Raw genomic sequence first — 140392 nt, 5'->3', positions numbered from 1 at the left:
TTTCACGTGCCTTCGATACGGTCTGGCACCCCGCTCTGCTCACCAAACTCTCCTCCTTTGGTATCCATGGAAATCTCCATGCATGGCTGGCGGACGTACTCTCTGGTCATAGTCAACGTGTGGCCCTGAATGGGTTTCTCTCATCTCCTCTTCCTGTTCAGGCTGGAGTTCCCCAAGGCAGTGTTCTGGGCCCTGTGCCTTTTCTGGTCTTCATCAATGATCTCTCCGACTCTTGAAAATCCTCTCTATCTCTTTGCTGACGACTCTACTCTCTGTCTCTCCATTCCTCATCCCTCAGATTGGCAGTCTGCAGCCTCCTCACTATCTGCAGACCTGGACAAAATCACAGACTGGGCAAACAAATGGAACATGTCTTTCAACCCTGACAAATCTCACACTCTTACGATGTCTCTCCGAAAAGACCGACTGGACAACCCTCCCATCCACTTTCTGAATATTCCTCTCCAAGATGTTCTGTCACTCAATCTTTTGGGTCTCACTATCTGCCATGATCTTTCCTGGGAAAACCACATTTCAAATCTGGCCTCCAAAGCCAGTCGCCGACTGGGCATCCTCCGTCGTGCGAAGTCCTTCCTTGGTACACCTGAGCTCCTCACCACTTACAAGGCTTTCATCCGCAGCTCTATGGAATACTGCTCTCCCCTCTGGTCTGGTGCTCCTGCCTCACACCTAGCTCGTCTTCACGCTGTTGAAACCAAAGCGTTCAGAATCATTGGAATCTCCCGCGATGAAGCTAACGCCAAGGGCCTTTCACTCACTCACCGCAGGCAGGTTGGTGGTCTTTCCATCTTCTACCGACTCCTCTCTGGCCTTGCCCCCCCAGCTCTCTCTGGGTTCTGTCCCCCAAATATTCCTACAGGTCGCACAAGATCTGCCTGCAACCCTCTTATGGTTAAACTGCCAAAATCAAGACTTTCTGCTCACCTTCACTCCTTCATTCCTCTTTTCTCCCACCCCTGGAACAAACTCCCTCACTCTCTTCAATCCCACTCCACCCACCAGGTCTTTAAAACAGCTGTTCACCACCATCTCTTATCTTCCCCCATCCAAAACCTTGATCTTTTCTACCCCCGCTAATTTCGGTCCCCTTGTGTTTTATACCTCTCCCCCCCCCCCCCCCCCCTTCCCACGCCTCCTCCCCCCAAGCCCTCTCCCTCCCACACTTCTCCCTGCTCTCAAATGTTGTGTTTGTGTGCTTCCCCTTCTCTCCCCATCTTGTCTTCCGCTCCCTCTTTTTATATATTTTGTTTGTCTGGTTGATTTGTTTGTGAATTAAATGTTAGCTCTTTCACGAGCCTCGATTCAGTATACAAAAAGAAAAGAAAAAAAAAGATCACGCTCAATATATTGCAAATTGATCAGACGTAGCGTTGTTCCTGTCGAATTATGACGTCATAATTATGGCATCAATGACATCGTTAACACCTGTTGTAAATCAGAGATACAACATTGTCCCAAGAGTAGGTTTAATCATAATCGTTCTCAACAGCATCTAGAGAGAAAACCAATAAATCATTGTATTACTATTACTTCAGGTGAATACAGGTGCATACAGGTGCATCTCGATAAGCGACCAGATAGTGTACATTGCAGAATCGTTGTCATTCTACGGAAGCCCAGAGGTGCTATAGAGTTACATAGCGATGATGAATGAAGAACTTTCTGCGCTGAAAGGCAGTCTCTTTTATAGGAGCCGCGGAGGTGTCGCGTAGCGGCAATGAGGAGAATAACATCAGTGTCGTAACTTGGATGACGATTTCATCACGTTCTCCCCACGTTTAAAACTTGACTAGCTGGTAATGAACAGTAGGCACATATTGATCAACAGCAGAGGGATACATTGGAATGCAAAGAATCAAAATACATCGGAAAGGATGTTACTGCCAGTCGAAACGCCCAGGGCGTCATCAATCCCGATTACAGGGTTACTGCAATTCAACCACGCACTCATAGTCTGGTTAGCAATCATTTTCCAGATATATATGTATCGAGAAAGGAAATCCCAAACAAGAAGATATCGAACAAAGCAAGCAGTGTACATCCCGTGGGTCCCAGGGAGAAGACGAAGAGCCCGTGGGTCGCAGTAGTCTTACAGTGGGGTAGTCGGCATGGTAGCTCGGTTGGATAATTTGTACCATGTCGAAGAGCGAATCGTCATTTGTCGCACGGCGCATTTACAGAAAGCCTCCACGTCGGCCTTTACCTGTACTAAGCTCCCTAGGGTTCATGTTAGATCCATGTTGGGTCCATGTTGTCATGGAATAATAGCGAGGACAGGAGTACACATCGAAGGAGAGAGAGAATCGATGAGAGCCAGTCGGAGCCAATAGTTCGGAGCCATTAGCTAATATCTCCCCGGCCGTCTGTCGCGAACTAAAGTCAAAGTATTTATGTTTGCAGCCCCTCACGACCAGGCCTCACCCGGCACAGACGCCGTACGTCTCCACGCACGTTAATGTCAATCATCAACGAAATCTTACTCGCTCTCCGCGATTCATACTCCTCCGGGGCCTCCGTTCATCTCGAAAACGCAGACGGGCATATCTCGTCCCGTCCTGCAGTACAGCGCTCTGTGGATCGGTAATTACCTTGGACGGACACGCACGGCATGCGATGTCATGCGTAACCTCACCTAAATTGTTCTTCCGGTACCTTAATTAGAGTTAAGGCTCGGCGGAACGAAGGAGGTCTGCTATACCGATGAATGGCTCAGATCTAGTTGGATCGCTCCACGCACTGACGCCATGGAGTTCCGCAATGTCCTGGATGGATTTGCCATCCATCCATTCAATGCTGGGCATTGAATGGCTCAGATCAAGCTGGATTGCTCCACGCACTGATGCCATGGAGTGTCGCAATGTCCTGGATGGATTTGCCCCATCGACAAAACCGAGAGAATGTTCTCATCCACCCCCTCATTCGCATCCACCCCCTCATCCATCCCCTCCTCCGAGATTGCGGCTGCGCGCTGTGTACCAAAGTCGAGCGACCTTCACAGTCTGGGTCAGAGGGAAAGGGAAACGGGCAACAGCCAGGCGAGGCGTCTCACAGTCTCGATCCCGGCGCGAATGTCGTGGAAACGAGCCAAGAGCTCTGTCCTGGAAACAACAAGCCAAGAGTCAAGGGTGAACAGGTGGGATGGCGCCTCCGTGTCTAGCTCCGGAGGCAAGGGAGTCGGGCGCCACGCTCAATGTTATCTCATGGGTCACCGTGTACCCCAAATGCCCCATGGTCCTAGCGAATAACGGCATTTGAGTCATCGTTGTTGGCTGGACGCCCCGAAGGCACTATGATCCTAGCGAATAACGGCATGAGTCCTCGTTGAGGGCGAGACGGCGCGGGCACGCAACCTCTAGAAAGCGCCGCAGATAACTTTATGACACGCACGTATGTGCTGGGGCGGTCAGGTTGAGTATTTCCGCTAACCGTGGAGTTACCAAGGTGCATGGAAACTCGGGTAAATGAACCCCGATGACGAGAGCGCTTGAAGCACGCAATCACGTGAAAGCCGCCTTAGGGCAAACGCGTGATTGGACGATTATGTCATCCGTCGCACTCAAGAAGCACGCAATTACGGTAATGACGCCTTAGGGCAAACGCGTGATTTGTTGGTGACGTCATCAATTTGTTTGGGCGCGTGCGGGCGGGTTTGACGGCGAATTGCCCCGTCCGCGGGTTCCCCGAGCTGAATTCCAGCTGAGCGGTATCCCCGCACGGAGCAAAGTGGCACACCGAAACTATAGACTCGCGTCCATTTGGCACCAGCACTCGAGCGGGCTCGAGATTAGGGTACCGAATACGAACCTGGTCGACGAGTGGATTGTATTTCCTAGGGCGCACTGCGTGTTCGAGGGAAAACCGAAAGTCGAACTCGGCCTGTCGAACCAGCGCGGCACGCCGAGTCGAGTGGGCGAGCACGCTGGGCAGTGATAAATTGCACGTCCTGATGTAGCGTCTCGTTCGATAGCTATCGGGCTGTGTTTGTCAGGAGTGAGATGCGGGGAATAGCATCAACAGTGCGGTAGCCATTCCCGCTATCACCCGAGCAAAGAGGATGGTGGGCAAGACCGTTAGGCGGTCATCCGAATACATCGTCCTGTGGTGTATCATCATCTAGCTTGATACGACATTCCCCTGTAGTGCCCGAGTGCCGTGAAAGTCTATGAAGATCCCGCTCGATGTCTTCAGAAACTGCCGTCAGATGAGGCTCGCTGCCTGTCCGTTAATCGGGACAGAGATGACGGCACCGACAAGCCGGGCATCCATGCAGTGGCGAGTCCTCGAGTGGTGCCAGACGAGCATCAAGCGTTGAGGCGATTCTGGGCAGCGGAGTTCGCCGGCCTCACTGAGTAGTCACGCGTAGGTGGGAATTCCGACAAGCAGCAATCAGGGCCGCCGGCCTCGCAGAGTAGGGCCCGCGATGGGAAATGCATGCGATTCACGTGTAGAAGGGGTTCCATCCAGCGATGGGTGCAGCACGCACGATTCATGTGTAGAAGGGGTTCCATCCAGCGATGGGTGCAGCACGCACAATACGTGCGTAGAAGGGGTTCCATCCAGTGATGGATGCAGCGCACGCGATTCGTGCATAGAAGGGGTTCCATCCAGCGATGGGTGCAGCACGTGCGATTCGCGCATAGAAGGGGTTCCATCCAGCGATGGGTGCAGCATGCGCGATTCGCGCATAGAAAGGGGTTCCATCCAGCGATGGGTGCAGCATGCGCGATTCGCGCATAGAAGGGGTTCCATCCAGCGATGGGTGCAGCGCGCGCGATTCTTGCGTAGAAGGGGTTCCATCCAGCGATGGGTGCAGCGCGCGCGATTCGCGCATAGAAGGGGTTCCATCCAGCGGTGTTCGGATATTTCGGCGGAGTGAGGCACATTAGACAGGCGCGTCGTGAGCACACGCGTAGAAAATCACATCTCGTGCCCGGCACGCAAATCCAAGAGGACTCCGATTCTCGCATAAGCAGCCGCTGGCGTTTCCCGTAACCGAGGTTGTCACAGCCAGACTCGTACCTTCGGCTCCGAGCATGTCAGTCGACCCGACGGGGTTTCAGCTGCAGGATGTTTCCCAGTAGCATCGTTCTCCAGGCGTCTTGCTGGAGTTCGTCACACCTGCTCTGGCTTTCGGACCTCAGGAGAGCAGTTCGTGCTCAGACGGCGTAGTTCCAGAACGAAATGCTTGCGAGGTTCCAATGCATCCGGTCTCTTCGTGGCAGACTGGCAGCGAGACTAGTTGGCGCTCCGTGGCTAGAGCTGGCTCGACAGGTCCTCCGCTGGTCATTCTTCTCCGAGGTGGGCAGTCGCAGGAGCGTGGGCATCATCTCAATTCCGAGCGATGTCAGGAGAGGATTACGAATTAATTGTTGTAAATCAGAGATACAACATTGTCACAAGAGTAGGTTTAATCGTAATCGTTCTCAACAGCATCTAGAGAAAAAACCAAGAATCATTGTATTACTATTACTTCAGGTGCATACAGGTGGTATCTCGATAAGCGAGCAGATAGTGTACATTGCAGAATTGTTACCATTCTACGGAAGCCCAGAGGTGCTATCGAGTTACACAGCGATGATGGATGAAGAACTCCTTTCTGCGCTGAAAGGCAGTCTCTTTTATAGGAACCGCGGTGGTGTCGCGTAGGGGCAATGAGGAGAATAACATCAGTGTCGTAACTTGGATGACGATTTCATCATCTGGATGATTTCATCATCTGGGTGGGAGATGGTCTCCCATCTCCACTGCCTCTGACATCAATTCTTCCTGGAAATTCTTCGAAAGCAAACTGCTCTCTCTCATGCACAGATTTATCCCATCTCGTCTTCAGTTGTCTTACCCATCCTCCCATCCATGGCACACTGACTTATGGTGAGGCAGTTGCCCAGAAACAACTTGCCTTTGCATCTTGGAAGGCAAATCCAACTGAAGGCAATCTCAGTTCCTTCCACCAAGCTCGAAACAAGTGTGTTTCTACCCTCAGGAGTGCCAGGAAGCACTATCTCTCCACACTCAAGATTGAACTCTCAAACCTGTCTACTTCCTCCAAATCCTGGTGGCGTCTGGTCAAATCCGTTTTTTTTTTTTGTTTTTTTTTTTTTTGTATACAAGAACGAGGCTCGTGAAAGAGCGAACATTAATCACACAGAAAGACAAACAGACACATAAAACAAATAACATCGGGAGCGGTAGACAAGATGGGGAGAGAGGGGGAAGGACACAAACACAACATTTGAGAGCAGGGACCGAGAGACATGGAGACATCGAGAGATCTGAGGGAGGGAGAGGGCTTTGGGGGGGGAGGCATGTGAAGGAGGGGAGGCATGTGAAGGGGGGGGGGGGGGGGGTGGGAGAGGTATAAACATATGGACACTGCCAGGATTTCCAGGAAAGAAGTTGGAATTTCAAACAAGGTGGATCTGGGGTGAATTAGTGGGGGTAGAAAAGATCAAGATTATGGATGGGGGAAGATAAGAGATGGTGGTGAACAGCTGTTTTAAAGACCTGGAGGGAGGAGAGGGATTGAAGGGAGTGTGGGAGTTTGTTCCACAGGCGGGAGAAAAGAGGAATGAAAGAGTGAAGGTGAGCAGAGAGCCGAGATTTCGGCAGTTTAACCATCAGAGGGTTGCTGGCAGATCTTGTGCGACCTGTAGGAATATTTGGGGGACAGAGCACAGAGAGAGCTGGGGGAGCAAGGCCGGAGAGGAGTCGGTAGAAGACAGAAAGGCCACCTACCTGCCTGCGGTGAGTGAGTGAAAGGCCCTCAGAGATAGCTTCATCGCAGGAGATTCCAATGATTTTGAAAGCTTTGGATTCAACAGCGTGAAGCCGAGCCAGGTGTGAGGCAGTTTCTGAGGTTTCTGGTGTTTGTTCCCCCTCCATCCCCTCCCTTACCTCAAATGGCTACACAGTTGACACCGCACGTGACAAAGCCGAATGCCTCAACTCTGTGTTTGCCTCAAAATCTTGTGTCCCAAACCCATCTCTCTCTGTTCCCACCTTTCCCAGTCGAACCCAACTGCTCCTGGACTCTGTGTCCTTCTCTCCTGACAAGGTGGAGAAGTTTTTATCAAACCTCGACTCTGATTCTGCAACTGGACCAGATGGCATCAGCCCTCGGGTCCTAAAATCCTGCTCTGCCGCTCTATCTCACCCTCTCTCTGTTCTTTTCACCCTCTCTTTTGCTCAAGGTCATCTGCCAGCATCTTGGAAATCAGCAAACATTACCGATTTACACAAAAAGGTGCAAAAACAGATCCTTGCAACTACAGACCAATCAGCAGTCTCTCATACACAAACTTGGAGGTGATCCCAAGAAAGCTGCCCAACATCCAAACGTGTCTGCTAACCAAGTTGCACACCAGTTGTTCCTAAATGGAAAAATCAACAAGAAACAACTAAGAGCACAACTAGATAGGAATAAGTACAGTGATTACCTTGGCTTTACTGGACCATTCATCATGAAAGAGCTGGAAACTGGTATATCTAGTCTAAAACATGGGAAAGCAATTGGTCTTGACAACATGGCAACGGAGCAGATGAAACATTTTGGACAGCAAGCAAAGAAATGGCTCCTACAATTGTTTAACAACTGGCTGGCAACACACAAGCTATGTAAGATTTGGCAGAAGGCCAAAGGGGTCTCGCGAGATCTCGGAGACAGTGGGAGGGATTTTCGAAGCTCCACACGGTCTCCACGTTTTTCGAAGTTAAGTCTGTTCACAATTGTATTTTGTCGAAACTGTATTTATCTTTCGGTGTGTGAAGTTATTGTGTGCAACTTTGGTTGTTTCTCGGTGTTTATCTTTCATAAATTGATCGTCTGTTTGCCGTGTCGCGAGCAAGGCCTTTGCCGCGTCGCGAACGATTTGAAATCGAAGTTAAGTGATTGTTCCCATTTGTATTTTCGTTAAAACTGTATTTATTTATGGTGTTGTACGTATATTGTGTCCCGACGAAGATTTTTCGGTGCAAATCTTTCATACCTGTATTGAAAATCGTGTTAATTCGTGTCGTGTCTTGAGGCCTTGTACAGTGTACACTGTACAACCTTGAGGCTTTGTTTTTCTCTCAGCGGTCTGTCGTTTGTGATGCAATAACTTTCGTTCTCTGTATTCCCAGTCTTTTCACCCATAGCCTACTTCCTTGTGTAAATCTCAACTCAAAAAAAAACAAAACAAAAACATTTCCTTCTCTGTTCTCATTCGTTTACTCATTCTTATTCGTTCGTTCGTTCTTCGACCACGTGTTTCTCCCCCATTTCCCCAGATAGTTTTCACTGTTATTAACCTTCAATGTTTACACTTTCCCCTCAAGTTATGTATTCCGTCATATTTTATAACACCTTTTTCTTCTTCTTCTTTAAAAGGCTGCTTTCGACTTGCTCACCAAATCAATTCATCCCAAAACAAATATCCATCTCCTATAGTGCCTTTTTTCTACATTCCCTAAACTCTCCTGCACTCCATCCTCCATCCAGCGTCCTTAAACGTATTTTTAACTCGAAGGTCACAAGAAACTCATTTTGCAATAAATGTTCGTTTCCCATAAATCGTACACTTTCTAAAATCCAATCTCACCCCTCCCCTCCAAATCTTCCCCATAACCCCTCCCCTCCAAATCTTCCCCATCACCCCTCCCCTCCAAATCTTCCCCATCACCCATCCCTTTCAAATCTCCCCCCTTGCCCCCTCCCTCCTAAAATACCCCCTCACCCCTCCCCGCCAAGACGCCCCCTCGCCCCTCCCCTCCTAGACTCCTCCCTCACCCCTCCCCTCCAAATCTCCCCCATATCCCATCCCTTTCAAATCCCTCCCCTTGTCCCTTCCCTCCCAAACTCCCCCCTCACCCCTCCCCTTCAAATCTCCCCACCCTCATTGCTTCTCAATTTCCCCCCTCTCACTCCCCCTCCTCAAAGCGTCCTCCCCGCTTCTTCCCCCTTCCAACTCTCACCTCCATCTCCCCCAACCTTCTGCCTCGCTCTTCCCCCTCCTCAAATAACACCTCATTGTGCCTCACCCAATCACCATCAAACCTTTTGTCCGCCCCATCCTTCCCTTTCTCCGAGCTATTCTGAAATCTCTGACACACCTTCAACAGCTCTCCCTACCTCTTCCACATCTTACCCTACCCCTCCTCCCCCCTGTTCTATATCTGATGCTCCCCCTTCCTCTTCATTAACGGTATGGACCTCAAACATCCGGGGCCTTCTTTCAAACTTAACTGATCTCTCCATACAGGTTGCTTCTGTCAAACCAGACGTGATCTGCTTTACAGAAAGTTTCCTCCTTTATGATGTCTCTGATTCCTTAGTATCTCTCCCGGGCTACTCCCTCCTCCGGTATGATAGACCAAAGCCTCGTCCTGGAGGCGGGGTTGCTATCTTTTTCAAAAACTCTCTTCCTCACTCGCCCTGCACTGCACTCTCTCCACCTCACCCCCAGGAATACCTCTGGCTACGGCTTCCCCTTCGCTCCCACCTCTTGTTCATATGTGTGTTGTACCGTCCACCAAACAGTGATGACTCCATCTACATCTCGCTGTCTGATAATATGGACCAACTTCTATCTACTCATCCCAACTCTCTCTTCCTCATATGTGTTGATTTCAACTGTCATCATGTCAGTTGGCTGGGTGTGGGTACCTCTCTCACCAGCCATGGCTCCTCAGCAAAGGACTTCTGCGACTCACTGGGACTGACACAATCTGTCAATTTCCCGACCCGGATCTCAGTCAACGGAACATCTTCTCTTCTGGACTTGGTTATGACTAACTTCCCTGAAAATGTCTGCTGCTCTTCTTCTGCTCCAATCGGATCATCTGATCATGTCCTTGTTAAAGTGGACATCTCTCTGACCATCCTCAGGGAGCCTGCTCAGCGTCGACGAGTCTGGCATTTCACTCAGGCCAACTGGCACGGTCTTCAAGCAGCCATCAATCATCTGGACTGGTCTCCCATCTCTACCCCCTCTGACATCAACTCATCCTGGGAATTCTTCCAAAGTAAATTGCTCTCTCTCATGCACAGATTTATCCCATCTCGTCTTCAGTTGTCATACCCTTCCTCCCGTCCATGGTACACGGAATCTTGTGGTGAGGCTGTTGCCCAGAAACAACTTGCCTTCGTCTCCTGGAAAGCAAATCCAACGGAAGGAAATCTCATTTCCTTTCACAAAGCTCGAAACAAGTGTGTGTCCACCCTCAGGAGAGCCAGGAAACAATATCTCTCCGTTCTCAAGACCAAACTCTCTTATCTGTCTCCCTCTTCCAAATCCTGGTGGCGTCTGGTCAAATCCGTTTCTGATGTTTGTTCCCCCTCCATCCCCTCCCTTACCTCAAACGGCTACACAGCTGACTCCACACGTGAAAAAGCTGAATGCCTCAACTCTGTGTTTGCCTCTAAATCTTGTGTCCCAAACCCATCCCTCTCTGTACCCACCATACCCAGTCGTACCCTGCTGCTCCTGGACTCCGTGTCCTTTCCTCCTGACAAGGCGGAAAAGTTTCTGTCAACCCTCGACTCTGATTCTGCAACTGGACCCGACGGCATCAGCCCACGGGTCCTAAAATCCTGCTCTGCCGCTCTATCTCACCCTCTCTCTGTTCTCTTCACCCTCTCTTTTGCTTTGCTCAAGGTCAACTGCCATCTGCTTGGAAATCAGCCAACATCACCGCTTTGCACAAAAAAGGTGCAAAAACAGATCCTAGCAACTACAGACCAATCAGCCTTCTCCCAATTATCAGCAAAGTCATGGAATCCATCATTGCTTCGGATATGAAATCTTTCCTCTTCTCCAATGGCTTGATCTCTGATCATCAATTTGGTTTCAGACCAGGTCACTCTACTCTGGACATGCTGCTTCTGCTGTCTCAACAATGGATGGAGGTCCTCAATGCCAAACAGGAAATTAGAGCTGTCTCCCTCGACATATCACGTGCCTTCGACACGGTCTGGCACCCCGCTCTGCTCACCAAACTCTCCTCCTTTGGTATCCATGGAAATCTCCACGCATGGCTGGCGGAACTCCTCTCTAGTCGTCGTCAACGTGTGGCCCTGAATGGGTTTCTCTCATCTCCTCTTCCTGTTCAGGCTGGAGTTCCCCAAGGCAGTGTTCTGGGCCCCGTGCTTTTTCTGGTCTTCATCAATGATCTCTCTGACTTTCTTGAAAATCCTCTCTATCTCTTTGCTGATGACTCCACTCTCTGCCGCTCCATTCCTCTTCCCTCAGATCGGCAGTCTGCAGCCTCCTCACTCTCTGAAGACTTGGACAAAATCACAGACTGGTCAACAAGTGGAACATGTCTTTCAATCCTGACAAATCTCACACTCTTACTATGTCTCTCCGAAAAGATCGACTGGACAACCCTCCCATCTACTTTCTCAACAAGCCTCTCCAAGAAGTTCTGTCGCTCAAGCTTTTGGGTCTCACTATCTGCCATGATCTTTCTTGGGAAAACCACATTTCCAAGCTGGCCTCCAAAGCCAGTCGCCGACTGGGTATCCTCCGTCGTGCGACGTCCTTCCTCGGCACACCTGAGCTCCTCACCACATACAAGGCTTTCATCCACAGCTCAATGGAATACTGTTCTCCCCTATGGGCCGGTGCTCCTGCCTCACACCTAGCTCGGCTTCACGCTGTTGAAACCAAAGCTTTCAGAACTATTGGAATCTCCCGCGATGAAGCTATCTCTGAGGGCCTTTCACTCACTCACCGCAGGCAGGTAGGTGGTCTTTCTGTCTTCTACCGACTCCTCTCCGGCCTTGCACCCCCAGCTCTCTCTGTGCTCTGTCCCCCAAATATTCCTACAGGTCGCACAAGATCTGCCAGCAACCCTCTGATGGTTAAACTGCCGAAATCTCGGCTCTCTGCTCACCTTCACTCTTTCATTCCTCTTTTCTCCCGCCTCTGGAACAAACTCCCTCACTCCCTTCAATCCCACCCCTCCCTCCAGGTCTTTAAAACAGCTGTTCACCACCATCTCTTATCTTCCCCCATCCAAAACCTTGATCTTTTCTACCCCCACTAATTCACCCCAGATCCACCTTGTTTGAAATTCCAACCTCTTTCCTGGAAGTCCTGGCAGTGTCCATATGTTTTATACCTCTCCCACCGCCCCCTTCCCATGCCCCCCCCCCCCCCAAAGCCCTCGCCCTCTCTCAGATCTCTCGATGTCTCCATGTCTCTCTGTCCCTGCTCTCAAATGTTGTGTTTGTGTCCTTCCCCCTCTCTCCCCATCTTGTCTACCGCTCCCGATGTTATATGTTTTATGTGTCGGTTTGTCTTTCTGTGTGATTAATGTTCGCTCTTTCACGAGCCTCGATCTTGTATACAAAAAAAGAAAAGAAAAAAAAAGGCACCTGTAATAGCACTATTAAAGCCCGGAAAAGATCCCTTGGATCCTAGGAGTTTTTTTTGGCCAATTCCATTGCTTTGCCACACCTATGAGCTGTTTGAACACCTGATATTCAATAGGATAACACCAACTGTAGATGAGAAGATCATTCCAGAGCAAGCAGGTTTCCGCCCCGGCAAATCGACAACAAGCCAAGTGCTCAACCTCACACAACATATTGTTGCGGTTTTAGAACCCACACTTGTATATAAACTCTTGTAAATATCTCATTATTAAAAGGTTAAAGGTAGCACCCCTAGTTAGGCCACCATAGGAACTCAGTTATTTCATTAGTATGTGTTTTAGATAAGGCCGTGTTTCCAATAGTTGAATCTGCGTTGCGTCGATCAAATAAGAGTAGGCCCATTCCGTCCATTTTGCGACCTCCCTCTCCAAGCGACGCCATTACGCGCCTCTGCCAGCAGCGTTCGCTGCCCTGGAGCTGCCTTATCCCTCGCCCCAGCCACCATAAACCACGAGGTTAGGCCCGAGAAAGGAGGCGGAGCGCCAAGAAGAAGGTGTGGCCACGTCATCCAGTCGTCAAAGGCGTGGCCGGTAAGCCCTCACCAGCCAACCAGGGCTGAGGTGAGATCACCGATGGGCGTGGCTTTGTGGAGTGCGGAGTGATCGCGTGGCGCGTAATATAAGCACGAACGCAAAGCCCTTTCACAGGACTGATACGGGAGCGCACCTTTGTGAAAGGACTCGGATGGGAGAGAGCGCATTTTCAAAGAACTTGGACTTGTCGGAGGCGCGCTTGTTGGAGAGATACGGCAGCGCTTGTTAAGGACTCACTCGCTGGCGCTGATTAAGAGGACTTTGGGGAGGGGGCGTGTAGCACAAACGTGCAAATATTACGTACCAAGGACACCAGTTTCCCTCGTTGTATAAACTGTCCGCTCGCGTCCAACTACGCGCGGAGCTGCCTTCCGGGTTTCGCCCGCTGGACCGGAGTCGACTGGAGCCTGAACCCCATTGCCGGACCTTCCATCTACCAACTACAATCCCCATGTGAGTGTGTATGTTTGTCCTAGGGTATTAGAGTAAGACTGTTTTTAAGACTGCCCTGTGTTATGCTTCTTCCTCTTCCTCTCTTGTGCATTTTCATTTCCTCTTCTTCTGTACATTTGTTAATAAACCATCTTTGTTCTTCCTACCTTCTGGTTTTCTCTCCATCCGATCGCATCCGTCCTTTCTCTCATTGGGTAAACGTGGCACGATTAAGAACTGCTAGAATCGGGGTTAGAGTCATTGTTAACGGCCCGAGTCGCGGCTCGCTTCGCTCGGCGTATTCACTAACGCTGCAGCTCGGGTGGGAGGTTATCTCCTTGCTTCACAGTCGGTGTTGGTAATTAGCTAACAGGACCAAATTGACCAGCAACCCTAACTAATACTGACCGGAAGGAACGGGGTAACTTCAGGATCACTTCGGTTAGTCACAGACAAGGGGATTAAACCCCTCTTGGTAAGGGGAGAAGGCCGACGTTTGAGATCCGTAACAATATCGAAGATGGTTTTGAGTGAGGGATGGTAACAGGTGCTGTTTATGTAGACCTGTCAGCAGCATAAGATACAGTGAACCATCGGCGTCTCCTCTGCAAGATCCTAGAGATGATAAAAAATATTCACGTAACAGAGCTGTTAGAAAGCATGCTACAGAATCGCCAGTTCTATGTTGAACTAGGTGGGAAACGCAACAGGTGGCGTATCCTGAAGAATGGTCTTCCTCAGGGAAGCGTGCTTGCACCGTTGCTGGACAACATCGACACCAATGACCAACCTATAGAAGGTGTTACACGCCGTTTTATACATGCCGATGACGTGTCATTGCCCGAAGCACTGATTTTAATACCATGGAGAAAACGCTGTCTGAGGCCTTGGGGGTGGGGACTAATATCCTATTATTAAGAAAACCACCTTCGCGCAAACCCAACGAAGACGCAAGTTTGTGCATTCCACCTCAGAAAAGGTGAAGCCAAACGCCACCTTAAAGTAACCTGGTGTGGAGCAACACTGAGGCATTGCGAGCACCCTACCTATTAAGGAGCCACTCTTGACCGATGCCTTACCTTCAAGAACCACATCGAGAAGACAAAGGCAAAAATGAGTACACGAAACAACATCCTGAATATGCTCACTAACACAAGATGGGGAGCAAGCTCGAAAACATTGAGAACCCGTGCACTTGCTCTTTGCTGAACCACTGCTGAATACACCTGCCCTGTATGGGAAAGATCTACTCATGCTAAGAAGATGGATGCCGTTTGGAATACAAGCTGCCGATCTACCACAGGTAGTTTAAAACCAACAAACACCAACAGCCTATATATATATCTTGGTGGGTATAGCTCCCCCTGATATAAGAACAGTAACCAGCAAGAAAGAGCGACTCCGTCAAACATCAGATGAGAGGCACTCTCTCGGCATGGTCATACACCTACACTCAGCCACCTGAAGTCAAGGAAAAGCTTAATTAACAGTTGTGGAGCTGTGCTCCCACGTCAAACTCCAACAATATGGACGCGACACCGAGCTGAGTTTCACAGAGCTGTTTATTCCGAGCTCGGCACGAATGCACTGAAAATGGATACCCTGAGCGGCAATATATATTTCAAATTCAAACAGTCAGCCACGCCTCTCAACGGGGCGTGGTATGCAATCCGAGTGACCGCCCGCTGATTACGTCACCGGCCAGTACAAGAGAATTGTGTCCGGTAACCGCTACATGCACCCCCCCAGAATTCACTTGTACAGGGAGAGTCAGTTTGTGGGGGGCCTTAATGACCCGGCCGAAACGACCCCTGGCGATTCGTGTGGGGGTGGGAGGCGGCTTGGCGGCGGATGGTCGGGCGGGGGGCTTGGTCGACGGGGGACGGCCCCGCCGTGGAGGAGGGCCAACCGTGGAGGTTGGTCGAGGTCCAAATGGGCCGGCTTGAGGCGGTCCACGGAGATATGGACCGGTTTGCCACCAATGTCGACGACGAACGACTTGTCGCCCTTCCTCAAGACCCGAAAATGACCATCGTATGGCGGCCGGAGTGGTCCCCGGTGCGCGTTGTTGCGCACAAAAACGTACTCTGCTGTGTGAGGCGCTGGGGGGACATGGGGTTGAGGACAGCCATGATGAGACGTGGGCACCGGGGCAAATCTCTTGGCGGCCTCCTGGAGGACCGAGCGTTGGCGAGCCGCAGACCAGGGGCCGGTGGCGTCGGGGATGAACTCCCCCGGCACGCGCAGTGGTTGGCCGTAGACCAGCTCGGCGGTAGAAGCCTGGAGGTCTTCTTTAGGGGCCGTCCGGAGGCCTCGAATAGTTTGTATCCAATTTAGTGACTCGATGTGCATATGCTGTTCAATTTCCAAGACAATTGTATGAAAATTGATGGTTTTTCAGATGAAAATCGATTTTGAAAGTTTGACCTTGAGTTGACCTTTGACCTTTTGACCTCAAAAATAGTTGACTTCCCAATTCATTGACTCAATATGCAAATGCTGTTCAACGTTCATGGCAATGGGGTGAAAAAAATGACGATTTTAGAAACTTGGCCTCAAGATGACATTTGACCTCAAAATCAACAGGCTTCTTCCTTTTGACCAACTCAACCATTTTGTGAAGTTTCGTAAAGATCGGTTTATAATTGTGACCTCAGCAATTGACATACAAACTGACAGACAAAATATCGCACAAGATCAATCGATGTACTTTTAAAATGTTCGATTTTGCAAGTGATAAAAACTTGGTGATGAACACACCTGGGGTGCTGGGGTGTGTTCATTACCAATCAGATAGTCCTATTCCTAGTAGATGTACCTTGTCGTCGTGTATGCTTTATTAACTCGGTGTAACTGAATGGATTCGATGTATTCATGAATTTTCATGTATTTGTGTACTTGGGGGCTGTTTTGGGTCAAAATATTTTTTGTGCCCAGGGCCCCAAAACATGTTAATCCGCGTCTGGGACTCGCAGCAACAGATATATTGTTATATGATCAGGAACATGCTGTATGATGGTGATTGTTATATGATCAGGAACATGCTGTATGATGGTGATTGTTATATGATCAGGAACATGCTGTATGATGGTGATTGTCATGTGATAAAGAACGTGGTGTATGATGGTGATTGTCATGTGATCAAGGACATGCTGTATAATGGTGATTGTCATGTGATCAAGAACGTGCTGTATGATTGTGATTGTCATGTGATCAAGGACATGCTGTATAATGGTGATTGTCATGTGATCAAGAACATGCTGTATGATGGTGATTGTCATGTGATCAAGAACGTGTTATATGATGGTGATTGTCATGTGATCAAGAACATGCTGTATGATGGTGATTGTCATGTGATCAAGAACGTGTTATATGATGGTGATTGTCATGTGATCAAGAACGTGTTATATGATGGTAATTGTCATGTGATCAAGAACGTGCTGTATGATGGTGATTGTCATGTGATCAAGAACGTGTTATATGATGGTGATTGTCATGTGATCAAGAACGTGTTATATGATGGTAATTGTCATGTGATCAAGAACGTGCTGTATGATGGTGATTGTCATGTGATCAAGAACGTGGTGCATGATGGTGATTGTCATGTGATCAAGAACGTGGTGTATGATGGTGATTGTCATGTGATCAAAAACGTAGTGTGTGATGGTGATTGTCATGTGATCAAGGACGTGCTGTATGATGGTGATTGTCATGTGATCAAGAACGTGCTGTATGATGGTGATTGTCATGTGATAATGAACGTGGTGTATGATGGTGATTGTCATGTGATAAAGAACGTGGTGTATGATGGTGATTGTCATGTGATCAAGAACGTGGTGTATGATGGTGATTGTCATGTGATCAAGAACGTGGTTTATGATGGTAATTGTCATGTGATAAAGAACGTGGTGTATGATGGTGATTGTCATGTGATCAAGAACGTGGTGTATGATGGTGATTGTCATGTGATCAAGGACGTGGTGTATGATGGTGATTGTCATGTGATCAAGGACGTGGTGTATGATGGTGATTGTCATGTGATCAAGAACGTGCTGTATGATGGTGATTGTCATGTGATCAAGAACGTGCTGTATGATGGTGATTGTCATGTGATAAAGAACGTACTGTGTGATGGTGATTGTCATGTGATCAAGAACGTGCTGTGTGATGGTGATTGTCATGTAATCAAGAACGTGCTGTATGATGGTGATTGTCATGTGATCAAGAACGTGTTATATGATGGTGATTGTCATGTGATCAAGGACGTGGTGTATGATGGTGATTGTCATGTGATAAAGAACGTGGTGTATGATGGTGATTGTCATGTGATCAAGAACGTGCTGTACGACGGTGATTGCCATGTGATAAAGAACGTGGTGTATGATGGTGATTGTCATGTGATCAAGAACGTGCTGTATGATGGTGATTGTCATTTGATCAAGAACGTGCTGTATGATGGTGATTGTCATGTGATCAAGAACGTGGTGTATGATGGTGATTGTCATGTGATCAAGAACGTGCTGTATGATGGTGATTGTCATTTGATCAAGAACGTGCTGTATGATGGTGATTGTCATGTGATAAAGAACGTGGTGTATGATGGTGATTGTCATGTGATCAAGAACGTGTTATATGATGGTAATTGTCATGTGATCAAGAACGTGGTGTATGATGGTGATTGTCATGTGATCAAGAACGTGGTGTATGATGGTGATTGTCATGTGATCAAGAACGTGGTGTATGATGGTGATTGTCATGTGATAAAGAACGTGGTGTATGATGGTGATTGTCATGTGATCAAGAACGTGGTGTATGATGGTGATTGTCATGTGATCAAGGACGTGGTGCATGATGGTGATTGTCATGTGATCAAGGACGTGGTGTATGATGGTGATTGTCATGTGATCAAGAGCGTGCTGTATGATGGTGATTGTCATGTGATCAAGAACGTGCTGTATGATGGTGATTGTCATGTGATAAAGAACGTACTGTATGATGGTGATTGTCATGTGATAAAGAACGTGTTATATGATGGTAATTGTCATGTGATCAAGAACGTGGTGTATGATGGTGATTGTCATGTGATCAAGAACGTGGTGTATGATGGTGATTGTCATGTGATCAAGAACGTGGTGTATGATGGTGATTGTCATGTGATAAAGAACGTGGTGTATGATGGTGATTGTCATGTGATCAAGAACGTGGTGTATGATGGTGATTGTCATGTGATCAAGGACGTGGTGCATGATGGTGATTGTCATGTGATCAAGAACGTGGTGTATGATGGTGATTGTCATGTGATCAAGGACGTGGTGTATGATGGTGATTGTCATGTGATCAAGAACGTGCTGTATGATGGTGATTGTCATGTGATCAAGAACGTGCTGTATGATGGTGATTGTCATGTGATAAAGAACGTACTGTATGATGGTGATTGTCATGTGATAAAGAACGTACTGTGTGATGGTGATTGTCATGTGATCAAGAACGTGCTGTGTGATGGTGATTGTCATGTGATCAAGAACGTGTTATATGATGGTGATTGTCATGTGATCAAGAACGTGCTGTATGATGGTGATTGTCATGTGATCAAGAACGTGTTATATGATGGTGATTGTCATGTAATCAAGAACGTGCTGTATGATGGTGATTGTCATGTGATCAAGAACGTGTTATATGATGGTGATTGTCATGTGATCAAGGACGTGGTGTATGATGGTGATTGTCATGTGATCAAGGACATGGTGTATGATGGTGATTGTCATGTGATCAAGAACGTGCTGTATGACGGTGATTGCCATGTGATAAAGAACGTGGTGTATGATGGTGATTGTCATGTGATCAAGAACGTGCTGTATGATGGTGATTGTCATGTGATCAATCACGTGTTATATGATGGTGATTGTCATGTGATTAAGTACATGGTGTGTGATGATGATTGTCATGTGATCAAGACCGTGCTGTGTGATGGTGATTGTCATGTGATCAAAGACGTGGTGTATGATGGTGATTGTCATGTGATCGAGGACGTTCTGTATGATGGTGATTGTCATGTGATCAAGTACGTGGTGTATGATGGTAATTGTCATGTGATCAAGGACGTGCTGTATGATGGTGATTGTCATGTGATCAATCACGTGTTATATGATGGTGATTGTCATGTGATGAAGAACGTGGTTTATGATGGTGATTGTCATGTGATAAAGAACGTGGTGTATGATGGTGATTGTCATGTGATCAAGAACGTGGTGTATGATGGTGCTTGTCATGTGATCAAGGACGAGGTGTATGATGGTGATTGTCATGTGATCAAGGACGTGGTGTATGATGGTGATTGTCATGTGATCAAGAACGTGCTGTATGATGGTGATTGTCATGTGATCAAGAACGTGCTGTATGATGGTGATTGTCATGTGATAAAGAACGTACTGTGTGATGGTGATTGTCATGTGATCAAGAACGTGCTGTGTGATGGTGATTGTCATGTAATCAAGAACGTGCTGTATGATGGTGATTGTCATGTGATCAAGAACGTGTTATATGATGGTGATTGTCATGTGATCAAGGACGTGGTGTATGATGGTGATTGTCATGTGATCAAGAACGTGGTGTATGATGGTGATTGTCATGTGATCAAGAACGTGCTGTACGACGGTGATTGCCATGTGATAAAGAACGTGGTGTATGATGGTGATTGTCATGTGATCAAGAACGTGCTGTATGATGGTGATTGTCATGTGATCAAGAACGTGCTGTATGATGGTGATTGTCATGTGATCAAGAACGTGGTGTATGATGGTAATTGTCATGTGATCAAGGATGTGCTGTATGATGGTAATTGTCATGTGATCAAGGACGTGCTGTATGATGGTAATTGTCATGTGATCAATCACGTGTTATATGATGGTGATTGTCATGTGATCAATCACATGTTATATGATGGTGATTGTCATGTGATTAAGTACGTGGTGTGTGATGATGATTGTCATGTGATCAAGACCGTGCTGTGTGATGGTGATTGTCATGTGATCAAGAACGTGGTGTATGATGGTGATTGTCATGTGATCAAGAACGTGGTGTATGATGGTGCTTGTCATGTGATCAAGGACGAGGTGTATGATGGTGATTGTCATGTGATCAAGGACGTGGTGTATGATGGTGATTGTCATGTGATCAAGGACGTGGTGTATGATGGTGATTGTCATGTGATCAAGAACGTGCTGTATGATGGTGATTGTCATGTGATCAAGAACGTGCTGTATGATGGTGATTGTCATGTGATAAAGAACGTACTGTGTGATGGTGATTGTCATGTGATCAAGAACGTGCTGTGTGATGGTGATTGTCATGTAATCAAGAACGTGCTGTATGATGGTGATTGTCATGTGATCAAGAACGTGTTATATGATGGTGATTGTCATGTGATCAAGGACGTGGTGTATGATGGTGATTGTCATGTGATAAAGAACGTGGTGTATGATGGTGATTGTCATGTGATCAAGAACGTGCTGTACGACGGTGATTGCCATGTGATAAAGAACGTGGTGTATGATGGTGATTGTCATGTGATAAAGAACGTGCTGTATGATGGTGATTGTCATTTGATCAAGAACGTGCTGTATGATGGTGATTGTCATGTGATAAAGAACGTGGTGTATGATGGTGATTGCCATGTGATCAAGAACGTGGTGTATGATGGTGATTGTCATGTGATCAAGAACGTGCTGTATGATGGTGATTGTCATGTGATCAAGAACGTGCTGTATGATGGTGATTGTCATGTGATAAAGAACGTACTGTATGATGGTGATTGTCATGTGATAAAGAACGTACTGTGTGATGGTGATTGTCATGTGATCAAGAACGTGCTGTGTGATGGTGATTGTCATGTAATCAAGAACGTGCTGTATGATGGTGATTGTCATGTGATCAAGAACGTGTTATATGATGGTGATTGTCATGTGATCAAGAACGTGGTGTATGATGGTGATTGTCATGTGATCAAGGACATTGTGTATGATGGTGATTGTCATGTGATCAAGAACGTGCTGTATGACGGTGATTGCCATGTGATAAAGAACGTGGTGTATGATGGTGATTGCCATGTGATAAAGAACGTGGTGTATGATGCTGATTGTCATGTGATCAAGAACGTGCTGTATGATGGTGATTGTCATGTGATCAATCACGTGTTATATGATGGTGATTGTCATGTGATTAAGTACATGGTGTGTGATGATGATTGTCATGTGATCAAGACTGTGCTGTGTGATGGTGATTGTCATGTGATCAAGGACGTGGTGTATGATGGTGATTGTCATGTGATCGAGGACGTTCTGTATGATGGTGATTGTCATGTGATCAAGTACGTGGTGTATGATGGTAATTGTCATGTGATCAAGGACGTGCTGTATGATGGTGATTGTCATGTGATCAATCACGTGTTATATGATGGTGATTGTCATGTGATCAAGAACGTGGTTTATGATGGTGATTGTCATGTGATAAAGAACGTGGTGTATGATGGTGATTGTCATGTGATCAAGAACGTGGTGTATGATGGTGATTGTCATGTGATCAAGGACGAGGTGTATGATGGTGATTGTCATGTGATTAAGGACGTGGTGTATGATGGTGATTGTCATGTGATCAAGAACGTGCTGTATGATGGTGATTGTCACGTGATCAAGAACGTGCTGTATGATGGTGATTGTCATGTGATAAAGAACGTACTGTGTGATGGTGATTGTCATGTGATCAAGAACGTGCTGTGTGATGGTGATTGTCATGTAATCAAGAACGTGCTGTATGATGGTGATTGTCATGTGATCAAGAACGTGTTATATGATGGTGATTGTCATGTGATCAAGGACGTGGTGTATGATGGTGATTGTCATGTGATCAAGAACGTGGTGTATGATGGTGATTGTCATGTGATCAAGAACGTGCTGTACGACGGTGATTGCCATGTGATAAAGAACGTGGTGTATGATGGTGATTGTCATGTGATCAAGAACGTGCTGTATGATGGTGATTGTCATGTGATCAAGAACGTGCTGTACGACGGAGATTGCCATGTGATAAAGAACGTGGTGTATGATGGTGATTGTCATGTGATCAAGAACGTGCTGTATGATGGTGATTGTCATGTGATCAAGAACGTGCTGTATGATGGTGATTGTCATGTGATCAAGAACGTGCTGTACGACGGTGATTGCCATGTGATCAAGGATGTGCTGTATGATGGTAATTGTCATGTGATCAAGGACGTGCTTTATGATGGTAATTGTCATGTGATCAATCACGTGTTATATGATGGTGATTGTCATGTGATCAATCACGTGTTATATGATGGTGATTGTCATGTGATTAAGTACGTGGTGTGTGATGATGATTGTCATGTGATCAAGACCGTGCTGTGTGATGGTGATTGTCATGTGATCAAGAACGTGGTGTATGATGGTGATTGTCATGTGATCAAGGACGTGCTGTATGATGGTGATTGTCATGTGATCAATAACGTGGTGTATGATGGTGATTGTCATGTGATAAAGAACGTGGTGTATGATGATGATTGTAATGTGATCAAGAACGTGGTGTATGATGGTAATTGTCATGTGATCAAGAACGTGGTGTATGATGGTGATTGCCATGTGATCAAGAACGTGGTGTATGATGGTGATTGCCATGTGATCAAGAACGTGTTATATGATGGTGATTGTCATGTGATCAAGAACGTGGTGTATGATGGTGATTGCCATGTGATCAAGAACGTGGTGTATGATGGTGATTGCCATGTGATCAAGAACGTGGTGTATGATGGTGATTGCCATGTGATAAAGAACGTGGTGTATGATGGTGATTGTCATGTGATCAAGAACGTGGTGTATGATGGTGATTGTCATGTGATAAAGAACGTGGTGTGTGATGGTGATTGTCATGTGATCAAGGACGTGGTGTATGATGGTGATTGTCATGTGATCGAGGACGTTCTGTATGATGGTGATTGTCATGTGATCAAGTACGTGGTGTATGATGGTAATTGTCATGTGATCAAGGACGTGCTGTATGATGGTGATTGTCATGTGATCAATCACGTGTTATATGATGGTGATTGTCATGTGATCAAGAACGTGGTTTATAATGGTGATTGTCATGTGATAAAGAACGTGGTGTATGATGGTGATTGTCATGTGATCAAGAACGTGGTGTATGATGGTGCTTGTCATGTGATCAAGGACGAGGTGTATGATGGTGATTGTCATGTGATCAAGGACGTGGTGTATGATGGTGATTGTCATGTGATCAAGAACGTGCTGTATGATGGTGATTGTCATGTGATCAAGAACGTGCTGTATGATGGTGATTGTCATGTGATAAAGAACTTACTGTGTGATGGTGATTGTCATGTGATCAAGAACGTGCTGTGTGATGGTGATTGCCATGTAATCAAGAACGTGCTGTATGATGGTGATTGTCATGTGATCAAGAACGTGTTATATGATGGTGATTGTCATGTGATCAAGGACGTGGTGTATGATGGTGATTGTCATGTGATCAAGAACGTGGTGTATGATGGTGATTGTCATGTGATCAAGAATGTGCTGTACGACGGTGATTGCCATGTGATAAAGAACGTGGTGTATGATGGTGATTGTCATGAGATCAAGAACGTGCTGTATGATGGTGATTGTCATGTGATCAAGAACGTGCTGTATGATGGTGATTGTCATGTGATCAAGAACGTGGTGTATGATGGTAATTGTCATGTGATCAAGGATGTGCTGTATGATGGTAATTGTCATGTGATCAAGGACGTGCTGTATGAAGGTAATTGTCATGTGATCAATCACGTGTTATATGATGGTGATTGTCATGTGATCAATCACATGTTATATGATGGTGATTGTCATGTGATTAAGTACGTGGTGTGTGATGATGATTGTCATGTGATCAAGACCGTGCTGTGTGATGGTGATTGTCATGTGATCAAGAACGTGGTGTATGATGGTGATTGTCATGTGATCAAGGACGTGCTGTATGATGGTGATTGTCATGTGATCAAGAACGTGGTGTATGATGGTGATTGTCATGTGATCAAGAACGTGGTGTATGATGGTGATTGTCATGTGATCAAGGACGTGGTGTATGATGGTGATTGTCATGTGATCAAGAACGTGCTGTATGATGGTGATTGTCATGTGATCAAGAACGTGCTGTATGATGGTGATTGTCATGTGATAAAGAACGTACTGTGTGATGGTGATTGTCATGTGATCAAGAACGTGCTGTGTGATGGTGATTGTCATGTAATCAAGAACGTGCTGTATGATGGTGATTGTCATGTGATCAAGAACGTGTTATATGATGGTGATTGTCATGTGATCAAGGACGTGGTGTATGATGGTGATTGTCATGTGATCAAGAACGTGGTGTATGATGGTGATTGTCATGTGATCAAGAACGTGCTGTACGACGGTGATTGCCATGTGATAAAGAACGTGGTGTATGATGGTGATTGTCATGTGATCAAGAACGTGCTGTATGATGGTGATTGTCATGTGATCAAGAACGTGCTGTATGATGGTGATTGTCATGTGATCAAGAACGTGGTGTATGATGGTAATTGTCATGTGATCAAGGATGTGCTGTATGATGGTAATTGTCATGTGATCAAGGACGTGCTGTATGATGGTAATTGTCATGTGATCAATCACGTGTTATATGATGGTGATTGTCATGTGATCAATCACATGTTATATGATGGTGATTGTCATGTGATTAAGTACGTGGTGTGTGATGATGATTGTCATGTGATCAAGACCGTGCTGTGTGATGGTGATTGTCATGTGATCAAGAACGTGGTGTATGATGGTGATTGTCATGTGATCAAGGACGTGCTGTATGATGGTGATTGTCATGTGATCAAGAACGTGGTGTATGATGGTGATTGTCATGTGATCAAGAACGTGGTGTATGATGGTGATTGTCATGTGATCAAGAACGTGGTGTATGATGGTGATTGTCATGTGATAAAGAACGTGGTGTATGATGGTGATTGTCATGTGATCAAGAACGTGGTGTATGATGGTGATTGTCATGTGATCAAGGACGTGGTGCATGATGGTGATTGTCATGTGATCAAGAACGTGGTGTATGATGGTGATTGTCATGTGATCAAGGACGTGGTGTATGATGGTGATTGTCATGTGATCAAGAACGTGCTGTATGATGGTGATTGTCATGTGATCAAGAACGTGCTGTATGATGGTGATTGTCATGTGATAAAGAACGTACTGTATGATGGTGATTGTCATGTGATAAAGAACGTACTGTGTGATGGTGATTGTCATGTGATCAAGAACGTGCTGTGTGATGGTGATTGTCATGTAATCAAGAACGTGCTGTATGATGGTGATTGTCATGTGATCAAGAACGTGTTATATGATGGTGATTGTCATGTGATCAAGAACGTGGTGTATGATGGTGATTGTCATGTGATCAAGGACATGGTGTATGATGGTGATTGTCATGTGATCAAGAACGTGCTGTATGACGGTGATTGCCATGTGATAAAGAACGTGGTGTATGATGGTGATTGCCATGTGATAAAGAACGTGGTGTATGATGGTGATTGTCATGTGATCAAGAACGTGCTGTATGATGGTGATTGTCATGTGATCAATCACGTGTTATATGATGGTGATTGTCATGTGATTAAGTACATGGTGTGTGATGATGATTGTCATGTGATCAAGACTGTGCTGTGTGATGGTGATTGTCATGTGATCAAGGACGTGGTGAATGATGGTGATTGTCATGTGATCGAGGACGTTCTGTATGATGGTGATTGTCATGTGATCAAGTACGTGGTGTATGATGGTAATTGTCATGTGATCAAGGACGTGCTGTATGATGGTGATTGTCATGTGATCAATCACGTGTTATATGATGGTGATTGTCATGTGATCAAGAACGTGGTTTATGATGGTGATTGTCATGTGATAAAGAACGTGGTGTATGATGGTGATTGTCATGTGATCAAGAACGTGGTGTATGATGGTGATTGTCATGTGATCAAGGACGAGGTGTATGATGGTGATTGTCATGTGATTAAGGACGTGGTGTATGATGGTGATTGTCATGTGATCAAGAACGTGCTGTATGATGGTGATTGTCACGTGATCAAGAACGTGCTGTATGATGGTGATTGTCATGTGATCAAGAACGTGTTATATGATGGTGATTGTCATGTGATCAAGGACGTGGTGTATGATGGTGATTGTCATGTGATCAAGAACGTGGTGTATGATGGTGATTGTCATGTGATCAAGAACGTGCTGTACGACGGTGATTGCCATGTGATAAAGAACGTGGTGTATGATGGTGATTGTCATGTGATCAAGAACGTGCTGTATGATGGTGATTGTCATGTGATCAAGAACGTGCTGTACGACGGAGATTGCCATGTGATAAAGAACGTGGTGTATGATGGTGATTGTCATGTGATCAAGAACGTGCTGTATGATGGTGATTGTCATGTGATCAAGAACGTGCTGTATGATGGTGATTGTCATGTGATCAAGAACGTGCTGTACGACGGTGATTGCCATGTGATCAAGGATGTGCTGTATGATGGTAATTGTCATGTGATCAAGGACGTGCTTTATGATGGTAATTGTCATGTGATCAATCACGTGTTATATGATGGTGATTGTCATGTGATCAATCACGTGTTATATGATGGTGATTGTCATGTGATTAAGTACGTGGTGTGTGATGATGATTGTCATGTGATCAAGACCGTGCTGTGTGATGGTGATTGTCATGTGATCAAGAACGTGGTGTATGATGGTGATTGTCATGTGATCAAGGACGTGCTGTATGATGGTGATTGTCATGTGATCAATAACGTGGTGTATGATGGTGATTGTCATGTGATAAAGAACGTGGTGTATGATGATGATTGTAATGTGATCAAGAACGTGGTGTATGATGGTAATTGTCATGTGATCAAGAACGTGGTGTATGATGGTGATTGCCATGTGATCAAGAACGTGGTGTATGATGGTGATTGCCATGTGATCAAGAACGTGTTATATGATGGTGATTGTCATGTGATCAAGAACGTGGTGTATGATGGTGATTGCCATGTGATCAAGAACGTGGTGTATGATGGTGATTGCCATGTGATCAAGAACGTGGTGTATGATGGTGATTGCCATGTGAAAAAGAACGTGGTGTATGATGGTGATTGTCATGTGATCAAGAACGTGGTGTATGATGGTGATTGTCATGTGATAAAGAACGTGGTGTGTGATGGTGATTGTCATGTGATCAAGGACGTGGTGTATGATGGTGATTGTCATGTGATCGAGGACGTTCTGTATGATGGTGATTGTCATGTGATCAAGTACGTGGTGTATGATGGTAATTGTCATGTGATCAAGGACGTGCTGTATGATGGTGATTGTCATGTGATCAATCACGTGTTATATGATGGTGATTGTCATGTGATCAAGAACGTGGTTTATAATGGTGATTGTCATGTGATAAAGAACGTGGTGTATGATGGTGATTGTCATGTGATCAAGAATGTGGTGTATGATGGTGCTTGTCATGTGATCAAGGACGAGGTGTATGATGGTGATTGTCATGTGATCAAGGACGTGGTGTATGATGGTGATTGTCATGTGATCAAGAACGTGCTGTATGATGGTGATTTTCATGTGATCAAGAACGTGCTGTATGATGGTGATTGTCATGTGATAAAGAACTTACTGTGTGATGGTGATTGTCATGTGATCAAGAACGTGCTGTGTGATGGTGATTGTCATGTAATCAAGAACGTGCTGTATGATGGTGATTGTCATGTGATCAAGAACGTGTTATATGATGGTGATTGTCATGTGATCAAGGACGTGGTGTATGATGGTGATTGTCATGTGATCAAGAACGTGGTGTATGATGGTGATTGTCATGTGATCAAGAATGTGCTGTACGACGGTGATTGCCATGTGATCAAGAACGTGTTATATGATGGTGATTGTCATGTGATCAAGGACGTGGTGTATGATGGTGATTGTCATGTGATCAAGAACGTGGTGTATGATGGTGATTGTCATGAGATCAAGAACGTGCTGTATGATGGTGATTGTCATGTGATCAAGAACGTGCTGTATGATGGTGATTGTCATGTGATCAAGAACGTGGTGTATGATGGTAATTGTCATGTGATCAAGGATGTGCTGTATGATGGTAATTGTCATGTGATCAAGGACGTGCTGTATGATGGTAATTGTCATGTGATCAATCACGTGTTATATGATGGTGATTGTCATGTGATCAATCACATGTTATATGATGGTGATTGTCATGTGATTAAGTACGTGGTGTGTGATGATGATTGTCATGTGATCAAGACCGTGCTGTGTGATGGTGATTGTCATGTGATCAAGAACGTGGTGTATGATGGTGATTGTCATGTGATCAAGGACGTGCTGTATGATGGTGATTGTCATGTGATCAAGAACGTGGTGTATGATGGTGATTGTCATGTGATCAAGAACGTGGTGTATGATGGTGATTGTCATGTGATCAAGGACGTGGTGTATGATGGTGATTGTCATGTGATCAAGAACGTGCTGTATGATGGTGATTGTCATGTGATCAAGAACGTGCTGTATGATGGTGATTGTCATGTGATAAAGAACGTACTGTGTGATGGTGATTGTCATGTGATCAAGAACGTGCTGTGTGATGGTGATTGTCATGTAATCAAGAACGTGCTGTATGATGGTGATTGTCATGTGATCAAGAACGTGTTATATGATGGTGATTGTCATGTGATCAAGGACGTGGTGTATGATGGTGATTGTCATGTGATCAAGAACGTGGTGTATGATGGTGATTGTCATGTGATCAAGAACGTGCTGTACGACGGTGATTGCCATGTGATAAAGAACGTGGTGTATGATGGTGATTGTCATGTGATCAAGAATGTGCTGTATGATGGTGATTGTCATGTGATCAAGAACGTGCTGTATGATGGTGATTGTCATGTGATCAAGAACGTGGTGTATGATGGTAATTGTCATGTGATCAAGGATGTGCTGTATGATGGTAATTGTCATGTGATCAAGGACGTGCTGTATGATGGTAATTGTCATGTGATCAATCACGTGTTATATGATGGTGATTGTCATGTGATCAATCACATGTTATATGATGGTGATTGTCATGTGATTAAGTACGTGATGTGTGATGATGATTGTCATGTGATCAAGACCGTGCTGTGTGATGGTGATTGTCATGTGATCAAGAACGTGGTGTATGATGGTGATTGTCATGTGATCAAGGACGTGCTGTATGATGGTGATTGTCATGTGATCAAGAACCTGGTGTATGATGGTGATTGTCATGTGATCAAGAACGTGGTGTATGATGGTGATTGTCATGTGATCAAGAACGTGGTGTATGATGGTGATTGTCATGTGATAAAGAACGTGGTGTATGATGGTGATTGTCATGTGATCAAGAACGTGGTGTATGATGGTGATTGTCATGTGATCAAGGACGTGGTGCATGATGGTGATTGTCATGTGATCAAGAACGTGGTGTATGATGGTGATTGTCATGTGATCAAGGACGTGGTGTATGATGGTGATTGTCATGTGATCAAGAACGTGCTGTATGATGGTGATTGTCATGTGATCAAGAACGTGCTGTATGATGGTGATTGTCATGTGATAAAGAACGTACTGTATGATGGTGATTGTCATGTGATTAAGTACATGGTGTGTGATGATGATTGTCATGTGATCAAGACTGTGCTGTGTGATGGTGATTGTCATGTGATCAAGGACGTGGTGTATGATGGTGATTGTCATGTGATCGAGGACGTTCTGTATGATGGTGATTGTCATGTGATCAAGTACGTGGTGTATGATGGTAATTGTCATGTGATCAAGGACGTGCTGTATGATGGTGATTGTCATGTGATCAATCACGTGTTATATGATGGTGATTGTCATGTGATCAAGAACGTGGTTTATGATGGTGATTGTCATGTGATAAAGAACGTGGTGTATGATGGTGATTGTCATGTGATCAAGAACGTGGTGTATGATGGTGATTGTCATGTGATCAAGGACGAGGTGTATGATGGTGATTGTCATGTGATTAAGGACGTGGTGTATGATGGTGATTGTCATGTGATCAAGAACGTGCTGTATGATGGTGATTGTCACGTGATCAAGAACGTGCTGTATGATGGTGATTGTCATGTGATAAAGAACGTACTGTGTGATGGTGATTGTCATGTGATCAAGAACGTGCTGTGTGATGGTGATTGTCATGTAATCAAGAACGTGCTGTATGATGGTGATTGTCATGTGATCAAGAACGTGTTATATGATGGTGATTGTCATGTGATCAAGGACGTGGTGTATGATGGTGATTGTCATGTGATCAAGAACGTGGTGTATGATGGTGATTGTCATGTGATCAAGAACGCGCTGTATGACGGTGATTGCCATGTGATAAAGAACGTGGTGTATGATGGTGATTGTCATGTGATCAAGAACGTGCTGTATGATGGTGATTGTCATGTGATCAAGAACGTGCTGTATGATGGTGATTGTCATGTGATCAAGAACGTGGTGTATGATGGTAATTGTCATGTGATCAAGGATGTGCTGTATGATGGTAATTGTCATGTGAACAAGGACGTGCTTTATGATGGTAATTGTCATGTGATCAATCACGTGTTATATGATGGTGATTGTCATGTGATCAATCACGTGTTATATGATGGTGATTGTCATGTGATCAAGAACGTGGTGTATGATGGTGATTGTCATTTGATCAAGAATGTGGTGTGTGATGGTGATTGTCATGTGATCAAGAACGTGCTGTATGATGGTGATTGTCATGTGATCAAGAACGTGCTGTGTGATGGTGATTCTCATGTGATCAAGGACGTGCTTTATGAAGGTGATTGTCATGTGATCAATCACGTGTTGTATGATGGTGATTGTCATGTGATCAATGACGTGCTGTATGATGGTGATTGTCATGTGATCAAGAACGTGCTGTATGATGGTGATTGTCACGTGATCAATCACGTGTTATATGATGGTGATTGTCATGTGATTAAGTACGTGGTGTGTGATGATGTTTGTCATGTGATCAAGACCGTGCTGTGTGATGGTGATTGTCATGTGATCAAGAACGTGGTGTATGATGGTGATTGTCATGTGATCGAGGACGTTCTGTATGATGGTGATTGTCATGTGATCAAGAACGTGGTGTATGATGGTAATTGTCATGTGATCAAGGACGTGCTGTGTGATGGTAATTGTCATGTGATCAAGGACGTGCTGTATGATGGTGATTGTCATGTGATCAATCACGTGTTATATGATGGTGATTGTCATGTGATCAATCACGTGTTATATGATGGTGATTGTCATGTGATCAAGGACGTGCTGTATGATGGTAATTGTCATGTGATCAAGGACGTGCTGTATGATGGTGATTGTCATGTGATCAATCACGTGTTATATGATGGTGATTGTCATGTGATTAAGTACGTGGTGTATGATGATGATTGTCATGTGATCAAGAACGTGGTGTATGATGGTGATTGTCATGTGATCAAGAACGTGGTGTATGATGGTGATTGACATGTGATCAAGTACATGCTGTGTGATGGTGATTGTCATGTGATCAAGTACATGCTGTGTGATGGTGATTGTCATGTGATCAATTACGTGCTGCATGATCATTGTCAGGTGATACATGATGTGCTCTATGATCCTCATCCAATGGATGTGTCGTCCACACTTCCAGTTACGGTACGACAGACCTGTTGCACGTCTGCTGCTTGGTGAGCGCTCCACACTCCCTGACTCTGTCCACGCCCCTCGTCCATCCTTATTCCCCGCCCCTTTGAGGAATTGCGAAGACGAGACGAGGTTGAGCCGTGCGTGCGTGTGCTCGGTGTGAGCGAGATGTGGCTTGTGCGGTGTCGAGGATGCTTTCATTTCAGTGACAGAGCCGTGCACATGTTTTATCCCGCGTGCTCTCCTGAAGCGGGACCCAGGATGCTGGCACTGTGCGTCATCCAGGGTGCTGATTCATTGGATCCCGTGGGACCATCAGATGGAATTCACGGGAAAAGCAATTCATACTGGATGGGTGAGCGGATCACATCGATATAATCGTGGGCAGCACGAATAGATTACAGCACGTCATTGTCATTACACCCACATGCACCGCACCTCCATCTCCATCACCTCCATCACCTCCATCTCCATCACCTCGTTTCCATCACCTCGTCTCCATCACCTCATTAACTTCACATTGTCTACCACACCTTGTCTAAATCACCTCGTCTTCTTCACATCATCTACTGCACCTCATCCTGTATCTCCTCCATCTACAGCACCTCCTCCATCTACAGCACCTCCACCAGCTACAGTGCTCCTCCCCATCAACAACCCCCCTCCCCATCTACAACGTCCCTCCCCACACGCACCACACACAACGGTTCTTTTCATTTAAATACTCCCCTGTGCATCGGAGTGCTCCATTTTAGGAACATTATTTATTTACCGTCGCGTTCTTGATCTCCGGTTCCGTAAAATAGACGTGCTTATTTTTGTACATAAAAGCCGTTGTTGTTTTTAGTTACTTTGCAGGTTTGAAGACTGCTCGACCATCTGCGTCAGTTAAAACCTCCTGCTTCTTCTACTCCTCTTTTCCTCCCGTGCTTGTATAGTGAGTCCGTCTTTGATCGTCGCCTCAAATTAACGCTCGAATTGCCATCCGTGATTTCCCGGTCTTCACCGAGGGGAATCACGCGATAGTACATACAATCTAATAACTAAACTGTGTACATCACGGATTAATAACATACATACAATCAAATAACTAAGTGTACATCATGGATTATTAACATACATACAATCTAATAACTAAGTGTACATCACGGATTATTAACATACATGCAATCTAATAACTAAGTGTACATCACGGATTATTAACATACATACAATCTAATAACTAAGTGTACATCACGGATTATTAACATACATGCAATCTAATAACTAAATGTACATCACGGATTATTACCATACATGCAATCTAATAACTAAGTGTACATCACGGATTATTAACATACATGCAATCTAATAACTAAGTGTACATCACGGATTATTAACATACATACAATCTAATAACTAAGTGTACATCACGGATTATTAACATACATACAATCTAATAACTAAGTGTACATCACGGATTATTAACATACATGCAATCTAATAACTAAGTGTACATCACGGATTATTAACATACATACAATCTAATAACTAAGTGTACATCACGGATTATTAACATACATACAATCTAATAACTAAGTGTACATCACGGATTATTAACATACATGCAATCTAATAACTAAGTGTACATCACGGATTATTAACATACATACAATCTAATAACTAAGTGTACATCACGGATTATTAACATACATACAATCTAATAACTAAGTGTACATCATGGATTATTACCATACATGCAATCTAATAACTAAGTGTACATCACGGATTATTAACATACATGCAATCTAATAACTAAGTGTACATCACGGATTATTAACATACATACAATCTAATAACTAAGTGTACATCACGGATTATTAACATACATGCAATCTATTAACTAAGTGTACATCACGGATTATTAACATACATGCAATCTAATAACTAAGTGTACATCACGGATTATTAACATACATGCAATCTAATAACTAAGTGTACATCACGGATTATTAACATACATGCAATCTAATAACTAAGTGTACATCACGGATTATTAACATACATACAATCTAATAACTAAGTGTACATCACGGATTATTAACATACATGCAATCTAATAACTAAGTATACATCACGGATTATTAACATACATGCAATCTAATAACTAAGTGTACATCACGGATTATTAACATACATACAATCTAATAACTAAGTGTACATCACGGATTATTAACATACATGCAATCTAATAACTAAGTGTACATCACGGATTATTAACATACATACAATCTAATAACTTAGTGTACATCACGGATTATTAACATACATACAATCTAATAACTAAGTGTACATCACGGATTATTAACATACATACAATCTAATAACTTAGTGTACATCACGGATTATTAACATACATACAATCTAATAACTAAGTGTACATCACGGATTCCCCTCCCCCACCTCTCCTCTTCCCCGACCCCTCCCCATTCCTGTCCCTCACCTTACTCTCTTCTCCTGCCCACCCCTCCCTTTCCTTCTCCTCCTCTGGGGATCCTTCCTCCTCCTCTCCCACTCCCCTTTCCCTCCCCTTCCCTCCCTCTTGCCATCTCCTCTCTGGCAATCCCGAGATAGTGGTTCAAATCTTGCCGAATGTAACAGTCGTTTTTGATGGAAATCACTGGAATTTCATTTCACTTTCACTTGAATCACTTGAACTGGAATTTCCTCATCAATTATTTTCAGTAAAAACCCAGTTGGCTCATTAATGACCTTCTGGGAGGTGGTAATTTCCCTTCGCCATCTTGTCTGGTCTACATGGGATGCTCGTCCACGCTGATTGGCCGATAATGATCAAATGATGCAGCTTGGATTGGCAGTAAATGTTGTCAAATGGCAGAATGTTAGGAATCCTCTCCTGCCATGAAGGACATCCTGGATCCGTGAGCTCTTCGATCCGTGAGTATGAATGAGCTCATAGTCCATCAGCAGCATCACATCTCTCTCATTGATCATTGGTCCTCTCTATTGTGCATCCAATGTTGTACTTAGCTCCGTGGAGGTCAGCCAATTGATCGGTTGTTTTCCTGTTTTTTTTTTTTTTTTGTTTTTTTACACCAATCGTTCAGCTTTAAACTCAACATTAGCTCTTACACGAGCCTCGATCTTGTAAACAAAACAAACAAAAAAAAATAAAAATAAAATATATTTAAAAATAAAAACATTTGGTGGAACAACTGTCCACCCTGTTTAAAGCAACGATTTGTGATGCATTTGTGTGCAGGTTGAGCCAAACGCATGAAGTGGCCAAAATGGTGGGTCGAGCACTGGTGTGCATATTGGCTGCTTTTGCTGTTGCCATTGCCTTGCCAGGGCCTGGGCGTATCCGAACTCAAACCCAGCATCCTCGCATCTACTTCGGGCCAGCCGACCTGGCGGAATTGCGAAGAAGAGCCGTCGGATCCCACGGCCACCTGAGTCGGGCACTGCGGAGAGCGGCGCATTCCATGCTGGCCCGACCGGACATTTACCTTCCCTCTTCACCTGCCAGAGGGACAGCACCCACCAGGAGTGCCTCTTGGTACGGATTTACCCATCGAGTGTGCCACTGTGACCGATAATAATCAGTTAATCATACAGACTTGGCATTTAATATGGAAATTTTTTTTGTGGGGTGAACTTACTTTTCAAGATGTCTTAGAACCAAAAGTTCATTGGAATTATGTTGAAATTATTCTAGATTTTGTTAATGTGACCTTTAAAAGAAACAAAAACCACATTTGACATTTCGAAACAAATAAATTGATCCTTGAAAGTGATGTAAACTGATATCGAACTCAAATCACGGACAGTACTGTGTTAAACTTCTGTAAGTTTTCCAGAAGTATCTCTATTTTGCACATTAGCCAAATTTTTTTTAAACAAAAACAAAAGTTAAATTACGACTGGGATTACGGACAGTAAAATTACAGTTCAGTACTTCGTGTAACCCCCCGAGCATTCAGGAGAGCACATACACGTTGAGGCATGCTGTTCACGAGATTTGCCAAGGTTTGGACAGGAATCGCTTGCCATGCAGTGACAATAGCCTGCTGCAATTCACGCACAGAGGTCGGCTGCTGGTCCAAGTGGTTGATTTGACGCGTTAATTCTGCCCACAAGTTCTCCATCGGATTCATATCCAGGGACATGGCAGGCCACTCCATATGCTCCACACCACGGTCAGCAAGAAAGTGTTGGATCATGCGAGCACGATGAGGCCGTGCATTGTCATCTTGGAAGACAAAGTTTCCTCGAAAGGCTGCACGAGCAAATGGAAGCAATGTTTCTTCCAGAATGGCCCTGTACTTGAACTGGTTCAGGTTTCCATTCAGAACAACCAGGTCAGTTTTGACCCCTGCATGAAAAGCAGCCCAAACGGTCACCCCACCACCTCTGGCTTGGACTCTTGGCACTGTACTATCTTTGTTGTAGGCTTCATGCACTTGTCTGCGCACTTGGATGCGGCCATCTTGACGATAGACCAGAAATATAGACTCGTCACTGAAGATCACGTGATTCCAGTGTCCTGGCTGCCATTGACGGTGTTCTCTGGCCCACTGCAATCGGCGCTGGCGGTGTTGTCTGGTCAGGCGTGGCTTTCTCAGGGGACGCCTGGCACGATAGCCTGCTTGAACCAGTTGACTAGCCTTCTGGATACAGGCACATTTGTCATTTGCTGCCACTCAGCCCTAAGCCGATTGGCTGACCTGGCACGGCCATTGCGGACTAACCGGTGCAGCTGGCGATCATCCCTCCTTGTGGTTCTGCGGGGACGTCCTGGCCTCGGTATTGGAGTCGGGACACCCCTCTGAGCATTTCGTTTCAGGATCTTTGACACCTGAACTTGAGTGATGCCATACTGCCGAGCAATAGAATGCTGTTTCATGCCGGAATTTCGTAAAGCCACCACTCCATGCCAAACAGCATTGTCGAGTTGACGGACCATCTCCAGAGGAAGCGGCAATAACTTTTGGAGACGTGCAGCAGTTGTTTTCCACTAATACAGAATGCAACAACCCTTGTATACCCGACTGTGAAGCCAATCATCAAATGCACCTGTCCGTACATTTTGCCACGCCACCTGTGATATATTCCTGTTGTTGACTTCTTGCTGCGACAGACAATCAGTGACATGGTTCTTTTAACAAATAAATCACCAAAGTGTAAAAGAAACTCACCAGATTGATATACTGAGTTAAGAAAGTAAACCCAAGTCAAGAAAAAAAAAATATTCCATATTAAATGCCAAGTCTGTATATGTTATTCACTTAATGAGGCAAGTTATGAGTAATGTGTTATTGATTGTGGTTCCTTTTTCAAAGGAATCTGTCACAGATTACCAATTACAAGTAAGTTTATCGATTGAATCTTACTGATTACTCGTTCCAAAATACTGATTACAAGTTAGAGATTACCAAGTACAAGTAGGTTTATCGATTACATGTTACTGATAAGTTAGATTACGATTACAAGTTACAGATTAGCAATTACAAGTTACAGATTACTGATTACAAGTTACAGATTACCATTTCAAGTTACAGATTACGATTACAAGTTACAGATTAGTGATTACAAGTTACAGATTAGTGATTACAAGTTACAGATTGGTGATTACAAGTTACAGATTGGTGATTACAAGTTACAGATTAGTGATTACAAGTTGCAGATTAGTGATTACAAGTTACAGATTACTGATTACAAGTTACAGATTACGATTACAAGTTACAGATTAGCAATTACACGTTTCAGATTAGTGATTACAAGTTACAGATTACAAGTTACAGATTAGTGATTACAAGTTACAGATTACAAGTTGCAGATTACTGATTACAAGTTACAGATTACGATTACAAGTTAGATTAGCAATTACAAGTTACAGATTAGCAATTACAAGTTACAGATTAGTGATTACAAGTTACAGATTAGTGATTACAAGTTAAAAATTAGTGATTACAAGTTACAGATTACAAGTTACAGATTAGTGATTACAAGTTACAGATGACTGATTGCAAGTCACAGATTAGTGATTATAAGTTACAGATTAGTGATTATAAGTTACAGATTAGTGATTACAAGTTACAGATTACTGATTGCAAGTTACAGATTACTGATTGCAAGTCACAGATTACTGATTGCAAGTTACAGATTAGTGATTATAAGTTACAGATTAGTGATTACAAGTTACAGATTACTGATTGCAAGTCACAGATTAGTGATTATAAGTTACAGATTAGTGATTATAAGTTACAGATTAGTGATTACAAGTTACTGATTGCTGATTGCAAGTTACAGATTACTGATTGCAAGTTACAGATTAGTGATTATAAGTGACAGATTAGTGATTATAACTTACAGATTACTGATTACAAGTTACTGATTACAAGTTACAGATTACTGATTGCAAGTTACAGATTAGTGATTAAAAGTTACAGATTACTTATTACAAGTTACAAATTACTGTTTACAATTGACAGATTACTGTTTACTAGTTAAAGATTAGCAATTACAAGTTACTGATTACAAGTTGCAGATTACTGTTTACAAGTTGCAGATTACTGATTACAAGTTACAGATTACTGATTACAAGTTACAGATTACTGATTACAAGTTACAGATTACTGATTACAACTTACTGATCAACAATTACAAGTTACAGATTACTGTTTCCAACAACTAATCAATATTAGAAACACCTGCTCCTTATGGGAATGGTAAAGGGGAGAGAGGGGATTTAAGTTGGAGGTGGCCATCCCAACTTAGTAGAATATTCCCATTCACATCCCGAGTACAACCACCAAGTTAGCGTATTTCTTCTCACAAACAAACAAACGTACATAAACTCAAACAAACCAACCACATGTTTCAACGCTCCCTCCCCCCCCCCCCCCCCACATCTTTGATTAGTATTGTTTCATTACTAGGACGTGCCCGTACGTGGGTGCCCGTTCCTTGCCAAAAAACAAAACAAAAAAAAAAATGTCTTCGCCCATGCATGCATGGGCGTGCCCATGGGCCCATGGGCGTGCCCGTAAGTGCGTGATGTGACCGTACAATGAATGTATCGTCCCGACGCCGCAGCTCGGATGGCGCTGCAGTTAATCGGGCCTGTATCGGCAGAGTTATTATAAACGTGTACTACAATCGATCGTACCTTACAACAATCAACACAGATTGCAACGTCAAATAAATGAATACGCTCTCAAATGTGCCGTCCGAGGCAGCGTCTGCTCGCCACGTTCAGCATCAGTACGTCGTCACTATGACTATCCGTAAGTCCGGAAGTGACGTCCTCATTTGACTGTCCGGAAGGTCGCATATCGCAGTTACGATGAATCGCAAATTAGTTTTAATTAGTTTTAAAACATAGTTTAACGCCAACATAGCGCCAACATAGTTTGCCAACGTGAAATAAATGAATACGCTCTCAAATGTGCCGTCCGAGGCAGAGTTTGTTCGCCACGTTCGGCACACGTGATAGCTCGCTGCTCTCTGATTGGTTGAATCGTTTTTTGGACATAGCTCGGTAACTACTTCTCCGATTAATATGAAACCTTGAAAAGGCACATCCTCAGGTCCCCAGCAATATACCTGGCAAGTTTCAAGTATATCGGACCCGTGGTTGTCGAGAAACAGCGGTCACAGACACACAGACACACACACACATACACACACACATACACACACACATACACACAGAGATTACTGGAATTATAGATAGACTAGGGCATGCCCGTACTATATATATATCTAAAATTATATCCCCCCCCTCTATTTACATGAAATGGTTTGGTCCATTCGCAAAGCCAAAGCGAACGGCTTGCGAGTACGGTGACAATCTCCCCCCTCTATTTACATGAAATGATTTGGTCCAAGGCGAACGGCTTGCGGAGTTTGGTAAATAAATCGCCATAGCTCGGTAACTACTTCTCCGATTAATATGAAACCTTGAAAAGGCACATCCTCGGGTCCCCAGCAATATACCTGGCAAGTTTCAAGTATATCGGACCCGTGGTTGTCGAGAAACAGCGGTCACAGACAAACGACACACACACATACACACACACATACACACACACATACACACAGAGATTACTGGAATTATAGATAGATAATGTAAACCCATGCTATTCACGGGTTCACCACCCGTGGATGTGACTATTCGTGGGGAATTTTATGTAATATATTATTATTAAGTCATCATTATTATTTCAGTCATCAGTATTAAGTAATGATGAGGATATTTCAATATTAATACTATTATTTCAGTAATCTCATCTATTATTGTACACCACTTCTTTCCTATGCCATCTCCAGGTGCTGCATAACGTCATTGCCGGGCACCGAAGGGGGCTCGGCAATGACGCACGCTGAAAGGGAGTACTCAGTTTTCACTCTGGTTGTTTTCTTGCTTTCTTGTTTTCCTGCTTTCTTGTGTTTGTCTGGGCGATATCTCAGCCATCGTTTGAACGAGGAAGCTGAAATTGTGGCACAATAGTGAGGAAGTACTTTATCAAAATGGTATTTTTTGTTTTTTTATCAATCAATTAATTGATGAGTTACTTAATTATTATCGACTAGTGAGCTACCAGTGCTACACACGGGTGGGAGACCAGAAGCAAACAGACAATGCAGAAATGGCGAATGCTAAAGCATGAAACCAATAAATTCCACATTACTGTAGTACCTTTTGTCATACGTCAGACATGGACAGCAAGTTTGTGAAGGACTTCCATGAAAAATGTACCCGTTCGCAAACAAACAGGTACGTTTGTTCCATACCCAGTCAATGGCGAATCTGCATATGGTGATCCGTGAATTCACGTTTAGAAAGTAGAAACCATCATGGCATTTTGTCATTCACTTGAACTCGATATGTCTTTTTTTATTCCAAACAGCATAACTCAAATCACAAATTAAATAACATTAATATAAAAAATAAACTTTTAACAACATTCGTGACATAAACAAATATTTAAATCCTGATGTGAAGTTCCGTACGGTTGGGTGAATACAATTGCGAATTCAAAATCGTAATTGTATTCACTCAATTCCAATCATCCATTGATACTTCAACAAAACGATTAACACGATTAACGTTTAACGATTTAACATTACGAATGAATGACGGTTGTATTTGGATATTATCAAACCGGCGCATTGTTGTCATCTGTCCACTTCCGCATTTGTGTCAGGTTCGTAATTCTCATCAAAATCTAAACAGTATTTGTAGAATTTCAATAAAAGCCACATCACTGTTCATATCGGTAAATATTCTTCCATCGTGTTTGGAAAAATTGGAAAATTGGAAAACTTGGAAAAACAATATCGCCTATTTTACTCCTATGGTCCCAGGAATACCCACCCAAAATATTGTTGCAATCTGTTGAGCCGTTTTTGCGATACCTTCGAACGGACAGACGGACATTTGGTGAATTATAGTAAGATTAATTAAGTACTTATATATTTCCTTTCCCTTCTAGGAATTTTTTTTTAAGTTACAGATTCGGATGAAATGGTGGTGGTTTGTGTTCTATTAGCCAATTGATTCATTATTTAATTTTTTTATGATTACTATTTGTTTATTTTTATTATTGATCATTTATTTATTTTCTTTCTCATCTGGGCAATATCTCATAAGACGCCCCGGCAATGCCGCACTGGAGGATATTTAATTATTTGGCATGGGGGAGGTGTACTTTGAATGTGTCTGTGCTTGTTTTAATTTTTTTTACACTTACTAGTATTGAACCCATCGGTTTACTGACTAGTTGAACAAAGTAACTTATATACTGTATGCAACAGGACAGTAATACACTTTGACAGTCGATATTTGCAAAAACAATTTCGATTCCATTAACATTTTTAGCAGCGTCGCAAGACGCTGGTCAGAGAGTGCCCTCTGCTGTTGTTCTTGTTCTTCTTGCAGAGAAGACAAAACCTCAAAGCTCCACCCATTCTGGGAACCATAGCTCCACCCATTGTGGGAGAGGCTTCATATAAACAAATATCCACCATTTTATTAACTCGCATAGCTTTGAGGCCTGTTTTGTAGGCCCGTGGTGTCTTCCTCTCTCACACAGTTTTATTTCAAATCAAATTCGATATATCATTTCATTTTTCATAGTCGCTAACATAGTTTTAGACTCGGTTGAAAAAAAACGGGAAGAAATTCCAATGAAAGTTGCCCTTTATAGAACGAAATGAATTCTCAAAGGCCTGTAACTTCAAGTCCATTGAGATTTTTTTTTTTTTTATCGCGGCATGGTCAGTCATACACCACCCGAAATAACAGACGGGAAAATGCCGAGATATCTATCTATAATTCCAGTAATCTCTGTGTGTGTGTGTGTCTGTGTGTGTGTGTGTGTGTGTGTGTGTGTGTGTGTGTTTGTCTGTGACCGCTGTTTCTCGACAACTACCGGTCCGATATACTTGAAACTTGCCAGGTATATTGCTAGGGACCCGAGGATGTGCCTTTTCAAGGTTTGAAATTAATCGGAGAAGTAGTTACCGAGCTATGGCGATTTAGCCGTTCGCCGTTCGCTTTGGCTTTGCGAATGGACCAAACCATTTCATGTAAATAGAGGGGGGGGGGGGGGGGGTTCTGTGGTCGTTGCGAATGGACCAAACCATTTCATGTAAATAGAGGGGGGGGGGTTCTGTGGTCGTTACTGCCACGTGGTTTCAAAGTTTTTTTTTTTGTTGTTGTTGTTTGCACGCATGCTTTTTTGCACGCACGTACGGGCACCCACGTACGGGCACGTCCTAGTCTATCTATAATTCCAGTAATCTCTGTGTGTCTGTGTGTGTGTGTGTGTGTGTGTGTGTGTGTGTGTGTGTGTGTGTGTGTGTGTGTTTGTCTGTGACCGCTGTTTCTCGACAACTACCGGTCCGATATACTTGAAACTTGCCAGGTATATTGCTGGGGACCCGAGGATGTGCCTTTTCAAGGTTTGAAATTAATCGGAGAAGTAGTTACCGAGCTATGGCGATTTAGCCGTTCGCCGTTCGCTTTGGCTTTGCGAATGGACCAAACCATTTCATGTAAATAGAGGGGGGGGGTTCTACCGTACTCGCAAGCCGTTCGCTTTGGCTTTGCGAATGGACCAAACCATTTCATGTAAATAGAGGGGGGGGGGGGTTCTGTGGTCGTTACTGCCACGTGGTTTCAAAGTTTTTTTTTGTTGTTGTTGTTTGCACGCATGTTTTTTTGCACCCACGTACGGGCACGCCCTAGTTTTTTTAATCGCGGCATGGTCAGTCATACACCGCCTGAAATAACAGAGGGGAAAATGCCGAGATATATTAAAAATTCGTCGCCACACACGGGAAATTGCCGAGATATATTTTCACTTTGCACAAAAATAACATCAAGTAATCGAATCAATAGGAATGTCCTGTGCCTATAACATCGACGTTATAGGCACAGCTGCATCTAGGCATTGTGTAACATCGACGCGGCTTTTGTTTTAATGAAATTTTTTTGTACTTGTTACTTCTTCCAACCGAGCATTCTTTTGGGTAATACGCACCTTCATTCACAAAAAACAGTGTTATGAACTCGTTTTATGGTCCCAGGTATCAGACGTGACAGTCGTTCTTTTCTTACACTATTTAAGCACCGAGGTTGGGCAATATCCTTGTCAAGTATGACGCTAATCAAATGTAATACTCATGAGGGGGTGGGGAGGTGAATTAGACACTTACAAACCATCTGGTGCATTTTAACAATGACATATATTGTTGTTTTTTTGTGTGTGTGTGTACAAGTTTGAGGCTCGTGTAAGAGCTAACATAAATCACAAAAAGACAAACTGACACATAAAACATATGATAAAGGGAGCGGGAGACAAGATGGGGAGAGAGGGGGAAGCACACAAGTAGAACAGCAGAAAACAGGGACAACGGAAGATCTGTGGGAGGGAGAGGGCTTGGGGGGAGGTGGGAGAGGTATAAAACATATGGACACTGCAAGGACTTCCAGGAAAGAAGTCGGAATTTCAAAACTGCATCTGGGGTGAATTAACGAGGGTAGAAAAGATTAAGGTTTTGGGGGGGGGGAAGATAAGAGATGGTGGTGAACAGCTGTTTTAAAGACCTGGAGGGAGGAGTGGGATTGAAGAGAGTGAGGGAGTTTGTTCCAGAGGCGGGAGAAAAGAGGAATGAAAGAGTGAAGGTGAGCAGAGAGTCTTGAATTTGGCAGTTTAACTATGAGGGTTGCTGGCAGATCTTGTGCGACCTGTAGGAATATTTGGGGGACAGAGCACAGAGAGAGCTGGGGGAGCAAGGCCAGAGAGGAGTTGGGAGAAGACTTAAAAACCACCAACCTGCCTGCGGTGAGTGAGTGAAAGGCCCTCGGAGTTAGCTTCATAGCGGGAGATTCCAATGATTCTGAACGCTTTGGTTTCAACAGCGTGAAGACGAGCTAGGTGTGAGGCAGGAGCACCAGCCCAGAGGCGAGAACAGTATTCCATTGAGCTGTGGATGAAAGCCTTGTATGTGGTGAGGAGCTCAGGTGTGCCAAGGAAGAACTTCGCATGACGGATGATGCCGAGTCTGTGACTGGCTTTGGAGGCCAGCTTGTAAATGTGGTTTTCCCACGAAAGATCATGGCAGATTGTGAGACCCAAGAGCTTGAGTGACAGAACTTCTTGGAGAGGATTGTTCAGAAAGTAGATGGGAGGGTTGTCCAGACAATCTTTTGAGAGAGACATAGTAAGAGTGTGAGATCTGTCAGGATTGAAAGACATGTTCCACTTGTTTGACGAGTCTGTGATTTTGTCCAGGTCTGCAGAGAGTGAGAAGGCTGCAGACTGCCGATCTTAGGGATGAGGAATGGAGCGGCAGAGAGTGGAGTTATCAGCAAAGAGATAGAGAGGATTTTCCAGAGAGTTGGAGAGATCATTGATGTAGACCAGAAAAAGCACAGGGCTTAGAACACTGCCTTGGGGAACTCCAGCTTGAACAGGAAGGGGAGATGAGAGAAATCCATTCAGGGCCACACGTTGACTACGACCAGAGAGGAAGTCCACAAGCCAAGCGTGGAGATTTCCATGGATACCATAGGAGGAGAGTTTGGAGAGCAGAGCGGGGTGCCAGACCATATCGAAGGCACGTGATATGTCAAGGGAGACAGCTCGGATTTCCTGTTTGGCATTAACGACCTCCATCCATTGTTGAGACAGCAGAAGCAGCATGTCCAGAGTAGAGTGACATGGTCTGAAACCAAATTGATGATCAGAGATCAAGCCATTGGAGAAGAGGAATGATTTAATATCAGATGCAATGATGGATTCCTTGACCTTGCTGATAATTTGGTGTAGGCTGATTGGTCTGTAGTTGCAAGGATCTGTTTTTGCACCTTTTTTGTGTAAAGCGGTGATGTTGGCTGATTTCCAAGCTGATGGCAGATGACCTTGAGGAAAAGAGAGGGTGAAAAGAACAGAGAGAGGGTGAGATGGAGTGGCAGAGCAGGATTTTAGGACCCGTGAGCTGATGCCGTCTGGTCCAGTTGCAGAATCAGAGTTGAGGTTTGACAAAAACTTATCCACCTTGTCAGGAGAGAAGGACACAGAGTCCAGGAGCAGCTGGGTACGACTGGGTAAGGTGGGTACAGAGAGATGGCTTTGGGACACAAGATTTTGAGATAAAGAGTTTAAAAAAAAATCTTTTTCATGTGCGGAGTCAGCTCTGTAGACTTTTGAGGTAAGGGAGGGGATGGAGGGGGAACAATCACCAGAAACAGATTTGACCAGACGCTACCAGGATTTGGAGGAGGGAGACAAGTTTGAGAGTTCAGTCTTGAGAGTGGAGAGATATTGTTTCCTGGCTCTCCTGAGGGTGGACACACACTTGTTCCGAACTTTGTGAAAGGAACTGAGATTACCTTCAGTTGGATTAGCCTTCCATGAGGTGAAGGTAAGTTGGTTCATGGCAACTGCCTCACCACAAGATTCAGTGTGCCATGGATGGGAGGAAGGGTCGGCAGTAGAGATGCGTTGATGTCAGTCGATGTCAGAGGCAGCAGAGATGGGAGGCCTGTCCAGGTGATTGATGGCTGCTTGAAGACCGTGCCAGTCGGCCTGAGTGAAATGCCAGACTCATCAGCGCTGAGGAGGCTCTCTGAGAATGGCCAGAGAGATGTCCACTTTACCAAGCACATGATCAGAAGAACCGATTGGAGCAGAAGAAGAGCAGCAGGCATTTGCAGGGAAGTTTGTCATAACCAAGTCTAAAAGAGAAGATACTCCATTGACTGAGATCCGGGTCGGGAAATTGACAGATTGTGTCAGTCCCAATGAGTCGCAGAAGTCCTTTGCTGTGGTGCCATGGCTGGTGCGAAAGGTGCCCACACCCAGCCAGCTGGCATGATGACAGTTGAAATCGCCACATATGAGGAAGAGAGAGAGAGAGAGTTGGGATGAGTGGATAGAAGTTGGTCCATGTTGTCAGACATCGAAATGTAATTGGATTCATCACTGTTTGGAGGATGGTACAGAACACATATGAACAAAAGGTGGGAGCGGAGAGGAAGCCCTAGCCAGAGGTACTCCTGGGGGTGAGGTGGAGAGAGGGCAGTGCAAGGAGAGTGAGGAAGAGAGTTTTTGATAAAGATAGCAACCCCACCACCAGGACGAGGCTCAGGTTTATCGTACCGGAGGAGGGAGCAACCAGGAAGAGATATTAAGGAATCAGAGACATCTTGAAGGAGGAAAGTTTCTGTTAAGCAGATCAAGTCTGGATTGTCAGAAGCAACCTGAATGGGGAGATCAATCAGGTTTGAGCGAAGGCCTCGGATGTTTGTGGTCCATACCGTTAATGAAGAGGGAGGGGAGCATCAGGAGTAGTACATGGGATGGGAAGGGTAGGGTAGTGAGAGCTGTTGATCGTGTGTCAGAGATTGCAGAAGAGTTAGGAGAAAGGGAAGGACGAGGAGGACAAATGGTAATATGTCATATTGTACATATTACGTGCTATCAAATTGTGCAAAAACATATATGCACCAGTCATAAATATTGGAGGATCATATCCCCACCTCCCGGATCGCCCCCCAAGTGCAGAGTGCACCCCCACACTTGTTTCCTCGTGGTCCTGGCAAACACTCGCCTTGTTGTGTTCTCAGCGAGCGCTTGGTGAGTAATAAGCCATCTTCGATAATGGCGATGGCACGGAAATTCCGAGTGTGTAAATGGAGTTGTTATTGGTTCGGTTGTTGCTTCAAATTCCATCAGTTGGAGCGATCGTGTGCGGAATACCCACCCCGCCAGGCACGGCTCAAACATTCCGATGTGCTGCAGATACCTGTGGAGGCACCCAGGTAACCTAGCCAATGGGCAGTGTAATTGTTTAGTTTTTAACTATTTCGTTTTGTTGGTTTGGTCTTCCTGCTCAGCAGTTTCCATTTTGTTTGAATGATCCTTGTGTGTTTACTCATAGCAATTAATTTGTTAATAAATTGGTTATTTTTATTTAAATTATACAATACACGAAACACTTCTCTCAAACTTTAACTCAAAACAACACACAAATGAGTGTTATGGCATGGCTGGTTCATTTAGTGTAGGTAAGTCTGCCATTGCATACCCTGGAGCCCTCACATCCTTCCCTTACACCAAGCTAGCTTGATGTGTCCCCTCGGTGTTCAATTTGGTGAAAACTGCACAAACAGCACATCCTGAATGAAATGAAATGATCTGACTTGTTATCTGAGTCCTCATCTGTTAGGTTTCGGGTTAGTTGTGTGAGGAGTGATGTCTAGATCATGGTATATAGATAAGGTGTGGTATGGGGGCAGCGTTATCAGAGAATGTGCTAGGACTCTCTATGTTATGGTGGCATGGAAAAAAGGAAGAACAAGAAAGAGCAATCAGAGATTGCAGACCCTCGCCAGGATGTATTTTTAGTGGTTTTGAAAGCTTTTGTGTTAAAACAAATATGGCGGCCAAACCACGTGACTGATGACATCATCACTATTTCCCCCCCCCCCCAACCCCCCCCCCCTCCACCAATTTATCCATAGATGATGCTCAATAAATTTCATCTTGATCGGATGAAGTTTCGTACTTGTCGAATTATGACGTCATAATGGAGGCACCTATGACATCATCATTGACATATGGTATTCCACATGGAGAGTTCTTTACAATGAGCCACATCTCAATTTTTCTATGCAGCGCTTTTGGAGATAGAGTTGCAAAGTTTTTCGGTTTTTCCAAGGTGGCGCCATTCCATGTGACCTATGACGTCATAATTATCATTAAAATATTCTACAGGTGGAGTTGCAGCTATGGAGAAAATTTCCTGTTGATCGGACCGACGGTTGCAGAGAAAATCATAAAAATATGTAATCATATTAATAATAATCATATTTAACCCTTTGAGTACGGGATTTTTTTTTGGTAAAAATACCCCCGTACGGGAATGCAACCACGTACTGACGATCTATTTATAGGTACAGTCGATGACGTGTAGTAACGTCATCCGCACACAAAACTTTTTCGCGGGTTGCGGCACTGGACGTCATCCGTACTCAAAGGGTTAAACAAACAAAAGAAAAACCTATTTTGGGGGCAAACCCCTTGCCCCCCTTGCCCCCCTCCCCCACGTAGACTACCTGAGACCCTGATTATTTTTTTTTCATGCTGCGAACAAACGAGTTGCAACATACAAGATATAATTTGTGCCAAGTTTGGTAACAATCGCATCATCAGTTTCGGAGAAGAAGTTGCAAGTGTTTACGGACGGACGGACGACACACCCATTGCATGAGTTCCTCAGAATTACGTTCCAGGTGAGCTAACAAGTAAACAAAGAGTTATTTACAGTCAAGTTTGACAATTGTAAACACGACAGTTGTTACATCAGGTGGACACAATAATCGGACAGGTAAAACTTAGCTTTGGAGAAGCAAAGCAAGTCCGCACCCTAAGGTTGTGAAACCGAAAACGGAAGCTCAATCCCACATGTGAACATATTTATTTATTTCATGTGAAAATATCAAATGTGAACATTTCCTCCGATATTTGTTTGGCATGAGGCACGTTTGTTATTGCTTTTGTTATTCTCTCCGCCAATGAAGGGAGATGAAAGTTGTGTTTTCACGTCTGTCTGTCTAACTGCTCAATAAGTTATGGACGGATTCAAGTCCGCACAGGAGTTAATCAAAATGTAAAGTGGGATACCAAATGTAAAGTTTTCAGCGTGGCAGCGGTACGCGCTCTACCGAGTGTCCTTCTACAGACTTGGCATTTAATATGGAATATTTTTTTTTCCTTGATTTGGGTTTACTTTCTTAACTCAGTATATCAATCTGGTGAGTTTCTTTTACACTTTGGTGATTTATTTGTTAAAAGAACCATGTCACTGATTGTCTGTCGCAGCAAGAAGTCAACAACAGGATTATATCACAGGTGGCGTGGCAAAATGTACGGACAGGTGCAATTGATGATTGGCTTCACAGTCGGGTATACAAGGGTTGTTGCGTTCTGTATTAGTGGAAAACAACTGCTGCACGTCTCCAAAAGTTATTGCCGCTTCCTCTGGAGATGGTCCGTCAACTCGACAATGCTGTTTGGCATGGAGTGGTGGCTTTACGAAATTACGGCATGAAACGGCATGCTATTGCTCGGCAGTATGGCATCACTCAAGGTCAGGTGTCAAAGATCCTGAAACGAAATGCTCAGAGGGGTGTCCCTACTCCAATACCGAGGCCAGGACGTCCCCGCAGAACCACAAGGAGGGATGATCGCCAGCTGCACCGGTTAGTCCGCAATGGCCGTACCAAGTCAGCCAATCGGCTTAGGGCTGAGTGGCAGCAAATGACAAATGTGCCTGTATCCAGCAGGCTAGTCAACTGGTTCAAGCAGGCTATCGTGCCAGGCGTCCCCTGAGAAAGCCACGCCTGACCAGACAACACCGCCAGCGCCGATTGCAGTGGGCCAGAGAACACCGTCAATGGCAGCCAGGACACTGGAATCATGTGATCTTGAGTGACAAGTCTAGATTTCTGGTCTATCGTCAAGATGGCCGCGTCCGAGTGCGCAGACAAGTGCATGAAGCCTACAGCAAAGATTGTATAGTGCCAAGAGTCCAAGCTGGAGGTGGTGGGGTGACCGTTTGGGCTGCTTTTCATGCAGGGGGCAAAACTGACCTGGTTGTTCTGAATGGAAACCTGAACCAGTTCAAGTACAGGGTCATTCTGGAAGAAACATTGCTTCCATTTGCTCGTGCAGCCTTTCGAGGAAACTTTGTCTTCCAAGATGACAATGCATGGCCTCATCGTGCTTGCATGATCCAACACTTTCTTGCTGACCGTGGTGTAGAGCATATGGAGTGGCCTGCCATGTCCCCGGATATGAATCTGATAGAGAACTTGTGGGCAGAATTAACGCGTCAAATCGACCAGTTGGTCCAGCAGCTGACCTCTGTGCGTGAATTGCAGCAGGCTATTGTCACTGCATGGCAAGCGATTCCTGTCCAAACCTTGGCAAATCTCGTGAACAGCATGCGTCAACGTGTACGTTGTCTCCTGAATGCTCGTGAGGGTTACACGAAGTACTGAACTGTAATTTTACTGTCCGTAATCCCAGTCGTAATTTCACTTTTGTTTTTGTTAAAAAATTTTTGGCTAATGTGCAAAATAAAGAGATACTTCTGGAAAACGTACAGAAGTTTAACACAATACTGTCCATGAATTGAGTTCGATATCAGTTTACATCACTTTCAAGGATCAATTTATTTGTTTCGAAATGTCAAATGTGGTTTTTGTTTCTTTTAAAGGTCACATTAACAAAATCTAGAATAATTTCAACATAATTCCAATGAACTTTTGGTTCTAAGACATCTTGAAAAGTAAGTTCACCCCCACAAAAAAAATATTCCATATTAAATGCCAAGTCTGTAGTTATGTAATGTTTCCAATTTTTATCAACAATTTAATTTTTATATTCTCAGTTATTGAATTGCTTTAAATTAATGTTCACCAGTGTATGAACGCACATTTATATTAACTAGTACGTACACTCCCCACTGTAGCCTCAGGAACGGTCATGGACTAACCTCTGTGTGGTGTCTAGATTACAGTCGATCTTTGATGAGGTTTGTTCGTCGATGTGATAAGCATAGATTGCCTCACGGATGTCGGGATTCCTCCAAATGTATTTCAGTTTAGTGTTAAACAGCAGTAGCGACCGTTTAAAAGGTAATCGTACGTGTTTGTGGTTTATAATCATTTTTACTTCTGGTAGGGTTGCCCCACGATATGCCATCATAAGCTATTTATACATGTTTGTCCATGGAGAAAGAAAAACCCTTGGGGAGGTACGATATTTTTAGCCCCCGTTGGACTTAGTCTGAAACAGGGGCTTATGAATTGGGTCTCCACCATCCGTGTGTGCGTCCACTGCCATATCTCGGAGATGTATAGATCTAGTTTGTTCATTCTTTGCAGAAAGACAACACATGATGGTACACATATGCACATCATTTTCTTTCGTGATACGATCAAAGATGGCCGACTGGCAGCCATTTTGTTACTTAAACATGTCCCCAACCATTTCACGACATGCATGGACCGATTTTGTTCAAACTTAGCACAAAGACAACACACGAGAGTATACATATGCAGAAGATTCTGTTTTGTCATCCGGCCAAAGATGGCTGACTGACGGCCTTTAGCTCTGTACAGCAAATTTTCTAAACGTACGGGGGCATTTTTGCATTTTATGTCTTTCTTCTTGTTAGTACATTAATATTGATTTGTAATAACATTATATGATGTTATTGTCATTCACGTTATTACTTTTGTTTTTAAAAGTCTCCTTGGAAAAACGCCACGATAAGCTATCTTAATACAGATATACACCTCAACATGCAACCCCCTTAGCAGGGAAAACCTCCTTGGGGAGGGGGTCAAATGAAGTCACCACAACCTCCATTGTGTAACCCTTAGTCCTACTGTCAAGTTTGGTTGAGACTGGATAAGTAATGACCGAATGCATCACGGTCAAAAATCGTCACAGACAGACTGCATATTTTAGTATGATGGATTCAGAAGATTGGTGGGATATGCCAAGTGCACGGTACGATGTCAGGTCGGCTGTGTCCAGGTCGAGCCGGCTGAGTCCGCGTTGGGAAGAGATTTATGGAAACAACCTCGGAGCATTGGCCATGCATTGTCTGCTGCGACCGGCCGACTGGGCATCCTTCACCTTCACCCTCACCTACATGGACCGGCTGGCTGTGCAGCCGTCGTGGGTTTCTGGTGGGGTTAACGGTCGACCTCGCGCCATCACGGCAATCGCGAGCACCCTCGCCGGCTTTTCTACGGCACTGGATCTACTGTATGGGAGATTGAGCAGTGGAAGGAGACGAGTTTATCTTGCAAAGGTATGATAACCATAATCATAGATTGGGAAATGTCAGGGAAAAGGGGAAACGATTGTTTGTTAGGGGTTGAGTATGCTTGCTTGTGTGTGTGTGTGTGTGTGTGTGTGTGTGTGTGTGTGTGTGTGTGTGTGTGTGTGTGTGTGTGTGTGTGTGTGTATGTATGTATATATATATGTGTGTATGTATGTATGTATGTATGTATGTATGTATATATATATATGTATGTATGTATGTATATATATATATATATATATATGTATGTATGTATGTATGTATGTATATATATATATATTAGGGTGGGCTTCAAAAAATCAAAATGCAGAGTTTCTCCGGGACATGGTCTATTTTGTTCCTTTTAGTGTCAAAGGAAACCACACCAAATTTGAATGGAATCCAATAATATTTAGGGGTGCCACATCAGTGATGAATTTTCCCCCATGCAAAAATAGGAATTCCCATTTTTTGGGCTGTATATACACAAAATAAATACATAATTATATATATACATTAAATATAATATTAAAAATAAATATTTAGTAAATATACATTAAATAATAATAATATATATTATATTATACATTATATATACAATTATACGATAGACAATTATACAAATATAGACAAATATAATACATTAAATAATATATTAAAAATAAATATGATATATTAAAATTTAAATATAATAAATAAATATATAGTTATACAATATATATATATACATTATAATTAAATATACATTAAATTTATACATAAAATATACATTAAATAATAAATATACATAAATACACATTATACATTATATATATAGTTATATACAATATATTATACATACAGTTTTGAGACTTCCTATGATCACTATCTGGGCAATTTTCATGCATGTTTTGTACAGGTTACCGGGGTCAGGGGTACGCTTTTTTAGTGTGTAATATGTAGGCCTAACTTATTGACTGTGGCTCTTTTGTAGAGAGTGACCCTGTGGAGTAAGAATTAACAGGATTTTACCCACATTCTTGCGTATTTTGCAGATATGGCATGTGCTAGTACCAGTGTTTCATTGAAAACTCGGGCTCAGGATAATGTGTATCTCATTGGGTCCACTTCTGGAGATGCCATCAAAGGTGCCAAGCTCCCGACTGTGCATCAATCTCTTGTCCTGTTTTTCCATCACCTGAAGAAGGAGAATCGCACTGCCCGGGAGAGTGCAACCCTCACCATTGAAGAGGTTGTGAAGTTCTGGGAAAAAGCTCACCTACCTACAACGACGAAGCAGCACTGCATCCATCGTTTGGAGAGGCTATATGAAGAATGGAGGAGCCTCCAAAAAGGTGCAAAGCGGGGTGGTGCGACCCAAGAGAAAAAGGAAGCATCCTTCAAGGCCTCCTTGGAGAAGACGTTTGAACTTAGGCATGCAGATTCGGAGGCCATAATCACCAACCCCGAGGACAGGAAGTTTCTTCATGATCAATTCTCAGAGAGGAAGGCTTCAATGGGATCTGTAGACACTGTGTTGGAAGCAAAAACTAAGCGAAAGAAAGAAAGGGAAGAAAAGGAGAAGACTAAGGCAGAGAAGGAAAATAAGAGACAGGAAATGGTCATGAAGGGTGCTACTGCTATGGAAGTCACAGACTCAGACTCTGACTCTGTGACCACGGCACAGGCTGGTTCTTCATCATCTGATGGTGGGATATCTCGTCCCAAGAAAAGAAGGCCTATCAACATTGTCACTCCTGAAGTCGCAGCTTCTTTGGATCGTACGAAAACAAGTGACCGAATGGCTGTCCACAACTTGGCATCCATTTGTAGAGCAGTAGGATGGGATCCTGCAGAGCTGGCACTGAACCAATGGACAGTGCGGCGGAATCGCATGATGCATCGATGCAAAACCATGGACGAAATAAAAGAAGCATTTCATCATAATGTGCAGGGTCCTTTAGTGGTCCATTGGGATGGAAAGCTTCTTCCCGATGTCACTGGAGATTTTGTGCATGTGAAGGTGGATCGTCTTCCAATCCTTGTGTCCAACCAGTACCATGGAATGGAGCAGCTGTTGAATGTTCCCAAGTTACCTGACGGGGGAGGAGAAGCTATGGCAACCGCTGTAGTGGACACACTGAAGAGCTGGAACCTTGTGGGCAAGGTGAAGGCTTTGTCTTTTGACACAACGGCCAGCAATTCAGGTGTTCGTGGAGGGGCTGCTGTCCTCATTGAAAATAAGCTACAGACTGAACTAATTCATTTGGCTTGCCGCCATCATGCGCACGAAATCATTCTGGGAGATGTTTTCACCACTCTTTTCGGTCCTTCATCAGGCCCTGACATCCAGCTTTTTAAGCGGTTTCAGGCGGAGTGGCCGTCCATTGCCCATCACCAACCAGAAAATGGATTCACAGATCCTGATACGGCAGCTGAGTTTGCACAGAACAATGACATGATGGATGAAGCTCTGGAATTTGCTCTTGTGTGTTTGAAAGATCAGCAGCCACGAGATGATTATCGTGAACTCCTAGAACTGACTGTCATCTACATGGGAGGAATCCCACCTCGTGGAATCCGGATCATGGCTCCAGGAGCAATGCACAGAGCCAGATGGATGGCAAAAGCACTATATTCACTACAGGTGTTCATGTTTCGGTCAGAGTTCCACTTGACACTTCGAGAGGCGAGAGAACTCCGAGCCTTCAACATTTTTGTCTGCCTTGTGTATGTACAGGCTTGGTTTCGGGCTCCACAAGCTATTGAGGCTCCCCTGAATGACATTAACCTCTTCAAGAAGTTGGAAAAGTTTGAACAAATCAATCAGAAGATGGCTCAGGCAGCCTTGAAGGCACTTGGCTGCCACACGTGGTACATGAGCCCAGTACTAGTGGCATTTGCATTCTTTGACACCAGAATTGACAAAGAAAGCAAGATCAATATGATTGAAGCATTGAAAAATGACGGTGAAAACCCCTCTCCAAAGAGACCAGCTATCAAACGAGGAACCGCCCTGTCAATCGCTGGCCTCATAACAAAACACACCAAGCATTTCTTCAGCATTCTAAGGACCCCAACTGATTGGATGGATAAGGATCCTGGTTCATGGGAGCAAGAAACCAGCTTTCAGGAAGCAAAGAAAGCCGCCAGTGGCTTAGTCGTGGTGAACGACAGGGCAGAAAGGGGTGTCGCATTGATACAAGACTACAATAAGCTCCTTACAAAGGATGAAGAGCAAAAGCAAGCTCTGCTATAAGTTGTTGCTGCTCACAGGAAGATGTACCCCGATGCCAAGAAGGCAACAGTGGTGAAACAGGCCCAGAAATAGGAGTTACATTTCTCATTATATTTGGGTTTTTAAATATTATGTGATATGGTATCTCTTCATTTTATGAACTGAACATTTGGATTGTTATCATTGAATTTGAGTTTTCATAGCAATATAGTGCTATTTGTGCAGCTATTGTAACTTGTGTTTGCTAGAATACAAAGAAAGTGAGTGGAGGGTGGATTTTCATAAAACAAACTTCTGGTTTTGCTTTCGATCCATATATAGAAAAGTTTTGTAGACACCTTTAGTTTGAAGGCTGATGTGAGTAGTGTAATAATGTTGCTTCTGGGACACCTCCGTTTAACATGGGAAATCCCTATCTAATGTCATTTACCCCCTTGTCTTTTTCAAAAATCATAAACACCTATTTCTCCCACCCTCATCTTTATGAACCTTTTGTCTGTAGTACCTATCCTTAATGTTGTTCATTAGACCACTCAAACACTACAAATATTTGTTTTCTCTTATAGACCTATCATCCTTCTTCTACATATCATCTGGCAGATTAATCTTTGACCCATTCACTTCCATATTGACCCTAAAGACCTCTATTTCTCTCACCCTGTTCTTTACGAACCTTCTAACCTTTTGACATGTTATCCTTATTCATTAGACCACTTAAACACCTGTGATCCTTCTGACCTTATGAACCTTTTAACCTTTTACTCTTAATATCATCTGGTGAATATAACCCACTCAAACAACGACCCTACAAATATTTGTTTATGTGTGGGAAATAATTTAATTCTCCTACAACTCTCCTCACCGTCTAATACATTAACAAAAAATATGTTTGAGTTTGGTTCTTTATTAAGATATTTTAACTGAGCTAAGATAAAATGGTAAACCTCCCTCAATGTTCTTATTTGAGCGCCTCCAGTGCCACATACCATTTTTAAATTAAAGTATATATTTTCCTGACAACCATCAAAGTTTTCCGTCCACTCAAAAATATTTCCATCTTTTTTACCCAATTCACCGGTATTTAAATTAATTCTCTTATTTGTTTTGTGAACTTTTTTACCAGTTGCCTTTTCAATTATACCTATTTGATATTTTTCACATTCATTATGTTTTCCATTTATATACCAAGGTTGATTACACCTCCACTCTTTAGTCTGGTTGATACTTGGTTCTATCATTTATATAATAGTAAAAAAGGCGGCGGTAGCCCGTTAAAATCCCCAACCCCCCCCCACCTTTTTAACTTATCACTTATATATATCTTATCACTTATATATATCTTATCACTTATGTATATCTTATCACTTATATATATCTTATCACTTATATATATCTTATCACTTATATACTTATATAACCATAAGGGAGACTATCAATTCCATTTTCTAAAATAAACCTCTTATCATCAAAAGCCCCCAATGCTTTCTTATTTATCTCTTCTGAATATAATTGATGTTTATAACTTCTTATTCCATTAATCTTTCTAAACTCTTCTTTCTTTGTTGTTAAACAGTTATAATAATCCTTAAAGTTTATTGTTTCTTTAATAACATTTTTCTTTACACCTTTTAACTTCTTGTCAGTCTTTTCAACGTTATTCACAATGTATTTATAAGCATAAGCCTTTGACCTCAATCCCACAAATTCACTCATAACATTTCCTCCTAATTCATCCTTGAACTTTCCAATCACCTTTTTATTTTTAGAAGAGAACAACTCACTCTCTGGACTGTAATTACTCGTGTCATAGATATTAATGTCTCTTTTCATGTCTGAATAAACATCGTTGGTATTAATTTTCAAAATAAAACTATCTGTATCCATATAAAGTAGATTAACATCATTTTGATATTTCTTCCTCAAGTTATTATAAAAGTAATCATACATTAATGACTTTGATAAATCAAGAATTGTTGTTCCAATATAAATAGGTTTGTTCATTTCAATACTCTCTTTAATCAAATGGATCGCACAAAAGTTCTCAGTAAAGACCTCAGCTCGAGTAAAACTCGGTCTATTAATTAATTTTGATGCTTGTTCCCAAGATGTTGATAGTCTGATATTTTGTCTTTTCCTCACATTCTCCATAGTCTTACCAAAGACCGCATTATTCATTAATTTATAAAAGTCTTTCTCAAAATCTGTTTTTGACTCTGTTCTTCTTTGTGTATTAAAATCAATGTACCCCTTTAACCAATGACTTTGATTGAACTTTAGAACCCTATGGATCTTCTCTACTCTTAGACCTTTTGATAAATATTGTCGCAAATTTCTTTGGTGTAGAACATAATTTTTCTTGTTATATAATGTACTAAGTAATTTTTCTGTTGATTCACCTATATCAAACGATCGTTGATAATCACTCAACCATTCTTTCTTTGGACTTTCTTTCTCACAAGCAAATGGGAGATCTTTGTGTAGGTTATGGAGTTCCTCTGGATATTTTAAATCAATTTCAAAATAATAACCAACTTTTTCTTCATCCAATTCTTTTTGTGTAGAGATACATACATCTTGTAAAACGTTTTTGTAGTCTTTTTCCTTTACCCATCTAAGTTTTCCATAAGGAAGAGCCTGAGACATTGCCCAGCCATACAGGTTGTTCGCGTCATAGTACATCAAGTAAGAACTCTCTTTCGTTGGATCATAATTTGGAAGATATTTGTTATTTGCTTTTGCGTATCTACTCGAGCAGACTTGTGAAATTCCACCTCTTTTTGCCTTTTCAATCATCAAAAGCATATCAACATCGATTATCAAATCCAAATCTTGTTTTGTCATTTTCAACATCGCACTCCAGGCCAATCCAGGTGCTGTGTAGTAGTGAGCAGGATCCAATCCATATCCAGTGCGACAAACAGATCTAAAGGCTTCAAATACATCGGCCAATAAAAGCACATCAGTTTTGAGATACAAATCGTGATACTCGCCAAGATTCTTGATGTTATATTTTTCCCAAACATTTTGTGCGTGTACATAATCTTTATCAGATATATGACTATTATTTAATTTGTTATAGAAATTTTCTTTTGAAGGAAGTTGTGTTTCATTGAATCTCTCAAATGAGTCCATATAGTCATAGGGGTAAATTCCCTTTTGTGTTAGAAAATCTTTATCTAAAAAATACTCTGAAAGACATGGAAACTCTTTTAGATTTTGAACCAAGTTAACCAATGGACTTGCCATGAATTTAAATGTATCAAGAAATCTGATATGAGTAATAGGAGATGTGTGAATTGTTTTTGTGAATGAAATGTATTTCTGATCCGTGTTTGGAATTGCTGAGATACTTCCAGAAGTCTTTGAGAGTTCCTTGATAAATAGATGTGTATCATAATGAGCGTTGTTATGAAGAAAGACAGGAATGAAAGAGGGGAGTTGATAATTAATATTACAACTTTGATGAGCCGGACCTCTATATTTACCAGTGAGATGACAATGGTCTCTAACCTTTAGACCTTTACCAATTTTCTCCTCACAAATATGACAGACATTGTTTTTTATAAATTCCCTTTTTTCTTTACTTGTTAAGGACATTGGTTTATTGGTTTCTCTCATTATCTTGGTTAATCGAACACAGTCTTTTTCTAGTCGTTTCACAAACTCCTCTGGGGTATTTGAGCCTCTATACATCTCTAACTTGTTATATTTATCACCAACGGATGATTTGATATAATAACAAAAACCACAAGGAGTATGTTTTTGATATTTATTTGTGTATGATTCTTTTGGATCTTGAGAAGCAGTATCAATTTTTTCTAAAATACTTTCAAAATCAGCATATATAACAAATGGATGTTTGATCTTTTTATTTTCATCTTTGAATGTGATCTTTGAGCCTTCTTTAGGCATATTGATTACCGTTGATTTATGTTCGCCACAATAATTTGAATGTTTATCTAATCTTTCTTGTGAATTGAAGAAGTTAAGACAACGCAAACAAATATATATTTTATTTGTTCTCTTACAGACTTGTGGTTTTATTAATTTAGCAATATCTTTGATGTATGTATAATGTGAATTTTCGTCTGAATTAAAATATAGAAGATTAATATGAGTTTGTTTACAATTGTCAGAAAGCTTTAAAACCTGAATGTTGTTTGTTTCTGTTAGACCATAAACATTAACTGATAAATTATTCATCTTTTCAAATTTAGGAATATCATTTAAAGTCATCGGAAACTTTACATCTTTTGTATTTAATGTATTCTCATATTTTTTATAATGAGATACTCTTTCATCATGAAAATGTGGAGGATGTAAGTGTGCTAAAATAGACCAGAGAAAACATTTATTGTCTTTATTTTTGATATTGATAACTGCTTTTCTATTTTTGATAACACTGGGTAAATCAATGTAAGAAGAAGCTTTTAGAGGATCTGATTTAAGAATATGAATGTCTATGTAAATAATTTTTCCTATATTGAATCCACTTCCTATGATTGAATTATCCACATCTTGCTCTTGTTTAATAAGTTCATCATAGACTCCTGATGTTTTAAAATCTTGATATGAAGATATAAAGTGTGGCTCAGTTCTCATGTATGGTGCATCTATAACTCCTTCATCCTTTGTCATTTCTAATTTTACTCCCATATAAAATTTAAGTGGTTTCATTTCCTTTAGTGTTTTTTCAATCAACGTTTGAACAGCAGGTTTAACTATTTCTACAGCATCAACTATAGACTCTGGTTCAGGAGGTTTGAAGTTAAAGACTCTTATTTTAATATGTCCTTTGAATGCTCCATCAGAGTTTTTAGTTGTGATAAAATTTGATAAATGTAGATTTGTTTTAAGATGTATTTTGAAGCCTTTCTTGAGGATATTTTTATTACATGTAGAACAGTGTTTTGTTTCAGGTGGAAGAGGGGAAAGTTTGTTAAAAATGTTGTATGTATGTTTTGCGGTGAGAATATGTTGTTTATAATATTTTACTTCCTTCTCGCAAGTATCACAATAAACCATATTTATAGCGTGAGAAAACGTGGTGTTTTATATATATCACTATGCTTAAAATAAAACACTTTTGAGCTTTACAGCTCCGTTTTATATATATCGCTGTGCTTAAACTAAAACACTTTTTCACTCAGAATCATCTAAGTCATAACTATCACATGAATACTCAGAATCATACTCAGAGTCATCAATAAAGCTACTCTCATAACTATCATTTGAGCACAAACTATTAGTATCATAACTATCATCTGTGTTCAATGAAATACTATCATCACCATCGTCCAAGTTCAATGAAATACTATCATCACTATCGTCCGAGTTCAATGAAATAGTAAAATCTTCACTGCTGTATTGACTCATATTTAATTAGCAAGAAAAATATTCCCATCAATATCTATATACTTTCTTTCATTAACAGATTCAATCTCTACAATTTTTATATCAAAAGTTATCTTTAAATAATCTCTAACTATCATAGAACGAAATGACATTTCACCAGAAATATTAACATCATTCATTTTACTTAGATCTACACCCTTTGGATTATTAAAGAAAATACAAATGTCTCCTCGAGAATTATTAATGATCTTATCATTCTTTTTCAAAGTATCGTGGTCAATCACTTTTTCAAGCTTTGAATAAATTGCCAGGAGTAGAGGAGAAACTTTTGTTAGATTTACTTTAATGGATGTCTTTCCAGGTATAGTTAGAGCTCTTCCTTTAAATGAAATAGAGGGGCTCATGTTATTTTCCATAACTGGTTTTACCCAAAAATTTCCATATTTATCTTTGTTCAATTTAACATCTTTGACATATTTTTCTATATCTTCCACCGAAGTAGAGATTGATTGAAATTTGTCTTTTGTGCTTTGAAACATTGTATTTATTAATGAATAAACTTGCGTTTAGTTTAAGTAAAAATTTACCACATAAATATGATAAGTTCTGAAGGATATTTAGAATTTCCAGACTCTCCATATGATAAATTAGAGAATTGTCCGGCTTGTGATAGAGTGGGGCTTAATGATGAGGATTCATATAAACAATGTTTATTCTGTGATTATATTCTAATTAATGATAATAAGAAATATAAAAAAACATATAACTCTTTTAAATTAGAACCAAAAATGAATTACTTTACAAGATTAATAAGAGAGATGAATGTTAAGCATTATGGTGATAATACACCATTTCTTACAAGGAAAGAGACTCTTTGTATTGAGGAAATGTATAAGGGTTTAATGATATTTATTATTCAAAATAATTTTAATGGAAATGTTAATACAAGATACTACATAAATAAAATAATGAATTATTTTGAAATTAAACCCGAACTCAGGATAAAATATAGAGTTTCTAAAATAGCTCAAAAAAAATTGGATGACTTGTTTTCCAAATATATAAATGAATGATTTTTTACCCGTTTGGGAAAATAAGATAAAATTTAATAACCATAAAAACATTTCAAATTCATTGAGATGTCTAATAGTTGGTTCAAGCGGATGTGGGAAAACCTGTTTACTTTTAAAGATGCTCCTTGGTCCTAATTTTTTAGATTATGATAATTTAATAATTTTTACAAAGTCAAGTTTTCAACCCGAGTATCAACTACTCTCACAGGGTTTTAATGCAGGTCTTAAAAAGGAAGACATTATCGGTTTATTTAAACTTCAAAACAAACTGAATGATTATAATATTGAAGATATAATACAATTATTTTGTGATACACAGAAATCAAAATCGAAACCCATAACTTGTATTCTCAGTGATAATACGGATGATATACCTTCACCTCAAGATTTAGATAAATCAAAAAAGAACCTCGTCATCTTTGATGATTGTGTTAATGAGAGAAACCAAACAGTAATGGATAGCTACTATACAAGAGGGAGACATTCTTCTTGTAATTGTATATATCTTAGTCAATCATATTTTCAACTCCCTCGACGCTCAATAAGAAACAATGCCAATACTTTTATTTTATTTAAGTTAAATTCAATAGATGTAAATAATTTTTGGAGAGATAATTGCTCTACGTTATGTAGTAAAAAAGAATTTGAAAATTATATGAAACACACGATTGGAAAATATAAATATATTGTTGTGAAACAAGATGAGATACTAAATGATATTTTTCAATAAATAAATACAGAAAATGAATACCGAAGAAAGAGAAAGAAAGTTTAAGGAACATCAACAATTAGTTTCAAAAGTTGTTAAACAACAGGAAGAGATAAAGAAGAAACGGAGACAGAAACTAACTGGTGAAGAAGCCTTTGAAAGAAAACAAGAGAAATTCTTTAAACCACTTTTGAAAACTCAACACTCACCTACAGTTCCCACGGTAGAATTTACTCCGAAAAAACTTCAAATGCTCAAAGATTTTAGTCAGATAACAAAACAAGAACTTGGTGAATTAGAATATGATGACGAGGGATTATTTCGGAAACTTGAGGAGGTAAATCAACCCCCTAATTATGTTGTGGAAGCTCTTCAAAACAATGAATATTCGGCGGGTTCAAAAACCAGAGCAGGTCTCATTCCAACAGAAGAACCAGCAGTGTTTCATCTTGTGGAAGAAAAGGTATTGATATTTAATGATGAATTGATGTTCTTGAGTTCTACTCAACCAAATGTTAAATTAACTCCAAGATTAATGTTTCTTCTAACAAACCCCGGATTCAGCGGTTCAAAATATTTTGAGGAACCACTTGATATGGAAAGAGAGGAAGATAGGGTATATATTGAGTTGTTAAATGCACTTGATTATGGAGTTTCTGTTGCTGGTAAAAGTAAGAAGAATGAGAAGGAGAAACATATTATTGATGCTTTAAGTAAACTTGGTTCAGGTGTTAGTTTTCTTCCAAATGACCCATCACAATTAGTTAATAGGCTATTATTGTTGTTAGGTAGTAAGAAGGCTGGAAACAACAATTGTTTTAATGAATCCTCAGCCATTTTAGATCAGTTGATGAATATGAAAATAATTAATAAATGTCAATACAAAGATATTTTATTAGATATTAAATAAGATGAGAAGCACAATTCTTAGTTTTAATTTCACAACGAGCGATTACACAGCTTCATTCCCTTACCCACTACAACTTGACCCCCTTACCTCATATGAGGCATCTTTATTGTCAATGGAAACTTATAATACCTTGTTTAATATCACAGAGAAAAACAACAAGTTTAGTTATAATCCAGGAAGTGGATATAAAACTATAACCGTTTCACCTGGAGCTTACGAGATTTCTCAAATATCTTCAGAAGTCTCTCGCCTTATGAAAGAAAAAGGTGATGAACCAAAAAATATTATAATAGATATTCAAAAACACACTTCAAAATCAACTATTAAACTTAAAAATAATTATAAAGTTGATTTCACGATTGAAAATTCGTTTAGAGAGCTATTGGGTTTCTCTTCAAAAAAGATTGAAAATAACGGGACGTTTTACAGTGATAATGTTATCCAAATATCCTCCGGTATAAATTCAGTATTAATTCATTGTGATTTGATTGATGGTGCTTATAACGATGGAATAAGAACAAATACAATATTTTCATTCAGTGCATACTCAACCCCGATTGGTTATAAATTTAATATGGAACCAAAAAATCTTGTCTATTTACCTGTGTCAGGAAAAACCATATACAGAGTAAATTTTAGGATAACCGACCAAGATAATCGTATGATATCCTTTAATGATGAAATTATATCCATCAGAATTCACCTACGTGAAGTTTTTCAATAAATAAATAATGGTTATTGTGAGAAAACACGAGTTGGGAAAATATAAAATAATTACAGGGGAGGGCATGTTCCTTTCACCAGACTATACAAGGTATGTGGGTAGAGGATACTATAAACCTAAGAGACAACGAGGTGTAGGTCATCAATTTCGAAATAAAGGAGATGGGATAATTGATACTCTAATGGGTATTGGTTCAACCATCCTTAAACATAAAGACCTAATTGGTTCAACTGCTTCTGCCGTGGGCTCCGTTGCGGGTGCTATAAAGAGTATAAAAGATGCTCAAAAGGAGTCTCATAAATTACAAGCAATCAAAGAAATAAAAAAAGGTAAAACTCAACTATCTTCACAAGAACGACAAAAAATCATTAAAATACTTGGGTCAGGGTTTCAACAATTTTAATGCTATATAAATACAAGTATGGAAGCGATTGATAGTATCTATGATTTGGATGATACGATTATCATTTCAAACTCCACTAAAAAGGAAGACTATTTTAAGGTAAATGCTATAACAGGAACAGACTGGAATTCAAACGGAACAAAAAGTTTTGAAATAAATAATCAACAAACTTACTTGAATATAGCTGATAGTTTCTTGCTGTGTAAATTTAAATTCACTAAGGCTGCGAATAATACTAATGCTACACTCGTAAATGATTTCTTCTGGAAAATGTTTGACAGTGTCCGCCTGTATATTGGAACACAAGAGGTTGAAGCGGTTGATTATGTCTCTGCTACATCTGAAATGATGAAATTTACACTATATTCGTTTAGTGATAGAATGGGTAAGGGAGCTGTTGAAGGTTTTATTCCTGATATGTCAACGGGTACAAACGCAGACCCTGGTTATAGTCAAAGGAAGTCAATGTATAATGATGACGCAAAAGCTGAGAATAGTTTTACCGTAGCAGTACCTCTGAAAGGTATATTTGGATTTTGTGATTATGATAAAGTTTTGTATGGGCTTAAAATTAGATTTCAACTACAAAGGAATGATAATGTAAATAGATTGCTTTTTGGGGATGAAAATGCTTTTGGAGAAAATAATAAATTTGTTATTAATGATTTGTGTTGGTATATCAGTGAATATACTCCTAATCTTAAAACGGAAGAGATGTTAAATAGAAGACTTAACTCAAAGAAACCGCTAAATGTATCATACCTTAAAAGAAGATGTCAACACGTTAAACTGGAACACACTACCTACACTTGGAATTTAGGTGTTCTTCAAGGAAAGCCACGATACCTCTGGCTCATTTTTAAAAAACCAGATGGAGAGGACGGTACTAATAAGAATAATGCCCTGAGTGATAATGCAAAGGTGAAACAACTTCGGGTTTCTCTTGATGGCACATTTTATCCGCGAGATAGATTGGAAATTGATTGGGAAAAAAATGATTATGCGGAAGCCTACAAGTCCTACCAAAAGGTGTGTGAAAGTAATGGTAATAATGATCCTATTTTGGATATGGTTGCGTTTCAAAAACTTTATACAATCTACGCAATTGACCTGAGTTCTCAAAAGGAAACTATAAAGTCTAATCGAGTGGATACTTCTCTATACATTGAAAGAGGGGAGAGTGAAGAGGTTAATGCATATTGTTTGCTTTTGGAGGAAACAGAATTACAGATTAATACAGATAATGGTGTTATGATTAATATCACATAGGTTTTTTCTCATAAATAAATGGTTGGGGTATATGTTAATCAAATCAATCTTAATAAATTAACATCTTGTATTCAAAATCAAAAGCCTTGTATTATTAATGTTAATACAATTCAAAGAAAAGGAGCTGTAAGAATTGATGTTTTACTCACACACACACAAGTAAAAACACTAAATGATGTTGGATCACTTAAAATTAAAATGACGAAACCTATGTTAAAGAAATATTCAATAGACGAGTCAAGAGGAGGATTTCTCCCGTTTCTAATTCCTTTATTTGCTGGTTTAAGTGCGGCGGGAGCATTGACTGGTGGTATTTCAGCAGCGGTAAAAACTGCTAACGAAAGGAAGGCACAACTAAAAGCTCAAAAAGAATTGGAAAGACATAACAAGGAGTTGGAGAAACAAATTAGTGGAAGTGGTGTAATTGTAGATTTTGCTCAAAAACTTGAAAGTCTACCTGATAAAGCTAGATTGTTGGTTGGAGATATGCTTTCCTCTATCGCTCAAGCGGGTGTTAAACTAACTAAACGGGGTAATGGATTGTATCTTTCTCATAAATAAATGGATAAATGGTTTAAACAATTTGGAAAGAATACAACGTCAAATATAGAACTAGCTAAGTATTGTAAAACACTAAAAATTGATAATGTGGTTATTTGTATGAGAGATGAATTAACACATATAAATAAGAATACAAAGAATATTATTATGAATTTAGACACACAGAATGGTTCTCATTGGGTTTGTATTCATAATAGTCAGGATAAATATTATTTTGATAGTTATGGTATGCCACCACCTGTTGAAGTAATACAATTCTTACAGAATGGTGTTTATCAAACATTCCAAGTTCAAGAAATTAATTCTAAATGTTGTGGCCAATTATGTTTATATGTATTATTTCAACTCAACAATAATGAAAATTTTTATGATATCATTTTTTATCTAATATAAATGACCTATGTTGGAAAAGATGGTTCTATCTTTGGAAAATCCTCTCAGGATATTGATTTATCAAATTATTATACAAAGGCACAGGCTGAAACGACAAAAATATAGTGTAAGTAAAAATATTAATATGAAGAATACTTATAAATTAATCAATTATCCAAACCCTACAGATGCGAATGACTTGATTAGATTCAGTGATTTATCACAATATATATCTTTAAAGAAAACAGCACGTTTTGTGAAACAAGTAAAATTTACAACCACAACACCTGGTTATACTGACCATACACCTTTCCTCATTGAATTTAACTACCTGCTTTCAATTAAATTTTATAAAGAAGGACATTTAGTTAATATGCGAATTAATAAATGGGGGTATGATATGCCTGATTTAGGGTATAATTGGTCTTTTTCAATAAACATAGAAGACCTACATGATTTAAATCAGTCTCGTAAAGAAGAATATTATCCACTTGGTGAAGATAAGGATTTATGTGGAAGTACAATTAGTAAACAACAAATACGTGATTTTAAGAAAATAAAAATATATGATAGTATAGCGATGGTTCGCATGACAAAGAAGGAAGGTAATGAGATAAGGATAGAAAGCCGAGGAATACAAACCGATTTGGTAGTGGGAAGATGGGGTGGTATTACCTGTCATAATATTAATCTCACATATATTTCTGATACATAAATGGCAGGAAGAAGACTACAAGAGAATTATAATTTTTGTATTCAAGGATACCTACAAGAAAAGGGTGCTCGGTATTACATACCTTATGATTTGGAGCATATACATGGGAATTTTGTCATAAAAAACTGGCCTTATACTGATATTGTTAAACCCACAAATAGAGACTTGTTTAAAATATTAAATAAAAATGAACTTCTCAAAGTTATGAAATATAAAACTCTTTTAGAAATCGTCAACAAATCTTATTGGTATCCTATTATGAGAAAAATAATTATAGATACAAGAATATCTCAAAATCCAGATGAGTATATGTATAATATTCTTTGGGGTTCAAACTCAAGGGTAGCAAGGGATGAGGAAGGAGTTGAAGAAGAGAAGGAGGAAAGAGAGAAAAAGGAGAAGGAGGAAAGGGAGAGGGAGGAGAAGGAGGAGAGGGAGAAAAAGGAGGAGGAGAGGGAGAAAAAGGAGGAGGAGAGGGAGAAAAAGGAGGAGGAGAGGGAGAAAAAGGAGAAGGAGGAGAGGGAGGAAAGGGAGCAAAGAGAGAGGGAGGAAAAATATAAAAAGATGGAAATCAGTGAGATTCGTAAAAGATTGAGTGTATTACAGCAAATAAATCAATCTCAACGCACAGAAGAGGAAATTAAAGAATTAACAACTCTTATGAAGATAATGGTTTCAAAAATAACAACGTTAATGTCTTCAATTTCAGGGAGGAGATTTAAACGAGAAAGTGGTGAAGAAGAAGAAGAAGAAGAAGAAGGAAAAGATTATGTGATTGATGATGTTGGTGTCATTGACTTTAGTTAGTTTTTATTTGTAAATAAATGGAGGAGAGAGTGAAGGCATTCCTTAGGATTCTTTATGTTTTAAAAATAAAGATTGAAATGTATATGTTGAAAACCAAAAAGGTTTTGATACTCTGTCGGAATTTTTCTGATAAATAAATATGAGTTATTGTCTCAAATGTAAAAAGAAAACTAAATCTAAAAATATCTCTTATGTTAAAGCTAAAAATAATAGAGTTTATCAAAAAGGAATATGTCAAGTGTGTGGCTCTAAAAAGTGCCAATTCATATCTCCTAAAAGTGGAGGAGACATACAAAAGTTTCTGTCAGGAAGTAAATTTACAACAACTGGAATTCCAGGGGAATTACACCTTCCAGGGTATTCTTTCTGTGGTCCAGGAACAAACTTGGATAAAAGATTAGATAAGGCTGACAATCCTAAACCTTGGTCTAAACCTACAAATAGGGTTGACGAAGTGTGTATGAAGCATGATATTGCTTATGGAAATACCACTACGTTGACTGAAAAACATAAAGCCGACAGCGAAATGTTGTATAATTTGTCTTTGATACAAAATCCAACGTTGAGAGAGAAAGTTGATAGGTTTATTGTGAGAAATTTGATAAATGCTAAATTGAAACTTGGTCTTGGTTATTCCTCAAAAAACTATTAGGCTCTAATGATGTCATCAAGACTGAGGAGCTTTTGGCTGAAGAATTACACAAACCTATAATCACAAAGTTTAAAAGAAGGAAGGTTTATTCTAAATACACCGACCACATATGGTCCGCTGATTTAATTGAATTGAATAATGACAGGGGATACAGGTATGCTTTAACCGTTATTGATTTGAGGAGTAGATTTGCCTGGGTTGTCCCTTTAAAAAATAAAAGGGGTGATACTTTAATGTTAGCCTTTAAGCTAATATTTGATCGGGATAAAAGGAAACCAAAGAAGTTATGGACTGATGAGGGAACAGAGTCCTATAACAAAATATTCATGAAATTTCTTAAGGGGAAGGGTATTAAATTATACAGCACCTTTAATGAAGGAAAAGCAGTTGTTATTGAGCGTTTTAATCGTACTTTGAAAGAGAGACTATATAAAAAATTCACACAACTCGGTTCTCAAAAATGGGTGTATTTAATTCAGGATATTGTAGATAATTACAATAATACAGTTCATTCATCAACAAAATCAAAACCATCGGAAACATTTACAAAATTAGAATATGAAAAGGAGATTAATTTGAGAAAGCCCAAGTTTAAAGTTGGTGATATTGTAAGAATATACAAATGGAAAAGTCATTTTGAGAAAGGTTATACACAAAAATGGACTCGTGAATTATTTAAAATCATTGATGTAATGGATACAGTCCCTTGGACCTACAAATTATATGATTTAAATGGAGAAGAAATCTTGGGTTCATTTTACTCACAAGAATTACAAAAAACACAAGTAAGCAGCTAATACCCTTGAAAATAATAAATAAATAAATAAAATGTAATGGGGATACGTTTTTAAATCTGTGAACCCCAAACACAGAATCCCACAACTTTTTAGTTGGGGCTTAACTTTTGTGTGTGTATAATGGGGATACGTTTTTAAATCTGTGAACCCCAAACACAGAATCCCACAACTTTTCAGTTGGGGCTTAACTTTTGTGTGTGCATAATGGGGATACGTTTTTAAATCTGTGAACCCCAAACACAGAATCCCACAACTTTTTAGTTGGGGCTTAACTTTTGTGTGTGTATAATGGGGATACGTTTTTAAATCTGTGAACCCCAAACACAGAATCCCACAACTTTTTAGTTGGGGCTTAACTTTTGTGTGTGTATAATGGGGATACGTTTTTAAATCTGTGAACCCCAAACACAGAATCCCACAACTTTTCAGTTGGGGCTTAACTTTTGTGTGTGTATAATGGGGATACGTTTTTAAATCTGTGAACCCCAAACACAGAATCCCTCAACTTTCCAGTTGGGGCTTAACTTTTGTGTATGTGTGAGTGAGTCATAATAATATACAAACCCTAACCCAACCCCATCCCTAACCCAAACCCATCCCTAACCCAAACCCATCCCTAACCCAAACCCATCCCTAACCCAACCCCATCCCTAACCCAACCCATTCCTAACCCAACCCCATCCCTAACCCAACCCAATCCCTAACCCAACCCCATCCCTAACCCAACCCCATCCCTAACCCAACCCCATCCCTAACCCAACCCCATCCCTAACCCTCACATTCAAAATCCCAACCCTAACCCAACCCCATCCCTAACCCAACCCCAACCCATCCCTAACCCTCACATTCAAAATCCCAACCCTAACCCAATCCCATCCCTAACCCAACCCCAACCCTCACATTCAAAATCCCAACCCGAACCCAACCCCATCCCTAACCCAACCCCAACCCTAACCCTCACATTCAAAATCCCAACCCTAACCCAACCCCATCCCTAACCCAACCCCATCCCTAACCCTCACATTCAAAATCCCACCCAAACCCTAACATAATCTTTTTTTTCTTCTTTTTAAAAAATATGTATTTCATTTTTATTTTTTTTCCTCTTCTTCCAATTCTGTCTTTCAAGGCTTTCAAGTTTGAAGAAGTAGAAATGGGAAGAAAGAATTTTCCAGCATTTTCTTCCTCGAACTTTCTTGATATTGCTTAAATCAAGCGTCATTAAACAAAGAACATTGTTCATTGCTTTAGAATCCAAAGAGTCTCCAAGATGGACCCCACAGGTAGAGTCTCCAAAACAAAACCAACTTTCCAAGTTCCCAAGGTATAACCACATTCCTGTTGAGCCTCCAAGATAGGTATCACATTCCGAGTCATCAAAACAAAACCCCCATTCCGAGTCTCCAAAAATATAACCATCTTTCCAAGTCCCCAAGGTAGAACCACAATTTTCAGAAATATTTGGGGTTTCCGTGATAAGTCTCACATAGTATAACTGCGGACCATCAGGGAAAACTTCCCTTTCCCAATTTTTTAGGGTTTCTTTGATGTGTCTCACATAGTATAACTGCGGACCATCAGGGAGAACTCTCCTTGCCCAATTTTTTAGGGTTTCTATGATGTGTCTCACATAGTATAACTGCGGACCATCAGGGAGAATTCCCGTTTCCCAATTTTTTAGGGTTTCTATGATGTGTCTCACATAGTATAACTGCGGACCATCAGGGAGAACTCTCCTTGCCCAATTTTTTAGGGTTTCTATGATGTGTCTCACATAGTATAACTGCGGACCATCAGGGAGAATTCCCGTTTCCCAATTTTTTAGGGTTTCTATAATGTGTCTCACATAGTATAACTGCGGACCATCAGGGAGAACTCTCCTTGCCCAATTTTTTAGGGTTTCTATGATGTGTCTCACATAGTATAACTGCGGACCATCAGGGAGAATTCCCATTTCACAATTTTTTAGGGTTTCTATGATGTGTCTCACATAGTATAACTGCGGACCATCAGGGAGAACTCCCCTTTCCCAATTTTCAGAAATTTGTGGGTCTCCAATGTATGACTTGTATTCTGGCTCATCAAGGTAGAACTTGTTCAGTGGGTTTTGTTTTGATAACTCACAACAAGTATCATCATGGTAAAACTCTTTTTCAGGATTTTGTGGATCTCCAAGGTTTAACTCTTTGGCTGGGTCATCAAGGTAGAACTCGTTCTGGGGGTCTTGGTTGTTCAAAATGTCTTCAAACAAAAAAATAACTTCATCCCAAGTTGTGTTAAAAGCAGAATTTTCATTTCGTATCTCAGATACAATTTCCTGTGAAAGAAAATAACAATGTATTAATTTAATACAATATTTTTATTTGTATAAATCAAGCTCTATGAATATTAAAATAAACTTTGTTAACTCTTACATGAGTCTCATCTAAAAAAAAAAAAAAAAAAAAAAATTAAATAAATAAATAAATAAATAAACAAACTTACCTCCATTGATAAGAGGTTCGAGTCCAGTTCATCAATCTGAAGGTTGAGTTCTACACAGGTAGTAGGACTCCAAGGAATAGCAAAGTTATCCCATTCCATTTCGGCATAGGAGTCCATTCTCAAGTGAAGCAGAAAGCGTGTTTGAAAAAGCCTGTGTGGTCGGTGCCTTTTATAAGGACTGGGTGTGTCATTTCCTGTGGAAATTCCCTGGGCGTGTCTTAACTGGAAATGATGTGATGGAAATTCCCTGAAAATGATGTAATGTATTACCTGGAAATGATACAATGCTGAAGAGTTTATAAAGTGGGTGGGGCGTAGCAAAAGTGGGCGGGGCCTAGTAAAAAGTGGGCGTGGCATAACAAAAAGTGGGCGGGGCTTAGTTGAAAGGTGGGCGTGGCTTAACAAAAAGTGGGCGTGGTTTAACAAAAAGTGGACGGAGCTTAACAAAAAGTGGGCAGAGCCTACCAAAAAGTGTGTGGCACTGGAGGCGCTCAAATAAGAACATTGAGGGAGGTTTACCATTTTATCTTAGCTCAGTTAAAATATCTTAATAAAGAACCAAACTCAAACATATTTTTTGTTAATGTATTAGACGGTGAGGAGAGTTGTAGGAGAATTAAATTATTTCCCACACATAAACAAATATTTGTAGGGTCGTTGTTTGAGTGGGTTATATTCACCAGATGATATTAAGAGTAAAAGGTTAAAAGGTTCATAAGGTCAGAAGGATCACAGGTGTTTAAGTGGTCTAATGAATAAGGATAACATGTCAAAAGGTTAGAAGGTTCGTAAAGAACAGGGTGAGAGAAATAGAGGTCTTTAGGGTCAATATGGAAGTGAATGGGTCAAAGATTAATCTGCCAGATGATATGTAGAAGAAGGATGATAGGTCTATAAGAGAAAACAAATATTTGTAGTGTTTGAGTGGTCTAATGAACAACATTAAGGATAGGTACTACAGACAAAAGGTTCATAAAGATGAGGGTGGGAGAAATAGAGGTGTTTATGATTTTTGAAAAAGACAAGGGGGTAAATGACATTAGATAGGGATTTCCCATGTTAAACGGAGGTGTCCCAGAAGCAACATTATTACACTACTGATGTGGCACCCCTAAATAAAATAAGATTGCTTTCATATTTGGTGTCTTTTCATTTTGGAACAAAAGGAACAACATAAAGCCATGTCCCAGTAAATATTTTAAAAACATTATTTTGAGCACCACCCTAATATATATATATATATATATATATATATATATATATATATATATATATATATATATATATATATATATATATATATATATATATATATATATATATTGTTGTGGATCTGTCGCCGGCCTTCTCCCCTTATCAAGGGGGGAGTAATCCCCTTGTCTTTACTGACCTGGTGTGACCCGAGACTTATTACGTCCCTTCCGGACAGCGCTAAATAGGGTTTCGGGACCAAATTCGCTGTTACCTAAGTACTAGCGCTGCCCTGGAAGCGAGGGAATAAGCCTCGCACGAACCACGTGTGATGGTGATATGCCGAGCGGTTTGCATACACATGATCCGCGCTATTTATAATTACTAGACCTGATTGGAGCGATCTTATTCGTACCACGCTGAGTCAATGGAGAAATCACAAAGGCGATCAAATTGGAAAGAAAAGGAAGAACAAATTGGTTTAATTGTTACGCACATATTTACAGCACAGGATGAAGAGACACAGAGCAATCCTTATACAGTCTTATACTTAATACCCCAGGACAAATGGGCCCATCTGACACACACGCACATGGGTATTGTAGATGGGCAGGATGCTGTTCACCAGTGCCACAGTGGTCATCCAGGATCGGCTCCGTCTCACTCTCCACGGTCCCCGGCACGTTCCGCGAAGATGAAGGTAGGCGAAGGCAGGGACTCATATCGTCTCGCTCGAACAAAGCGGGTAATCTCGGGGCGAATGGTAGAGGGCGGACTTTGCGTGGCTGGCGGTTACTCAGCTGTGTTCACTCGCTTTGGCCGTACCGCGTGAGTTATCAACGCCCTGTCTGTGCCCACGTATTTCACGTAACAAAGTTCATACAGTGCGAAGGATCCTTTTTTTTTTTTTTTTTTTTTTTTTTTTTTTGTATACAAGATCGAGGCTCGTGAAAGAGCGAACATTAATCACACAGAAAGACAAACAGACACATAAAACAAATAACATCGGGAGCGGTAGACAAGATGGGGAGAGAGGGGGAAGGACACAAACACAACATTTGAGAGCAGGGACCGAGAGACATGGAGACATCGAGAGATCTGTGGGAGGGAGAGGGCTTTGGGGGGGAGGCATGTGAAGGGGGGGAGGCATGTGAAGGGGGGGAGGCATGTGAAGGGGGGGAGGCATGTGAAGGGGGGGGGGGGTGGGAGAGGTATAAACATATGGACACTGCCAGGATTTCCAGGAAATAAGTTGGAATTTCAAACAAGGTGGATCTGGGGTGAATTAGTGGGGGTAGAAAAGATCAAGGTTATGGATGGGGGAAGATAAGAGATGGTGGTGAACAGCTGTTTTAAAGACCTGGAGGGAGGAGAGGGATTGAAGGGAGTGTGGGAGTTTGTTCCACAGGCGGGAGAAAAGAGGAATGAAAGAGTGAAGGTGAGCAGAGAGCCGAGATTTCGGCAGTTTAACCATCAGAGGGTTGCTGGCAGATCTTGTGCGACCTGTAGGAATATTTGGGGGACAGAGCACAGAGAGAGCTGGGGGAGCAAGGCCGGAGAGGAGTCGGTAGAGGACAGAAAGACCACCTACCTGCCTGCGGTGAGTGAGTGAAAGGCCCTCAGAGATAGCTTCATCGCGGGAGATTCCAATGATTTTGAAAGCTTTGGATTCAACAGCGTGAAGCCGAGCCAGGTGTGAGGCAGGAGCACCAGCCCATAGGGGAGAACAGTATTCCATTGAGCTGCGGATGAAAGCCTTGTAAGTGGTGAGGAGCTCAGGTGTGCCGAGGAAGGACTTCGCACGACGGAGGATGCCCAGTCGGCGACTGGCTTTGGAGGCCAGCTTGGAAATGTGGTTTTCCCAAGAAAGATCATGGCAGATAGTGAGACCCAAAAGCTTGAGTGACAGAACTTCTTGGAGAGGATTGTTGAGAAAGTAGATGGGAGGGTTGTCCAGTCGATCTTTTCCCTCCGCTTTCCAGCTTTCCAAGCGCATCTCCTTCGAATCCTCTCATAAACTCCGCACAAGCTCAGCGCACCTCCCTCGATAACTCTCAAGTCCTTCCCTCCGCGAGTCCCCCCCCCCCCCCTCCGCGAGTCCCGTTATCAAGCTCCCTCTCTGCAAGTCCTTCCCTCCGCGAGTCCTTTACAACGTGCTTATCCTCTGCAAGTCCTTCCCTCTGCGAGTCCTGTTCTCAAGCTCCCTCTCTGCAAGGCCTTCCGAGGGCTTTTCGCATCGGGTTATATATGCCACGCCCTTCAAACCCTCTGGAACTCACCAGACGCTCTTCACCATGCCCTCTCACGCCATTCCGCTCGAGCTCTGATTGGCTGGTTCATTCTTACCGTCCCCACTGCTACCACGCCGAGCTCAACCCTCCTTCACCGTTCGAGGCCCTGCCTTGTGTTAACTTGACTAGTGGACAGCCAATGGGACGCGGGATGGATTGCGCCCATAGAGGTAGAATGGAGGTGTATGCAAAATGAATGGAGGGCCTATTCTCCTGTCTTTACACAACGCAGGTACTAAGAGGTGAAATGGCCTATTCTTACACATACTAAGACATAACTATACTACAAATGGGCCTATATGTTGCTCGTGTGACTAACTATGGGGGGAAAAACCTTTAACATTTATTGACTTAAATGTGCCAATCTCAAAACTGCAGCTATATATATATATATATATATATATATATATATATATATATATATATATATATATATATGTATATATATATATATTGTTGTGGTTCTATGCCGCCCTCCTTTACCCCCTAACAATCCCGAAGGGGGGATTAGGCCCCTTGGTCTTGCTGGGCTTGGCGGAACCGAGACTTGAAACGCCCTTCCCGGGCGAGTGCGAAGTAGGGTTTCGGGACCAATTCTCGCTCGTACCTCAGTACCCGCGCCACCACAGAAACGAGGTAGCAAGCCTCGCACGAACCACGTGTGATGTGAGTACGCCGAACGGATTGCGTACACATGGTCCACGCAGTTACCTAGATGTTGGAACCCGATTAGAGCGGTTGTACTCGTGCCACGCTTAGCCAATGAATAAACACAGGAATGATCGAATGTAAGAAAGGAAGAACACAGGGTTTAATTATTCCCACACGTATGTACAATGATCAGGGACGCAGAGACACAGAGCAACCTTAGACAATCTTAACTTATCCCTTGGACAATGGGCCCGTCTCACACTCACACAGGGAATTGCAGATGGGTAGATGTTCCCCAATGCGTCGACGTGGTCGCCCAGAGACGGTCCCCATACGGCTCTCCACAGCCCTGGCACGTCCCACGAAGAATGTAGCAGGCGATGGCAGGAACTCGTAGCGCGTCTCCCGAACAAGGCAGATGATGGGGCGGAACGGCAAAGGGCGGGACTTTTAGCGCGGCTGGCGATTACTCAGCTGTTCTCACTCACGTGACTTGAATGCGATGTATATCGGTTCATGCGCGTCTGGCTGCGCCCACGTGTCTGTACAGCTCGCTGACATTGCCAACTCCTCTTCTTCGATCCTCTGAGCTGGTTCGTGCGCGCGAGCTCCTTTGCTCATCTGCGAGAGTCCTAAAGGTCATCAACTGCCGCGAGTCCTTTTGTTCTCATCAATCCCTTTCGCGCGAGTCCTTTTGCTGTAAGTCCGTCTGCGGGGCAGCGGGATTTATAGCTACGCCCCCCGAAACTTCTGGATCCGTCTCGAACCCTCTCACCACGCCCTGTGACGCCACGCCGCCGCCACCACCTCTGAGCTCTGAATGGCGGCTCGTGCTTACCGTCAGCACTTCTGCCGCTCTGCCTCAGTCCTCCTGACCTTCCTAGCCTGCCTCGTGTTAACTCGCCCAAAATGAACCCAACGTTGGCGCAAAAGGGCATGAGGCTACAGACGCTGGATTGTCGATGACAGTAGGGCCTATTCTCTTGGCCCTACTCAACGCAGAACTAACAAATGGAAAGGAACTAAGCTCACAAATACTAAGACATAACTATACTATCGGGAGGCTACATGTTGCTTGTGTGACTAACTATGGGGGGGGGGGGGGGGGCAAATTTTAACCTTTATTCGACTCACTGTACAAACTCAAAACCACAACAATATATATATATATATACACACATGTACATATATATATGCACATGTACATACATATATATATATATATATATGTATATACACACACATGGAGGAATGTAATGTCGAGTCCTCAGCATACCAGTGCATTTGGTTATTTTTAGAAGAAAGAAGGTCATTGATAAAAACGAGGAAGAGTGTTGGAGACCGGACCGAACCCTGAGGGACACCACTGTTGATAGGGAAGGAGGGAGATGTTGAACCATCAACAATTACAGAGATAGAGCGTTCGGAGAGAATGCTCGATTACGAGAGAGCAGAGTGAAGGAGGAAAGTAGAAAGAGGGAAGCTTGCATATCAGACCCGATACCAAACTCCGTCAAAGGCTTTTGAGAAATCGAGGCATACAACAAAGGATTCCCCAAAGTTTCTCAGAGAAGAGGACCAGACATTTGTCATGTAAGAATGTCACCGGTACATCTTGCTTTGCCAAAGCCATATTGATGGTCAGATAGAAGATTGTGAGATTCAAGATGCTTGATGAAATGAGAATTGAGAAGAATGTTCAAATACTTTGGAAAATAGTAGAGGTCAGAGCAATAGGATGGTAGTTGGAAAGGTTTAAACAATCATCCTTCTTTAAAATAGGTTGTACTTAGGTATGTTTCCAGAAAAGTGGGAAAGTTTTGGTTTTTAAACAAACGAGGAAGCACGGGAGCAAGTTCTGAGGCAAACTTCTTCAAGACACACACACACATACAGTCACGTGAAAAAGTAAGTACACACCCCATGGAAAGTTTTGACTTGTTCAACATATTACAACATACAGCTATTTGATCTTCATTTCAACAATATTGATAGATAAAGGTGATATAATACAACAAATATCATGAAACATTTACATTTTGTAGTCCATTGTATAATTTAAATAAACATAAATGCAAATTTCGCATGTGGAAAAAGTAAGTACACCCCTACATTTATCACTACTTCAAAAACCTAAAATTAGAATCAGGTGCACCAGCTCAGGTGCAAATGATTAGAACATCGTTAGAGAGGATCTTGGAGGAACCTGTCTTATTTAAACCTCAGATATTTAGTTTGGTTTGCTCTTTGTTGTTGAAGTGTGCGGCGTCACCATGCCTCGATCAAAAGAGCTCTCTGAGGCCTTCAGAAAGAAGGTTATAGATGCCTACGCGTCTGGGTAGGGATTTTAAAAGATCTCCAAACAATTTGAAATCAATCATTCGACTGTCCGGAAGATCATCTACAAGTGGAGAATATTCCAAACAACTGCCACCTTGTTCAGGCCAGGCCGTCCCAGCAATGTCAGCCCGTGAGAAGACCGCAAGATGCTGAAAGAAGTCTCGAAGAACCCCAGAATGTCATCACGGGACCTACAGGTAGCTCTTGCCACTGTTGATGTCAAAGTGCACGAGTCTACCATTAGAAAGAGGCTGCACAAATTTGATCTACATGGGAGGTGTGCCAGGAGGAAACCTTTGCTGTCCAGAAAAAACATCAGGGCAAGACTAAAGTTTGCCAATGAACACCTCGGCAAAGACCAGCACTTCTGGGACAATGTGCTCTGGACAGATGAGTCAAAGGTCGAGCTATTTCGCCACAGTACCAGAAGACATGTTTGGCAAAAACCAAAGACAGCATTTGACCACAATAACCTGATACCAACTGTAAAGCATGGTGGTGGAAATATTATGGTTTGGGGCAGCTTTGCTGCATCACGACCTGGGCAGCTCACCATCATAGAATCCACTATGAATTCTTCATTGTACCAGAGGGTGCTTGAGGATAATGTGAGGCCATCTGTCGGAAAGTTGAAGCTCAACCGAAGGTGGACCTTGCAACATGACAATGAACCTAAACATACCAGTAAATCTACCAAGGAATGGCTGAAAAGAAAGAAATGGAGGGTTCTGGAATGGCCAAGTCAAAGCCCGGATCTAAATCACATCGAGATGTTGTGGGGGGATTTTAAACGAGCTGAGCATGCAGGAAACCCCTCAAACATCGCACTGCTGAAAGAATTCTGCATGGAGGAGTGTGCAAAAATTTCTCCCAGTCGATGTCAGAGACTGGTAGACAGTTATAAGAAACGCCTACTTGAGGTTGTTTCTGCCAAAGGGGGCAATACCACCTATTAGACCCAAGGGTGTACTTACTTTTTCCACATGTGAAATGTGCATTTATGTTTATTTAAATTATACAATGGACTACAAAATGTAAATGTTTCATGATATTTGTTATATTATATCACCTTTATCTCTCAATATTGTTGAAATGAAAATCAAATAGCTGTATGTTGAAATATGTTGAAAAAGTCAAAACTTTACATGGGGTGTACTTACTTTTTCACGTGACTATATATATATATATATATACACAAAGAATTAAGTTAAGCACCCCTACACAACGAATTAAGGTAAGCACCCCCTAATATATATTCTTTGTGTATATGTATACATTGGCATATATTCTAAGGTATGTGAGATCAAATAATGATTGGTATGACATTAGCAATTATCCATTGATGAAATTGAGTGATCAAAGTGAAAAAAAGTGATTGGTTGAGTCAGTGATCCGATCACGTGGGTCCTACACACGTTATTGACGCAAAGATCGCTAGAGGTCTTCTCAGAACAATGACTGTACGTTAGAAAACATAAACGTCATCCACACTGTCCGTGATGGACCTATAGCTCCATACTTAAATTGAGGTGAAAATATGCCTAAAATTCCCAAAAAATTTCACCTTAAATTATTCAGAATAAAATATTGAAAACGGCATGATTGTTATGTTTTTATGTGACCATAATATCACTTCTCCAGAAATATATAGCAATATCATGGGTATATTACACTGTTTTGACGACAACAAACTTGTAATGTGCGAGGTTGTAAAAAAACGGGGGGGGGGTGCTTAACTTAATTCTTTGTGTATATATATCTATAGATAGTTGCGGATCCCGGGTTCGTCGACATACTACGGGGGGGGGGGGGGCTTATGCCCCGTTCCTCCTCGAACTCCGGTTCCACTGAGGCCGCCGACCGCGAGCGACTCAGCTTGTGATTGACGGATTGCTAAGCAATTCCGATCGCCAACCTCCCAGCCACGCGCCGAAGAGTTTGCTGGTCAGATATTCCCAAATACCTTCAAGACACGCAACCGAAGAAACCGGGGATCGAACCCTTGCTTTCACACACCTTATGGGGTGCCTAGCGGATTTGCACGGTGTGGAAAGTGGCGTTACCTTACGTGATTTATGGACCTGATTCAAGCCAAATTCGGTCTCGGATGATGCTCGGCTAATGGAGAAAAGACGTACCCGAACAGGTTGAAAGTAATCACCAATTGTACAGCTTTTTATTTTGAAGGCACAGAGAAACAGAGACGAAGATGCACCTTATCAATTCCTTACCTAATTATAAACCCCACTGGCACCTTCACACTCTCACACTCACACAGGGAATAACACGCTGGTTATTGGTACCGATGGTGCTTTGCAGGGACTGACTCGAAAGTGGCCACGTGGTGTGCGCAGTCCGATCCTCGATCCGGATGTGCAGCCTGGGCGAGGTCAGGTCCTAAGGACGAACGAACCGCCGCCTCGAAGTCGGCATGGAAGAACTTCAGCACAGGTTGGACAAGCAAGAGGCGTTGGCGAAGCACAAATGCAAGCGTCCAGAGCAAGAGTCGTCGTCGAAGGACAAAGGCAAGAGGGTCCGCAAGAGCACAAAGGCAAGAGCAGTGTCTGGGAAAGAGGAAGAAGAAAAGTCCAGAGATCGGCGAAGAGCGATGGGTGTCGGGCGTCGACGCAAAAAGCAAGAGATCTCGTGGCGCAGCAAAATCCCAAAAGCAAGAGAATGAAATGCGATGGGTGGGGGTTTTATCACACCTGCCCACGCCTCCAAAATGTTCCACAGCCTCCAATTGGCTGAGGTTTGTCGCATGCTGGCCTTCAATCCCTCCTCCCCCAATGAAGGTTTCAGTCCTTCCCCCTTTCATTCGGAGAGGTTTCACACCCCATCGGTCGCTTGCTGGTGGTGTTCCCGACCCGTCCTTGGTCACGTGGGCCTGTTCTTTTGGCCACGGCTTCCTGCTCATTAGTAATGGCTTCCCTTAACCACATGAAGGTTTGAAATCCTGCCTACTCAACGCATATTTGGTCTTGACTATTACACAAAGGAGAAGGGGCTAATCTTTACATTCAATAAGAAATAAATAACTACTGCAGGCTACATGTTGTCATGCAATTAACTATAGAGGGTTTGCCTTTATGGCAAAACCTCAATATATATATATATATATATATATATATATATATATATATATATACATACATACATACATACATACACACACACACACACACACACAGACACAGACACAGACACAGACACAGACACAGACACACACACACACACACACACACACACACACACATATACTGTATCAGAAAAAGTACCCGTCCCAAGTGTTGGAAAGAGCTATCAAAAGTATCCTCCTCCTCTCTCTCTCCCTCCCCTTCTCGTTGTCCCCACTCTGTCCCCCCCCCCCCCCCATCCACATTTCCCTCTAACCGACTCCCCTCGCCCTCCCCCCACATCCCGTTGCCTCCCCCATTTCCCTCTCACTCCCTTCACATCCCGTTGCCTCCCCCATTTCCCTCTCACTCCCTTCACATCCCACTCCCTCCCAAACTTGTGTGTGTCCCATGTGTCTCTTGTGTACCTTGTGTTCCATTTGTCTTGTGTGTCCCCTACTGTATGTCCTGTATGTCCCCTACTGTGTGCTCCGTGTGTCCCCTCTGTTCCTTTTGTCCCATGTGTCCCCTACTGTGCGTCGCATGTGCCCTCACACAAGATCGATGCCCCCAATCCCCAGACCTCCTCTCCTATCTCCATCCCGTGTGCGGACCAAATGGTGAACCCACTGCAGTGTTTGTGAGTGAAAGTGAATGTGGTAAAGCCTTGAAATAAATAAATCTCCTAATTTACTGCCATTTACAATTTGAGGTTTCTGCTGCGAATTTCCTTTTCAATCACCAAGGCTTGCTGCTTTCATTTCCTCACATTGTTACCATGGAAACCGCAGCATGCATGCAGAATTGAAGATAAGATCATTATTTATTTAATTCACATCCTGGTACCTGCTCTGTTTAATGGTCCCAATAACATGGCTCGGATCAGGGAAGGTCATCGTTTGGGATTACGATGTGAATGTTAATCTCCTTGTGAATTACATCAATCAGAGAGACTTGACTTTTGAGGTCATTTTATTGGAAAATGTATAAAAAGTGTATGTATGTACAATTTACAAATCAAAAATGCCAAGCGAACATGAGAAAAGATGAAAGTGAGGAAAACAAGAGTAGAAAATGAAGGAGTTCATTTTAACAACAAAAATAAAACCTTATAACAAAATATAGAAAGACTTGATCAGTTTTTTTTTTTTTTTTTTTTTTTTTGTATACAAGATCGAGGCTCGTGAAAGAGCGAACATTAATCACACAGAAAGACAAACCGACACATAAAACATATAACATCGGGAGCGGTAGACAAGATGGGGAGAGAGGGGGAAGGACACAAACACAACATTTGAGAGCAGGGACCGAGAGACATGGAGACATCGAGAGATCTGAGAGAGGGCGAGGGCTTTGGGGGGGGGGGGGGCAACATACATACACACACACACATATATATATATATATATATATATATATATATATAGTTAATATATATATATATATATATTGTTACAGATCGCGGTTAAGATGTTATAGACCGAGCGGTGGTGTAAAACCGCGACCTAACAAAACTCACCCGATTCACCCAGACTTTGGCCGTATCGCACCCTAGCTGCTCAATGAGGGAAAAGACAGAAACGACGCAATGCAAGAGGAAAAAGGAAGACAAAGAAAGGTTTGGAAATACGACTACATTTATTCCTACTATTTACACACAAGCAAAAAGAAACAATTACGTTTATTTACAAGCACAAGACGCAGGTGACACAGTGCAAATTTAGCTTACCTACAGACTTAATTAAATACCCAGGGACAGAACAAACAAAACGCTGACTCACGCGGGGAATTGCTGAAATGGCAGGATGTGGATGGCTGGAGGGGGAGGGAGGTCCAAGGGGGGTCATGCAGCACAACCGGCGCGTTCAGCAGCCGCCGTTCCTCTTCGGCCCTGCTCCAAACCGCCGTTCAGGCCCCCTTTGGCGGTTGGGTGGTCTGGCTGCTGCGGCCGCCGTCCGCTGCGTTCCCCGGACTTGTCTGGTCCAAACCCACAACTCTGTCGTGTTTCTCTCACTCCTCACCACCGACTCCTCACCGCAACCAACTGATCACCGACTCCTTTTGCAACCAACTTCCGCAACCAACAACCTTGCAACCAACTCCTGCAACCAACTCTTCTCTTCCAACAACCCTTCTCTCTCTCTCTCTGACCACTTCCGTTTTTGCGCCTTTTATAGCGCCTCCAGCGATTACGCCCCCGGCGCTTTGGACACGCCCATCGGGGGTGCTCACCTCGGCCCTGGTTGGTCGCGCGACCCTCGGGCTCCGCCCTGGATGACGACGGGCGGGCGCGCCCCTCCTCCCCTCTGACGAGGTGGAGACACGCCTTTCTTCTCCGACTCAAAGCCCATGGTCAATGGCGGTTATTGGAGGGGAGGTAATATGAGGTCAATGGTGGTTATTGGAGGGGAGGTAATATGAGCAATCGAGGCTCGGCAATGACGAGAGGGGATGTAATATGAGGTCAATGGAGGTTTTTGGAGGGGAGGGAAAGGGAGATTTTTGGGGATGGGAAGGAAAGGGGGGTCTATTCTCTTTCACTGGTGCAATGGAGTATTTCAATTAATGGGAGACACAGCCTTATCCTAAAACACAGAATAAGATATAGCTATCGAACATGGATATTCTATGATTGGCTGACGTGTATGCTTGTGGACTATGGGACGCCCTTTTGGTCCTTACACAGCTCCGGAGGCAGGAGGCACAGAATAACAACAACAATAATAATACTTCACACCAATTTACCACAATACACATAATCAAAAAAATTCAGTCCTCATCTCCGCAACACTGCACCCTCCTCCTCTTAGGCACGTCCCGGGCCTACAACTTTTATTTTTTAGTGTGACACGTAGGTGTAGTTCCCTCTATTTTTAACCTGACCCTGAGTGCGACAGTTTTAAACCATAAATAAATGTGTCCCGCTGCTCCATTGCACCCTGCCTAACAGACTTACGCCCACAGTTAACCGAATTGCGGAATGGTCTTCAAACTATACACTGACGGTGGGGAGCATTATTTACAATTGACGCTATTTTTATTTACAAAACTAACCCAGGACCTGTAATTGTTCTTTCTGGGGGGGAGACAGTCTGTTCTGCATCAATGCACCATGAAAGCACCTATAACGCACCAACACACCCTCAAGCACCAATCAGTGCAGTCACCACCGTTCATCAATAAAAAATAAACCAACAACCCCTAACCCTGCAGGTGTCTCTTGCTCTTCGGCTCCCTCTGCTGGCTATTACTTTCTTCCAGATGTTGTCATTTCCTTTCATTTTCTTACTGGCGGCCTATTTGAGCATAAAATGAAATGCACCCATCGTGTCCATTTTTATTTATTTATGGCCCACAGGGCCGACTAGTGTGGTTCACCTGTGGGGCATCGGTGCCCTGTGGCCAAGGTCCGCCAGCAAGATTTCGGGCCCTCATGGCCGGTTCCAGCAGAGGGGCCATGCCCCAACCCATGGGGTCCATAAGTGGTGCTCGGCCACAGACATGTGGTCCATAATGTGGTGCATCGATGCAGACAGCTGGTTCTGGGAATTTCGGGCGCACAATGGCCGACCCACGCACGCTCCCCTCGGCGCCCAACGGCGCACAGGTCATGTGGGAGACAAAAGAAAGACAATTGAGCGAGGGGTAAGGTCACAAGGGTACACGTCAAAAAGGCAATGCAAGGCGAAATGCGTACGGAGGGCGAAGTGAGAAAGCTCGTCCCTACCGTACGTCACCCCCCTGTTACCTAGCCCACCCTTGCCCTTACCCCATTTGTACAAAACCTACACATTACCAATTCGTCACTACTGTCACGTCTTCCCCATATTTCCCCTATACCAAATTCGTCTCCACAATCCCTCTACTTCAAAAATTTGCCATCATCAATTCATCATCAATCCTCATAAGGAGGCAGAGATGGAACATCAAAGCACAATGTCACACCCACGTCATGATGCGTCTCACAATCCAAACATTTGCATCATAAAAAATAATCAAAACATGGCATGGTGTGGAGTACCTGTCACCTCAGGTGAGTGGGTGCAGATGGTGCGAGGAGATCCTTCATCCTAACTATCCTCTAAATGACTTTAACACACTTTACACTACCCGGGGTCTTTCCCTGCCAATCCATTGGCCATTTACACTATGGGTTCTAACAACCAATCCCCATTGACCAAACTGTGGTGCTTCTCAATTTGGGGTCTCACTCCCCCGATTCATCTCCCGGTGCCCTCGCACAATTTCTGGGCCGCGACGTGTAGCTCTCCCAACAGGTCTACCCACCTGCACACCTCCACCACTGTAGTTGCCACCCGAGCTTACCTAGCTCCTCACCCTAACCTATCTAACTGGGGGCAGCCCCTCTCCTGGCTCTGTCACCCCATGGTGCCCTCTGGCACTGGGCTACCCGGGTCCGTCCTCCGGATCCTCGGGCCCCATCCACAACAACTACTACCGGCTCCCAGAGCCCACCTGCGGCCTCACCTGGCCGACATCCTTACAGTGGTGGAGTGCCCAAACCAACTACACACACTAACAGGCTACACGCCCAGCCACCCCCACAACACTAATGCACCCATCCAAACATCATTCTTCCAACCGCACCACAGATGCCAATATCCAACCACAATTTACCTATACCCTCTACCTAACATTTACACTACCCGCCCCGGGTATCCGTGATGGGGGTCCACTCTTCCCCCATTCACACCTTCACACCATCCACTCCACTCCACGACCATCCATTCCCATACTCCATACCATTTATTCCATACCTCTGTTCTCCATTCACCTGTCGTTGCACACCTGTGCAATCTCACCTGGTGCCACCTGCACCCTCCTCCCCTTCCTGGACCAGTTGGTCAACACAACACACATCACCATCACTCACTCATACACTGCTCCACACACCTGTTCAGTTGCACACCTGTGCAATCACACCTGTTCAATCACTCACACACACGGCATCATCTCAGCTAACTCCTCCCCTCTGAAACTTGCGCTTCCCAGTCGTCCCTTTAAACTATTGCGCTCCCACGTCATTATAATCCACACTAATCTACCTGCGTCCCCACTACAGGTATCAGTCACTAACTAACCTTAACGTCACCTAATGTCAATCTCTTCTAGATCCCTATCATTATAACCTAACCCACCCGGGCTAGTTTTCACTGCCATACACCCCATAAGCTATTGCGCATTTGCCCCCTGTCTGTGAGGGATGGTGGATTTGCCATCCCACCACATCGGGGGTCTCTCACTATAAATTTTGTTCGTCCAAATCCAACAAATCCAAAAATTTTCCATTTACTGCCAATTCTATTCACTTTTCTAAATTTCGGATCAAATCACTATCACTAATCACAGTCCGTCTACTTATTACATCCTCTCGGTGCGCCAATTCACATCCACAGCCCGGCTTCGTACAGCCGAGCAATGAACGCGGGTTCTTTTGTGCCAGCGGCTGGATACGTCCCGCATTCGGGGCAGGGACGGGGGCTTACCCGGGCCGAGATCCCACGCACCACCTCGGCGTGGAGCCATCCAATGTCCCGATCTCGACCTGCCGGCACGTCTCAACAAAAAGTGGTCGCCATGACGACCCTTCCTATCGAGCTGCCCGCTCCGCCTAGTGGAGCCCGGACGCGGCCGTTCCACGCGAGGCCCAGCGTGGATCGCGCACGGCGGTTCTTTCGAAACCGCCGTGGTTCGGATCCCCGCTGGTTCTCGCGGCACGCGAAGCCCGGCACGCACCGAGGGCCCGAGTCGGCTATAAGTCGTTCTAACCTTTAACCCGGTTATCGTCGACGCCTCACCTGGATGCTTACAAGCATACGCTACCCCTTTCGTGCTCATACATGCAGCCGTTTCCATGCTCTTGGTCGTACCTTCTCTAACACACCTCGGTACACTCATTCCGCTCACCGACTTGGTCACACACCTGACCACCGAACACTTTGGCACACATTCGTCGCTCGCACACCTCACCAATACACCTCTTCGCGCCCCTTTCTCGGTCACCTCCTTTGTGACAATCACAGGTGTGCTCTCACCCGCACACCCAACCACGTGTCTCACTACCAATTCCAGCGTGCATTCCCACTCACGCTCTCCCATTCCAGGTGTGCATCCTTCCATTCCAGGTGTACATCCTCGCTCACCTGTCACAACCAACTCACGCTCCGTTTCACTCTCACTACTCTCACCTCCACTCTCGGTCGCGCACTCACCCTTACTCTCGACAGCACACTCTTTCCTCATGCACCCGTCCGTTACACACCTTCCTCGCGCATCCTCCCGCGCACACTTTTTCGTTACTTCCTCCGTAACACTCACCACACCGCGCTTCCCTGTGCTCCCTTGCACACGCGCTTCGACCAACTCACTCTTGACGGCACACTCACTCCTCGGCGTGCACTTTTTCCTCACACACCCCATGGTCGGACATTCTCGCACACCTCTTTTTTCGCACACCTGACCTGTCGCACACTTCACCAACGGCCTTTCACGAACACCCGGATCCAAACCAATCCCCAAGCCGACTGAAGCTTTCCTCACATCATATACATTGCCACTCACCTCCGTACCTTGTCTCCGCACCTCCTTTGCCACCTGCAAACTCTTTATTTGGTTAGTGAGCATCACATCATGAGTTGAGCACCGACCTTGCACATATTCCATTACCTCCTCCTGGATTTCTCTCTTAGTTTCTGTCCGTCCCTTTTTAATTTCACTCACCTCTTCTCCCACTTCCTCTAATTTTTGTTTAACCTCTTTTATTTCTCGGTGCGTCTCCTCAAGTTCGTCCTCTAAGGCTACCGTGACCGTCTCTATGTGCATCCTCACCTGCCGGTCCTTTGTCTCCATTATCTCTGTCACCTCGTCCACCCTCATTGTCAGTTCCTCCCGTACCATCTGACATTGCCTCTGTGTCGCTATCAAGTCATTTTTAATTTCTTTTTGTGTCGCCTTTAATCCTCCGAGTACTGCAGTGTTCCTTTGAACCTGCTCCACTAATTTCGTTTGTCCCTCTGTCAGCTGTTCCACCTCCTCCGTCAGATCTTCTATTCCCCCTTGTAACTTTGCCGTATTATTTCTCACCTCTTTCTCTATACGCTTTTCGCCTCGCTTTACCTCCTCGCGTAGCCCCGAGACCTCCTCACTCACCCCTCGTCGTATTTCCTCCATCTGGTTCCCCATCTGTTCGATTTCCCGGGCGGATTGTTCCCCTATTTCCCGCAATTTGTCCTCCATCCTATTTTCTAACCCCATTAACCCATTTTTCACCCCCTCTAACTGATTCTCCTGGGCAGCCATTCTGTTTTCCACCCCCGTTAACCCATTCTTTACCTCTTTTATCCCGTTGTCTAACCCCTCAAATTTTTTTTCTAATCCCTCACCGGTACCCCTCGCTTCGTCCCTCATTACCCACAATTGCTCACCTTGAGCATCCATCCGGTTCCCCATTACCCCCATTTGGCCCTCCAATCGCTCACCCTGAGCATCCATTTTTGCCATCAGTTGGGTCAAGAATAATCTGAGGTCAAACCCGGTTTGCCCAGCGTCCCCAGCCGCCACCGCGGGCTCGCCCTCCGCGGCGCCGCTATTTTGGGACCCTTCAACCACGTGCGCGAGCGCGCCATTTTGCGCGCCTGATATTCCCGCAACCACATTGCCATTTTCCTCCTCCCTTTCTTCCCCGAAGTCCTGGGTTACTTCTAACCCCTCTATCTCTCCCACCGGCATCCCGTCGCCTTGAACAGCCATGGCGCGATTTCAAAATTCGGGTTTTACTTTATAAAACAAAACAAATTTCGATTTTTTTTTTAATTTTGAGCGCGTGAAGCGCGCTTCGGGTCTGAATCCCACTCCCAGACACCAATTGTTACAGATCGCGGTTAAGATGTTATAGACCGAGCGGTGGTGTAAAACCGCGACCTAACAAAACTCACCCGATTCACCCAGACTTTGGCCGTATCGCACCCTAGCTGCTCAATGAGGGAAAAGACAGAAACGACGCAATGCAAGAGGAAAAAGGAAGACAAAGAAAGGTTTGGAAATACGACTACATTTATTCCTACTATTTACACACAAGCAAAAAGAAACAATTACGTTTATTTACAAGCACAAGACGCAGGTGACACAGTGCAAATTTAGCTTACCTACAGACTTAATTAAATACCCAGGGACAGAACAAACAAAACGCTGACTCACGCGGGGAATTGCTGAAATGGCAGGATGTGGATGGCTGGAGGGGGAGGGAGGTCCAAGGGGGGTCATGCAGCACAACCGGCGCGTTCAGCAGCCGCCGTTCCTCTTCGGCCCTGCTCCAAACCGCCGTTCAGGCCCCCTTTGGCGGTTGGGTGGTCTGGCTGCTGCGGCCGCCGTCCGCTGCGTTCCCCGGACTTGTCTGGTCCAAACCCACAACTCTGTCGTGTTTCTCTCACTCCTCACCACCGACTCCTCACCGCAACCAACTGATCACCGACTCCTTTTGCAACCAACTTCCGCAACCAACAACCTTGCAACCAACTCCTGCAACCAACTCTTCTCTTCCAACAACCCTTCTCTCTCTCTCTCTGACCACTTCCGTTTTTGCGCCTTTTATAGCGCCTCCAGCGATTACGCCCCCGGCGCTTTGGACACGCCCATCGGGGGTGCTCACCTCGGCCCTGGTTGGTCGCGCGACCCTCGGGCTCCGCCCTGGATGACGACGGGCGGGCGCGCCCCTCCTCCCCTCTGACGAGGTGGAGACACGCCTTTCTTCTCCGACTCAAAGCCCATGGTCAATGGCGGTTATTGGAGGGGAGGTAATATGAGGTCAATGGTGGTTATTGGAGGGGAGGTAATATGAGCAATCGAGGCTCGGCAATGACGAGAGGGGATGTAATATGAGGTCAATGGAGGTTTTTGGAGGGGAGGGAAAGGGAGATTTTTGGGGATGGGAAGGAAAGGGGGTCTATTCTCTTTCACTGGTGCAATGGAGTATTTCAATTAATGGGAGACACAGCCTTATCCTAAAACACAGAATAAGATATAACTATCGAACATGGATATTCTATGATTGGCTGACGTGTATGCTTGTGGACTATGGGACGCCCTTTTGGTCCTTACACAGCTCCGGAGGCAGGAGGCACAGAATAACAACAACAATAATAATACTTCACACCAATTTACCACAATACACATAATCAAAAAAATTCAGTCCTCATCTCCGCAACAATATATATATATATATATATATATATATATATATATATATATAGTTAATAAACTAGTGGGCCCGTTGTACCAAATTTTCATTGATCGTCACCGCCTTGTAGCATACTTGCCTGCCATACATGATGGTCTTTTTGGTCCTCTTGGTCTTTTGGATCTTCGGGAACTTTTGGGTCTTTGGAGACTTGGGTCCTCAGGGTCTTTTGGGTCATATGGGTCTTCTCAGTCTTTATCGTCCTCAGGGACTTTTGGGTTCTCAGGATCTTTTGGGTAATCTGGGTCTTTGGGGTATTTTGGGCCATACGGGTATTAAAGGTATCTTTGAGGTCTTGATGATCTTGGAGGTTTTAAAGGGTCTTCAAAGGTCAAAGCGGTCTCAGCAGTCTAAAGAGTTAAAAGGTACATTTCAATAGTACGTCATTAATTGACAAAAAGTATGCCTCACCACACACAAACAAAAAACACACACACACGCACGCGCGCACACAAGCAACTCATTCATTTATAGTAGATGATATTATAACAGTAACACTAATTCATTTTGATAATCTTCACAAACACTTTCCAAACATAATTTTTCTGCAAAATCATCAAATACATTCATGGTCTTGTAAAAATTACATTAAAGTTTTAACCTTGCGGATGGAGACTTACTGAAAAATTGGTGATGGGGTTTACCATTTTGCTTCTCCTTTCTAGACAGGTATGTAGCAAGTTTACCTGTAGCTACAAAAAAAACAGCAGTTCATACTTTTTGTCAGGTTGACATTCTTTTTTTGAACCTAAAAATAAAAGATATTTTACTGAAATTATATTAACTAGGGCATGCCCGTACGTGGGTGCAATGCCCGTACGTGGGTACGTGGGTACGTGGGTGCGAGTACGGTGACAATCCCCCCCCCTCTATTTACATGAAATGGTTTGGTCCATGAAATGGTTTGGTCCATTCGCAAAGCCAAAGCGAACGGCTTGCGAGTACGGTGACAATCCCCCCCCTCTATTTACATGAAATGGTTTGGTCCAAAGCGAACGGCTTGCGAGTACAGTGACAATCCACCCCCTCTATTTACATGAAATGGTTTGGTCCAAAGCGAACGGCTTGCGGAGTTTGGTAAAGAAATCGCCATAGCTCGGTAACTACTTGTCCGATTAATATGAAACCTTGAAAAGGCACATCCTCGGGTCCCCAGCAATATACCTGGCAAGTTTCAAGTATATCGGACCCGTGGTTGTCGAGAAACAGTGGTCACAGACAAACGACACACAGACATACATACACACAGAGATTACTGGAATTATAGATAGATGTGAAAGTGAAATTCATTTCAGGAAAGAAAAGGTAAATGTGAAATTTAGAAAAGAAAATGAGAGATTGAGAAAAGTAAATGTGAAATTTAGAAACGGAAATGTGAAATTCATTTCAGGACAGAGAAGATAAATGTGAAATTTTGGAAAAGTAAATGTGAAATTCATTTCAGAAAAGAAAAGGTAAATGTGAAATTTCGAAAAGTAAATATGAAATTCATTTCAGAAAAGAAAATGTGAAATTCAGAAAAGGTAAATGTGAAATTCAGAAAAGGTAAATGTGAAATTCAGAAAAGGTAAATGTGAAATTCAGAAAAGGTAAATGTGAAATTCAGAAAAGGTAAATGTGAAATTCAGAAAAGGTAAATGTGAAATTCAGAAAAGTAAATGTGAAATTCAGAAAAGGTAAATGTGAAATTCAGAAAAGGTAAATGTGAAATACAGAAATGAAAATGTGAAATTCATAAAAGGTAAATGTGAAATTCAGAAAAGGTAAATGTGAAATTCATAAAAGGTAAATGTGAAATTCATAAAAGGTAAATGTGAAATTCAGAAAAGAAAATGTGAAATTCAGAAAAGATAAATGTGAAATTCAGAAAAGAAAATGTGAAATTCAGAAAAGATAAATGTGAAATTCAGAAAAGTAAATGTGAAATTCAGAAAAGAAAATGTGAAATTCAGAAAAGAAAATGTGAAATTCAGAAAAGAAAATGTGAAATTCAGAAAAGATAAATGTGAAATTCAGAAAAGAAAATGTGAAATTCAGAAAAGGTAAATGTGAAATTCAGAAAAGAAAATGTGAAATTCAGAAAAGATAAATGTGAAATTCAGAAAAGTAAATGTGAAATTCAGAAAAGGTAAATGTGAAATTCAGAAAAGTAAATGTGAAATTCAGAAAAGATAAATGTGAAATTCAGAAAAGTAAATGTGAATTCAGAAAAGGTAAATGTTAAATTCAGAAAAGAAAATGTGAAATTCAGAAAAGGTAAATGTGAAATTCAGAAAAGTAAATGTGAAATTCAGAAAAGGTAAATGTGAAATTCAGAAAAGTAAATGTGAAATTCAGAAAAGATAAATGTGAAATTCAGAAAAGTAAATGTGAATTCAGAAAAGTAAATGTGAAATTCAGAAAAGTAAATGTGAAATTCAGAAAAGGTAAATGTGAAATTCAGAAAAGGTAAATGTGAATTCAGAAAAGTAAATGTGAAATTCAGAAAAGGTAAATGTGAAATTCAGAAAAGTAAATGTGAATTCAGAAAAGTAAATGTGAATTCAGAAAAGTAAATGTGAAATTCAGAAAAGTAAATGTGAAATTCAGAAAAGTAAATATGAAATTCATTTCAGAAAAGAAAATGTGAAATTCAGAAAAGGTAAATGTGAAATTCAGAAAAGGTAAATGTGAGATTCAGAAAAGGTAAATGTGAAATTCAGAAAAGGTAAATGTGAAATTCAAAAAAGGTAAATGTGAAATTCATGAAAGGTAAATGTGAAATTCATGAAAGGTAAATGTGAAATTCATGAAAGGTAAATGTGAAATTCAAAAAAGAAAATGTGAAATTCATAAAAGGTAAATGTGAAATTCAGAAAAGGTAAATGTGAAATTCAGAAAAGAAAATGTGAAATTCATAAAAGGTAAATGTGAAATTCATAAAAGGTAAATGTGAAATTCAGAAAAGAAAATGTGAAATTCATAAAAGGTAAATGTGAAATTCAGAAAAGGTAAATGTGAAATTCATAAAAGGTAAATGTGAAATTCAGAAAAAAAAATGTGAAATTCAGAAAAGATAAATGTGAAATTCAGGAAAGGTAAATGTGAAATTCAGAAAAGATAAATGTGAAATTCAGAAAAGTAAATGTGAAATTCAGAAAAGTAAATATGAAATTCATTTCAGAAAAGAAAATGTGAAATTCAGAAAAGATAAATGTGAAATTCAGAAAAGAAAATGTGAAATTCATAAAATGTAAATGTGAAATTCAGAAAAGAAAATGTGAAATTCATAAAATGTAAATGTGAAATTCAGAAAAGAAAATGTGAAATTCATAAAAGGTAAATGTGAAATTCAGAAAAGGTAAATGTGAAATTCATAAAAGGTAAATGTGAAATTCAGAAAAGGTAAATGTGAAATTCAGAAAAGTAAATGTGAAATTCAGAAAAGAAAATGTGAAATTCAGAAAAGAAAATGTGAATTCAGAAAAGTAAATGTGAATTCAGAAAAGAAAATGTGAAATTCAGAAAAGAAAATGTGAAATTCAGAAAAGATAAATGTGAAATTCAGAAAAGTAAATGTGAAATTCAGAAAAGTAAATGTGAAATTCAGAAAAGTAAATATGAAATTCATTTCAGAAAAGAAAATGTGAAATTCAGAAAAGGTAAATGTGAAATTCAGAAAAGAAAATGTGAAATTCAGAAAAGTAAATGTGAAATTCAGAAAAGGTAAATGTGAAATTCAGAAAAGAAAATGTGAAATTCAGAAAAAGTAAATGTGAAATTCAGAAAAGGTAAATGTGAAATTCAGAAAAGGTAAATGTGAAATTCAGAAAAGGTAAATGTGAAATTCAGAAAAGAAAATGTGAAATTCAGAAAAAGTAAATGTGAAATTCAGAAAAGGTAAATGTGAAATTCAGAAAAGAAAATGTGAAATTCAGAAAAGGTAAATGTGAAATTCAGAAAAGGTAAATGTGAAATTCAGAAAAGGTAAATGTGAAATTCAGAAAAGAAAATGTGAAATTCAGAAAAGTAAATGTGAATTCAGAAAAGATAAATGTGAAATTCAGAAAAGTAAATGTGAATTCAGAAAAGTAAATGTGAAATTCAGAAAAGTAAATGTGAAATTCAGAAAAGTAAATGTGAAATTCAGAAAAGAAAATGTGAAATTCAGAAAAGAAAATGTGAATTCAGAAAAGTAAATGTGAATTCAGAAAAGAAAATGTGAAATTCAGAAAAGAAAATGTGAAATTCAGAAAAGATAAATGTGAAATTCAGAAAAGTAAATGTGAAATTCAGAAAAGTAAATGTGAAATTCAGAAAAGTAAATATGAAATTCATTTCAGAAAAGAAAATGTGAAATTCAGAAAAGGTAAATGTGAAATTCAGAAAAGAAAATGTGAAATTCAGAAAAGTAAATGTGAAATTCAGAAAAGGTAAATGTGAAATTCAGAAAAGAAAATGTGAAATTCAGAAAAAGTAAATGTGAAATTCAGAAAAGGTAAATGTGAAATTCAGAAAAGGTAAATGTGAAATTCAGAAAAGGTAAATGTGAAATTCAGAAAAGAAAATGTGAAATTCAGAAAAAGTAAATGTGAAATTCAGAAAAGGTAAATGTGAAATTCAGAAAAGAAAATGTGAAATTCAGAAAAGATAAATGTGAAATTCAGAAAAGAAAATGTGAAATTCAGAAAAGAAAATGTGAAATTCAGAAAGGATAATGTGAAATTCAGAAAAGGTAAATGTGAAATTCAGAAAAGGTAAATGTGAAATTCAAAAAAGGTAAATGTGAAATTCATGAAAGGTAAATGTGAAATTCATGAAAGGTAAATGTGAAATTCAGAAAAGGTAAATGTAAAATTCATAAAAGGTAAATGTGAAATTCAGAAAAGGTAAATGTGAAATTCAGAAAAGTAAATGTGAAATTCAGAAAAGGTAAATGTGAAATTCAGAAAAGGTAAATGTGAAATACAGAAATGAAAATGTGAAATTCATAAAAGGTAAATGTGAAATTCATAAAAGGTAAATGTGAAATTCATAAAAGGTAAATGTGAAATTCAGAAAAGAAAATGTGAAATTCAGAAAAGGTAAATGTGAAATTCAGAAAAGGTAAATGTGAAATTCATGAAAGGTAAATGTGAAATTCAAAAAAGAAAATGTGAAATTCATAAAAGGTAAATGTGAAATTCAGAAAAGGTAAATGTGAAATTCAGAAAAGGTAAATGTGAAATTCAGAAAAGAAATGTGAAATTCAGAAAAGTAAATGTGAAATTCAGAAAAGTAAATGTGAATTCAGAAAAGTAAATGTGAAATTCAGAAAAGAAAATGTGAAATTCAGAAAAGGTAAATGTGAAATTCAGAAAAGGTAAATGTGAAATTCAGAAAAGTAAATGTGAATTCAGAAAAGATAAATGTGAAATTCAGAAAAGTAAATGTGAATTCAGAAAAGTAAATGTGAAATTCAGAAAAGTAAATGTGAATTCAGAAAAGTAAATGTGAAATTCAGAAAAGGTAAATGTGAAATTCAGAAAAGAATATGTGAAATTCAGAAAAGGTAAATGTGAAATTCAGAAAAGTGTAAATGTGAATTCAGAAAAGATAAATGTGAAATTCAGAAAAGATAAATGTGAAATTCAGAAAAGTAAATGTGAATTCAGAAAAGTAAATGTGAAATTCAGAAAAGTAAATGTGAATTCAGAAAAGTAAATGTGAAATTCAGAAAAGGTAAATGTGAAATTCAGAAAAGAAAATGTGAAATTCAGAAAAGGTAAATGTGAAATTCAGAAAAGTAAATGTGAATTCAGAAAAGGTAAATGTGAAATTCAGAAAAGTAAATGTGAAATTCAGAAAAGAAAATGTGAAATTCAGAAAAGCTAAATGTGAAATTCAGAAAAGGTAAATGTGAAATTCAGAAAAGGTAAATGTGAAATTCAGAAAAGAAAATGTGAAATTCAGAAAAGTAAATGTGAATTCAGAAAAGATAAATGTGAAATTCAGAAAAGTAAATGTGAATTCAGAAAAGTAAATGTGAAATTCAGAAAAGTAAATGTGAAATTCAGAAAAGTAAATGTGAAATTCAGAAAAGTAAATGTGAAATTCAGAAAAGTAAATGTGAAATTCAGAAAAGTAAATGTGAAATTCAGAAAAGTAAATGTGAAATTCAGAAAAGAAAATGTGAAATTCAGAAAAGAAAATGTGAAATTCAGAAAAGGTAAATGTGAAATTCATGAAAGGTAAATGTGAAATTCATGAAAGAAAATGTGAAATTCATAAAAGGTAAATGTGAAATTCAGAAAAGAAAATGTGAAATTCAGAAAAGGTAAATGTGAAATTCAGAAAAGTAAATGTGAAATTCAGAAAAGTAAATGTGAAATTTAGAAAAGTAAATGTGAAATTCAGAAAAGAAAACGTGAAATTCAGAAAAGGTAAATGTGAAATTCAGAAAAGAAAACGTGAAATTCAGAAAAGGTAAATGTGAAATTCAGAAAAGGTAAATGTGAAATTCAGAAAAGAAAATGTGAAATTCATAAAAGGTAAATGTGAAATTCAGAAAAGGTAAATGTGAAATTCATAAAAGGTAAATGTGAAAGTCAGAAAAGAAAATGTGAAATTCAGAAAAGGTAAATGTGAAATTCATAAAAGGTAAATGTGAAATTCATAAAAGGTAAATGTGAAATTCAGAAAAGAAAATGTGAAATTCAGAAAAGGTAAATGTAAAATTCATAAAAGGTAAATGTGAAATTCAGAAAAGCAAATGTGAAATTCAGCAAAGGTAAATGTGAAATTCAGAAAAGGTAAATGTGAAATTCAGAAAAGAAAAGGTGAAATTCAGAAAAGAAAATGTCAAATTCAGAAAAGGTAAATGTGAAATTCAGAAAAGAAAATGTCAAATTCAGAAAAGGTAAATGTGAAATTCAGAAAAGAAAATGTGAAATTCATAAAATGTAAATGTGAAATTCAGAAAAGAAAATGTGAAATTCAGAAAAGGTAAATGTGAAATTCAAAAAAGAAAATGTGAAATTCATAAAAGGTAAATGTGAAATTCAGAAAAGAAAATGTGAAATTCAGAAAAGGTAAATGTGAAATTCAGAAAAGTAAATGTGAAATTCAGAAAAGTAAATGTGAAATTCAGAAAAGTAAATGTGAAATTCAGAAAAGAAAATGTCCAATTCAGAAAAGGTAAATGTGAAATTCAGAAAAGGTAAATGTGAAATTCAGAAAAGGTAAATGTGAAATTCAGAAAAGGTAAATGTGAAATTCAGAAAAGGTAAATGTGAAATTCAGAAAAGAAAATGTGAAATTCAGAAAAGAAAATGTGAAATTCAGAAAAGGTAAATGTGAAATTCAGAAAAGAAAATGTCAAATTCAGAAAAGGTAAATGTGAAATTCAGAAAAGTAAATGTGAAATTCAGAAAAGGTAAATGTGAAATTCAGAAAAGATAAATGTGAAATTCAGAAAAGGTAAATGTGAAATTCAGAAAAGAAAATGTCAAATTCAGAAAAGGTAAATGTGAAATTCAGAAAAGTAAATGTGAAATTCAGAAAAGAAAATGTCAAATTCAGAAAAGATAAATGTGAAATTCAGAAAAGGTAAATGTGAAATTCAGAAAAGGTAAATGTGAAATTCAGAAAAGAAAATGTGAAATTCAGAAAAGGTAAATGTCAAATTCAGAAAAGGTAAATGTGAAATTCAGAAAAGCAAATGTGAAATTCAGAAAAGGTAAATGTGAAATTCAGAAAAGAAAATGTCGAATTCAGAAAAGGTAAATGTGAAATTCAGAAAAGGTAAATGTGAAATTCAGAAAAGGTAAATGTGAAATTCAGAAAAGAAAATGTCAAATTCAGAAAAGGTAAATGTGAAATTCAGAAAAGTAAATGTGAAATTCAGAAAAGGTAAATGTGAAATTCAGGAAAGTATTGTGAAATTCATTTGGAGCAACACAAAGTTTAACCAGTTAAATAACGGCAAAAGTCTTTCGCAGCCAATACATTTCACAGCAAAAGGGCGCACTTTTGCAGATATTTCGCAGCCAAGTAGCATGCAGATATTGGAGCAAAATTCCTGACATGTTTGTTACCTGGGAAGATCTAGTGGGCAAGGCTGCAAATGGAGATCTCCTGTTCTTTTGGTGATTAGCTTCCAATACATTGATTCCCATACATGATCCAGTGATGGGTCTGGTAAGTAGTCTGTGCTAAGATGGGTAGTTCTCTGGGAGAACAGTCAAAAATCAGTTTTGGGAAATAGGATTCATCGGGATGAACATGTGTATTCTGAATCCAAAATAGCTGGACGCAATGACATTTTTGAACTACTTTCCTCATTAATGACCAAGTTGTCCTCTTGGACTGAATCCCTGTTATAGTTTAAATTTCCTGCACAGTTTTCCACCCTACAGCAGAGTTTGGCTGCAGGTGCCATACTTTGTTTATGTCAGCAAACAAATCACTGTTCCTGAATATATCGGGGAAAAGAGGACTGAAAAACAGAGTTTCACCTTCAAACATTCCTGGGGGAGTACGTGTCTGCTTTGCGACTCAGGGAAAGGCCTTCCAGGCATTGAGAAGGCTCTGGTAAAATATGGGAAGTGTTGACGTATCCACATGCTTGTGGTTTGTCAGGAATATTTCTAGACCATAGTTGAGTCTGCCCACCTGCTGCTAAATACAGCAGGCCAAGGGGTGCTTTGTCAGGTGCTCAACATATAGAAGACGTTGAATGGAGCACAAGTGAAAACCACGATGCAGGACTTCATGTGGACAAGGCTCTGACCTCCATCAGATGAAATACGGCCTATTACTTTTGGCCACAGCCAATGAGGGCCTCCCCCCCAAAAATCAACAGTGTGCCTGGATCATGCCCAAGCAGCACTTCCGGTGGTTGTAGACAAATACGTCGATGACATAAAGTTGCAGCAACCAAGTTATTGGTCACCAAGACACAGCCCTTAAAATATAAGTGTGGTAGGGCTCTTTTCCACAGGTTCAGTCTCCTCTCTATTTCCTCAGTCAAGCCTTCCTAATTTTTCTTCACAATTTGTGTGGAACCTGAGGATACATCAAGGTAATTGACACCGTCTGCCTTCCACTAGGTTTTCTGGAAGAGTTCTCAAGAGTTCTTCTGGAAGAGTTCTCAAGTATTCAACAAGAGCAACAATATCATGGTTGTTCCTGATGTTGACACAAACATCATCTGCATAAGCCGATATAGTCAGCAGTGGACTCCTTGGAAAACAAGCCAGACCGGAGATATTCTCTGAGTGTACAAAGTAACCATAATTATTATGTTTTCTTGTTGTCGGTGTACAATGGACATATAAAGCTTCTGAGATGATCCCCAAAGCCACATGCTTCTCGAACATGCCACAAGAAGACATCAATGCTGTCGAAAGTCCAGGAATATTATTCCAAAACCATTTTGATCATGGCAAGCGCCCATTGAATCAGGAACCTAAAAAATGCTGTAAATGGAACGACCGGGGATGCAGAAAGTCTGATCAGGTAGGACCAGATCACCGATGATTTCCTTCAAATGATTTGCCATCGCTGAATAATATTGCAACTGGTCGCAAATTCTCCATCCGGCGGAGAGCTCCTGATTTCTGGTGGAGACTCAACACTGCTCTCCAAAGACTTGATAACAGTACACCAGATCGCAGAGATTCCTGGATAACGTTCAAAAGTCGTGGACCCAAAAGGTCCCAAAATCCAAGTTAAACCCAGCTGGTAGGCCATCAATTCCTGGAGCCTTTTCCAGAATCCATTTCACCCAGGACATGTTCTCACTCAGCAAGGGTTAACGGCACATCCAGCTCCAGGCGTTGGGTCTCTGTCAGGGATGGGAGATGGGAGATGAGAGTTAGAGTTTTATCTTATCCTCATGAACATCTTTTTTGAAAATAGTTCCGAATAGAACTTCTGATGGTATTTTTTTTACATCAGAATTTGTAATTACATTCTCACTGGGGTCCATAACTGATAAAATAAGCCGAGACGGTTTCGTTTCAGATTCCAGGTGGAAAAAGGATTTCCTGGGGCTTTCTGATACTTTTATATTTTGTATTCTTAGTCTGATTAACTGATTGTTTCATTGTTTGCTTCATTCACTTGTTTTGCCAGTTTGTTCTCAAATTTTAGAATTTCTGTCTCTAACCGATCAAACCGAGCCAATGTGACTTTCATGAGTGACCTATCAATTAATCCGATGACAAAACAGCCATAAACGGGTTTTCATATTGTCCCACAATAGGTTAATGGAAGTGAAAAAGGGCTTTTTCCAACTACTGCTTTTCCGAGATTGCGAAAGGCATCTATCTATAATTCCAGTAATCTCTGTGTGTATGTATGTATGTATGTATGTATGTATGTATGTATGTCTGTATGTCTGTGACCGCTGTTTCTCGACAACCACGGGTCCGATATACTTTAAACTTGCCAGGTATATTGCTGGGGACCTGAGGATGTGCCTTTTCAAGGTTTCATATTAATCGGAGAAGTAGTTACCGAGCTATGTCCAAAAAACGATTCAACCAATCAGAGAGCAGCGAGCTATCACGTGTGCCGAACGTGGCGAACAGACTCTGCCTCGGACGGCACATTTGAGAGCGTATTCATTTATTTCACGTTGGCAAACTATGTTGGCGTTAAACTATGTTTTAAAACTAATTAAAACTAATTTGCGATTCATCGTAACTGCGATTTGCGACCTTCCGGACAGTGAAAACTTCACTTCCGGCAGCCAATCACAGAACGCGTTGTTGCGTAGGCGTGGCCGATGTGAGAGCGAGCCGAGCCGAGCGCGTGCGCCATTACGGTTCGTAATTCGATTTCTTCCGGAGAAAATAATAATTTCTCGATTTCTTATGCGCATTATTTCTCCCAATTCAGTCAGAGCGAAGGGCGGAAGCGAAGAGCGTTGTTTTTTTTGTTTGCGGGCGTACGGGCGTACGGGCGGGGTAGAGCGTACGGGTAGCGTTTTTTTTTTTTTTTGGCAAGGAACGGGCACCCACGTACGGGCATGCCCTAGTCATCCAAAAGACGAGTAATAAATTTCCAATACGCTCTCTTACGTTTGAGATGGGGACAGGATAGGCCCATAGTGACCATGTAATGGTCAGAGAAGATGGAGGGCAAAATGTTCGAGAAAGCTAAATCTGGCCTATGTTGACCTTTTGGCCTATGTTGACCTCAAAAATACTTGGTGGTCGAATTTAGTGACCAGATATGCAAATCCTCTTCAAATTTCAAGTCAATCGGATGAAAATTGAGAATTTTAGAAATTTGGCCTATGTTGACCTGTTGACCTTTTAACCCCCAAAACAATATGCTTCTTGCTTATGACCAACTCCACCATTTGGTGAAGTTTCATGAAGATCGGTTTAAAATTGTGACCTGTAGGCAACAGACAGACAGACATACAGACAGACAGACAGACATGCATACAAACAAACAGACAGACATACAGACAGACATACATACAAACAGACAGACATACATACAAACAGACAGACATACATACAAACAGACAGACATACATACAAACAGACAGACATACATACAAACAGACATACATACAAACAGACAGACATACAGACATACATACAAACAGACAGACATACAGACAGACATACAAACAAACAGACAGACATACAAACAAACAGACAGACATACAAACAAACAGACAGACATACAAACAAACAGACAGACATACAAACAGACAGACAGACATACAAACAAACAGACAGACAGACATACAAACAAACAGACAGACAGACATACAAACAAACAGACATACAAACAAACAGACAGACGTCAGACATACAAACAGACAGACATACAAATGAAAAATCGGTCAGAGACCGAGGACTTGCCGGAATATACTTTTTTATCGGCCATTTTGGACAAATATGACGGCCGATCCACGTGACCGATGACGTCATCATTATTTGTTTATTATCATCTATTTTGTCATCATTAATTTATTCCTAGATTATGCTCAATGAATTTCATCTTGATCGGATGAAGTTATGTACTTGTCGAATATTGACATCATAATGGATGCACCTATGAGATCATCATTAACATATTTTATTCCCCATGGAGAGTTCTTTACAATGAGCCATGTCTCAATTTTGTCTATTCAGCACTTTCGGAGATATAGAGGTGCAAAGTTTTTCGGTTTTTCCAAGATGGCAGCCGAACCACGTGACCGATGACGTCATCAATTGGGCATAGTCTATTCCAGGGAAAGACAAATATGGGTGTAAAGTTTGGTGATTCTACTTGCAACGGTGTAGACGTAATGCTGCGCACAGACAAACAGACAGACAAACCAACCGATGAACATACTTGCCGGAATCTTTTCCTTGTCTTTTCCTCACTTTTCCTTGTGAGGAGCCTCGCCGACTCCTCACTGACTCCCTTTCGGAATCCTTTCCGGCAAGTAACAAACAGACAGACAGACATACAAACAGACAGACATACAAACAGACAGACATACAAACAGACAGACATACAAACAGACATACAAACAGACATACAAACAGACATACATACAGACATAGACAGACATACATACAGACATAGACAGACATAGACAGACACAGACATACACACAGACATACATACATACAGACATACAGACAGACAGACATACAGACAGACAGACATACAGACAGACATACAGACAGACATACAGACAGACATACAGACATACAGACAGACATACAGACAGACATACATACAGACAGACATACAGACAGACATACATACAGACAGACATACAGACAGACATACAGACAGACATACAGACAGACATGCAGACAGACATACAGACAGATATACACACAGACAGACATACACACAGACAGACAGACATATAGACAGACAGACAGACAGACAGAATAACACACAAAACCAACCAATACATTTGAAAAAATTTCGATTTTTGCAAGTACCAAGTTCAGGTACATTCAAAGTACACCACCCCCAAGCCAGCCAGCGTGGCATTGCCAGGGCACCTAATTTTCTCGTTTTTCGCCCCCCTCTCCTTCGGCTACCCTCCCGGGTTGATCATCTGTGCCCCATTTGTGCTTCATTTTCATCTGAATACACGAATTCATTATGATGATAAAAGGTACTCATCCTTCTATCTATATCACCTGCAGGTCCTTTTGGCTGTGTCCGAACTCCATCAAGCAACAGAAGGCCGTGTTTGGCTGAACCGTCCGACGGACGTCCGTACAGTGTCCGCCATGATGGCAGTTTTACTCGGTAGTTTGGTACTTGAGCCCAACGAACCATCTGCGGCGAAGATGTGGCACGAATTTGCAGCCTCGCATCTCGATAACACCATGCGATACCTGAACCTCGCCGCCGACGGTTCCCTCAACGAGGGTATCTCCTTCGGGAGCTACGTGTCTCGTGCCGTCACGCAACACGTGTACTTGGCACGACGCCACAGGGGCGTCGATCACACCCACGGTACCTGGCTGGCACGGCACTTCCGCTTCTACCTGGCCACCGTCCTGCCCGGCTATCAGCGCACGGTGGGCATCGGGGACTCGAGTCCCGGCTGGCTTTACGGGCCCGAGAGCCAACTGGTCTTCCTCGATGCTTTTGTGCTGCGTAACGGCAGCGGAAACTGGCTGGCACAGCACATCCGTCAGCAGCGGGCACGCGATGGTCCCTTGGAGCACTCAAGGGCCTGGCGTTGGGCGACGCTCCTCACCGAGTATCTCTGGTGCGTGTTCGCCCGCAGGTTTCAATATTGGTCTCCATGTTTGTGTGTTCCTCATTCAAATGAAGGAGAGGCTTTGTGGAACACACCTTCATTTTGTTTTCATAATTGTCACGTTATGATAGTCGGACTGTCGCATTAACCCAGCTGACTCACCGAAGAAGGCAGTTGCAAGGTAGGAATTGAGAACTTGGCTTGGGTACCGGCACACAACCGCTTACTCTTTTTGGATACCAGCACACAACCGCTTTAGTCTTTTTGGATACCAGCACACAACCGCTTACTCTTTTTGGATACCAGCACAGAACCGCTTACTCTTTTTGGGTACCGGTACACAACCACTTGATCTTTTTGGATACCAGCACACAACCGCTTACTCTTTTTGGGTACTCTGGCACACAACCACTTACTCTTTTTGGGTACTCTGGCACACAATCGCTTACTCTTTTTGGGTACTCTGGCACACAATCGCTTACTCTTTTTGGGTACCAGCACACAATCGCTTACTCTTTTTGCGTACCAGCACACAATCGCTTACTCTTTTTGGGTACCAGCACACAATCGCTGACTCTTTTTGGGTACTCTGGCACACAATCGCTTACTCTTTTTGGGTACCGGCACAGAACCACTTACTCTTTTTGGGTACCAGCACAGAATCGCTTACTCTTTATGGATACTCTGGCACACAATCGCTTACTCTTTTTGGGTACGCTGGCACACAATCACTTACTCTTTTTGGGTACCAGCACACAATCGCTTACTCTTTTTGGGTACCAGCACAGAATCGCTTACTCTTTTTGGGTACTCTGGCACACAATCGCTTACTCTTTTTGGGTACCAGCACACAATCGCTTACTCTTTTTGGGTACCAGCACAGAATCGCTTACTCTTTTTGGGTACTCTGGCACACAATCGCTTACTCTTTTTGGGTACTCTGGCACACAATCGCTTACTCTTTTTGGGTACCAGCACAGAATCGCTTACTCTTTTTGGGTACTCTGGCACACAATCGCTTACTCTTTTTGGGTACCAGCACAGAATCGCTTACTCTTTTTGGGTACTCTGGCACACAATCGCTTACTCTTTTTGGGTACCAGCACACAATCGCTTACTCTTTTTGGGTCCCAGTACACAATCGCTTACTCTTTTTGGGTCCCAGTACACAATCGCTTACTCTTTTTGGGTACCAGCACAGAATCGCTTACTCTTTTTGGGTACCAGCACAGAATCGCTTACTCTTTTTGGGTACTTTGGCACACAATCGCTTACTCTTTTTGGGTCCCAGTACACAATCGCTTACTCTTTTTGGGTACCAGCACACAATCATTCAGGGTCGAAGAGCTCATGAAGGTTTATGGACTTTGAGTAGTTATGGTTGAAAAGTACCCGCACTGCCTCCACTGCCATTTTACTCTCCGAATCCTCCATCCTGTATACATAATGTGTTTATGGAATGAATGGTGGGAGACTCTCTGACTTTGATGAAGAGTTCATCCCGAAAGTTGAGCCTCGCGTTGCTTCCCACAGTGGTCTTTATCAACCTCCAGTTCAGAAACGCAATCAACGGAGTCATCACGATGCCGAACTCGAACCTTTACAAAGACCAATAGATTTTTTTTTGTTTTTTGTTTTTTTGTATACAAGATCGAGGCTTGTGAAAATGGTTTATAAATCAGGTTTATAAATCAGATGGTTTATAAATCAGCAGATTACATTGTTGCCAAAGTCCATTGACATGCAGTTGAGCCATTGATGTATTCATTAACATATTAATTTTGTCAACATTGCATTTCATTTGATTCTCAATTTTAAATGATCCCATCATGATGCTTCAATCTCTCTTACTGCAGATCGTTGTTGTTTTCATCGTTTTCTGTACCAGGTACGATGCAAGCCTGGAACCTAAACCTCCAGAGGGCTATGACCAACCTCGACTGTACGTGTTCCCATCATGGGGTGTCGCCACCTTTGGGGGTGGCCTCCCACTAAGAGAAGACAGCACCTTTGTGTCATTCAAGTCGGGTACAGTTGGTGGCCGCCTTGCAGCATATGGAGATGAGCAAGCTTGCCCAGACCACGAACATCCTGATCAAAACTCCTTCACATTTGCCCCTGGTGGGCGACCCTTTATTTCAGAGGCTTTGTACGGGCCGAAGGAGAGCCACCTCAACAATGTTCTTGTGTTTGCACCTTCTCCAACTAGTCGTTGTAACCAGCCCTGGGAAGGCCAGCTTGGTGAGTGTGGGATGCTCATGGGCTTACCAGGATACAATGATGATGGAAAAGACGGATATGCAGGTGAGAATAGTGAACATTTTGGAGAGGATCAAAAGGAAAGACTAAATGGGCCCAACAGCAACAGGGGATCGGGGAATTTGGGTGGAGGGGAGCTTATTGCAGCTGTCCAGCAAGGTGATGCGGTATTTGCTAGTGGTGAAGCAGTGGCTGCATACTCTCCAGTCATGCGTTTGCGCAGTGTATACCGTGCAATTGTACTACTTGACTCCCAAAGACTGCTTGTTCTAGACCACGTGGAACGTTTAACCGGATCACCGCTCACCAGAGCCAGTGCCTTCTTCCACAACCTCGACTATGATGTTAGAATGGTACTGCAAATGTCAAAACCCGGTGCAGGCCTCAGCGGAATCCTCATGGATGACTGGGACGCCTTGTACACCATGTCGTGGCTCAGTGACGATGGAGACAGCCCAACGGCTCACCTGCAGGAGGTGGAGCAGAAGGCTGAGCTCAAGACTCGTTGGACCCAGTTTGTTAACTTAACTTGGTACCTGGAGAAACCTGTAAGCCGAATGGCATACCTTATTCAAGGCCCTTCGGCGGCAGTACATTCCATCGGTACACGTGAGGGAGGATTACGCTTCATTGAGAGCAGTCAAAATGGTGTTCGACTGGCTATCACCGAGGCCAACGGCTATGAAAGTGTGGTCTCCATCGCGACGTGTTTTCACGATCCAGCAGCTCGCCTCGCACTTCTTGGACGACCAGCCTTTGCCACCTTTACAGATGTGCGAGGTGTGACGACATTTTTTGGGCTTTTTGATGCCGACAATGAGAGGTCTTCCCATGGTCGAAGGCTCCCTCATGACCTTGGTCTGCTTGTGCTCGGACTGGCAAGCATTTCTGGAGTGACAGTGGCAGCTGCACTGAAACAAAGGGAAAGCGGAGCAGTTGTTCAGCGTACACGAACAACTTTTGCAGCCCTTTCCTTTTTGTGGCTGCTGGAGCTGCTGCTTGTTCAGAGCCTTTACCTGCATTCCTCTTGTCGAGATCAACCTTGGAATGCACCTGATAGACAAGAACCACTTTCACCATCATCTTATGAGATACTCCCAACAGCGGTATTAGTTGCTTTGCCAGGATCGTTCGGAGCTGAGACTGCTGAGGTGTTGTTTGCTGACAATACTGACTTTACGTATCTACCACTGCCCATCGGTCACCTTCGGCCACCCTTCCCGGAACCACCCTTCCATGAGCTACCCTTCCGTGAACTGCCCTCCTTTCCTGAGTCATACACAGAGTTTGAGGGAATAACCCCCAACAAATCATATTATCATCACATAGATGCTGCTACATGGTTTCACCTGCTTCTCCATCGGCCACGGGATATGCTGCTGCGGGCTTTGCGTGCTTCACGATCAATGTGGCGAGGCTCCACCGGTATTCGGTCAAAGCTGAGGAGCCTCATGGCCATTGTTAGCCACATGGAGGCTTATCCTAATGCACGTTTGGCTCTGAGTTTCACTAGCAAAGCTTGGTCCAAGCAGTTACCATTCCTCCAGACAATTTTGAACCCCAGCATTAAACCTCTTGTGTTGGTACGTGATCCACGAATGTGGTTATGCGAACTTCTTTGTAACGAATCGAGCCTTTCAACCAAATCGCTCAGAAAGCCACTGAATAGCTCGGCCCTGTCAGTATATCATGTGGAACTGGCACAAGTGTGGTTGGCGGCAGCATCGAGTGCCCTGGGGTCCTCAAACGATCCAGGCAATGGCAGGCCGCAAGTCGTGCGCCTTGAGGACCTGGTGTCACATCCAGTGCGAGTGGCCGAATCGGTGTATCGGTTCCTGGGCCTGCCTCTGCCACCGGCCGTTCTCGCTCGGCTGGGGCACATGATGGGAGGAGGCGTTTTCCAGTCGACGCACTACGGTCGAGTTATGCTCCGGAACGATCGGGCCCTCGACTGGCACCGTCTTCCCGCACATGTTGTCCGAGATGTGGAGACCATATGCGGTCAAATGATGGAAAAGCTTGGCTACACCGTTGGTGGGCGAGTTTGAGGAACAGGAGAACATTGCATGAAGACTATCGGAGCCGTTGATTTGTCTGTGGGTTGCAGATAAGTTAATATTTTTCTACAAAATACTATGATAATCACGGATTTGTTGTCGTGCGTGTGCCCTTCAGAATGCCAAATGACTGTAGTTTGAACACGACAGGATGGACATGCCTGTGTGTATTATTATTTCAAGTTCAAAGCAGGGTTATGGAGGATGGTGAAGATTTCAAACAGGGTACCAATTGTCATCCATTGACTTGGAAACAAACCAAGTTTGTTTTTGTAAAAGTTTCTTTTTAATGCAATTTTTAAACTCTCTTGTGCTGGTCAACAAATTCTCACTGGATCTGTTCAATTAGTCCGTGCTTTAGCCAGGGTAAGGAAACCTCCAAGGGTATTTACTGTAAGATAATGATGAACACGGAACGAGATTTCCTCCTCAATTCCAGTTTCTTGCTTTATATCACTCAGCACTTTTCAACTCAAAACAATTTCTCAAACTCCCTTCTGCAAACTCGGAAGTTTTGTTTTGAAGTTTGAATTCAGATTTATCACTCGTTCTACGTCTTAGGGGAGATGGAAGGGGATCCGCCGACTCCAAAATGGTCACTGTCTCCATGTTACGTGTATAAAAAAAATGGCAGTTCATTTGTTTGTAATAAAAAGTCGTCACAACCATCCCACACCGATCCCCTTTGCCATTACCCCACCGATACGCACTCTGTTACTTTCATGAGCTATATCGAATTTCCTTAGCTATATATCCTTCGTTCCACCATTTTCTCAAATTTGAACCCCCTCCCTTCATTCTCTCTTCCACCTTAAGCCCGATTGTTTTCTTCAGCATCTTTTTATTTATTTATTTATTTATGTGTGTACCGTATGTAAAGGTATGTTTAAGTATGTTTAAGGCTCGAGTCACACTGAGTCCTCATCGAGGCCAGGCCTTAAATAAAAGAGCTGCATGGATAGAAAAGTGAAGAAAGAGGGAATAGTCCGAGTTTTTGAGGAAGTAAAAAATCTGTTTTCTGAGAAGGGGAAGGTCGGAAGTGTTTGGAAAAATATGGGAAGATAAAGTTCCAGAGTTCGGCAGTGGAGGGGAAGAAACAAACATCATACTGGGCTACCCTTGAGTTGCCAATGGCCACACAGTAATCATGAGATGTAGTGGCTTGTCGAGTATTCCGTGGTCTCGCTAATGACGGAGGTATACAGGCAGCAAGTTCTTGGGAGCAGAAACCGAAGTAATATCTGTAGAAAAGAGAAAGAGAGAAAACTTTGCAGTTAATTTGAGCGGGTTGAGATTTGATGTCAGATTAGAAGTGTTGATAAGTCTGATTACTTTGGATTCAATTCTGTCCAGGAAGTATGTGGAGCTAGACCCTCCCAGCTGTGAGAGCAGTTCTCTACACAAGGACAAAGCAATCCTTTATATAGTTGAAGAAACTGTTGAGAGGAGAAGAATCTTCAACATCTGAATAGGACTCCCAGTTTCTTCAAGGCAGACTTCCCCATTTGTGTAATGTGTAGATTCCAGGATAAATTTGATGTTGGGGTAATACCTAGTAGGTTTATTGTATCACATGGTGTAATTGTGGATCTGTGAGAGGAGATTGGAGAGTTGAGAGGAGTTTTAGAGAGAGAGAGATGGGAAGAAATTGAGTTTTAGAAACATTAAACTTAACCTGATTACATTTGCCCCACTGGGAAATCTTGTCTAAATCCGAATTTAAAGAGGTGGCTGTGATCAAACGAGATGTGGATCGAATGAGGGAAGGATGGGGCAGATGGGAAATAATTTTGGAAATTTCCAAAAACATGTAATGTCGAGTCGTCAGCATACGAGTGCATTTGGTTATTTGTAGAAGAAAGAAGGTCATTGATAAAAACGAGGAAGAGTGTTGGAGACAGAACAGAACCCTGAGGAACACTGCTGTTGATAGGGAAGGAGGGAGATGTTGAGCCATGGACAATTACAGAGATAGAGTGGTCAGAGAGAGCTCGATATGAGAGAGCAGAGTGAAGGAGGAAAGCCGAAAGAGGGAAGCTTGGATATCACAGCCCGATACCAAACTCTGTCAAAGGCTTTTGAGATATCAAGGCCTACAACAAAGGATTCCCCAAGATCTCTCAGAGATGTCTGGACATTTGTAATGTAAGAAAGGAAATCACCAGTAGATATTGCTTTGCGAAAGCCATATTGATGGTCAGATAGAAGACTGTGGGATTCAAGATGCTTGATGAAATGGGAATTGAGTAGATGTTCAAAGACTTTGAAAATAGTTGAAGTCAGAGCAATAGGAGGGTAGTTGGAAGGGTTTGAACGATCGCCCTTCTTTAAAATAGGCTGTACTAAGGCATGTTTCCAGGAAAGAGGAAAAGTTTTGGTTTTTAAACAAAAGTGAAACAAACGAGGAAGCACGGGTACTAGTTCTGAAGCACACTCCTTCAAGACACGAGGAGGAAGGCCATCGTGTCCAGAGTGACATTGGAGGAGAAAAGAGAAACAAAAAGAGTTCCTTTATCAGTCGGAGAGACATCTATAGTATCATTGGAATGGAGCAGTAAAGGAAAGGTAGAGCGACAGAAGTTGTTGGCGATACTTTTAGCTATAGACCAGAACGATCCATTAGTGGAAGAAGATGGGAGGTTGTAACATTTATTTTAGATAAAGGAATGCTTCGCCTCACGAATAACATGTTTGTGACGATTTCTGGCAGATATGAAAGGTGAATGTGAGTTGGAGGAAGAAGAGTTTTTCCATGTCCGATATGAGGAATCTCTTGCATGAAATGTCCGCAGAGCAGGAATTATTGAACCAAGAGTTGTTAGGTGAGATAAACTTGAAAGAGAAGGTGATATGAGCCGCCATTTCTGCAACAACTTCAGCTACATGTTCAGCAGAGATAGAGGCGTCGCCCAGGGAGAGGAAGGAATCTTTCCAGGGCAAATCAGAAAAGAAGCTTCATGAACCAGTTCATACAACCACAATACCATGCCCTCACTTACAACCGCCATATCACATGCTTACATATAACCACAATACCGTGCCCTCACTTACAACCGCAATATCATCCCCTCATTCACAACAACCGCCATATCACCCCCTCGGACTCCACAGTCACGCAGAAACTCCTTGAAGCGGTTTGTGGAATTGCGGTTTCAGCTGAGCACAAATAGGACAGGAATCGTGCAGGTCCTGCAATCCCCCTCAGTCCCCACAGTTGCACAGAAAGCACGATAAAATGCATCAGCAACTACATTGTCCTTCCCTGGGCAGTAAACTATGTCATAACTAAAACCTACGAGCTCAATACGCCACCTAATGATCTTTTCATTCTTTATTTTCTGCGAATGGTGACCGTCAAATATGAAAGCGACCGATCGCTGGTCCGTGATCAAACGGAAGTATTTTCCAAGAAGAAAGTGTTTCCACTAACGCAAGCCCTCAACGATGGCGTAAGCTTCCTTCTCCACAGACAAGTGGCGCCTCACTGTGCGATAACGTTCTGTAAAAGAAGGCCACAGGTCGCCATGACTGATTCAAGGTGGCAGCAGTTGCGTGCTCGGAAGCGTCGGTCTCGACCACGTAAAGAACACTGCCATCAATCGACATCACTGCAGCTTTAGCGATATCATTTGTCAAATTATGAAAAGCCACTTTTGCCACTGAAGACAACGGAAATTTTTTTGACCAGGAGACGAACCTTCTCTGAATATTTCAGGATCCATTTCGAATAATGTGCAAACAGTCCGAGGGTTCATCTCAGCGTGGCTAAATCATGGGGAGGGGACATTTGCAATAGAGGCTGCAATCGGGACATGTCGGGACGAATCGATCCTTTCGAAATAGTGTATCCTAGAAGGTTGATGGTTTTCGCAGAAAAGGTGCATTTGTCGTCATTGAGAGTCGATCGGTACTGGCGTGCTACCTCCATGAATCGTTTCATGGAGGTGGCACGAAGCTATCATCATGCTTGTCCTGAGTGTGGCTACACACCATGACGTTGTCTACATATACAAAGGTGTCTGAGATTATCTCGAGAGACTATGTCGTCGATAGCTCGTTGGAAACATGACTCTCCATTTGTTACTCCAAAGGGTATACGACAAAACTGATAGCGTCTCTGACCTTAGTTAAAAGCGGCATACTGCTTGTCAGACTCTTGAATCGGAATTTGATGGCAAGCACTACGCAAATCCAATGTACTGAATACCTGATATTTTGCCACTTCTCCCATCATCTCGTCCATATGAGGCAAAGGGTATGTGTCTAATTGTGTGAAATGATTAATGGTTGGAGAATAGTCTATCACCATCCATTTCCAGTGATTTGGACTGGTTGTCACTAAGACCTGAGCCCGCCAGGGCGACTCGCTCGGCTCCATAATACCTTCGTTAAAAAGTTTCCTGGTCTCTGATGCAACAAATTTTGCATCCTCTCGAGTAAGTCTTCTATACCACAGAGCGATTGGTTTACAATCTGCAGTTAAATTGGCAAACGGTGATGGCGGTTCGACAACTACTTCTGCCAGACTACAAACTGAAAAGGTAGGTTTAGTACCGCCAAAATGCATATTCAAATCAGCATATCAACAATGCAAAAAATCGTGACCTAATAGTATATCAGGACAAAAGTCTCTCAGTACCATCAATTTTACGTTCTTGTACTTGGTTTCATTCGCTCCTAGTTCCACAACACAATATCCCCTTATCTATTGGTGTAAGGATGAAGAAGCCATATATACTCGTTTCCCCACGGGGTGGATTGTCCAAGCATGACGTTTCACCAACGCAGCACTCACGTAGCTGTCAGAGCTCCCCGTATCGATCAGGGCATCGGCGATCTGATCATTCACCATAATCTTGACTGCAGCTTTAGCTAGACTGTAGGGCGAAGTAGCAGAGAGCGTAGTGGCTTCCAATTATGTAAAGCCGTAGTCGGTCTGACAGTCTTGGCAGCTCTGCATACCTTGGCATAGTGTCCTTTCTTCCCACGGGTATTACATAAGGCATTGCGAGCCGGGCATTGGATCAGTGGATGTCTCCGATATCCACAGAAATAACATTTGGCAGTAGTAGCCGATGTGGTCATCATTAACTTGGTGTTTGACTCCTTCCATCAATGATGGCTCGTAATCGGCCGTTCCGTCTGATTCCTGGAACGGGGGTTGCGTCGTAGAGACATTGATCGGGGAATCCTGGGGCTGAGAGAGTGTCTGCATCTGCTTTCGTCGTCCCTCCGAAGTTAAAGCATTCATGGGTAGATACGATCACCCGTAAGTGTCAGAACGCATCTGAGTGAGTTGCAAAGTACGTGCCTGCTCGTAAGTATCATGAAGATTCACCAAGTCATTGTCTAATAGGCGCTGATGTATGTGAGTCGATTGCAGCCCGGTTATAAAAGCATTGCGCATTAAATCAACTTGAAGTTCCTGCAACATATTGTTGCGGATATGGGATTGGCATCCATCCATATCCGCTTGTAAATATTCCCCTATTTCCTCCATACTTCCCAACTATCCCCAATCCCCCATTCCCTAGTCCCATTTTCTGTAAACAACACTCTGTAGACCCGACCTCCCCCTATTTCCCCCATTAAATGTCGCATCCAGGTCCACCGCATCTCACGTAGACAACTATAGGACATCTTGCTAGTTATTCTTAGTTTATGTCAGTTACGGACTCGTTTCCATTAATTCTGACTCTTCGTTGCACCAGAATGTGATTGTATGGCACCGTTAGGAAGTTTAGGACCTCCCAATACCTCCCCGCAGCTCTTCCTCACGGTTCAGCAACAACAACAACAACAACAACGGCGGCGGCACGGGGAGTGCGCGTCCTCACTCCGGCTTGGTTGGTGGGGGGTGTTGGGAGAGCACCAGGCCTTTCCAACGAGCCGCCATCGAACATGTGCTCGACGGGGTTACCACGTAGGGGCTCGCTGTCAGCTCCTCGTCAAGGGCGGAGCCCGGTAACCCCCGCACCCAATAGAAGCGGCGGACCGGTCCCATCTGGGGCGGAGTCAACCAGCCGAGGGCTTGTGACTCCCCGCTGAGCATGCGCAGGAAGAGGGAGGTGACGTCAGATGCGCGCTGAGCTTGGAGAGAGAAGGACGCCACCTCCGAGCGCTGTGACACCTCCCCGCATCTCTGGACTGGACCGTGCTTTATCCTGTCCCTGAGCCAAGGTGCACCTTGTGCTATCGACTGCCTGTCCTTCCCTGCCATCACTCCCTGTGTAAGTCAGCCTTGTTCCGTTTGTCTGTGGTCTGTCTGGGTTAAGATAAGACGGTATCTAAGTGCCTATCTCTTCTGTGTCTTTTACCTCACTCTACCTTGTAATCTACCCCTTTTCTCCACCACTAATTATATCCTCCTCCGGAGGTCTTGAGAACTGTACCCCTTGCGTCGTTTCATTTATCCCAGTCGTTGTGTCCTTTCCATCATTGATTTAGCGTAGCGCGATTTGGCCAACGTTCGAGTGGAATCGGGTGAGTTGGGGGTAATCAGGTAAACTGTGCGAACACGGCGGACCATTCCGCTCGGTCAAGCAACATCTTGAGCCGTGTCCATAACAATATCAATTTGAAATTTGCAGTCCGCACTCAGATGCCTCAACGCTTGCACAAATTGCTCCAGAGTCTCTCCTGTTTCTTGAGGGCGGGTAGCTAATAGATGGCGAGCATATATCGTTCCACGAGGCTTTACGTACAAAGTCTCGAGAGCCTCACAAGGCTTGGCATAGGTTGCCCAGTGAGCAAAATACCGATAGACAGACGTAGACATATGACTAATGAGCACATCGAGCTTATCCACCTCAATAGCTTCATCAGCCTCGTAAGCTCGGAAATATCGTTTGAAGACGTGGATCCAGCGGACCCACTCCTCTCCGGCGGTTCCAGTGTTCGGGTCTACGTCGAACTCCTTCAGCTTGAGCATCTTGTCCATGGTGATCAGATTTTTTTTAAACCACCTTTAGAGGCCATTTTTCCCCGCAAGCGGGGGTTGGCCTTTTTCGGGAACCGTGGTTGTTGTTTTTCAGTCCCCTTTTTGAAGCAATGTTTTACGGCCGGATGCCCTTCCTGACGCCAACCCTTTTTGCTGCCTTTAACGACAAACAGGGAATTACCAGTGAACTGGTACTCAATTAGCCGACCTCGGAAGGATGACAGGCTGAGTCAACCCCCCTGGCGTTAATTCAGCAATCAACCGGGATTCAAACCCAGGATCCTTGGTATCCTAAGCCGGCACCCTAGCCGCTAGCCCAACACCAGGGTCTTGATCAGATTGAAGCATAATAAATTGAAATGAATGGAGAAGTAACCTTTGATCAATTATAGGCTTTATTATACTTGAATCATAGCAGGTGTTACATATTTATGTGAATGTATGTGAATTACTATTCAGGTCTTTGCTTATCAATGTGGACTCGATTAAAGGTTGTTGTGATTAAAGGGTCAGGAGCCCTTCTGGGAAAAAGGAGACCGGAAACGGAAGAAGAAAAGACACGAGGTCCTGGAGAAGCGACGATTCTTCTTCCTCCTCGCCGAGCTCGGACGCGAGCGGTATCGATTGAGCAACGTAACAGAATCGGCGTTAAAAGCCCGTCTGGCGAGAGGCGTTACCGGGACGTGTAACTACCCTTTGACACGTCAAGTCGCCGTGGGTTCGTGCACGGAACCAAGCAGCTGGCACAGTTCGTCTCACCGTCTACAAGGCCGCGTACGGGTCGCACCTTGGGCCGCGCGTGCTGGGCAAGCCGCATGTTGCTTTGCTGTACCCGCTTTGCTTGGCCAGGAGGTGCGCGCTGCAGCCGTGGTTCCCGGTACGGGACGTGCCCGGTGACAGCACGTCAGGAAGGGTCCGTTCAACCGCCCACGTGCGGAGATCGAACTACCGGAGTACGGAGACATTGAGAGAGACATTGACCATGGAGGGAGTCGGGAGTGGGGCTCACATGAGGAATGTATAAGATGGCCATCTTAGAGTTATTATAGATGAGTTTACATCTTTGTACTATTGATTGCTGATTGTGGATGGTTGTTGATTGCTCGGGGAATATATCATTGATTATTCCGGATCCTTGGTGTGGGGTTTCTTATTGATTGGAATTCAGATTTATGCGTTACGAAAGAGCATAAATAATAGATCTTTCTGGCGGAGTTCCTCTCACGGTCCGGGGGTCACCGAGACCAGGTAGTCACCGGGAGGACCACGCAACAGAATTGGGGGCTCGTCTGGGATCTAAAATTGTATAAAATAATAAAATAATATTTTTATTAATTAAAATTTATTAATTAAGTATTAATTGGTAAATTTTTGGGGAAATTGGGGGTAAAGTCTTGGGTGAAGGTTAACAGGTGTTAACGATAGGCACCATGGCGTTTGTGGCACAAAACTTTGCGGTAACACCGAGTGAGGCACAGTTCCGAGCGTTACTAAAGTCGGACCTCTTGAAATTGGCCAAACATTTTAACTTGGAGGTCCGAACTAATTTGAGGAAGGCAGAGTTGCAGACCACGGTGATACAGTCTATGGTGGGATTAGGAACATGGGACGAGTTAGCCTGGGAGTGGCTACCCGAAGAACCAGAAGACGTTGAGCTCCGGAAACTGGAGTTGCAATTACGGAGCCAGGAACGGATCAAAGAAGAAGAAAGGAAAGCAGAAAAGGAAAGAGCAGAAGAAGAAAGGAACGCAGAAAAGGAAAGAGCAGAAGAAGAAAGGAAAGCAGAAGAGAGGAGAGAAGAGAAACAAGCAGAGGAAAGGAGAGTGGAACGAGAACTCCAGGAAAGGTTAAAAGAAGAATAAAGGAAAGCAGAAAAGGAAAGAGCAGAAGAAGAAAGGAAAGCAGAAGAGAGGAGAGAAGAGAAACAAGCAGAGGAAAGGAGAGTGGAACGAGAACTCCAGGAAAGGTTAGCAGAAGAAGAAAGGAAAGCAGAAAAGGAAAGAGCAGAAGAAGAAAGGAAAGCAGAAAAGGAAAGAGCAGAAGAAGAAAGGAAAGCAGAAGAGAGGAGAGAAGAGAAACAAGCAGAGGAAAGGAGAGTGGAATTCTGCGCATGCGCAAGATTGGAGGTCTCGTCTCTTCAAAGCTGTCCATGCACGCTCGCTTTCGAAGTTAAGTAACTTTTCACACTTGTGTTTTTGTCGAAACTGGTCTTGTATGTACCTATTGGGGTGTCTTTAATAGTATTCTTGGCGTTGGTTTTTCATACCTGTGTACAGAATCGTCGGTCTTTCTCATCGTGTATTCTGAGGCCTAAGTGTAGTACTAGGCTACTGTGTCCAACCTTGGCTTTAGGCTTTGTTTTTGTCTCAGCGGTTCTCCGATCGCGCTGCAATTTTTTTCCGGTCTCTGTTTTTCACGGTCTTTTCATCCCATACTTCCTTGTTTTAAAATCTCAAAAAAAAACAAAAAAACCCAAAAGCATTTCCTTCCGTTTTTATTTGTTTATTCGTTCTTAGTTGTTCGTTCGTTCATTCTTCGACCACGCTGTTTGTGATCACGTTGTTAAAAAATGTCTCATCTGAACCCTGAAGACCTGTATTCTGTCATATTCTATAACACCTTTTTCTTCTTCTTCTATAAAAGGATGCTTTCGACTTGCTCACCAAATCCATTCATTCCAAAAAAAAATTCCATCTCTTATAGTGCATCTTTCATTCATTCCCTAAACTCTCCAGCACTCCATCCTCCCTCCAGCGTCCTCAAACGTATTTTTGACTCGAATGTCTCAAGAAACTCATTTTGCAATAAATGTTCGTTTCCCATTAATCGTACATTTTTCAAAATCCCATCACCCCAAAATCCCATTTCCCATCACCCCTCCCCTCTAAATCTACCCCCTTGCCCATCCCCTCCAAATCATCCCCATCACCCATCTCTTTCAAATCTTCCCCCTTGCCCCTCCCCTCCAAATCTTCCCAATCACCCATTCCTTTCAAATCTCCCCCCACATCCCTCCCCTCCGAGACTCTCCCTCGCTCCTCCCCTCCTAGACTCCCCTCTCACCCCTCCCCCTCAAAGCGTCCTCCCCGCTTCTTCCACCTTCCAACTTTCACCTTCATCTCCCTCAACCTTCTGCCTCGCTCTTCCCCCTCGTCAAATAACACCTCACTGCGCCTCTCCCAATCACCATCAAACCTTTTGTCTGCCCCATCCTTCCCTTTCTCCGAGCTATTCTGTAATCTCTGACACACCTTCAACAGCTCTCCCTACCTCTTCCTCCTCTTCCACATCCTACCCTACCGCTCCCCCCCCCCCCTGTTCTGTATCCGATGCTCCCCCTTCCTCTTCCTTAACAGTATGGACCTCAAACATCCGGGGCCTTCGCTCAAACATGTCTGATCTCTCCATACAGGTTGCTTCTGACAAACCAGACGTGATCTGCTTAACAGAAACTTTCCTCCTTCATGATGTCTCTGATTCCTTGGTATCTCTCCCAGGTTACTCCCTACTCCGGTATGATAGACCTGAGCCTCGTCCTGGAGGTGGGGTTGCTATCTTTATAAAAAACTCTCTTCCTCACTCGCCCTGCACTGCCCTCTCTCCACCTCACCCCCAGGAATACCTTTGGCTACGGCTTCCCCTTCGCTCCCACCTTTTGTTCATATGTGTGTTGTACCGTCCACCAAACAGTGATGACTCCATCTACATCTAACTGTCTGAGAATATGGACCAAATTCTATCTACCCATCCCAACTCTCTCTTCCTCATATGTGGTGATTTCAACCTCTCTCACCAGCCATGGCTCTTCAGCAAAGGACTTCTGTGACTCACTGGGACTGACACCATCTGTCAATTTCCCGACCCGGATTTCAGTCAACGGAGCATCTTCTCTTCTGAACTTGGTTATGACTAACTTCCCTGAAAATGTCTGCTGCTCTTCTTCTGCTCCAATCGGCTCTTCTGATCATGTGCTTGTTAAAGTGGACATCTCTCTGACCATTCTCAGAGAGCCTCCTCAGCGTCGACGAGTCTGGCATTTCACTCAGGCCAACTGGCACGGTCTTCAAGCAGCCATCAATCATCTGGACTGGTCTCCCATCTCTACTGCCTCTGACATAAATTCTTCCTGGGAATTCTTCCAAAGCAAACTGCTCTCTCTCATGCACAGATTTATCCCATCTCGTCTTCTGTTGTCATACCCTTCCTCCCGTCCATGGTACACGGAATCTTGTGGTGAGGCTATTGCCCAGAAACAACTTGCTTTCGTCTCCTGGAAAGCAAATCCAACGGAAGGAAATCTCATTTCCTTTCACAAAGCCCGAAACAAGTGTGTGTCCACCCTCAGGAGAGCCAGGAAACAATATCTCTCCGTTCTCAGGACCGAACTCTCTTATCTGTCTCCCTCTTCCAAATCCTGGTGGCGTCTGGTCAAATCTGTTTCTGGTGTTTGTTCCCCCTCCATCCCCTCCCTCACCTCAAATGGCCACACAGCTGACTCCGCACGTGAAAAAGCTGAATGCCTCAACTCTGTGTTTGCCTCTAAATCTTGTGTCCCAAACCTATCCCTCTCTGTACCCACCGTACCCAGTCGTACCCAGCTGCTCCTGGACTCTGTGTCCTTTCCTCCTGACAAGGTGGAAAAGTTTCTGTCAACCATCGACTCGGATTCTGCAACTGGACCTGACGGCATCAGCCCACGGGTCCTAAAATCCTGTTCTTCCGCTCTTTCACTCCCTCTCTCTGTTCTCTTCACCCTCTCTTTTGCTCAAGGTCATCTTCCATCTGCTTGGAAATCTGCCAACATCACCGCTTTGCACAAAAAAGGTGCAAAAACAGATCCCAGCAACTACAGACCAATCAGCCTTCTCCCAATTATCAGCAAAGTCATGGAATCCATCATTGCTTCAGATATGAAATCTTTCCTCTTCTCCAATGGCTTGATCTCTGATCATCAATTTGGTTTCAGACCTGGACACTCTACTCTGGACATGCTGCTTCTGCTTTCTCAACAATGGATGGAGGTCCTCAATGCCAAACAAGAAATTAGAGCAGTCTCCCTTGACATATCACGTGCCTTCGATACGGTCTGGCACCCCGCTTTGCTCACCAAACTCTCCTCTTTTGGTATCCATGGAAATCTCCACGCATGGCTGGCGGACTTCCTCTCTAGTCGTAGTTAACGTGTGGCCCTGAATGGGTTTCTCTCATCTCCTCTTCCTGTTCAGGCTGGAGTTCCACAAGGCAGTGTTCTCGGCCCTGTGCTTTTTCTGGTCTTCATCAATGATCTCTCTGACTCTCTTGAAAATCCTCTGTATCTCTTTGCTGATGACTCTACTCTCTGTCGCTCCATTCTTCATCCCTCAGGTCGGCAGTCTGCTGCCTCCTCACTCTCTGCAGACCTGGACAAAATCACAGACTGGGCAAACAAGTGGAACATATCTTTCAATCCTGACAAATCTCACACTCTTCCGATGTCTCTCCGAAAAGACGGACTGGACAACCCTCCCATCCACTTTCTGAATAATCCTCTCCAAGAAGTTCTGTCACTCAAGCTTTTGGGTCTCACTATCTGCCATGATCTTTCCTGGGAAAACCACATTTCAAATCTGGCCTCCAAAGGCAGTCGCCGACTGGGCATCCTCCGTCGTGCGAAGTCCTTCCTTGGCACACCTGAGCTCCTCACCACATACAAGGCTTTCATCCGCAGCTCAATAGAATACTGCTCTCCCCTCTGGGCTGGTGCTCCTGCCTCACACCGAGCTCGTCTTCACGCTGTTGAAACCAAAGCATTCAGAATCATTGGAATCTCCCGCGATGAAGCTAACTCCAAGGGCCTCTCACTCACTCACTACAGGCAGGTTGGTGGTCTTTCCATCTTCTACCGACTCCTCTCTGGCCTTGACCCCCCAGCTCTCTCTGGGCTCTGTCCCGCAAATATTCCTACAGGTCGCACAAGATCTGCCTGCAACCCTCTTATGGTCAAACTGCCAAAATCAAGACTCTCTGCTCACCTTCACTCCTTCATTCCTCTTTTCTCCCACCTCTGGAACAAACTCCCTCACTCTCTTCAATCCCACTCCACCCTCCAGGTCTTTAAAACAGCTGTTCACCACCATCTCTTATCTTCCCCCATCCAAAACCTTGATCTTTTCTACCCCCGCTAATTTCACCCCAAATCCACTTTTTTGAAATACCAACTTCTGTCCTGGAAGTCATTGGTGTCCTTGTGTTTTATACTTCTCCCTCCACACCCCCCCCCCCCTTCCCATGCCTCCTCCCCCCAAGCCCTCTCCCTTCCACACATCTCCCTGCTCTCAAATGTTGTGTTTGTGTGCTTCACCTTCTCTCCCCATCTTGTTTTCCGCTCCCGCTTTTTGTGTGTTTTGTTTGTCTGGTTGATTTGTTTGTGAAGTAAATGTTAGCTCTTTCACGAGCCTCGATTCAGTATACAAAAAAAAAAAAAAAAAAGGGAGAAAAGCAGAGGAGAGGAGAGCTGCAAGGGACCTCGAAGCAGAGGAGAGAAAAGCTGAAAGGGAATTAAAGGAACGTGACATGGAGCTTCAGCAAGAAATTAAATTCAAGGAGCTGGAGTTAATGAGAGAACGGGGAGAGGTACCACCCTTGCTGACGGGGTCGACACCTAGCCAGAACACCTGGGATGTGGGCAGACATGTGAGGCTGGTTCCACCCTTCAGTGAAAAGGAAGTCGCTAAATTTTTTCCACACTTTGAGAAAGTGGCTCGACAGTTAAACTGGTCGGAGGAGGCCTGGACCATACTAGTGCAAAGTGTGCTGGTGGGAAAAGCTCAAGAGATTTATTCGGCGCTACCAATGGACCAATGTGCAGATTATGAGGTATTGAAGAAGCACATCCTCAAAGCCTATGAGTTGGTTCCCGAAGCTTACCGGCAAAAATTCAGGAATGCCAGGAAGAGGGAGAGTGAGACCCATGTGGAGTTTGCCAGAGTGAAAGAAAATATGTTTGATCGGTGGTGTGAGTCAAAAGGAGTCGGGAACGACTTCGAAACATTGCGTGACCTGATGCTGGTGGAGGAATTTCAACAGTGTGTCCACGAGGACATCAAAGTGTACCTGCAGGAAAAGAAAGTACCGAAGTTGTGGGACGCAGCCACCCTGGGAGATGATTATGCCTTAACACACCGAATAGGGGTCCACGAACCTAACTCCTCACCTAGATCTCTGCAGAGGAGGTGGGGAACAGCAGGTGCGGAGAACGACAATACATGGCGGCGGCCTCGAGAGGATTATGGGGACAACGCGGATACCCCACCTGTTCGAAATCAGAGGGCTGCGGGCCCAAGACAAACTTATTTTTCGGGGGGCCCGAGGCAGACCACGAGTTTTTCCTCCGGGCCTACTTGCGCTTTTTGCAAGAAACCTGGACACTTGATGTCCAGTTGTTACCTCATGAAAAGGGAAGACCCAGAGCGGAGTCCAACTAGTACAACTCCGAATGCGATGGCAAACGTAAGAAATCGCCCACAGAAGAGTTACCAACCATTTATTTATGAGGGGTTGGTCTCACTCAAGGGAGACTTGACTAACCCAAGACCGGTTAGGGTTTTGAGGGACACAGGAGCCCATCAATCTTAATGCTTGAAGGCATTTTGCCATTGTCAAAGAGTACCGCAACTGGTGATAGTGTTCGGTTACAAGGGATCGGTGGCTGTGTTAGTGCCCCACTTCATGTCATCCATTTGGAATCCGATTTGGTGTCAGGACCGGTCACCGTCGGTTTACAAGCCACGCTTCCTGTAGAGGGAGTATCTGTGATTATCGGAAATGATTTGGCCGGGGGGCGAATTTATGGTAACCCGAGGGTTGGTAAAGAGCACAGCAGGGAAAATAACACCCCACCAGCTCGGGATGGCGCCAAAAGTTCCAAGTTATTTGTAGGGGGACTGAACTTCAACACAGAGGAAGAAGTTCTGACCTCTGTCTTCAACAGATATGGGCCGCTGGTGGAAGTGCGGGTGGTAAAAGACAGGGAAACGCAACGGTCAAGAGGGTTCGGCTTTGTCACGTTTGCAAGCACAAGAGACGCCAGAGAGGCAGAGAAGAATTGGAATGGCAAGGATTTGGAGGGTCGGACCATAACAGTAGGGAAGGCATTTCGTAGGCGTCGAGAGGTCTACAGAAGAGGACCACTTGGCAGGAGTTTTGGGGTTGGCAGCAGCCGATATTACGATGGAGGCTCCCAGAGTTACGGCACCTCCCGAAAGAATGAATGTCAGAGCACTGGCCGAGAAGGAGACCGCCAGTCAGGTAACGGCTGGGACAAGGGGTCCCACCGTAACTGTTAGGAGTCTGGAGAGGTTGAAGCACTATATATGGGGGAGCCGCCGGGCCGAGGCTCCTACACGGACTAACCGTGAACGCCACGTTCTTAAAGGCGTCCAGGTAGTGAACTTTCCTGCACGGACTAACCGTGAACTCCACATTCTTAAAAGCGTCCATGTAATGAACTTTCCTCCCCGGACTAACCGTGAACTCCACATTCCTAAAGGCGTCCATGTAGGAATACTCCGCTGGGCCTCCCGAAAAAGTGCTATAGAGAGGTTTAAATTTGGGGGCTTTGGGTCACCACCTCTTAACCGTCATTCAAGAGAAACTAGAAGTGGTTGAAGCTTGGTCCAGAGGGAATTAATCTAGGGGTTTGTGTGAAATTTTGTTGCTTTATTTTTAAGTGATGACTGTGCCTGGGGGGAACTGATGAGTTGGGGGGGGGGGGGGGTGAGTTATCTGGTTTGTTTATCCAAGTTGGCCGGCAAAGAAAGTTTTCGCTGGGTTCAAACTTTCTTTCTTGAAGGGGGGGAGTGTTACATATTTATGTGAATGTATGTGAATTACTATTCAGGTCTTTGTTTATCAATGTGGACTCGATTAAAGGTTGTTGTGATTAAAGGGTCAGGAGCCCTTCTGGGAAAAAGGAGACCGGAAACGGAAGAAGAAAAGACACGTCCTGGAGAAGCGATGATTCTTCTTCTTCCTCGCCAAGCTCGGACGCAAGCGGTATCGATTGAGCAACGTAACAGAATCGGCGTTAAAAGCCCGTCTGGCGAGAGGAGTTACCGGGACGTGTAACTACCCTTTGACACGTCAAGTCGCCGTGGGTTCGTGCACGGAACCAAGCAGCTGGCACAGTTCGCCTCACCGTCTACAAGGCCGTGTACGGGTCGCACCTTGGGCCGCGCGCGCTGGGCAAGCCGCATGTTGCTTTGCCTGCTTTGCTGTACCCGCTTTGATTGGCCAGGAGGTGCGCGCTGCAGCCGTGGTTCCCGGTACGGGACGTGCCCGGTGAAAGCACGTCAGGAAGGGTCCGTTCAACTGTCCACGTGCGGAGATCGAACTACCGGAGTACGGAGACATTGAGAGAGACATTGACCATGGAGGGAGTCGGGAGTGGGGCTCACGTGAGGAATGTATAAGATGGCCATCTTAGAGTTATTATAGATGAGTTTACATCTTTGTACTATTGATTGCTGATTGTGGATGGTTGTTGATTGCTCGGGGAATATATCATTGATTATTCCGGATCCTTGGTGTGGGGTTTCTTATTGATTGGAATTCAGATTTATGCGTTACGAAAGAGCATAAATAATAGATCTTTCTGGCGGAGTTCCTCTCACGGTCCGGGGGTCACCGAGACCAGGTAGTCACCGGGAGGACCACGTAACACAGGGTCTATTAAAACACACACAAATATAAACGGGAGTACATTGTAGCAATTCAATTACAATTAATATGTAAGGTTATACAATCGATACATCCAGTCACGTGAAAAAGTAAGTACACCCCATGTAAAGTTTTGACTTTTTCAACATATTTCAACATACAGCTATTTGATCTTCATTTCAACAATATTGATAGATAAAGGTGATATAATATAACAAATATCATGAAACATTTACATTTTGTAGTCCATTGTATAATTTAAATAAACATAAATGCAAATTTTGCATGTGGAAAAAGTAAGTACACCCTTGGCTCTAATAGGTGGTATTGCCCCCTTTGGCAGAAACAACCTCAAGTAGGAGTTTCTTATAATTGTCTAACAGTCTCTGACATCGACTGGGAGAAATTTTTGCGCACTCCTCCATGCAGAATTCTTTCAGCTGTGCGATGTTTGAGGGGTTTCTTGCATGCACATCTCGTTTCAAATCCCCCCACAATATCCCGATGGGATTTAGATTCGGGCTTTGACTTGGCCATTCCAGAACCCTCCATTTCTTTCTTTTCAGCCATTCTTTGGTGGATTTACTGGTATGTGTATGGTCATTGTCATGTTGCAAGGTCCACCTTCGGTTGAGCTTCAACTTTCCGACAGATGGCTTCACATTATCCTCAAGCACCCGCTGGTACAATGAAGAATTCATCATAGATTATATGATGGTGAGCTTCCCAGGCCCTGATGCAGCAAAGCTGCCCCAAACCATAATATTTCCACCACCATGCTTTACAGTTGGTATCAGGTTCTTGTGGTCAAATGCTGTCTTTGGTTTTCGCGAAAAATGTCTTCTGGTACTGTCGCCAAATAGCTCTACCTTTGACTCATCTGGCCAGAGCACCTTGTTCCAGAAGTGCTGGTCTTTGCCTAGGCGTTCATTGGCAAGCTTTAGTCTTGCCCTGATGTTTTTTCTGGACAGCAAAGGTTTCCTCATGGCACACCTCCCATGTATATCAAATTTGTGCAGCCTCTTTCTAATGGTAGACTAGTGCACTTTGACATCAACATTGGCAAGAGCTACCTGTAGGTCCCGTGATGACATTCTGGGGTTCTTCGAGACTTCTTTCAGCATCTTGCGGTCTGCTCTCGGGCTGAACTTGCTGGGGCGGCCTGGCCTGAACAAGTTGGCAGTTGTTTGTAATCTTTTCCACTTGTAGACGATCTTCCGGACAGTCGAATGATTGATTTCAAATTGTTTGGAGATCTTTTTAAATCCCTTCCCAGACTCGTAGGCATCTATAACCTTCTTTCTGAAGGCCTCAGAGAGCTCTTTTGATCTTGGCATGGTGACGCCGCACACTTCAACAACAAAGAGCAAACCAAACTAAATGTCTGAGGTTTAAAGAAGACAGGTTCCTCCAGGATCCTCTCTAACGATGTTCTAATCATTTGCACCAGAGATGGTGCACCTGATTGTAATTTTAGGCATTTGAAGTAGTGATAAATGTCGGGGTGTACTTACTTTTTCCACATGCGAAATTTGCATTTATGTTTATTTTAAATTTTACAATGGACTACAAAATGTAAATGTTTCATGATTTTTGTTATATTATATTGTGGGGGTTACCCCATTGGGACATAATCCACAGGCACGGGACCAGTGGGGCTATTGATAGTATGGGTGTGGCGGGTGCTCGGTGGTTGGAGCCACGCCCCCTTTAGTTGCGTGTTATAAAAGATGCATGAGTTCAGGTCGTGATTTAGTTCTGTTGGAATGAAGGAGCTTTGAACAAGCTAAGAAGTGTCTCGCCCTCTCGTTGTCCACAACTCCTACACTATCACCATTATCTATCAATATTGTTGAAATGAAGATCAAATAGCTGTATGTTGAAATATGTTGAAAAAGTCAAAACTTTACATGGGGTGTGCTTACTTTTTCACGTGACTGTATCTCAAAGAAACCCCCGTCTTCCCAACAAGAATCATTGTCCTGCTTCTGTTCATAGCATCCAAGGTCTCACCCTGTCATTCACACGGGCGGAACTTAAATAGCCTCGAGTCCAACACGGATGATGCCAAAAGTCCCTCTACTCCTCCACAATCACCACAATCATCACCATTACCACCACCATCATCATCACCACCATCATCATCACCACCATCATCATCACCACCATCATCATCACCACCATCATCATCACCATCATCACCATCGGTGGCATCATCATCATCATCATCATCATCACCACCACCATGACCACCATGATCACCATCATCACCATTATAGTCACCATCACCATCATCACCACTTTTGAAGGTTTTGTTGTTTTCATTTGCTCAGGTGGATCCTAATTGGTGCCAGGGCTGGTGCAGGTGATTAATTGTTTCATGAGTTATCAAACAGAGTGACCACTATATTCGTCATGGGTGTGTGTCTGTGTCTGTCTGTCCGCAGCATAACTACCCGATGATATCCTCAGGTCTTGATGAAACTTGGGTGGAAGGTTGATATCATGATCTAGTTGTGTCCTGCCTCGAGTGGGCGTATTGCGCCCATTGTGGGCGGAGCCACGCCCGAACAAGATGTCTTTTTAGGGGGTAATCGATTTCAAGCTACATCTTCTCCGAGGGAGTTGGTGGAATCTGACAGGGGTTTTGGTATTTGGTTAGGCCAATGTCACGTGTCTAGCCCCACGGAGCTCGATTTTTCATTTTCGCCCCAAGGTCAAGGTCACAAGGTCACGAAATTTAGAAAAGTCGATTTTTGATGGTTTTATTACATTGTTCGCTTCCTGATAGGGTGAAATGTCGTACATGGCCTTATATTATCACATACATCATGAAATACAAGTTCTCCAACAAATTTCCGAATCTTCGACCTTTGACCTTTGAAGGTGACAAAAGTCAAATTTTCAAAGTTGTCGGAATCGAACAAAATTTTCGGTATTGTGTAGCTAACTAACTGCATAACTGATTATACATTATTTTCTATCTCATTTCAAGGTCAGTAACCTTCGTTTTGACATTTCAAGGTCACAAAGGTCAAATTTTCAAAGTTGTCGGAATCGAACCGAATTTTCGAAATCCAACCGAAGAATACCGCTCGCTCGTGAACTATCGTCATCTCCTGACTTGTCATTCCTTCATTTTGAATTTCTTCATTGTTCTTGTGGATTTGATGGTGAAAGGGATGAAAATGGAAAGTTTTATTAAACACTCTCAAACCTCAAAGGAACTCTCAAACCTGTCTCCTTCCTCCAATTCCTGGTGGCGTCTGGTCAAATCCGTTTCTGGTGTTTGTTCCCCCTCCATCCCCTCCCTTACCTCAAATGGCTACACAGTTGACACCGCACGTGACAAAGCCGAATGCCTCAACTCTGTGTTCGCCTCAAAATCTTGTGTCCCAAACCCATCTCTCTCTGTTCCCACCTTTCCCAGTCGAACCCAACTGCTCCTGGACTCTGTGTCCTTCTCTCCTGACAAGGTGGAGAAGTTTTTATCAAACCTCGACTCTGATTCTGCAACTGGACCAGATGGCATCAGCCCTCGGGTCCTAAAATCCTGCTCTGCCGCTCTATCTCACCCTCTCTCTGTTCTTTTCACCCTCTCTTTTGCTCAAGGTCATCTGCCAGCATCTTGGAAACCAGCAAACATTACCGCTTTACACAAAAAAGGTGCAAAAACAGATCCTTGCAACTACAGACCAATCAGCCTGCTCCCAATTATCAGCAAAGTCATGGAATCCATCATTGCTTCAGATATCAAATCCTTCCTCTTCTCCAATGGCTTGATCTCTGATCATCAATTTGGATTCAGACCAGGTCATTCTACTCTGGACATATTGCTTCTGCTGTCTCAACAATGGATGGAGGTCGTCAATGCCAAACAGGAAATCAGAGCTGTCTCACTTGACATATCATGTGCCTTCGATACGGTCTGGCACCCAGCTCTGCTCACCAAACTCACCTTCTATGGTATTCAGGGAAATCTCCACTCATGGCTTGCGGATTTCCTCTCTAGTCGTAGGCAATGTGTGGCCCTGAATGGATTTCCCTCATCTTCCCTTCCTGTTCTGGCTGGAGTTCCCCAAGGCAGTGTTCTGGGCCCTGTGCTATTTCTGGTCTTCATCAATGACCTCTCCGACTCTCTGGAAAATCTTCTCTATCTCTTTGCTGATGACTCCACTATCTGCCGCTCCATTCCTCATCCCTCAGATCGGCAGTCTGCAGCCTCCACACCCTCTGCAGACCTGGACAAAATCACAGACTGGTCAAACAAGTGGAACATGTCTTTCAATCCTGACAAATCTCACACTCTTACAATGTCTCTCCGAAAGGACCAACTGGACAACCCTCCCATCTACTTTCTCAACAATCCTCTCCAAGAAGTTCTGTCGCTCAAGCTTTTGGGTCTCACTATCTGCCATGATCTTTCTTGGGAAAACCACATTTCCAAGCTGGCCTCCAAAGCCAGTCGCCGACTGAGCATCCTCCGTCGTGCGACGTCCTTCCTTGGCACACCTGAGCTCCTCACCACATACAAGGCTTTCATCCGCAGCTCAATGGAATACTGTTCCCCCCTCTGGGCTGGTGCTCCTGCCTCACACCTTGCTCGGCTTCACGCTGTTGAGGCCAAAGCTTTCAGAATCATTGGAATCTCCTGCGATGTAGTCAACTCCGAGGGCCTTTCACTCACTCACCGCAGGCAGGTTGGTGGTCTTTCTGTCTTCTACCGACTCCTCTCCGGCCTTGCTCCCCCAGCTCTCTCTGTGCTCTGTCCCCCCAATATTCCATCAGGTCGCACAAGATCTGCCTGCAACCCTCTTATGGTTAAACTGCCAAAGTCTAGGCTCTCTGCTCCCCTTTTCTCCCGCCTCTGGAACAAACTCCCCCACTCCCTTCAATCCCACTCCTCCCTCCAGGTCTTTAAAACAGCTGTTCACCATCATCTCTTATCTTCCCCCATCGAAAACCTTGATCTTTTCTACCCCAGGTAATTCACCCCAGAGTCCTTGCAGTGTTCATATGTTTTAGTCCTCTCCCACCTCCCCCCAAGTCCTCCCGATGTCCCTGCTCTCAAATGTTGTGTTTGTGTCCTTCCCCCTCTCCCCATCTTGTGACGCTCCCCTTGTTTTTTGTGTTTTGTGTGTCGGTTTGTCTTTTTGTGTGATTAAGGTTAGCTCTTTCACGAGCCTCGATCTTGTATACAAAAAAAAAAAGAAAAAAAAAAAAGAACACCAGAAAAAAATCCTGAGTTATCCTTTTTTAAAAATCATCACTACCACCACCACAATCTATCCCCGTTATTCCACCCCAGATCCACTTTTTTGAAATTCCGACTTCTGTCCTGGAAGTCCGAGCAGTGTCCATGTGTTTTATACTGCTCCCACCCCCCCTCCTCTTTCCTTACCCCCTCCCCCGAGCCCTCTTCCTCCCACAGATCTCCTGATGTCCCTGTTCTCTGCTGTTGTACTTGTGTGCCTCCCCCTCTCTTCCCATCTTGTCTCCCGCTCCCTTTATCTTGTGTTTTATGTCAGTTTGTCTTTTTGTGATGAATGTGAGATCTTACACGAGCCTCGATCTTGTACACAAAAATAAAAATAAAAATGGGGATCCAAGTGGGGTAGGGAGGTCCCGTCACAAAGCAGGTGTGACCATTGACAAGTCACATGATGAAACGTCACAGAGTCGATACCACGTGAAACGTCCTTGTGTGTAGTGGTTTGGGGAAATGATCGTCAAACACTGCAGCATTACCTGCCTTCCTACCTGAATAAACACGAGGATTCAAACCATTTGTTTCATCTTATTTGTAGAATTCATTTAAAATCTTTAATTTTGCCTCATCGAGGTGATTGAAATGATTTGTTACCTTACTACTTCAGGTGGTGATCGTCCGTTGTCCTGACCAGTTGTGACGTTGACGAATCCCAGCACCTGGGGATTAATGGCAATTCATCCGACAAACAGCTGACCTTTGAAGTTAATTAATGGCGATTCATTTGACAAACAGCCGACCTGTTTGAAATTAATTAATGGCGATTCATCAGACAAACAGCCGACCCTGTTTGAAGTTAATTAATGGCGATTCATTTGACAAACAGCCGACCCTGTTTGAAGTTAATTAATGGCGATTCATCCGACAAACAGCCGACCCTGTTTGAAGTTAATTAATGGCGATTCATCCGACAAACAGCCTGACCCTGTTTGAAGTTAATTAATGGCGATTCATCCAACAAACAGCCTGACCCTGTTTGAAGTTAATTAATGGCGATTCATTTGACAAACAGCAGACCCTGTTTGAAGTTAATTAATGGCGATTAATCCGACAAACAGCCGACCCTGTTTGAAGTTAATTAATGGCGATTAATCCGACAAAAAGCCGACCCTGTTTGAAGTTAATTAATGGCGATTCATCCAATAAACAGACGACCATGTTTGAAGTTAATTAATGGCGATTCATTTGACAAACAGCCGACCCTGTTTGAAATTAATTAATGGCGATTCATCAGACAAACAGCCGACCTTGTTTGAAGTTAATTAATGGCGATTCATTTGACAAACAACCGACCCTTTTTGAAGTTAATTAATGGCGATTCATCCGACAAACAGCCGACCCTGTTTGAAGTTAATTAATGACGATTCATCCGACAAACAGCCAACCCTGTTTGAAGTTAATTAATGGCGATTCATCCAATAAACAGACGACCATGTTTGAAGTTAATGGCGATTCATCTGATAAACAGCCGACCCTGTTTGAAGTTAATTAATGGCGATTCATTTGACAAACAGCCGACCCTGTTTGAAGTTAGTTAATGGCGATTCATTTGACAAACAGCCGACCCTGTTTGAAGTTAATTAATGGCGATTCATCAGACAAACAACCGAAACTGTTTGAAGTTAATTAATGGCGATTCATCCAACAAACAGACGACCATGTTTGAAGTTAATGGCGATTCGTCTGATAAACAGCGACCCTGTTTGAAGTTGATTAATGGCGATTCATTTGACAAACAGCCGACCCTGTTTGAAGATAATTAATGGCGATTCATCAGACAAAAAGCCGACCCTGTTTGAAGTTAATTAATGGCGATTCATCAGACAAACAACCGAACCTGTTTGAAGTTAATTAATGGCGATTCATCCAATAAATAGATGACTATGTTTGAAGTTAATGGCGATTCATCCGATAAACAGCCGACCCTGTTTGAAGTTAATTAATGGCGATTCATCCGATAAACGCTCGCTCTTTTCGCTCTTTCACGAGCATCGATCTTGTATACAAAAAACAAACAAAAAAAAAGAAGAAAAAAAAGAAAAAAAACAAACAAAAACAAAACAAAACAGCCGACCCTGTTTGAAGTTAATTAATGGCGATTCATCCAATAAACAGCTTCATCCAATAAACAGCTGACCCTGTTTGAAGTTAATTAATGGCGATTCATTTGACAAACCCGACCCTGTTTGAAGTTAGTTAATGGCGATTCATTTGACAAACAGCCGACCCTGTTTGAAGTTAATTAATGGCGATTCATCCGACAAACAGCCGACCCTGTTTGAAGTTATTTAATGGCGATTCATCCGACAGCAGTCGACCCTGTTTGAAGTTAATTAACGGCGATTCATCTGACAAAGAGCCAACCCTGTTTGAAGTTAATTTAATTGCGATTCATCCGACAAACAGATGACCATGTTTGAAGTTAATTAATGGCGATTCATCTGACAAACAACCGACCCTGTTTGAAGTTGATGGCGATTCATCTGACAAACAGCCGACCATTTGAAGTTAATTAAGGGTGATTCATCAGTCAAACAGCCGACCCTGTTTGAAGTTAATTAATGGCGATTCATCAGACAAACAACCGAACCTGTTTGAAGTTAATGGCGATTCATCCGACAAACAGCCGACTGTTTTAAGTTAATTAATGGCGATTCATCCGATAAACGATACGGTCTGGCACCCTGCTTTTCGATACGGTCTGGCACCCCGCTCTGCTCACCAAACTCTCCTCCTTTGGTATCCATGGAAATCTCCACGCATGGCTGGCGGACTTCCTCTCTGGTCGAAGTCAACGTGTGGCCCTGAATGGATTTCTCTCATCTCCCCTTCCTGTTCAGGCTGGAGTTCCCCAAGGTAGTGTTCTGGGCCCTGTGCTTTTTCTGGTCTTCATCAATGATCTCTCCGACTCTCTGGAAAATCCTCTCTATCTCTTTGCTGACGACTCTACTCTCTGTCGCTCCATTCCTCATCCCTCAGATCGGCAGTCTGCAGCCTCCTCACTCTCTGCAGACCTGGACAAAATCAGACTGGTCAAACAAGTGGAACATGTCTTTCAATCCTGACAATCTCACACTCTTACAATGTCTCTCCGAAAGGACCGACTGGACAACCCTCCCATCTACTTTCTCAACAATCCTCTCCAAGAAGTTCTGTCGCTCAAGCTTTTGGGTCTCACTATCTGCCATGATCTTTCTTGGGAAAACCACATTTCCAAGCTGACCTCCAAAGCCAGTCGCCGACTGGGCAGCCTCCGTCGTGCGAAGTCCTTCCTTGGCACACCTGAGCTCCTCACCACATACAAGGCTTTCATCCGCAGCTCAATGGAATACTGTTCCCACCTCTGGGCTGGTGCTCCTGCCTCACACCTTGCTCGGCTTCTCGCTGTTGAGGCCAAAGCTTTCAGAATCATTGGAATCTCCTGCGATGTAGTCAACACCGAGGGCGTTTCACTCACTCACCGCAGGCAGGTTGGTGGTCTTTCTGTCTTCTACCGACTCCTCTCCGGCCTTGCTCCCCCAGCTCTCTCTGTGCTCTGTCCCCCCAATATTCCTTCAGGTCGCACAAGATCTGCCTGCAACCCTCTTATGGTTAAACTGCCAAAGTCTAGGCTCTCTGCTCACCTTCACTCTTTCATTCCCCTTTTCTCCCGCCTCTGGAACAAACTCCCCCACTCCCTTCAATCCCACTCCTCCCTCCAGGTCTTTAAAACAGCTGTTCACCATCATCTCTTATCTTCCCCCATCGAAAACCTTGATCTTTTCTACCCCCGGTAATTCACCCCAGAGTCCTTGCAGTGTTCATATGTTTTATTCCTCTCCCACCTCCCCCCAAGTCCTCCCGATGTCCCTGCTCTCAAATGTTGTGTTTGTGTCCTTCCCCCTCTCTTTTGTGTCCTTCCCCCTCTCTCCCCATCTTGTCTGCCGCTCCCCTTGTTTTTTGTGTTTTGTGTGTCGGTTTGTCTTTTTGTGTGATTAATGTTAGCTCTTTCACGAGCCTCGATCTTGTATACAAAAAAACAAAAAAAACAAAAAACAGACGACCCTGTTTGAAGTTAATTAATGGTGATTCATCAGACAAACAACCGACCCTGTTTGAAGTTAATTTATTGCGATTCATCCGACAAACAGATGACCATGTTTGAAGATGATTAATGGAGATTCATCCAACAAACAGCCGACCCTGTTTGAAGTTCATTAATGGCGATTCATTTGACAAACTGACGACCATGTTTGAAGTTAATTAATGGAGATTCATCCGACAAACAGCCGACCCTGTTAAGTTAATTAATGGCGATTCATCTGACAAACAGCCGACTCTGTTTGAAGTTACTTAATGGCGATTCATCCGATAAACAGACGACCATGTTTGAAGTTAATTAATGGCGATTCATACGACAAACAGCCGACCCTGTTTGAAGTTAATTAATAGCGATTCATCCGATAAACAGCCGACCCTGTTTGAAGTTAATTAAGGGCGATTCATTCGATAAACACGACCATGTTTGAAGTTCATTAATGGCGATTCATCCGACAAATACCCACACCTGTTTGAAGTAAATTAATGACAATTCATCCGACAAACAGCCGACCCTGTTTGAAGTTAATTAATGGCGATTCATCCGACAAACAGCCTGACCATGTTTGAAGGTAATTTAATGGCGATTCATCCGACAAACAGCCGACCCTGTTTGAAGTTAATTAATGGCGATTCATCCATCAAACAGCCGACCCTGTTTGAAGTTAATTAATGGCGATTCAACTGACAAACAGACGACCATGTTTGAAGTTAATTAATGGAGATTCATCCGACAGACAGCCGACCCTTTTTGAAGTTCATTAATGGCTGTTCATCCGACAAACAGCCGACCATGTTTGAAGTTAATTAATGGCGATTCATCCGACAAACAGCCGACCCTGTTTGAAGTTAATTAATGGCGATTCATCCGACAAACAGCCGACCCTGTTTGAAGTTAATTAATGGCGATTCGCTCTTTCACGAGCCTCGATCTTGTATACAAAAAAAATTAAAAAAAATAAAAAAATTCATGTGACAAATAGCCGACCCTGTTAGAAGTTAATTAATGGCGATTCATCCGACAAACAGCCGATCATGTTTGAAGTTAATTAATGGCGATTCATCCGACAAACAGCCAACCATGTTTGAAGTTAATTAATGGCGATTCATCCGACAAACAGCCGACCCTGTTTGAAGTTAATTAATGGCGATTCATCTGACAAACAGCCGACCCTGTTTGAAGTTAATTAATGGCGATTTATCTGACAAACAGCCGACCCGGTTTGAAGTTAATTAATGGCTGTTCATCCGACAAACAGCCGACCATGTTTGAAGTTAGTTAATGGCGATTCTTCAGACAAACAGCCGACCCTGTTTGAAGTTAAGTAAGGGTGATTCATCCAAAAAACAGCCAACCCTGCTTGAAGTTAATTAATGGCAATTCATCCGACAAACAGCCGACAATGTTTGAAGTTAATTAATGGTGATTCATCTCACAAACAACCGACCCTTTTTGAAGTTAATTAATGGCGATTCATCTGACAACAGCCGACCCTGTTTGAAGATAATTAATGGCGATTCATCCGATAAACAGACGACCATGTTTGAAGTTAGTTAACGGCGATTCATCCGATAAACAGACGACCCTGTTTGAAGTTTATTAATGGCGATTCATCCGACAAATAGCCAACCCTTTTTGAATTTAATTAATGGCTGTTCATCCGACAAACAGCCGACCATGTTTGAAGTTAGTTAACGGCGATTCATCAGACAAACAGCCGACCCTGTTTGAAGTTAATTAAGGGTGATTCATCCAACAAACAGCCAACCCTGCTTGAAGTTAATTAATGGCAATTCATCTGGCAAACAGCCGACAATGTTTGAAGTTAATTAATGGTGATTCATCTCACAAACAACCGAGCCTTTTTGAAGTAAATTAATGGCGATTCATCTGACAACAGCCGACCCTGTTTGAAGTTGATTAATGGCGATTCATCCGATAAAAAGACGACCATGTTTGAAGTTAATTAATGGCGATTCATCCGACAAACAGCCGACCCTGTTTGAAGTTAATTAATGGCGATTCATCTGACAAACAGCCGACCCTGTTTGAAGTTAATTAATGGCGATTTATCTGACAAACAGCCGACCCTGTTTGAAGTTAATTAATGGCGATTCATCCGACAAACAGCCAACCATTTTTGAAGTTAATTAATGGCTGTTCATCCGACAAACAGCCGACCATGTTTGAAGTTAGTTAACGGCGATTCTTCAGACAAACAGCCGACCCTGTTTGAAGTTAATTAAGGGTGATTCATCCAACAAACAGCCAACCCTGCTTGAAGTTAATTAATGGCAATTCATCCGACAAACAGCCGACAATGTTTGAAGTTAATTAATGGTGATTCATCTCACAAACAACCGACCCTTTTTGAAGTTAATTAATGGCGATTCATCTGACAACAGCCGACCCTGTTTGAAGTTAATTAATGGCGATTCATCCGATAAACAGACGACCATGTTTGAAGTTAGTTAACGGCGATTCATCCGATAAACAGACCCTGTTTGAAGTTTATTAACGGCGATTCATCCGACAAACAGCCGACCATGTTTGAAGTTAATTCATGGCGATTCATCTGACAACAGCCGACCATGTTTGAAGTTAATTAATGGTGATTCATCTCACAAACAACCGACCCTTTTTGAAGTTAATTAATGGCGATTCATCCGACAAACAGCCAACCCTTTTTGAATTTAATTAATGGCTGTTCATCCGACAAACAGCCGACCATGTTTGAAGTTAGTTAACGGCGATTCATCAGACAAACAGCCGACCCTGTTTGAAGTTAATTAAGGGTGATTCATCCAACAAACAGCCAACCCTGCTTGAAGTTAATTAATGGCAATTCATCCGACAAACAGCCGACAATGTTTGAAGTTAATTAATGGTGATTCATCTCACAAACAACCGACCCTTTTTGAAGTTAATTAATGGCGATTCATCTGACAACAGCCGACCCTGTTTGAAGTTGATTAATGGCGATTCATCCGATAAAAAGACGACCCTTTTTGAAGTTAATTAATGGCGATTCATCTGACAACAGCCGACCCTGTTTGAAGTTAGTTAACGGCGATTCATCAGACAAACAGCCGACCCTGTTTGAAGTTAATTAAGGGTGATTCATCCAACAAACAGCCAACCCTGCTTGAAGTTAATTAATGGCAATTCATCCGGCAAACAGCCGACAATGTTTGAAGTTAATTAATGGTGATTCATCTCACAAACAACGGAGCCTTTTTGAAGTTAATTAATGGCGATTCATCTGACAACAGCCGACCCTGTTTGAAGTTGATTAATGGCGATTCATCCGATAAAAAGACGACCATGTTTGAAGTTAATTAATGGCGATTCATCCGACAAACAGCCGACCCTGTTTGAAGTTAATTAATGGCGATTCATCTGACAAACAGCCGACCCTGTTTGAAGTTAATTAATGGCGATTTATCTGACAAACAGCCGACCCTGTTTGAAGTTAATTAATGGCGATTCATCCGACAAACAGCCAACCCTTTTTGAAGTTAATTAATGGCTGTTCATCCGACAAACAGCCGACCATGTTTGAAGTTAGATAACGGCGATTCTTCAGACAAACAGCCGACCCTGTTTGAAGTTAATTAAGGGTGATTCATCCAACAAACAGCCAACCCTGCTTGAAGTTAATTAATGGCAATTCATCCGACAAACAGCCGACAATGTTTGAAGTTAATTAATGGTGATTCATCTCACAAACAACCGACCCTTTTTGAAGTTAATTAATGGCGATTCATCTGACAACAGCCGGCCCTGTTTGAAGTTAATTAATGGCGATTCATCCGATAAACAGACGACCATGTTTGAAGTTAGTTAACGGCGATTCATCCGATAAACAGACCCTGTTTGAAGTTTATTAACGGCGATTCATCCGACAAACAGCCGACCATGTTTGAAGTTAATTCATGGCGATTCATCTGACAACAGCCGACCATGTTTGAAGTTAATTAATGGTGATTCATCTCACAAACAACCGACCCTTTTTGAAGTTAATTAATGGCGATTCATCCGACAAACAGCCAACCCTTTTTGAATTTAATTAATGGCTGTTCATCCGACAAACAGCCGACCATGTTTGAAGTTAGTTAACGGCGATTCATCAGACAAACAGCCGACCCTGTTTGAAGTTAATTAAGGGTGATTCATCCAACAAACAGCCAACCCTGCTTGAAGTTAATTAATGGCAATTCATCCGACAAACAGCCGACAATGTTTGAAGTTAATTAATGGTGATTCATCTCACAAACAACCGACCCTTTTTGAAGTTAATTAATGGCGATTCATCTGACAACAGCCGACCCTGTTTGAAGTTGATTAATGGCGATTCATCCGATAAAAAGACGACCCTTTTTGAAGTTAATTAATGGCGATTCATCTGACAACAGCCGACCCTGTTTGAAGTTAGTTAACGGCGATTCATCCGATAAACAGACGACCCTGTTTGAAGTTTATTAACGGCGATTCACCCGACAAACAGCCGACCATGTTTGAAGTTAATTCATGGCGATTCATCCGAGCCTGTGTTCTGTCTATCCGTTTTCTGCCTGCCCTTTTTCTGCCTGCCTGCATGAGTGCTGTTGTAGTTTTTGATGTTAGGAAGAGAAATATTCAGTGAAGATTCAGTTTGGGTATATTGAAAAGAAGAAGAGATCGGGTATTGAGTAACTGAGCTGAGATAAGAGTTTGGTGAGAGTGCAAAGAGTTACTGTGAACTTTGTGAAGGAGAGGCAGCCAAGAGGTGCGTACCTTGTCATATCCTGTGCTGTGATGAACACCTGAAGCCTGCAGTGAAGTGAATCCAGGAGTGAAGATTGTG

The 140392-nt window shown here is 42.7% G+C and overlaps 1 protein-coding gene across 3 annotated transcripts; it reads left to right on the top strand.

Annotated features, from left to right (window-relative positions):
• Nucleotides 1–32470: 32470 nt before the first annotated feature.
• Nucleotides 32471–110236, top strand: LOC137418890 (dermatan-sulfate epimerase-like protein). Of its 3 annotated transcripts, none has more exons than XM_068105040.2 (5): nucleotides 32471–32604; nucleotides 35512–35808; nucleotides 52361–52655; nucleotides 104682–105256; nucleotides 107136–110236. In XM_068105040.2, the coding sequence occupies exons 2-5, from the start codon at nucleotides 35540–35542 to the stop codon at nucleotides 109552–109554; spliced, it is 3558 nt and encodes a 1185-aa protein (XP_067961141.2). In that variant the 5' UTR covers nucleotides 32471–32604; nucleotides 35512–35539; the 3' UTR covers nucleotides 109555–110236. The 3 variants fall into 3 exon arrangements, with proteins under 3 accessions (XP_067961141.2, XP_067961147.2, XP_078626833.1); XM_068105046.2 differs by having other exon boundaries at nucleotides 32474–32604; nucleotides 52376–52655; XM_078770707.1 differs by lacking the exons at nucleotides 32471–32604; nucleotides 35512–35808; nucleotides 52361–52655 and adding an exon at nucleotides 74542–74585.
• Nucleotides 110237–140392: the final 30156 nt, after the last annotated feature.

This window comes from Myxine glutinosa, chromosome 1 (assembly GCF_964187855.1).
Source record: "Myxine glutinosa chromosome 1, kmMyxGlut1.1, whole genome shotgun sequence".
Lineage (NCBI taxonomy): Eukaryota > Metazoa > Chordata > Myxini > Myxiniformes > Myxinidae > Myxine > Myxine glutinosa.
Note: the sequence above shows the minus strand (reverse complement) of the source record. Positions and strands in the feature narration are given on the sequence as shown.

Excerpts from the sequence above, each read along its gene's own strand:
- LOC137418890 (XM_068105040.2), top strand. The coding sequence starts at position 35,540 with ATGGTGGGTCGAGCACTGGTGTGCATATTGGCTGCTTTTGCTGTTGCC. Across the intron at positions 52,656-104,681 it reads GACGAGTTTATCTTGCAAAG|GTCCTTTTGGCTGTGTCCGA; the intron begins GTATGATAACCA and ends TATCACCTGCAG. Across the intron at positions 105,257-107,135 it reads CTCCTCACCGAGTATCTCTG|GTACGATGCAAGCCTGGAAC; the intron begins GTGCGTGTTCGC and ends TTTCTGTACCAG.